The 144,179-nt window shown below is 43.5% G+C and overlaps 1 protein-coding gene across 2 annotated transcripts; it reads left to right on the top strand.

Moving 5' to 3' along the window:
• Window positions 1–40,729: 40,729 nt before the first annotated feature.
• LOC139598994 (mothers against decapentaplegic homolog 2-like) lies at window positions 40,730–122,187 on the top strand. Of its 2 annotated transcripts, XM_071445924.1 has the most exons (11): window positions 40,730–40,798; window positions 53,930–54,224; window positions 101,958–102,047; window positions 103,179–103,372; window positions 103,867–104,001; window positions 106,999–107,073; window positions 108,754–108,807; window positions 111,523–111,735; window positions 113,849–113,986; window positions 114,146–114,290; window positions 120,302–122,187. In XM_071445924.1, exons 2-11 carry the CDS (start codon window positions 53,989–53,991, stop codon window positions 120,423–120,425), a joined length of 1,404 nt encoding a protein of 467 aa, XP_071302025.1. In that variant the 5' UTR covers window positions 40,730–40,798; window positions 53,930–53,988; the 3' UTR covers window positions 120,426–122,187. The 2 variants fall into 2 exon arrangements, with proteins under 2 accessions (XP_071302025.1, XP_071302026.1); XM_071445925.1 differs by lacking the exon at window positions 101,958–102,047.
• Window positions 122,188–144,179: the final 21,992 nt, after the last annotated feature.

The following is a 144,179-nucleotide window of genomic DNA, read 5'->3' as shown; positions in this document are numbered from 1 at the left end:
GGTGGTTATGATGTTATCAGTCCCTCCGGCACTGGGAAAGGCTGCAGAGTAGGCCCCGGCAGGCTGCAAAGAACGATGTTTCTTCGGTGATTCTCGGGGTCCCGGTCTGGAGCAGGTTCAAACAGTTTTAAGAAAAAAGAAAGAAAAAGAGTCTAGGGAAAACTTGGATTGCTTTAGCTAGCTAAACTAATTAATTAACTAAAAAGCAAAAGGAGTGCAGTGTTCTGCTCCCTCTGTGCTTAGACAACAAGAGTGTTTTCACAGACTGTGGAGGAGTGAGTCTAGTTTTTGATAACAAAACTCTGTGCTTTTTCTTCTTTTTGCTTTTGCTCTCAGCCAGTCTTGAAGGCACAGAATATAATATCTAGCATAAACAGAACACACAATTGGGGATACAAGCATCATAACATCACCCTAGGACATGGACCAAGGAGGATGATGATAAATTAGAAGAATTGAAGCTAAAACTGGCCTCAGTACCAGCTTTAAGTTTACCCTCATTAGAAAAACCCTTCCATCTGTATGTGAATGTGGAAAATGGGGTAGCTCATGGAGTTCTGGTTCAGGAGTGGAGAGGAGTAAAGAGACCAGTAGCTTATTTATCAAAAATGTTGGATCCAATGAGCCACGGCTGGCCAGTATGTATTCAAGCTATAGCAGCTACTGCAATCCTGGTAGAAGAAAGTCATAAGCTTACTTTTGGAAGTAAACTAATTGTGTGTACACCTCATGCAGTTCGAAATGTGCTAAACCAGAAGGCTGAAAAAATGGTTGACAGACTCTAGAATGTTAAAATATGAAGCAATCTTGATAGACAGTGATGACTTGACACTAGAAGTAAACAGAAGTTTAAATACAGCTCAATTCTTATATGGAGAACCAGCAGGTAACCTAATACATAATTGTTTAGAAATTATCCAATACCAAACAAAAGTTCAAGAAGATCTTGAAGAACAAGCCCTTTCAGAAGGGGAAACAATCTATGTGAATGGTTCCTACAGATGTCCACAAGGAAAAAGAAAGTAGGGGTATGCAGTAGTTGATGGAAAAAACATGCAAACTATTGAAAAAGGAAAATTACCCTCAAACTGGTCAGTTCAAACTTGTGAATTATATGCTCTGAAAAGAGCACTGGAATGTTTAGCACACAAGAAAGGAACTATATATACTGATTCAAGGTATACCTTTGGAGTAGTACATATTTTTGGAAAAATTTGGGAAGAAAGGGGATTACTTAATTCAAGAGGAAAGGGATTAGTACAAGGGACTCATTTTAGAAGTTTTAGAGGCATTAAAATTACCTGAAGAGATAGCTATAGTTCATATTAAGGGACACCAAAAGAGAATGACCCCAGAAATAAGAGGAAATAATTTGGCAGATCAAGAGGCTAAAGATGCAGCAGAAAATGGAGCTGAAAGAGTTATGTTAACTCCAAATGAGGAAAAATTGGAAATTCCAAAGTTTAGTGAAGCAGAGAAAAAAGAATTAAACAAGATAGGAGGAGAACAAGATGAATCTGGGAAATGGAAACTTCCTGATGGGAGACAATTGCTTAATAAAACGCTTACTAGGAAAATATTAGAAGACATGCATCAGAAAACCCACAGGGGTACCTAGGCTTTGTGTGATCATTTTTTAAGGAACTATGGGTGTATTGGGATTTTTGGAGTAGCAAAGCAAGTAACTGAAAGATGTATAACTTGCCAAAGGATAAATAAAAGGTGATGAGAAAAACAACATTAGGAGGTCATGAATTAGCTCTTCAAACATTTCAAAGTATCCAAGTAGATTTTACTGAACTTCCTCAAGTACAAAGATGGAAGTATTTATTAGTAATGACAGACCATCTAATTCATTATGTGGAAGAAGTTCCCACTGTCAAGGCCACAGCCAACGTGGTAAGTAAAACCCTTTTGGAACAGATCATTCCCAGATATGGAATGGTTAATAGGATAGACTTGGACAGAGGAACACATTTTATGTCAAAAGTGTTACAACAAATAACTCAAGCCTTAGGGATAAAATAGGAGTTACACACCCCATGGCATCCACAGAGTTCGGGCCGGGTAGAGAGGAGGAACCAGACTTTAAAGAGAACTTTGACTAAATTAATAGTTGAAACCCGAATGTCATGGGTACAATGCCTACCTGTAGCCTCATTGAGGATCTGAACACAACTCAGGTTAGACCTGGGAGTGTCACCTTATGAGATGATATTTGGGTTATCTTTTCTAACCACCCAACATGAAAATGCTACCTACGAAGTCGGGGAAATGAGTGTTAAGGGATATGTTAACACCATTGCAAAAACCCTTAAAAACTTGCAGTTAATAGGGATAATCCCTCAAACCACACCTTTAGACTTTAAAATCCATAATATTAATCCAGGGGATTGGGTGCTAGTAAAAATTTGGAAAGAACAATTTTTAACTCCACAATGGGAAGGTCTGTCGTAACGGCGGGAGAGATGCGACACACCATATGCGATGAATAGCAAATCCCGAAGTTTATTGAAAGCTTACACATTTTTATATTAGTGTTAATGAAGCTTATGCATATTGCAAAATCTGAGCTCATTATTGGTTAAAGCACACTATGATCAAACACACCTACTTCTATCTCTTAACAATTATTTTGCTTCTATGTGTACATTCTTCTAATTTCTCTACCTTGGGATAACTACATTTTCTGGCAAGCAATTTTCTCCCCCGTCTTCCCGTTTTAGAGAAGGTCACTGTGACCTTCGTCAGTAATTGGGCACCGGTTGCTCAGTTCCCAGCTTGTTTCTCTTACCCTTATCCATTGGTATCACATCGGAATGTCCTTTCTCAGCTAACCAATTCTCCAAAAAGCTCTCTACATCTCCCCTGTTTTTCTGTTGAACAAGCATAGTTTGATTAAATGCAGTAGTTATCATCTTTCGCACCATATTCTGTAAGCATATACAAAAACAAAGCAAAACTAATACTAACAGCAAAGCTACAATAGTTACTACAATACTCATCTTAATAATAGAACGTAACTAAGATCTTAAGTTTAAAGATTTGAGCCATCCATCAATACCAAGGCCTGATCTGTGTGAAGCCTTTGTTTCAGTGAAGTCTGACGTATCAACAAGTCTTTCAGCATCTTGGTTAAACACAGGAAACAGAGAAAAATAACTCAGAACTAACTCACCTATAAAATATTAAGAAATACAAATCAGATGATGTGTTTTAGATTGGATATTTGAGACAAATAAGCAGTGTAGAATAACTCATGTGCTTGTGAATCTCCTTATGCAAAGCCAGTAAAGAACTTAACACATGTGAGACAAGCTACAGCTCACACTGGTTATTTTCAGAGGGAAAAAATATATAAGAAGTGATGGAGAAGTTACAAGTTGAGTCAGGTGCTTAGAGTATTGCAGGTTTGCTTTAAATTGAACAGGTACAAGAAATATGTTTCTAAGTACAAAGGGACATTAATGCTGTGGTATGATTTTTAAACTTATATTCTCTTTCAGATTAAAATGTAAATTAAATGAGAGAATATTTTAAATGACATATTGTGTTCTCACTTGGACAAAGAAAAAGGATAACAACTAAGTACAAAATACTCTTTGTTCAATGTTACAGGAAAAGCTAAGCAACAGTTTTCCTGTAGACTGAAATCATTATTCAAACAATAGAATGAATGTTTTCTAGGCCTCAAACATCAGTGTTTATGCCTTATGTTTTAAAAGTCAATTGATGCTTAAACAGTAGGGATGAATATATTCTTTTTGGTAATTATTTATCAAAATTGTCTCCAATAATAATAATAATAATATTAATATTATGATTGGAAGTCTATTATATATTTTAGTATCTGTTTTGAGTGGAAGTTTTGTTGTTTTTGTTGTTTGGAGGGAGTTTTTTTTTTTTTTTTTTTTTTTGTGCAAACTAACATTCAGGTTAAATTATAATTCTAAATGTTACATGACATCCAGTCCAGTTTTCTAAACATATAAATGTATACAATGAGTAACAGTTGTTTGGATTTTCTTTTTGCATCTGTGTAAGCAGTTATAGCATCTGATAAGGACTTTAGTGATCTTTTTGGGCATTAAATCTAACTCCACTGTCCTATCACGACCTTTTTTTGAGCAAATCAGTTAAAATGTCAATTTTCTGAAGAAGGGTTTTATGTTGTTGAAGTGGAGGAGATATCCATTCCAAGGCCCGTATCTCCCCCGTTTTTCTGTTATGCTAAGTAAGTGCACCCAGTAAAAAATTTTTGTCTACACCAAACTGTCAGCTGTACAGGGAGATCAAAATCACGTCTCTGAACACTGCCTTGTGTAACACGGTCTAATATCTGCTGCAGTGTTTCAGCCCGTTCAGGGGTTATACGAACAGGCTGTGCTGGATCAGTTCCCTTTAACAAAGGTCAAAATTCATCTAACAGTTCAGTGTTCGATTCGCATAGGTGGAAAAAGAATATACAGCATAATAGAACTCTCCCCTACATAGCCAGCGTCCATTATTCTAGATAAAACAAACAATCTTAACACTGTAGCCGAGAAATGTCCTAAAAGCAAAACTCTCACAGATAATTCATCAATAATGAGTGGTCTCTTTACTCTCGTTGGGACTTTTGTGGGTGAACAGTCACCAAAATCGCTGTCTGCTGCTGTTGCTAGGTCTACCCCGAGGCTCCCGGCGGTTGCGGGCTGAAGGCAGGTTTAGCCGAAGTGGTGATAGCTGCGGGCAGCCGCGGGGCGGGCGGACTCACCGGAGCCCGCTGCTCCACGGGGGGTGGAAGGCCCGTCCTGCCGCCCCCCCTCGGCTCGGGGACGGGGCGGCTGCGGAGCGGTGCTGGCGGCAGCGGAGCGGGAGGCGGCCGCGCTGCAGCTGCTGAGTCGCCCGGGGCCGGGGCCGGCACGAGCCTCTCCGGCGGGGCGGCTGCGGGCTGTGCGCTGCGGCAGGGCTCCGGAGGGTGCGGGTCCGGAGCGGGAGGAGGCGGAGGCGGTGCAGGGTTTAACACCGGGGCAGGCGGCGCGGACGGCACGGCTGGAATACGCGCGGGGGGGCTGCTGCCCGCGGCAGAAGCCGATAGCTGCAGGGAGCTGCTTTTTAGAGCAGGAGCTTGTATCGGCGGGGACCCAAACCAGTCTCTGCAACTCCTGTTGCTTTCACGGGCTGCACTAGTCTGCTGGGCAGCTCTTTCCCCTGCCTGGTATTCCAAGAATTCAGCATGCACGACTCGCCATAAATTTCCCAACTCTCTCGCGGTCTTATCCTCATCTATGATTGCACGCCACAGCTTATTCCCGAATATACGCCACTCTGACAATTCATGCACTGTATGTGGATTACGAAAAAACTCCTGTGCACACCCATAAGCTAACAACCCAGGAAGTTCTTTCTGTAAATCTATCCCTCTAATCTGACGCCCTCGTAAAAAGTCAGTAAATAAATCATATGCTGCTTGCCTGTCTTTATCCATTTCAACGACGATTGCGCGCTTCTTGCGGCTCTATTCAGGTCCGGCAGCACGTAGCAGCCGGGCTCTCCTCTGAGGTCACCCGGGGCCGAACACCTTCCTTTTTCAGCGGTGTTTTTTGCCGTCCCCAGCCGCGAAAGGACCTGCACTTGACTTTTACGCCTCCGACCGTGGCTAGTCCCGAAGGTACACGTCCGGGGTCACCATTTGTCGTAACGGCGGGAGAGATGCGACACACCATATGCGATGAATAGCAAATCCCGAAGTTTATTGAAAGCTTACACATTTTTATATTAGTGTTAATGAAGCTTATGCATATTGCAAAATCTGAGCTCATTATTGGTTAAAGCACACTATGATCAAACACACCTACTTCTATCTCTTAACAATTATTTTGCTTCTATGTGTACATTCTTCTAATTTCTCTACCTTGGGATAACTACATTTTCTGGCAAGCAATTTTCTCCCCCGTCTTCCCGTTTTAGAGAAGGTCACTGTGACCTTCGTCAGTAATTGGGCACCGGTTGCTCAGTTCCCAGCTTGTTTCTCTTACCCTTATCCATTGGTATCACATCGGAATGTCCTTTCTCAGCTAACCAATTCTCCAAAAAGCTCTCTACAAAGGTCCTTTTCAAGTATTGCTGACGACCAGGGCTGCAATCCGGACCAGTGAACAAAGGTGGATCCACACTAGCAGAATCAAAGGATCCGTGTGTGACGGTGTTCACAGGAGTTCTTGGATGAGGGAAGAGACAAGAATGTTGACTCCATGTTTCAAAAGGCTTGATTTATTATTTTATAATATATATTACATTAAAAGTATACTAAAAGAATAGAAGAAAAGGTTTCATCAGAAGCTAGGCTAAGAATAGAATAGCAAAGAATGATAACAAAGTTTTGTGGCTCGGGCTCTGTGTCCGAGCCAGCTGGGCTGTGATTGGCCATTAATTAGAAACATCCAACATGGACCAATCACAGATCCACCTGTTGCATTCCACAGCAGCAGATAATCAATGCTTACATTTTGTTCCTGAGGTCTCTCAGCTTCTCAGGAGGAAAAATCCTAAGGAAAGGATTTTTTATAAAAGTTGTCTGCGACATGTCACCTTTTTTTATTTTAGTTAAATTAAAAAGAAAAGTGTTTGTAATTTCGACTGCTGTACCCATGCAGAGAAAAGAACAAACACTTGACAGGTTATCTGTTGCCAATCAAAACCTCAGTCAAGTGCTGATGTGGAATGATACGGGAAATTCTTCACCTGTAGAACATCAAATTCTATCATATCACTAAAACAATCTTACGATATAAAAAAATGCAAAAACAATGCAAAGAAAGTTCAAGTTGGAAAAGCTGAGTTTCAGGAAAAGTCCATGGACTGAAGATGTTCCTCTTTGACATGTCTAAAAGTCCATTTTGGTCCTGAAACAGGCCTGCAGAATCCTGAAACAACAAATTGCTAAAGAAAAATCCATCAATAGTTATCAAAAATCCATTGACAGTCATCAAACAATTTTGAGAAAATTTCTAGAATGTCTTGGCCACAGCCCTTTATTGAACCACTTGAGCTGAGGCTAATTTTTGGCTCATCAATGTTCAATGCTTTTGAGCTGCTACTAGCTCTTTCAAATATTTTTATTAAATTTTGTTTGTTTTTTGGTTTTTGTTTTTTTTTTTTGTTTTGTTTTGTTTTTTTTTTTTTTTTTTGTTGTTTGTTTTGTTTTTTTTTTCTGGAAAGAGCAGCAGCAGCAGCAGAGGAGCCTAAGAGGAGGCCCTGGCCCTCTTGGAAGGATCAGGAACCCCAGACCTTGCCCACAGAACGGTGGCCCAGGTCCTGACAGGGGAAGCAAAGCCCCCAAACCCAATAGCTGGCTGGGCGGTGGCCCTGGCCCAGGGAACCAAGCCAAATGGCCCAGACCTGGCCCACAAGGCGGGCTCTGTGTCCGAGCCAGCTGGGCTGTGATTGGCCATTAATTAGAAACATCCAACATGGACCAATCACAGATCCACCTGTTGCATTCCACAGCAGCAGATAATCAATGTTTACATTTTTGTTCCTGAGGTCTCTCAGCTTCTCAGGAGGAAAAATCCTAAGGAAAGGATTTTTCATAAAAGTTGTCTGCGACACCCGTGGAAGAACCTAAGGAGTGGACGATAACATCAAGACCGGGTGATACCAAATATACTCTTAAACAGGGAATGGGTGGTAATGAACTGGGAAGACCCAAATGATCCAGGAAGTGTACACAGGATGTCCTAGGTTGACTATATGATGCTTTTATCCCCAATCATCTTGTTCTGTTTATGCTGAATAATAAGTTTTGCACCTTTAAGACTTGTTCCAGAGAGTGAAAGGGGGAGAGAAGAAGCACACAGTTTGTTTTTAGACACTGCACTCACTCCTCCACATTCCTGTTCCTGGACTCTTGTTGTCTGCGGATGAACAGACAGCGGGACAGAGCTCTCCTTTGCTTTTAGTTAGTTTTAGCTAGCTGAGGCAAAGAAGTTCCCTGGACTGTGTTTTGTTTTTTTCTTTTTCCCTTTTTTTTGGACCTGTTTAAACCTGCTCTGGACTGAACACCCAGAAGAGCACCGGCAGCTCGCACCTGTGGCCCACCGGGCCGGGCCTGGGCCACGGCATTTCCAGCACCAGAGGGACTGATAAGAGACTGAGTGAGCTGAACTGCAACACGGGGAGGGGACATACTCAGTTTGTCATCTCTTTTGGAGCAGCAAGGGGTTTTATTGTTTAATATTGTTTCGATTTTATTGTTTAATAAACAGGTTTTTTCCACTTTTCTCCAAGGAGGTATTTTCTCCCGGACTGGTTGGGTTAGGGGCCAATTGAATCTGTTTTCCTAGAGGAGCCCCTTTGGGGGTTCTCTCCCAAATTTGCCCTGAACCAGGACACAGGATCACACCTAACTGGGAAATAAGACCAAGATTATATCAGTGCCTTCAGGTACCAGCTGGACAATCTCTGAGACACCTCCTATACCCTCCTTGGGGTGGAATACTTCCACTCCAAACAGAAGGATCAGGACTATTTCGGACAGAGAGGTCTTGTATTCTGGCCTTAGCCTGTGACTTATACAAAGAGGAGGAGGATTTACAACTTCCATCAGTGCCATATCAAATACCCTGTTTGATCCACCCAAATACTAGACATGCTAGCTGGGTTAAATGTAAATGTTTAAATTGTGGGAAAAATGGGTGTTGTAGTTCACTCAATCAATGCCCTTGTTGCAGGACATGTCGAGTGCCAAATCGATCCTCTCCAGGTAGAACTCAAAGCAACTGAAATAATAACTTTGTTTTGTGGATGGGAATTATTAGTGCCTGTTGAATGGGAAATACCTGAGGAACAGTGGGAAACCACAGTTAAGGAGTGTCAAAAACTATTTGCCTGGACATTAGCTAAGAGAAAGTGACAAGGAAATAGAGGGCAAGACCAGATTGGCCTCTGTATTCGCCACCAAGAAGATAATATACACCTACTGTGGGTTGCAACCCCACAGGCATGGGAGGTGGGAGTATAAGCCATACTGGACCTCTGTTATTCCTTCTTTTGTCTCTCATTTTTTGTCTCTTCCCTTTTGGGATACTGACAATGTCATAGGTGTTATTGAAAGCTGTATATGGAAAGACACCGAGCTTCCTTTTTTATTTCTCACACTCGTGTCAACAGTCACTGTTATAACCCATCCAAATTAGGCAATTGCATGCACAGTGGGAAAAAAGTATTGGATTGTGGAGAACTTAGGATCAAGTGGTAACAGGATGGGAAGTCAATGCCCAAAAGGGGAGAGATGGATTTGTTTCATATGCGCTATTGGGAACAAGGCACAAGATTTGGCAAAAGAGCAATTGATAAACAAAAAGGCTAAGCCAGCACAACCACCTAAACCTGTGCCAATCTCACTTGATGATTTGTATATGAAACTTGAACAGCAATTAGAAAGAGAAACAGCTATCTCAAGGAAGGGTAAAAATCAGTTTGTGGACTTGGGGGAAAGAATAAGTAGGGAACTTAACCAATTTTTGGGTCTGTGGAGAGGCCTTGATGTCAGAAAAATGGCCATAGAAAGGTAGCAGCCTAGGCCAAATTGAGCTCCTTAAGTGGAACCAAATGAGTACAAGTGGAGAAAACCGACCAGAAGGGTGGATTTTGAGTTCAATAGTCATAGGGGAAGAATGTCTCTCTGGCACACTGGGAAAAAGTTTCATCATGAAGTAGGAGAAATTCCCTGTAAAAGATATAAGGTTAGTAATGGGACTTCTGTATGGTGGATCCCAGAAGAACCAACCATGTACTGGTCCCAGGGAAAAACAAAAAAAGGAAATTGTAAGTATAATAATAAAATTAGACTTTTTCAATGTAATGATACAGGCAAGAATCCTGATTTTGGCATCCCAGAAATCTCCAAATTTTGGGAGAATATAGATCAACAGAAAAATGATTATTGGAAAGCTCCAGATGGCCTTTTTTGGATATGTGGAAAAAGAGCATACCCAAACCTCCCCTCTCAGTGGAAAGGGAGCTGTACTCTGGGAATCATACAGCCAGGATTTTTTCTTTTACCAGGACCTGATGGAGATCAATTAGGGATACCAGTTTATGAGGCCCTAAAGAGAAATAAAAGATATTTTATTGCAGGACTCCAAAAATGGGGAGATGAGGAATGGTCCCCTGAACACATCCTGGAAACGTATTGGCCAGACACCAGGGCACAAGATGGGAGTTGGGGAAATCAGACCCCAATTTAAATGCTAAATCGTATTATAAGACTGCAAGCCACTGTAGCGATAATAATGAACATAACTGGTCGGGCCATGGAATTATTGTCAAGGCAACAAACCCAAACAAGAGCGGCCGTGTATCAGAATAGGTTGGCTTTAGACTATCTATTAGATGAAGAAGGGAGTGTTTGTAGAAAGTTTAATACATCAGACTGTTCTTTAAAAATAGATGACAATGGGGATGTTGTCCTGGATATAGTCAATGATATCAGAAAAATTGCCCATGTACCAGTTCAAAGGAAGGAATCAGTGCTAAATACTAGCTGGTGGGATAATGTATTGGGAATAGAATGATGGAAAAAGTTAGGTTTCTTCCTTTTATGCGCTATAGCTGGTTTAATATTTCTTCCTTGTTTGATCCCCTGTTTCATTTGGCTCATCACCAGTGTAGTCCAAAGCATGCAATTAGTGACCATGGACCAAAAATTGACTACATCTAAAATGGTGCAAAGGATTATGGTGTTAAAGAAACAAAATAATATAGAAGACCCCTTCAAAGAAGCAAGATTGATCAGTGAAAAAAAATGAGCAAATTATGAATTCTAGAAAACAATGAATATTGCTCAAGCCAAATTATTTATAAAAAGAAAGAGGGAGGATTATGCAAAGAGCATGTTACATGATTGGTTCTTTCCAGGAATATTATATGTGTTATGTTGTATTAATTAGTATTACTGTATTGATCTTTTTTTAAAGTAGTATGGTAAATATCGTTTTAGGTTATAACATAATGTTAAAATAGAAACTATACAATGTGAGATACTTTTTTACTAGCTATGAGATAATTAAGAAATTCTTCACACAGAGATAACAGCAACAAGACATCTAAATCCCCAAAGAGAAGAAATATTGCCTCCTTATTGGAGAAGACTAACATTCCTCCAACTCCTTCCTGTCTTTAAGGAGCCACCAGGATTAAGGGTGGGAAGTTGACAATAACCAGAGAACACCCTTTGTTTGAAAAGAATTTATGTATCATGTATGAGATATATAAATATGCAACAGGCTATTGCTTTTAAGAGTTAATCCCTTGTTAGCGCGTGTCGTTTTCGGGGCTTAATTGCCCTCGGAAAGGCACCTGGACAGTCCATATTTCTTTGGGGGTTTTTTTGTCCTTTATTGTCCTAACTCTGATTGTCCGAATTCTTATTACTCTATTTTTATAACCATTTAATTACTATTAAACTTTTAAAATTTTAAAGCAAGTCAAGGGTGTATTTCACACTACTTCACTAAAAAAGGACTTCCACCATCTGCTTGGGTGCCTCAGGGAAAACCCTGGCATCCCGAGCCCTTTCCCTCTCGCAGGGAGCCTCTTCCTGCTGTGTTCAGGAGCTGGGCTGCGCCTGCCCAGCCCCTGCTGTTTCTTTGTCACTGCTCCGAGTGTTTTGCTACACTGTAGCTCTGCATCCTGTCTGCTGGGACACCCCACAGTTCCAGCCACAGCTGTGGAGTTTCTGATGCATCTTGTTTACAGTTCTCTGAGAACTCCAGCGTGGGTCCACTCTCACGAGCAGCAGCCCTACCACATCTGCTGCAACGCAAACTCCCCCCACAGGCAAACAGTCCTCCCAAAACTGCTGCGGCATGGGTCTCTCTTTCCACAGGGTGCAGTCCTCCAAGGACAGGCTGCTCCAGCCTGGAAGCAAGGACCCTCTCTCTCCACCAGATCTTCCACTGGAACACAGCCTCCTCCAGGCATCCACCCACTCTGGCATGGGTGCCTCCCCAAGGGGCTGTGGGTGGATCTCTGCATCCCTTGTGGACCTATGGGCTGCAGGGGGACAACCTGCTTCACCATGGCCTTCACCATGGCCTGCAGAGGAATCTCAGCTATGGCACCTGGAGTACCTCCTCCCCCTCCTTCTCCACTGACCTTGGTGTGAGGGTTGTTGTCTTGGTTTGAAAAGACAGGTGTGTGCTAAGGAAGGCAGAAGCCTCCCCTGAAATGGAAAATGTAAACCCCTCCTGTCGCAGACATCTTTTCACTAAAAATCCTTTCTTTAGGATTTTTCCTTCTGAGAAGCTAAGAGGCCTCAGAGACAGAATGTAAACAATGGTTGTCTGCTGCTGTGGAATGCAACAGGTCCACCTGTGATTGGCCCATCTTGGATGTGTATAATTAATGGCCAATCAAGGACTGAGCTATCTCGGACAGAGTCCGGGAGAGCTGCCTTTTTATCATTCTTTTCTTTTCTATTCTTAGCTTAGCTACCTTCTGAGAAAACCCTGTCCTTCTTTTTCTTTTTAGTATAGTTATAATGTAATATATATATATAGATATAATAAAATAATAAATCAAGCCTTCTGATCATGGAGTCAACATTCTCGTCTCTTCCCTCATCCAAGAACCCCTGTGAACATGGTCACACCCTCCCTCCAAACTGTTATAAATGTGAAATTAGGGGGGCTCTCAGGCAAAGATATGGGAGCAGGAATAACAGTTCTTTATTAGGGAAGAAAATAAAAATAAAATAAACAATGCAGTGAAACAAAACAACACTGACAGAGTCAGAATACCACCTGACACCCTGTGGGTCAGGGTGTTGGTAGCAGTCCAATTGGAATGGTGGCTGCAGTCCTCTTGGAGTGACAGATGTCGTTCTGTTGAAGCAGTGATTCTGTATAAGGATGTAGTCTTCCTCTGAAGATCCAGTGTAAGAGGCAGCTGCTCCTCTGGGAATCCAGTGGAAAGGCGGATCTGGTGTCCCAGAAATCTCAGATTATATCCAATTAGGAATGCTTGGCTCCTCCCTCTGGGTGGAGCATCTCACAATGGGATGCTGTAATTTTTATGAGTCATGCAGTGATATTCAATGGCCCATTAACAGCAGATGTCTCCCTGGAGGGAGGATTAGTTTGTGGAAGAGATAAAGAAAACTGCCCAATTAACAGAAGATAACCGCCACACCTCTAACAGATGGCAAATAGAATACATATTGCCTTGCAATCTAGGACAGTTGTTTACCCTCACATGTTCTCAGCTCCTCCTCTTCTCTGACTAGAAGCAAAACTGTGCCACTTTGTTTTGATTTTCTTCCTAAATGTGTCATCACAGAGGTGTTACCAACCTCTCCCATTGGCCCACTTTTGGCTAGCAGCATGGCCATCTTTAGAGCCATTAGCCATTGGCTCTGCCGGACATGGTGGAAGCTTCCAATAGCTTCTCACAGGAGCCATCATTGTGGCCCCCTTGCTACCAAAAACCAGGCCATGCAAAACCAATACATTACCATCGCAGTTTTCTCTTTGTTCTTGGGGAGTCCATGAGATTTTGCAATTTTGTATCTAGCAATTATTTACTGGGTTTTTTTGCCTGTTTCTCTCTTGCTTGTTAGTAAACTGCAATTTTTACACTCATATCTACTCCTACTTTAATTCTCCTTATTGTTGGAAAGGGATTGATTGAAACTAAGGACACAATCCATTTTAGAGTGTCCACCTCTTTAAATTACCCTAAACCAAGACAGATTGTTAAGCCTGGAGAAGGGACGGCTTTGGGGTGACTGAATTGCAGCCTTCCAGTGCCTGAAGAGAGACTACAAGAAAGATGGAGACAGGCTCTTAAAAAGAGCATTTAGTGACAAAGGGGGAATAGTTTCAAACTGAATAATAGTGGGTTTAGATTAGATATTAGGAAAAAAATTCTTTACTGTGAGGCTGGTGAGGCACTGGAACAGGTTGCCCAGAGAAGTTGTGGCTGCCCCATCCCTGGAAATGTTCAAGGCCAGGTTGGACAGAGCTCTGAGCAACCTGATCTAGTGGAAGGTGTCACTGCCCATGGTGGGAGCATTGGAACTAGATGGTCTTTAAGGTCCTTTCCAACCTAAAGAATTCTACGATCCTATGAAGTATGAACCCTGTTCCAAATTCTTAAAGGAGTTATAGAATCTTCTTTTGTTTTACAGGGCATTTCACAGTTCTGTAAAATTCAGAAGATGGACCCAGGCTCTTCTCAGTGGTGCCATCAATAGGACAAGAGCAGTGGGCAGAAACTGATGCACAGGAAGTTCCACCTGAACATTAGGAAGAACTTCTTTACTGTGCAGGTGACCAAGCACAGGAACAGATTTCTCAGAAAGTGTGTGGAATCTCCCTCACTGGAGATATTTAAGAACTGTATGGACACAGTTCTGTGCAATGTGCTCTGTGATATCCCTGTTTGAGCAGGGAGGTTGGACCAGATGACCCACTGTGGTCCCTTCCAACCTTACCCAGTCTGTGATTCTGTAATATACATACCATTTTATTATTAGATTGAGGGGAAACCTGGGCTTCAGGGAAATTAAAACAGAATAATATTCAACGGCAAGGGATGCTGAGCCATTCCCTTATATGCCTCTTACCAGTTCAAGATGTACCAGTCCCATCTGATTTACAAAAGTATACTGAGGCTTGATTTAATGTCTGGTTTACACACAGAGAAGCTAAAAGAGTGAAGGGCAGGGGCTGCCCTTGTGACCTTAAGTCAGAACATCGAAACACAAGAGAGATGGATCAACTGACTTGGCTGAGCTCCAAATGGTAGTGTCAGCTGCTGAATGATGCTGATGCAATATATACTGATTGGAAAATTAAAATAAGGTGTTGGATCATCAGAGGAATAAGAATCTCATTTCTGAGTAATGCATATCCAAAATACCTATACTGAAAAGGAATGAAGCAGGGGTGGGGTGGGTGGGTGGTTTTGTTTTGTTATGTGGGGATTTTTTCTTTCAGGTTGCCATAACTGCAACATCACCAAATGGAAACTCAGATTATTCTTCCTGGGTTGAGATCCTACTGTATTAGTCATACTGGCTGGAAATTTAATACAAAATGAAACAATATTACAAGCAAATTTCCTTAGTTGTCCTTCTTTATCATAATTGTTATTTGAAATCCAGAATGATCGGGTCATATCTTGTAATTACAATAATGCTTTCTCCCTTATCCCAGGGATGGAATAGCAATCACATTGCTCAGTTTATGAACACAATGTCTCAAGCAGGGAACAAACTGGGGCCTTATACTCTTGTGGGTCTGATGTGCCAGGCCATCAGATCCATAGAGTCCAGTAGATCCAATTGTCCCTTTCCTCCACTTGGATGGAGGCAGGGCCCCTCTAGTTCTGCTCATAGTACTCGTTGCTCACTTGTAAATATGAACTAGAGGTCCCTTCAAGAGGATTTGAAGTAATATCACCACTTCTATTTTGTCTGAGGACTTGCCCACTGGAAACTGCAGAGGCATTTATCTTAGAAGAATTTTCTGTAGTGGTTGTTCTTCTCAACTGATGTACTAGTGCTGCCAGGGCAGAGGTGGGTTTCCATCCCACTTCCTCATTATGTCAGGACCTTTCACCCCCAGTACAGCAAAAGCTGATGTCCCCATCACATATGGCTAAGCTAAGACAGAATAGTTTGTCATGTGATGAATTATCTTGGCTGAAAACCTCCTTAGCCAGCAATAAACATCCTGTCTTATGCGTGAGAAAGGATAAGCTAAAATTAGTGACTACAGACACAAGCACCTTTACAAACTATAAAAGACCACTACAATTTTCATGAAATCAGAAGTCTCTTATACACTCTCTGTGTGGAGAGCTCTCCTTCATGACCGAGACATTGGGGTCAAGCTACTTCCCCGGGGATTGAGAGGAATTAGGAGATGGTCTGCACACCACTATCAGTCATTGCTTAGCGACATTGGCTCCTAATCTAGACTATTTGTTAGCTAGCTGTAACATAGGTACCTTTATTATCACGCACTGTATTTTTATGCAGTAAGTAGTTTGTTTAAAGTCTTATGTCTGTTTTCCTTGATCTGTTCAAATAAATAATTCATGTTGTAATAGACCTGATCAGTCATTATTAAGAACTTGTGAGCAAAAGTGGGTTTTGGGGTGCTGGCCACCTCAATAAAGCTTCTATCTACTGCCAGAAACCTGTCAAAGGCAGGGACTTGTCTAAGCTTTCCCCCCCTCATTTATAACACTCATGTCCTCTCCGTGGTCACACAGGAAAACCACAGGTTACCTCATGGTGTGTTCCCTCTCTCAAGCAGGGGGTGCTTGCTCCCAATAGCAGAGACTTGTCATCTTATAGCAAAAGCTCCCATACCTTCTTAGTGATTTCTCATGGGCATCTCCTCACAGCACTGACTCCTTCTTCACAGCACAGCCAACAAACTCCAACACTCTTCTCACCCACCTAACCCACTCTTTTGTAGCACTCGTCTTCTTTTTGGACACAGCTGTGGCCTATGAAGGGCAGGCCTGTTCCTAATCTTTGGTGATTAGTACAGCTGCAACACCTCAGGTGTGAGACTACCTTCTGCACTATCTTTATTTTCTTACATTCTATCCCTCCACAGAGACTCTGGTCCATACTGATGGGTCATGAGACGTTTCCTTTCAAACTTGCTTGAGTCTTTCGAATGCCTCCACAGTCTTGGACAATTTTTCCACACCAAGGTGCAGGTTGGTAGGGAAGGAAAAGGATGATCTTCATATTGCTGGAGTTGGGTAATCAGCTGATACACTATTTGCTCTCCTTTCTGTCGCTGTTGAGACTGTCACAATACACAGAGGAACATCATGCATTTCAGAAGACTTCTTTCTGTTTACATCAACAGCATGCTGTCTTTTATACCTTCTTATAAAATTTATACCTATTCATTGGCCACAATAAATCAACATAATGTTCATTGGTGCAGGGTGGTCTCCACCACTGTTTTTCACCAATGTCCAATGACAGGCCACCTCATTTATCTTTTCTTCCTCTCGATTTCCATGTAGACGACCTTGGTAGAACTCCTTTCAGGGGCAAAGGTGACTCTTATCAGGTTCTCTTCTTCAACTAACTCTTTCTGGCTCACAGACTAGCTGTCAGCACCTTCTACAATTCCCCCTTTTTGTATTTAAGCCACAAACACAGCTGCTAAGGATTTTTGCAGGGCCCTTTGCAAAAATCCCAGCAGACGGGAAACACAAAGCAATGATTACAACCACCAGTGAAATTAAGAGAACACATTCCAGCAATACCCCAAGCCATTCAGCAATATCCCAACTTAGAAGGAAACCACTTAACCATTCCCATCCTTCATTCACCTGCAGATAACCAACTTCCTCCTTCAACTCTAAAATGCTCCTGTGAACTGACCCACTGTGATCTGACAAACCCATACAACACATGCCCTCAAAATCCTAACATCCATAACCAAACACCAACAGTAAAGAATACACCAAGGCACATAGAAAATGGATTTTTAGATATTATTACAGACTCTGCAGTCTCTTAATTACACATTTATGGCAGAATGATACCTTTACTTTTAGTTAAATAAATTTTCCTCTACACATAGTTGCATTTTTGTGGCTAAAAGACTAAGTCATCTGTCCAGTCACCAATTAGAACTGAGTAGCATCCACTTAACTTTACAACTGGCTGCTGCTATCATAATGGGCAACTAAACTAGTTGTTTATGATGTGGAGTTTTAGCTACTAATTCAACACCCTTATGTAAAAGCAACACCTCTCCCCTAGGTACATTAAATTCCTCTATTTTGGGACAGAAAGTGCTATGTAAAGGTACAAGACACATTACTCAGTGCTGACAACCTCTCTATAGAGGAGTGCAAAGAACTAAAGTAAAGGTAAGATGCACCAATTTAAATTTGGATTTTCAGCGTGAGTCAATATCCTCATTGACTTTGCCCTGAATTATGCGTTTTGGCTCATAAGCATGAGGTTACCAGAACATAAGAAGTCCAAGATGACAGAAAAACCTCAAAGAGCATCAATGTCTAAATAGATAACAGTGGTTTGGTTACGTCTTTCTTTGTCTGTAAAGCAATAGAGTCTTAACGCATGTTCACAACACATTCTTTGAGGGTCCATGCTTCAATCCACTTGGTCACCAGTATCACCCACACATTCTGCTTCTCTTGTGGGACCATCCATCCTGTTCCTTCTAGTATACTCCAGGTAAGGTTTAACGCAGCAAGCAGAAACCCAATGAGGGCCATTCTTTGTCAAGACACAAGCATATCCCCTTCCCCAAGTAATTAATTCCACTGGACCAGATCACACTCCAGTAAGTAAATCCTTAACCCATACCTTAATGTTTCTACGAAAGTTTGGTTGTTTAGAATTCAAAGAAGAAAAATTATAAAATATAGGAGACAATTGTGAATCAGGTAAAGGACACAAAACATTTACACATAAACAGCTTTATCTAATCTCACTTGAGGTGGTTCCCGTTGCATTCCCTCTTTTTGTTTTTGAACCTGATGCTTCAAAACACCATGAGTGCGCTCAATAATTGCTTGACCTGTTGGGGTATGGGGAATACCAGTAGAATGGTCAACACCCCAGGCATGGAAAAACATCTGCAGTTTTTGTGAAACATATGCTGGGCCATTATACATCTTTATATGTGATGGAAAACCTAAAATAGAAAAAGCATGGCAAAAATGACAAATAGCATCCTGAGCCATTTCACCTGCAAATGCTAATGTAACCATGGCATGAGAGAAGGTATCAATTGTAACATAAACATACTTTAAACGGCCTAATTCAGGTATTTTTGTAGCATCAGTTTGCCATTCTTGCAAAGGGAGTAAACCTCTAGGGTTAGTACCAGAATATTGCGAAGTATGAGTCGCGAGACAATCAAAACAAGAAGAAATAATTGATTTTGCTTCACTGTGTGATAACTTAAATTGTTGATGAAGCACCTGAGCACCTTGATGAAAAATAGATGAGACAAAACAGCCTGCTGAAGCACATTGGGTACAGTTTTGACTTCAGTAGCAGCCACAAGGGAATCCACAGAGGAATTACCTTCAACCAAAAATCCAGGTAGCAATGTATGACTATGAATATGCATACAAAATAGGAATGCTTTCGATTACAAATAACAGTCCATAATTTCAGCAACATGACAAATAATGGTTTCTCCTTAACATTATATAACACAGCTTGATCTAAATGTTTTACTAAATTAGCAACATAAACAGCTTGACCTGTGGGGGAGTGGGGAATGCCTGTCTTATGCTCCACTCCCCAATGCTGGACAAACTCTAGGAACTCCTTGGAGGCATACGCTGGGCCATTGTCAGTCTTAATCTCCCTAGGGATCCCCAGTACTGAAAAGACTTGCACCAAGTGTTGTTTGGCATGCACAGCCCTTTCTCCTGCATGGGCAGAGGCATAAACCACACCTGAGTATGTATCTATGCTGACATGCACATATTTCATACGACCAAAACTGGGAATGTGTGTGACGTCTGTCTGCCACACTTCACAGCTCCCAAGGCCTCGGGGGTTAACCGCAACACCCAGGGATGGCACTGCCTGAAGTGGGCAATTGGGATAGGTGGCCACAATGGCTCGAGCCTGACTTCGTGTTATCTGGAACTGACGGATTAGACCTGGAATATTTTGATGGTATTGCTGGTGACTTAGCTTTGCCTGTTGGAAGACCTCCGGAAGGTGTGCCATTTCTGCTGGGGCGGCAAGGGAATCTGCTTTGTGATTACCTTCTGCGACCTCACCTGGCAAATCGGTGTGTGACCTCACGTGCATCACATAGAAAGGGTGCTCCTGCTGCCAAACGAAATAAATTAGTTTTGAGAGCAACCTGAAGAGATGCTCCTTCTCGATGTCTTTGAGAACTGCCTGCTCCACCCTGGACACTACTCCCGCCACATAAGCTGAATTGGTAACCAAATTAATTGGCTCCGAGAACTTCTCATAGGATCTCACAACTGCAGCCAGTTCAGCGATCTGGGGAAACCCCTCCACAAACTCAACATCAGTTTCCCAATGCTGGGTCTGGGGATTTCTCCAAGTCATCACTGACTTGTGGGATGCCCCGGACGTGTCAGTGAACACTTGTAAGCGCCTTGAGTGGCCTACGACTCCTTTTCTCAGGAGCAATGAGGTGGAATTCCTTGTTAAACAGCTGGTGTGAGGGGGCCTGGACTGATACCTGTCCACTGTAGCTGTCCAGAGATAGCTGGAGACTGGAATTGCTCTGGAGCAGGTGTTCGAGCATCTCTTTGGTCAACCTCTCAGGAGAGTTCTTTCCTTCCTTAGAAAGGTTGACTGGAAGGTGAATACACTGAAAGTCACAACCAGCCAGCTGATGCAATCTTACCCTGGCCTTCCAGACCAGCTGAGCTATTGGCTCCTGTGGCTGTGTGATGGTTTTGGATTGCTGATGGGAGAGAAAAACCCACTCTATGATTAGAAGTGGATCCTTCTGCCCTTCAAACCACTGGAATATCAACCCGTGTATGTGTGGTAACTTCCCCAAAACAATGAATTCGAAAGGCAGCTCAGGCTGAAAACAATGAGCCTGCCTCTCAGCCAAAGCCTTCTGCACTTTTTGGATGGTGGTTTTTGCCTCTGGGGTCAGTTTCCTGGGAGAGGCTAGCTCTCTCTCTCCCTTCAGTAAATTGAGAAGGGGATCTAGGTCCTCGTTGGTGAGGCCCAGCCAAGGCCTCACCCGGTTCAAAGACCCACACAGGGAATGGAGATCTGCTAGGGTTTTGGGATCACTCTTAATTTCCAATTTCTGCGGAACAATGGTCCGCGTAGTGATTTGCAAGCCCAGGTAATTCCAAGGTGGCATCCTCTGAACCTTGTCTTCCTGCAGTTGGAATCCAGCAGAGGTTAAAACTTTAACCACTAGGTCAAGTGTGTCTTGGAGTATTATGTCATCGATCAGGGGCACACACAAGCACATCATCCATGTAGTGTAGGATGATTGCCTCTTTTTTCTGGGCGCGCACTGGGGACAGCAATGAAGCCACGTACCACTGGCAGATGGAAGGACAGCATTTCATCCCTTGAGGCAGTACTTTCCAGTATTTCCAGCCAATTTTGGGGGAGAATCGTTGGGGAGGGCATCCCTGGTTGGAGAGATCCCATGTCCACAATTACCTTGTTTATTTCTCTTAAATCATGGAGGAGCCGCCACTTATCCTTCCCTGGCTTTTTTATTACAAAGACCGGGGAATTCCAGCAGCTAGTTGTCTCTTCAATGTGTCCTTTAGCCAATTGTTCTTCCACAAGCTCCTCGAGCGCCTCTATATTTTCATTACTGAGTGGCCACTGTTTTACCCAGACTGGATCATTTTTCAGCCATATTAACTTTTGGGCAAGGCGCTCCACAGTGGCCGCTTCTAAAAATCCTGGGGTGTCTTAGGGATGACCAATTTGACCCCCCACTGGGACATGGTGTCTCTACCCCACAAGGGAGCTTTGTAATTAGTAACAAATGGATGGACACTGGCCAATTTTCCGTCTGGTCCCTCAATTTGCACAATGCTCTTTGATATCTTTGCCAATGTGAATCCTCCTACACCTTGAATTTGACCAGCCACAGGCTGCAAATCCCAATGTGACGGCCACAACCTTTCAGGTAGGATTGTCACATCTGCCCCCGTGTCAAGCAACCTTTTCACGTGGAGATGTTCTGTTCCACGCATTAGGTTGCATCCCATAATGGGTTTGTCCTCGCCAACCACTTCTGCCCAGTATACACCTGGTGCCTTGTCCTCTACTGAAATTTCTGCTGAAACAGCAATGGCCTGGGCGATGATTTGCCCCTTGGCCAAAAAGAAGGGTGGCTGTGGACAGCGCGCCAGGAGAATGAGGTTAGGTATGTTCCCCTTGATGGTCATGGGAGCCACCTCAATCTCCATGGGTGTGTGTGCAGTGTCCCCAATAACAAAGTACTCACTGTCCAATCTTGTGCGATCTTTTGTCTAGTTCTGCGAGTCCTCTGGTAGGTCCACTCCAATGAATGTCCACTGGGTAGACCTGAAAACAAAAGCTTTGGTGGTCACAAGCTTGAAACGCTTGTGAGGCCACCAGATTTTATCTTGTATACAGTTATTTTGCTTTCCTGCACCCTGCTTCCCTTCCTCCCCCTTTTCTGTTCTGAAGGAGGTTTTCCCCTTAGGGAAGCCCACTGCATTTATGTCGTGGCGCGGGGAAGGTGCGCGCTCACATCTTAGTTTTTTTGGTGTGAAGGTTTTCTTTTGTTGCTGGCTTTGGGGGCAGTCTTGGGCAAAGTATCCTGTTTTTTTGCATCTGAAGCAAATGACATGTTGAAGTTGCTCTGGTGACATCTGTTGCCTCCTCACTCCTGGAGATACAGCTGTCACCATCTCTAGGTTTGTCGGCCTTGACCACGCCTCTTGTGCAGCAAACAGTTCCGCCTTCCTAGCACAGGCTTCCATCATCTCTGCCAGTGTAGGTGGGGGGTTGAGAGGCAGTCCCAGGAGCACCCTGCTGCAGACTTCATTGGCATTCCTCTGTGCCATCTCTTTCACTATCTCCACTTGTGTCTTGGGGTCCTGTACTTGTCTCTCTACCTGTGCACAGAGTCAGTTGACAAACTGCAAGAAACTTTCTGAAGGAGACGGTTTAATGTCAAGGAAACTACAACTAGCTTTAACAGTTGGTAGCTGGTTAAAAGCCTTATCTGCAGCCTTTGAAATCTTATCAAGAATGAATTTTGATAACACCCGAGCTTGGTCCTCAGGCTTAGCCCACTCCCCCTCGCCGCATAGATGTTCATAAGTAATGTTATTATTTTCTAAATCTTTGGCACCCTGAGGGGTTTGCTTAAGTTCCTCCAAGAGATCCCTGAGAGATCTCTTCCAGGAGCTTTCCCATAGATCAAACTCTGACCGGGTAAGCAGGCACCGGAAAAGATCTAGGAGGTCAGTAGGAACAAATTTAAGGGATGTTAATGTAGCTCTCATCATGCTTCTAAAAATTTCACTATTTCTCCCAAATTCTAATTGACTTTTCCATAACTCACGCTTTGTTTGATATGAGAAGGGCTAGTAGGTTCTAGGGCCAGCCCTACCACCTGTGTATTGAACAGGGGCTACCAAGGGAATTACTTCTTCCTCCTGGTTTTGAACCCCAGGGTTTTCCCTTTCAGCCCCACCCCCGTGGGACCCAGCAGGGGGACCACCCTTTCCTCCCGTCCCACCCTCATGGGAACCGGGAAGGGGACCACCCCCTCCCCCACCCCCACTGCCTTGGGAAGCAGGTGGGGAAACACCCTTCACCTTACCCCCATGGGGAGTGCGAGGGGGTACACCCCTCGCCTCTGCCCCCCCTACCCTGGTGCCCTGGTAACTGGGAGGGGGGACATCCCCTCCTCCTGCCCCACCCCTATGGGAACCAGGCAGGGGCCCATCCCCCAAGCCCTTGGCCCCAGCCTCTTGGGACCCTGGCAATGGGGCATGGGAAACAAGAACAGGCAGGGGGGCAGGGAAACCGTGGGAACTAGGGGTGGCATCACATGATGACGTCACGGAGGGCGGGGGCATGAAGAGAGGGGAGGAAGGAAGGGTTTGTGAGACTGGAAGGGGTTGGGGGAGGGGACAGGTGGACGAAAGGGATTGTGGGGAGAAGAAGGGTAAGTTGAGGGCTGAAACACGTGGATGCCGCCATTTCAGGCTCCGACCATGTAGTCAGCAGTATCCTGAATTCCCACCATGTGGTCATAGCCATTTTGGGAATAGGGGGGGTCAGAACGCGAAATCGGGGTAACAGGAACTAGGTTAGAGGGGTGCAGGGAAGGTGCTCTGTCAGCCTGCGCACAACTGCCAGAGCCAGGGTACTGAGAGGGAGGTGGGAGGCCAGGGAAACAGTAGCAGTGCCAGGTACCCTGTGATTGCTGGGGAGCCTCACTCATCTCTCTCAGTTCAGGAGCAGAGGGTTTGGGAGGAGGGATAGGAGAAGCCGCAGGAGGGGAGATTTGCTCTGGATGTCCATTACAAATACCTCTTTAGGACTTCTTTCTGAATCACCAGGAACACAGGAAAAAATTGAGACACTGTCCCATCTCCCTGTTCCGCTTTTGCTGTTAACAAGGCTCCAGTTTTGTTCCAGGCAGAGACAGAATTAACACTCTGCTGGGTAAACTGAGGGAAATTAAAAGATATCCAGTGAACAAACCGTTTATAAACCGCTTTGGAAACCTTAGTGTTTCCACTACTTAGGGTATCTAAAACTAGGATATAAATGCTTCTCTGTGTTGCAGAAAACTTTGCACCCATTCTGATGTTATTTGCTCTCTGCAGCACTCAATCTACGTTCTTTACAGTCAGCACAAACAAAAAACTGAAATCACTAAGTCCACAGCCAATCCGAGAAACAATCCGGGCAGCCTCCCCCCCTTCCTCTCCTGGGGAGAGACGAAAGTGCTTGCGCGCAAACCACGCGGCTTTTAAAATAGCGGGCGGCAGCTGCCGGCTCCCCCGCACCACGTGGCCGCCACATGGGTGCTCAGAGCTGCCTGCGCCGGTCTGCCACCGCTTGCCGGGGTCCGCCGCTGCCCGGCACGACCGCTCACTGCAAAAACACAAGCCATAGCTACTCTGCCACTGCTCGCGCCGCCGCGCCAAAAGCTGCCGGCACTACCGAGTTTACCGCGAAACCTGCCCGCACCGCAGAATTACGCTATGCGCGACGGTGCCGCCGCTTCTCGGAGCTGCGCGCCATGGGGACCTGACCAATGGAACCACACAGCCTCCGGAACCGCGCACAGGTGCTGCCGCAGTGCCGGAGCCGCTCCACCCACGTTCGACTCCACGGACCCGCAAACCCTCACTCTCGGGACCGGACCATTCCCTGCACCGGGAGCTCACCACCAACCTCTGGGGTCCCCCCCAGGGTCCCACTACCACTCGCGGGGAATATTTACCCCTCTTGGGGACTTTGGTTGGCTGGGACAGATGTAAAGAAGTCCTCGTCCAAAATCGGTCCACCAGGGGCGCGGTGGGTTCCTGATTCCACCCTCTAGCCTTCTTGCCGACAAAAACACAACGAAGAAGTCAGAGGAAGGTGAAAGTCCCAAAAGCTAACGTAATCCACTCATGGGAATTACCAGCTCCTTCATGACCATCGTGGGAGACGATCACGTGGGGTGCCACCTGTAAGAATCCTTGTATCTTGGGCTGTTGTAAGGGTCCAGTCCGGCTAGCTAGGACCCTAGCCCACACGGTCTTACATGGACAAGGCAAAAGACGAGAAATGCTCTTCTCCACATGGGGACGAGCGTCCTGTTTATTGGCTTGGGAGGAGACACTTCAGGTTCTAGCTACCTTCCAGGTGAAAAAGAGGGTGTGACCTTCTTGTAGTGGACTTTTATACCCGAGGAATGGGGGCAGGGGAAGAGGACTGCAGCCAATGGGATACCATTGAGGAGGGGCGAGGGGAGGGATAACCAGGGGCCAGACTACCAGGGGGTATAGCAGAGGGGTGCATGAGGGAAAGACCATGTGATGGGGGAAGAGAAATAACAGTCTACATGACATAACATACTCAGTATAAATTTCCAATCACCCAGTGCAAAACAACAACTAAATAACTATTTAGTGCAATACAACATCACTGGAAAAATCAATGCCCAGAACAAAGACGAGGTGACCGACAAGTGGTTGCACACGTACAAAACAACTGAAGAAAACCGGGGGATTCTACTCCAGCAGATCTAGTGGTTATAACAATGAGGCTGGGGGAAAAAGAGAAAAGGGTAGAAATTTTAGTTGATACAGGGGCCACATATTCAGTTTTAAATAAAGCTTTAGTACGTGTGGAAAATGATTATGTTGTAGTGCGGGAGGCAACTAGCTATTCTGAAAAGGCATATTTTTGCTAATCTTTGAGGTATAAATTGGGAAAACAATAGAGTATTCATAAGTTTTTGTGTATGCCCAGTTCGCCAAAGGCACTTTTAGGGAGAGATTTATTGGAACAGCTACAAGCAACCATTAAATTCAGAAATGAGGAGGCTACTCTGGAGATGAATGATCAAAAGAACATAGAGGTGTTAAGTTTAACCTTAACAGCCACTGAAATTAAGAAAGAAATGATTAAAGAGATATTAAGTCAAGTATTTCCTGGGGTATGGGCCTCTAATGTACCAGGGAGGGTGAAAAATGCCTCCCTCATAGTAATTAAGCTTAAGGAAAGGACACAACCAGTGAGAATTAAGCAGTACCCCCAAAAAAAAGAAGACAGGGAAGGAAGCAGCCCAATAATTGAAAATTTTCTGCGGTTAGGATTATTGAAAGAATGCCCATCTGATTTCAATACTCCCATTTTTTACCCATTCGGAAATCTGATGGGTCATACCAGATAGTACAGGATTTGAGGGCTGTCAATAAAGTAACAGAAGATTTATATCCTGTGGTAGCCAATCCATATACTTTATTAACTTGTCTAACACCTGAGCTAACCTGGTTTACTGTTTTAGACCTGAAAGATGCCTTCTTTTGCCTCCCTATCCATGAAGCCAGCCAGAAAATTTTTGCATTCGAATGAGGAAGCCCTAAAAGCAGGTGGAAAACCCAGCTCACATGGGCCATGTTGCCTCAAGGCTTAAAAAAATCCTCCACTCTGTTTGGGGAACAACTTGCAAAAGATCTGGAGTCCTGAGAAGCTCCACATGAAGAAGGAAGGCTATTGCAGTACGTGGATGATCTTCTAGTAGCCACTCAAATGAGGGAAGCTTGTGTGGCCTGGATGGTAAGCCATTTGAATTTCCTAGGACTCCAAGGATACAAAGTATCAAAGAAAAAGGCACAGGTAGTGAAACAGAAAGTAATCTACCTGGGGTACAAAGTCAATGCTAAGCAACGGACTTTAAGGCAAACTCGCAAAGAAGCCATATGCCAAACCCCAAAATCCCAAACAACAAAGAAACTCTGAACCTTCTTAGGCATGGCAGGGTAGTGCCGGCTGTGGGTTTATAATTATGGACTGCTTGTCAGAGCCCTCTATGCTCTTATTGCCAATGGAAACAGAGATCTCCAGTAGACAAAGAAAGCCACAAGGGCCTTTCACCAGCTAAAGAGTGCCTTTATGTCAGCCCCAGCTTTAGGACTTCCAGATGTAAGTAAACCATTCTATCCTCTCATGAAAGACAGGTAATTGCCCTGGGAATACTGGCTCAGGACTTAGGTCCATTCAGAGAGCAGTTGCTTACTTCCCCAAGCAACTAGATGCAACGGCCAAAGGATGGCCAGGTTGCCTCAGAGCTGTAGCAGCAGTCATGCTGAGTATACAAGAGGCACGCAAGTTTACCCTGGGGCAGAAAATGACTGTGCTGGTGTCCCACACAGTGTCCGCAGTACTAAAAGTAAAGTGCAGCCACTGGCTTTCACCACAGAGGTTCCTGAAATACCAGACCATCATGGTAGAGCAAGATGATGTAGAGATAGTGGTGACTAATATTGTCAACCCAGCTTCTTTTTTTAGTGGAAATCAAGGAGAAGCAGTACACCACGATTGCCTGGAGACCATTAAAGCTACTTACTCTGTGACGGTGTTCACAGGGGTTTTCAGGTGAGGGAAGAGACGAGGATGTTGACTCCATATTTCAGAAGGCTTGATTTATTATTTTATGATATATATATTACATTAAAACTATACTAAAAGAATAGAAGAAAAAGTTCTCATCAGAAGGCTAGGCTAAGAATAGAAAAGAATGAATAACAAAGGTCTGTGGCTCGGACAGAGAGAGAGCCAGCTCTGCCGTGATTGGTCATTAATTCCAAACATCCACACGAGACCAATCACGGATCCACCTGTTGCATTCCACAGCAGCAGATAATCATTGTTTAGATTTTGTTTCTGAGGCCTCTCAGCTTCTCAGAAAGAAAAAATCCTAACGAAAGATTTTTAATGAAAAGATGTCTATGACATTACTCCAGCCGCCCAGACTTAAAAGAAACTCCTTTAGATGATGCAGAGACCTGGTTCATGGACAGGAGTAGCTATGTTGCCAGTAGAAAGCGACATGCTGGGTACACAGTGACTACATGCAGAGAGGTAATAGAGTCTGGACATTTACCAACAGGCACCTCTGCACAGAAGGCTGAGATAATTGCACTGACCCGTGCCTTGGAAATGGCAAAAAGAAAGAAAATAAACATCTATACAGACTCGAGGTATGCATTCGAATTTGTGCATGCACATGGAGCCATCTGGAAAGAGAGGGGACTGCTGACCTCACAAGGAAAGAACATCAAACATGCACAAGAGATAATCCAGAAGCTGGAAGCAGTTCAGCAGCCAGAAAAAGTAGCAATTATGCATATTAAGGTACACCAAAGAGTGAGCTCAGAATTGGAAGAAGGAAATAAGCTGGTGGATAGAGAGGCAAAAGAAGCAGCAAAATATGAGGTAACTATTGAAGGAGCCCTAATTCCAGATGGACAAATTTCCCTTGAAGGTAAGCCAGAATATAATGAGGAAGATAGAAAACTAATTGAAGATCAGAAAGGGACATATAACTAAGAAGGGTGGGCTACCATTGAATGGAAGCTGGTAATCCCTTCCCATTTGTTGTGGTCACTAGTAAGGGAAGAACACCAGAAAGCACACTGGGGAATAGATGCCCTAAACACCTACTTGATTGAAAGAATCATTGCCAGGAATTTATATGCTGCTATTACTCAAGTGACCCAACAGTGTGATCTTTGCCTCCAGACTAACCCCAAAAATATGCCCAAGCCGAAACCTGGTCAGATTAAGAGGAGCCATGGGCCTGGATAGCAGTAGAAAATTGACTATTCAGAACTCTCAAGGAAAGGGAGGTACCAGTATTTATTAGTACTGACAGATACATTTTCAGGCTGGCCAGAAGCGTTCCCCACCAGAACTGTCAAGGCTCGAGAGGTGACCAGGGTATTATTACAAGAAATAATACCACACTTCGGAGTTCCAGCCACAATATCTTCAGACAGAGGATCGCATTTCATTTCCAGAATAGTGCAACAGATTAGTAGCCACCTGAGCATAGATTGGGAACTTCACACTCCATACTGCCCCCAATCGAGTGGCCAGGTAGAGAAAATGAATCATTTGATTAAGCAGCAGATTGTACGACTAAGGCAGGAAGTTAATCTACCCTGGCCCCAAGCTCTTCCACTGGCATTGTTGCGAATTCACACTAAACCTTGGGCTAAAGAAAAGCTGAGTCCCTTTGAAATGCTTTATGGAAAACCATATGAAATACAAAAGGGAACGTCCACCCACATCGGGGAGGTAACATTGGCCACCTACATGGTGGCTCTAAGCAAATAGCTCAGAGAAATTGAAAAACACGTGGCTGGAACTCGGAGCAGGGAGCTAGATGGACCAGTACATAACATACAGGCTGGGGATTATGTATATGTTAAGCCTCTTGCAGAAAAGACTTTGGAACCACAGTGGCAAGGACCACTGTAGGTGCTTCTCACCACCTTCACTGCAATGAAGATTAAGAAGCATAAATGCCTGGATCCATCACTCTTGGGTGAAGAAGGCCCCAGAAGCCCCTTAGAGAGTGACATCAAGAGACAATGAACTGAGACTAGAACTTACTCAGGCAAAATGAGTATATTGCGGCCGGGGGTAGTTTGTAATTTCATTTACAGAATTGTTTTGTATATAATTATAACTGGAATCTTAGAATGAGAGAGTAGCTCTATTCAAAGCGATGCTGAATGGCCTTGGTCCCAGGCTTTTAATCAGTATACTAGATCCATGGGAGAACTTTCTGAGATAAAAGATCTAAACTTATCCACTGTAGTAATTCATGAAGATCAGGTATATGAGGAGCAGGAGTGGCAAGAATGAGAACTGTGGACACTTCAAGAGATCAGGAGAGAAGAAATCAAAATAGGGTGCTGGGTAGTCAATGGGGCGGCTTTGAGAGACCAGATGCCATTAGTGTCTCAACCTCTCCCGTATACAGGCACCAAGAAGTTTGTGATAGCCTAAGTGAATCAGACTGTTAGTGTAATTTCACCTTGATACAGCCTGTAGAAGTGACCTGCCTTTGGGCTCATGATGCTATCGAGCTCTCATTTAAATTTAAAATAGACACTGCACTTTTTACAACAGCAGGACCTTATACAACCCACACTAGTAATCAAATAGTTCAGACCCAACCCAAACTTGAACCTGAAGTGTATGAAATAGGCCCCTACGTAGTGAGGAATGTGGGTGAACAACAACTGTTGTTCAATCCAGAATGGTCTCTCAAACGTGTTGAGTTGCTAATGCAAATTAACATCTCAAAAATCCAACCAGCCTGCTCCTCTTTCCTAAGAACACTCTTTGAGAGCTAGACAACGTGGTTACAAAGATAGGTATACCTCAGGAGCAGAATAAGAAAGGATCTAACTGAGATATTAAGGAAAAGATTGAGAGTTTTAAATGGAATTGATTCAGAAATACTGATGAATAAGCTGGCCACTGCAGCAGGTAGCCTAGCAAAATTGAAGCAGCCTTTACAGTCATCTCTATTGGCATTAGGAACTAGCCAGTGGCCGATTTCAAAAGTACTGCCAAAGTGAGAAAAGGCCAGGGACCAAGACCACAAGTTAATAGAACAAGTGCTGAGTACAGTTCAAGATAATGTGTCTTTAGCTTTCATTTGTATACAAGCACAGTTATAGATGCAAGCAACAGCAGCTCTGATCATATGGGAAAGGGGCGAAGGTAATTTTCCAGCTGAAATTCGGAAAGTTGTCTGAGATAATGCAATTGATTTTGAAAAGAAGTTTCAATCCTGGTGGACTATGGTAAATTTCACCTATGATCCTGCTTCTAAAGTGGCCACTGCCTTTGTGCTTACCATACGTAATGCCACTGTTTATGTCATCCATCCCATAATTGCACTAAGATTAAATAATGAAAAAACAGTACCCTTCAGAACATAGAGTGTAAGCACGAAAGGTGAATGAAAAGTGGCAAACAGTAAACTTAGAATCCTGCATTACTAAAGAACAACTAAGATTAATTTGTGAAAGCAATACTATTAATGCCCAAGATGTGTGTCTAGACACTGAACAGAGTATTTGCCACTTCGAAGTTCATCTAGTTACTGGTCAGAAAACTGTGCTAGTATATACTGGTAAAGGTTGTGTGTGCTTGAGAACTGCTTGTGCTGCTGTAAAAATTGATAACAACAATGTTATTTTGTCTAGCAGAAATCATTCTAATTTTTGTATTTGTAATTTTGTTAAGATTATCAAGTGTGATTTTTCGTACATGGCCCCAGTGACATCCCACCAGTTTATTAAAATCAATTACACAATGTATCACAGACTATCACCTACTCCTATTAGGATGGACCTCACATTGGTAAAACAATTAATTAAGCACCAAGACCTACTGGGGATCTTGAAAAACCCAAGAAAGCAGAGAGACAACCCTAATTACTGTCCAACGTGATAGAAAAGAAATAACCAGAATTCTGCAAAGAATAAAACAAAATGCAGATCATCACTGGTGGGATGTGATCTTTGGGTGGTCACCAACTGCAAATGGGATCTTTAATAAGTTGTGTCATCCCACTGTAGTTTTGTTAATATTAGTGGGAACAAGTTTAAGATTATCCACTATATTGCTAATTTGGAATTAGAGAATACTACAGCGAGTAGCTGTGTTAACCTCCTTATCAAACGTACATAGTAAAGCACTAAAGTACGCTTATTTTCATAGGAATTTGTATGAAGTAAAAGAATTTACTTCTTCCTTGTAGGAAAGGGGGTAATGAGGCAGAGTAGAAATTTTCCAGGGTAGAAATCCATTTTGATTTAGGTGGAATTTACATCTTTAAGTATCTAGCTTGCTGTGTAGTCTGACTGCAAAAGCCTAGGCTCAGAGAAACTGCTTCAGTGAAGGACAGAGATAAGGGGGGGGGAAACAGAGAGTGATAGAGAGAGACAGAGAGACTGCTGTGAGAGCAGGTCAACCTGACCTAAAAATTCTTTCTGATAAAGAAGAACTAGCGGCAAATGTCATGAGAAATTTGTAAAAATGAATATGTATGAACCTATTGTGAAATTGTATGCATATGTATTTGAGAGGGGGATAAAAAGGGACCTGAAGTTCCCAGAAAGTACGCATGTCATTTTAGGGGAATGATTCCCACATGTGTCCAGCGCTGTAATAAACATACCGGCTTTACAACTTTCACAAAAGTTGTGGAGTTTTGTTTATCTCCGCAACACACTGTGACCAGAGAGCTCCCACCACAGCAATAGTGTGTTTCTTCTGCTGGCAGTTGGTTGTAAGGTGGAGCTTCCTCAGCATGGGTTACCTGTTCTTGCTATTCTTCGTCAGTGAGATCAAAGTTTTCACCTTCTGGCCAGTTTGTAATTATTTCCATGATCCCAGGACGATTTGGGTTTCCAATATGGGTGTGGTGTGTGATGAGGGTAATCCATTTCCTCCATGTGGCATCGGTGGTGTGGTGGGTAGAGGGAACCTTTCCTTTGAACATCCACCCCAGCACTGGTAGTCTGGGTGCCAGGAGGAGTTCGCTTCAGTGCCTATTACCTCTGAAGCAGCTTGAACTCCTTCATAGGCTGCCAAGATTTCCTTCTCTGTTGGGCTATAGTTGGCTTCAGACCCTCTGTATCTTCGACTCCAGAATCCCAGTGGTCGGCCCCAAGTCTTGCCAGGTAACTTCTGCCAAAGGCTCCAGGAAAGACCATGGTTCCCGGCTGCAGAGTAGAGCATGTCCTTCACTTTGGTCCTGTCCTGACTGGGCCAAGGACTACTGCATGAGTGATTTCCTGCTTGATCTGGGCAAAAGCTTGTTGCTGCTCAGGGCCCCACTGGAAATCATTCTTCTTGCAGGCGACCAGGTAGAGAGGGCTCACAATCTGGCTGTACTCAGGAATGTGCATCCTCCGAAAACCTATGGCGCCTAGGAAAGCTTGCATTTCCTTTTTGCTGGTTGATGGAGACATTGCTGTGATCTTGTTGATGACCTCGGTGGGAATCTGTCACCATCCATCTTGCCACTTTACCCCCAGGAACCGGATCTCTTGGGCAGGTCCCTTGACTTTGCTCTTCTTGATGGTGAAGTTGTCTTCTAGAAGAATCTGGATGATCTCTCCTTTCTCAAATACCTCCATTGCCATGTTCCCCCACACAGTAATGTCATCAGTGTACTGGAGATGTTCTGGAGCCTAATCACCAGTACCAAGTTTCTGGCTGCAGGGTCTGCAGCAGCTTGGAAAAAAACAGAGACCACTGCTTCTTTTAGCAGGATCCATCTTTATTAGGCACACTTCACTATTTATATGTTTCTGCTATGAGAAAGGTTTGGGAAGGTGCAGAAGCAAAAAAAAAACAGCCACCCCACCAAGCACCCGTTAGAGCAGATGTTTCTGCCCTTATCAGTCATTCACTCAAACATGCTATCTCCCAGTGTTTGGGTGGTAAAGGGAAACATTCACACATGGTGTTTATGGCTAAAGTCAATCCTTTGGTATGCACCTTTCCCAAGAAAACAGAGCCTTTATAAAAGTTGAGATAAATGTGATAGACTGCTGCTTCTACATAGAGCTCTCATCAAGGTCAGGATGGCCTGAGCAGGCCACTGCTTCTTCAGGCTCCTCTGATACAATGAGCTGGCTTAGTTTGTCCTGCAGCCAAGGGATTGGTGCAGCACTACACAAGCCTTGGCCTGCTCAGATTAACTGTTATGTGGAAAGGCTTTACCTTGGAACTGGAAGGTTACTTGCACTTTAGGAGATTTAGTATCTCACAAGAACAAAGGAGTCTGGGCCAGGAAAGACAAGAGGCTTTCTGTCAAACTCCTGAGCCCCTTTCTAAAAGAGAACTGAGCCTGAATGCAGGAAAGCCTTTTGGGAATTGAAACATGCTTTAATTACTGCTCCTGCATTGGGACTACTGGACTTAGAAAAACCTTCAGAATTGGTTGTGCATGAAAGGTCCCATTTGACACTGGGGGCATTGACATGACTGGGATCCTGGAAGAGCAAAGGATGGCCAGCCTGCCTTAAGGCAGTAGCCTCAACAGTCCTCCAAATCCAGGAATCAAGAAAATTAACCCCAGGACAGAAATTTACTGGGTTTTGTGCCCCATATAGTTACAGTGGTGTTGTAACAAAAAGAAGGACACTGGTTATGACCAAGCAGGATGTTAATATACCAGGCAATATTGTTAGAACAAGATGATGTCGAGTTAAAAGTAACTGCCCTTTTGAATCCAGCAGTGTTCTTAACAGCTGACCCAGGAAAAAGGGAAATTGGTCCGTGATTGTTTGCAGACTATTGAACAGGCATACTCCAGTCAAGATGATCTACAGGACATGCCCTTGGAAGAAGTGGATTGGGAACTCTTCATGAACAGGAGCAGCTTTGTGAAAATGGAATCTGAAAAGTTGGGTATGCAGTAGTAACTCAGCATGAGGTAATAGAAGCCAAAACTCTAATCCCCCAAACATCGTCTCAGAAAGCAAACTGATTGCACTGATGAGAACGTTAGAGGTCTCACAGGATAAGACTGTAAATATATGGATGTCCTAGGGGGATGTTATGATGCTTGTATCCCGAATCGTGTATTCTGTTTATGCTGGATATATTCTGTGCCCTCAAGACTGGCTGAGAGTGAAGGTGGGGAGAAGAAGAAACACAGAGTTTTGTTACCAGGGACTGGCCTCCTCCTCCACAGTCTGCTGGAACACTGTTGATGTCTGGGCACGGACGGGGCAGAACACCATGTTCCTTTTGCTTTTTTTTGCTCCTTTTGCTTTTTGCTCCTTTGGCTTTTTAGTTAGTTAGTTTAGCTAGCTGAGGCAGTCTGAGCTTTCCCTGGACTGTTTTTCTTTCCCTCTTCTTGGAACCATTCGAACCTGCTCCAGACCGGGACCCGGGGAAATACTGAGAACACTTTGCAGCCTGCCGGGGCCCACTCTGCAGCCTTTTCCAGTGCCGGAGGGACTGATAACAGAGCAACCACCCACCGGAGAGACTTTCTGAAATTGTCATCTCTTCAGAGCAGCAAATGAGTTTTGTCATCTGGTATTGTTCATTTTGTGTGCTGAGGAGTGTGGCATACACATTCTCTGAAAAAATCCCTTCGCCCAGGATTTTTCTCCTGGGAAGCTGAGAGGCCTCAGAGAAAAGGAAAACAATTCTTATCTCATTTGCTTCTCCTGTATTGTGCTCATCTGGAATGTGTTTGGAGATTGTTTACCCAAAGGTGATTGCCTGATTGGATGCTGGTGTGAGTTGTTTTGACTCTTTGGCCAATTGGGACCAAGCTGTGTCGAGACTCTGGAAAAAGTCACAAGTTTTCATTATTATCTTTTTAGCATTCAGTAAGTATCTTTTCTGTATTCTTTAGTATAGTATAGTATAGTATTCTTTAATATAATATAGTATAATAAAGTATTAAATTAGCCTTCTGAGAACATGGAGACAGATGCATCATTCCTGCCTTCGTCAGGGCATCCCTGCAAATACAATAGGGGAGTGCTTTGCCTGCTAAATAAACAGATTCTTTCCACTTCTCTCTGAGGAATCCTTCCCAAACTGGTTGGGGGGAGGGGCTGTGTGGGTTGGCTTTCTGGAGGGGCCCCCTTTGGAGGTTTTCTCCCAAATTTGCCCTAAACCAGGACAATGGACTGTCTTGAAATTTGCTTTTGGAGTGGTTCATGCCCATGGAGCCATTTGGCTGTAAACCTCTCAGGGATCCCCCGTGAAACATGGACTATAAAGAGATTGTTAGAGGGGGTATAGCTACCTCAAAAGATGACAATAATGCATTCTAAAGCTCATCAATTAAGAGAGACCCCAGTGAATATTGGAACTAGCCTGGCTGACAAAGCAGCTTAGGAGGCTGCCAGTGGAGACATTCTGTTGGTCTTACCTGAGAAATATCGGCATTTGGACAAGGAGGCTGCCGAATATCAGGCTGAAGATGAGAAATTGGCAAAATTGTTAGATGCTGAAAAGAGTCCTGAAGGATAGTGGATTACACCCAGCAAAGAGGTAATAATTCCCCATCACCTTATGAGGAAAATTGCAGGGGAACAACATAAGGTAACTCATGGGGGAATAGAGTCTATAGTAGTAATATTGAGGACTCAGGTTTTGAGCATACAAATGACTGGTGTCATTGAAAGAAATTATCCTGAGGTTTGGAGTGCCAGTGGGAATGTCATCAGTCAGAGGTTCACACTTCGCTGCTGAAATAGGGCAAAGCCCAGCTAAAATGTTAGGGGTGAAATGGGACTTGCACACCCCATGGAGATCTCAGTTGAGCAGGAAAGTAGAAATAGTGAATCAGTCTAACAGACTATGTTATATCCCTAGGGAAGGCAGTACCTTCTCACCACAGATACATTGTACTGGCAGCACCCATGATGCTGGACATCACTGCCCATCTATACCAATCCAGAGACTGGGTGTACCTCAAAACCTTGATTGAAGAACTTCTCTGAGAAAGGTGGAAAGGACCATATCAAGTGATCAAGTGGAAGATGTGTTTAATTGAATAGCATAATGAATCCCAAATTTAAGTGCAATAGCAAGAAAACTGATTGGCATAGTTATCATAGTTTTGATATTAATTGTTGGTTTATGTATTTTATTCCAAATTTGCAAAATAGGATGTAATAGAATGTATAGATCCAACAAAAACTATCTTTTCTAAAACTGAAAAAGATCTCAAAAAGATGGCTGGCTACTGTGTATAATGGAATTTTTTTGAAAAGGTTTTATTAATCTAGTGTTAAGAAGCTTGATTAGTATTGTTAAGGTACTAGATAATTTAAATGTTTTGCCTAATAAGTTTTATTAATAGTGATTATTGCATTTTAGTGTCTTAAGTCTTGCTAAACACTCAATGATTTAAGTGGAAGTAATCTTAAAAAAAGTAGTTAAGATCACTTCCAAAGGGGGAAATTGTTGGAAATGATAGACATTTCCTAACTAATTTTTAATTAGTTGTTTTAATTAATTGTAAGCAGCATCCACTTTTAGCCAGCACTAGTTAAGTTTCTTCACAGACTTATTGTTACTTTGATCATTAAATCACTGAAACCTTAAGTTTTTTAAAACTAACCCCGACAAGCTTCAATAAACAAAGCCAAAAGGATTTGAATACTGGGCATCTGGGATCTTAAATGTATGGCATTTCAAGGACATTTTAACCAAATGAAGTACTAAGGCCTGAACAACAGGCCTTGTGCCAACGTTGACCTCTGGATGAACCTTCCAACCAAATGTTATATGCATCCACTCATTAATGAAGTATTATTAGCAATATGATATATGTATCATTAGTGAAACATGTATTTACCTTTCCGTAATTAGAAGCCAGACAAGGCCATGAAATCAGACATCTGGCTTTGTGTCAGGACCCAGGACATCCCTCTGGCTGTCCTGAGCAGCCAAGACCCCTGCCAGGGGTCTCAGAGACCCTGGCACAGAGCCCAGAATGCCCGTGGTTTTGATTATGACCTGTGGAGCAAGTTACCAACCTTAGATGAAGATCTGCAAGCCACGACAAATTAAGTAGAATGATAGTGAATTTATCACGAGGTGAAAAAGTAGATTTTTGGGGTTTTTTTAGAATGGAGGTTCAGGGGGCAAGATGGAGGAATCTGGGCATGTTCTGCCTTCATCTTTCTTTTTCTTGGCCTCCATCTTCTGCTGTGATGTTGGCACTTTTAGATTGGTTTAGAGTAGAAGCTCACTGTCTAACATAGATGATAGGTATTAGAAAGTAATTGTAAACATTGTATACGTAGTTTTTAGTATAAAGACATAACACCGCCCCGGGGGCAGGCAGAATGCCTCTGACTGTCGTGCTGAGCGGATCTCGGCAGGACAGGAGAAAGAATTTTATAGATAAGATACAATAAACAACCTTGAGACCGAGAAATGAAGAGCTCTGACTCTTTCTTCAAGCACCGGGCTGGGAAAAGAGACTTTCTAACTTTTCTCGGGGTCACTCTGACCAGCTAGAGATCCAGACAGCTTTGTTTGGAGGTGTATGATCAAAGACAACTCCCTTGTTTCATCCTTGAGCCCTGGCCAGGCATTGGGAGAAACCCAAGGGGAGGATGTTCCCATGCTAGAAGTTAAGTCAGCTTGTTTATTCAACAATATAAAAGCTGGGCCTTCTCACAGCAAAGCTGGAAGCCTTGCTTGTGGGTGGACGGACCACGCAGGATTTCCCAGTTGCTGGGAGTGGATCTCCAGTCCTTCGCTGTGACAGGAGCTTCTCCAGCTGTTGCACAGACCTGGATGTAGGAGTTAAGTATTAGGGTAACTGGTGATGTATCTTTCTTAATCACTATAGTCAATGTTTTGTAGTAATTATTATGTGCAATTCTTTGCAGTTTTGCATTATAGTAAATTGTCCGGTTCGGCTGTCTGTCTCTGCCCGGACACGGGTAGGGTGGTTCTTGGGTGGCCCGCGTTTCAAAGGACGAGTCTGGACTCTTCAGTTTTTCGATCTTCAGATTGTTTATTGTTTCTTATCTACAAAATTTTCTGTCTGCCCAACAGAGGTCTGACCTGCAAGGCAGCCAAAGGCACTCTGACCACCCACGGGGCGGTCATGTCTTTTTATACTAAAATCTACGTACGTGATATTTACCTTTATTTTCCAATACTTTTCACCCATGTTAGCAAGTGCACCTTCACCATGAACCAATCCCCAAGTGCCAGCATCACCACAGAAGATGGAAGACAAGAAGAAGAAAGAAGAAGGACGAGACACGCCCTGATCCCTCCATCTTGTCTCCATAACCCCCCTGTACCAAAAACCTTAAAGTCTATATTTCACCCTATAAATGTGTCTTATTTACACCTTTCACTCTAAAGTGATTCTCATGTCCTCAAACTGCTGTTACTTCTGTGGATGGATCAAAATCAAGCCACCAAACACTCCTGGCAACATTCCAGAATTTCCAAGACCCCCAAGGGTTCTCTCGGTAACTCCGGACATCCGGAGTGATGTGCTGAGTTCCCACAGTAAATTACACTTGTTCCTTAAGTTTATGTCTGCGTCTTTGGTGCCGACTCTGCCTACTGGCAAAACACCAGAAGATACAGAGGAGATTAAGGCCTGGAAAACTGGAGACTCCCCACCTCAGAAAAAGAGAGCAAAAGGATTAAAGAATGTGGACTGGATTAACATGAGGAGGGAGAAATCAATAACCAATTGAGGATAGAATACTAATTAATGAAAAGAATTATGTAACTTAGAACCAATGAATATTAATGTCTTTGTTTGCTGAAAATGCATAAATAAGTGAAAAAGCTTTGTACAGGCATCTGTGTGGAGGCCAGAACTTTGTCACCCCCCCACACGTCTTGGCCAAGAATTAAGTAATATCTTACTCACCAGCATCAAAAAGACAGTGGTAGGGAGTCTCATTTACCCCAACTATTTCAGTGACACTGTCACTTGTTACACAGGAGAGAAGACCAACCCCTACCTGGCTACAACCTCCTTTCAGGCAGTTATAGAGAGGTCTCCCCTCAGCCTCCTCTTCTCGAGATTAAACACCCCCATCTCCCTCAGCTGTTCCTCATAGGACTTTTTCAGCCCCTTTCCCAAGCTCCATTGCCCTTCTCTAGACACACTCCAGCACCTTAATGTCTTTCTTGGAGTGAGGGACCCAAAACTGAACACAATACTCCAGGTACAGTCCCACCAGTACAGGGGCACGATCACTGCCCTCATCTTTCTGGCCACACTTATTGCTGATACAAGTCAAGATGCCCCTGGCTTTCTTGGCCACCTGGGCACATGTTGGCTCATATTCGGCTACTGTCGACCAAAAGATTCAGGATGTGATCAGGGAAAAGGGGCCTGGTGAGGGCTGGGGGAAGGCCATTTTGTCCTCACCATATCTGCAGAGACTGTACAGTATTGTGCCCCTGAGGGGACACCGTGGTTCCCCATCCGTACCCGGACACTGAGGGAAGAGGTTTTGCCCTCCCTTACCCAAGGAACATTTAAACCTCGATTTTGTTACGGCTTTATTGGCCGCTTGAGGGCAGGAGGTCCGGATGAACGGAGCGGGGGTTGGTGTCACCGTGCCGGGCCCGCCGCGCTTCCTGAGGTAATTTCTGCCGGGAAACAGCGCATTGCTTTTTTCAGCTCCCACCTGCGCCCGGCACGGAATGTTATGGCAGCCGCGCGCGCGCTCATCCTCAGTGCGGCTGCGCGCCAGCGGGTAACCCAAACTTTCGCTCCGATTGTCCTGTCTTGATCAACCACCCTTAATGGGCGCGTGGAACGAGGAGTGATCAATAAGTGCCGCCCTGCCCTCGCCGCGCGGAACACACCACACCACACCACACCGCACCGCACCGCACCGCACCGCACCGCACCGCACCGCACCGCACCGCACCGCACCGCCCCACCCCACCAGATCCATCTCTCTTCGCCTCGCTTCTTTTTTTTTTTTTTTTTTTCCCTCTTATTTTTTTTTCGGGTCGTGTGCATTCGATCGGCGGCTAAATGCGCCAATCGGCGGCTGGGGTCGGGCCTTGGCAACCGTTGCCCAATCCTCGCCCACTGTTTCTCAAGTGACGAATGGCCGAACCAATGCGGCGCCTCCCCGCCCACTGCCGAGGGCGGGTCTGAACGGGAGCCAATGAGTGTGGGGAGGGCGGGCGCCCAGGGGAGAGCAACGCTGAGGGAGCAGGGCGGCAGGGCTGCTTGCTGAGGAGGAGGTTGGTTTTGGGGTGGTTTCGACGAGCGGCTCGGCCGCGCTGTGGGAAGGAGTGCCCCGTCGGCGGTGTATGGGCTGACTAGGTCTGGCGGGAGACGGGGGCTCCTTCCCGCGCCCTCTTCCCCGCGCACCTCTTCACTCTTTGTTGTGGTGGGGAGCTGCTGGCGCTGAGGGCGGCGAACAGGCGCGGTGGGCCCCAGTGGCGGCGGCGGCGGCTCTGGAGGCTGCCTCTCCCGGCGGAAGGAAACTGCCGCGGGGGGGAGGGGGGGGGGGTGGCGGCAGCTCCTGCTGGATGCTCACAGGGTCTGCTCCCAGGAAGTAGGGCCGGGGGCGTCGCTCTCACCTCCTCCGCCTTTCACACGCCAGAATAGCCCTCGACGCGGGGTGTTGAAAGGTGGGAAGGGTTGGCCTGCACCCTCGGTGTGTGTATGAGAGGTGAGGGGGAAAAGGAATATATGCTTTTCTCTCCTCCCTCTCTTGCCTGGACTTTTTATCTTACAGAGGTTAGGTGTGCAAGACTTCGCGCCGGGGTGGTGGAGAAAGCTAGGAGCAAGTTGGAAAGAAGTGTTTAGGATTGCAAGGTTTCACTTCAGCCAGTGCTCTTTTGTGTATTCCAGAGCTGTGGATGTGAAATATACACAGTCTACATGAGACATATACATGCAAATTTATTAGTGGTTTTCTTGATGGTATTAGTCTAAATGCTGTGGCTATCCATGCATTGGAAGATGTAAACAAACATCATCTGTTAAATACGTCATCTACCTAGAAAAGTACATGGGGAAAGTTGTGTTGTGATAAATGCAAGTAGTTGGGGTTACGGCAGAGTTCCTTTTTGTAAATTTGTGGAGTTCCTATTTGTAATTTTTTTGTAGGGGCTGGAGGGGAAGAGAAACAGTGTGACACTAGTCTATTAGTCTTCATTCTGGGGAAATAAAAGAAGGCTAAAAAGTGGGTGAGTGAAGAGCTCTTGTGATAGTCTTGGAGAGCTGTTGAATTGAACAGCTGGAATTCACACTGCAGCCTAGTCCCATGTATTTTTGTTTGTCTGTCACAGTTTTTGACTAAAAAAACCCCAATGGGGTTGTTGTGCTCTTTTCAAATCCTTTACAAACAAGTGGATAGCATTAAGAAAAAGTTTTGCTTACTGAGTTTACCATCAAACTATTTCTGAAAAGAGCGCTAGTGAATGCTGCAACCTGTATAGGGCTCATGTTATCACAGTTCATGGTTATAAACGAGTCAGATTCCATATATAACAAAAAGTTTATAATAATAGCTTATTAGGAGACTGCATGTAACAGCAGGTTTGTCTTTTCTTAAGTGTTCCTCTTAGCCTGGAGTGCTGTACTTTCAGATTGATTTCTGACATTATTTTTGTGGAGACTGGACTCTCTAGTGAGAGACTGATTAGTCTTTGCTCTGTTCTCCAAACTGGAAAAAAACCCCAAACCAACAAAACCCCCTCTTGTTAAAGTGAAAGGCTTCCCTTAGTCTATACAGCAACGTTGTTCTTCTTTTCTATGCTTCACTGCAGTGTTGGAGCTTGCATTGTGTGAGTAGATTGACTGTGTATTTGTTCTAAGGTATAGCTTTAAAACTTAAATGTTTACAAACTAGTGAATTAGAGGAGAATGAGAATGTAAGTAAACAGGAGGTTTGTGAGGTCCCTTCCCCTGTTTGCTTAGCACTATCATGATGAAAAATAGCATTAGTTACAAATGCCTTTAAAAAGAGAAAGGGGAGGGTCTCATTTAAAGTGGCTTAAATTTAACTCAAAGACAAGTCTAAGCACATATTTAAGACCATATTGTGATTTTAAAAGAGTAACCTGGTAGTTGATTGTTGTTCTTCGGTTGTGTGGATCAGACTCAGACTACACTGACAGTTGCCAAAAGGAATGAGAGTGTTTGAAGATCCAGTTTTCTTTATGGAAGAAGCTGGGTTTGTGTAATATAATCTTGAAGAATTTGTCAACTTTCCTGAGGTTCTGCTTGATGATGAAAAAGAGCACCACAATTGGAAAAATGACGTTAAAATCATTGGTCTCTTAATTGATCTCTTCTTTTATTCCACCCAGAACAAAATCAAATAATTACAGTAAATCTCCAAATGAAAGCCCCTTCTGGGTCCTCTGTTTTCCTGTTCTACTTGATGTTTCAGAAGTGTTGAGCACCAGTTGATATAACTGAGTTTATTTGAGCTCCAAAAAATTCTCTGCTACTAAACAGAACTTAAAAAACCTTCTTTCCACCTCTGTAATCCTTTTCCCACAAAAGTACTGTGAGAACAGGCCTGGATAAAGACTCTGATCTCTGCTTGAGACTGAAATAAATTCCTAAGTTTTGTTTGTATAAAGAATAGCGTATAAAAGTTTTAGTTATTATCAGAAGTGTTTTTGAGCTTTCAAATGTATTCAATGCTGCCTTAATGATTGTGCATATAAATACCCTGTAATTGAAAGCATCCATTTATGGGCCTGACTTGCTTAGTGAGCTGTAAATTCTGCTTTTCAGATTGGATTTAATAACTTTTATCATAAAGCCATTAACTGATTGTGAAGTGTGCTGAGAGGCAAACAATACCTAAGCTTACTTTGCCAAAATATTTGTAATTGTTGATTTGTTAAACTGAATTACTGCAGGTCATGCAATGGGATTATTTTTTTTTTAATAGAATGGAAAGTACAGGCAGCCCTGTGTTCAGTACTCTGGGCTACTGCAGAAAACCTTCCGAAACATTCCTCTCCACTTTCAATAGAGAAACTGTTACAAACAGTAAGGCTTCATTCCATATGGCTTTTTTATTATTATGATGGGTGACAGCCATAAGTGGTCAAGTAACACCAAGAAGAGACTGAGAGAGCAGTTCCTGGGTGTCCTATCAGTTTAGTCTGGAACTCAAGCTAAATTTAATTACACTGGAGCAATATGAGCTTATGCAAAGTGAACTCTGCTTAACAAGGGGGATTGTTTGAGAAATGTTTATGTTTGGCCTGTATCTTGCATAAACTAATTGTTAAATGCAATTTTTTGGGGTTTAGTGAAGTGGAGAAGCTACTAAACTATACAGATAAAAACTGAAACAGGTACCTAGGTACCTGATAATCCATTCTGTGAATATTCCTGTCTAATTTAGCCCAGGAGTATTTATTTTCTAAAATAATGAAGTTGGCACTTTATTACACATGAAACATTTTAGTCAAAATTAATGAGGTAGGGGCTTAAACTGCTGTGGTTTGGAGTGCTTCTTTGGTGCTTTTGTGGGGCTATTATGGCCTTCTAGTATTAAGGAGCAATACTGTTAGGTTGTTCATAACACAAAGTGGAAGAAGTTTGCTGCTTTGCAGAAACAGGTGAATTGGCTGACTGCAGTTGTAATTTTCCTCATTTGCAATTCTACGGGAGTTGCTAAAATACCTCAATCCTATTAGTAATTTGATGAAAAGTTAGTAAAATTAATATCTTTCTTGTGTCTCCAGTTGCATGCAATTTTAGTATACCATGAATGAATGTGTTACATAGAGTGGTATTTTCTAATAGCAATATAGCTTTTCATTACTACATCTGGATGTCATTTTTAGTAGTCCTTAGTAATTAAAAAAAATCCAATTTCTGAAGTTTTCATAATGTCATGATTGTGTTTATTTTAGTTCTGTGTATGAGAAATATGAGTTTTCTCATTTGATTCATAAACAAACTTCATGAAGAGAGTGAGAGGAAAAGTCTACTTTCAAAGTAGGTGGGTAATTCTGTTTTCAGTGAGCTAAAGGTACTACAGTTATGCAGAGTTTCAAGATGCATTGCAATACTAGAACATAGTATACTTAAAAATTGAGTATGTTGAATCTCTGTAGACATGTTTGAAATTCTCATTCTAAAGCTGACCCAGAGCAAGAATTTTCCTTGCTCCTGTCCCCCCAGATCACAAGCAGCCAGCCTCATTGGCTCATGTTAAAGCTCAACCAGGACCATGGCTTTTTACTCCTTGGAACCTAAGGCTGTGAGCTGGCCAGATGGAGCCCCTTTGGAGGGAGCTCTTCAGAGCCACTCCCCACTGCTGGGCTAATTGGCTGAAAAGCTGAACTGGGAGTTAGATTTGAGGGCATTGCTCAGTAGGGCTGCATTCCCCTTTTTCCAAAACAAAAAAACCTAAAACCCTAACACCCAAAACCCAGTAAGGGAATACTCTAATCTGTCCTACTATGACTGAAATATGAGGAGAGAAGATGAGTACCATCTCATTTTCTTGTGTGGTTGTTTTTCAGAAAAGTATGTATGTGGCAGTAGGCTTGAGCTTCTCCAGTATGACAAAACCAGGTGTCTAATATTCATTTGTAGAGAAAGAATTAACCCTTATGGAATTGGAAAAGGCAGTTTTTGGAGGGATTATGGCTGCAATAGAAGTGAAATGTCTTGTCTGTTACACTGTGTAATTTAACTAGAGTGTATTCTATCTGAAAGGGAAATTGATTTTAGTTTGAAGTTTATGCAAAATTCAGGTTTCCTGCAAGTTGAGATCATTAACACAGCGGAGAACTTTCTCAGATTCCACAGAGAATAAACTGTCTCCTTGGATGGAATAACACAGCCTGAAGAATCGAGAAGCAGACAATAAATTAGTTTTGTTTTTTCTTCTGTTTAATGCAAGATGAAATACTTGTTTTATTGTTTTTCTAAGTCTTAATGACTTCTGACTTAATATAGGAGACATGCAAGTACTGCATAAACTATGCCTTTTAAAACTTCAGCTCCTACTATTGTTTAACCTAAGGTCTTGATTCTGCTTAAAATAGACTATGCTTCAATTAATGTCACTTTATTGTGAAACTGGTAATATCACAGGGGCACATGTGAAGGGAAAGGGTGGATATACCCTTGTCTTCTGAAAGATCTGAAACATTGTGCAGTTGGTGAAATTGATAAAGAATCTTGTCCAAATTCCAAGAGTAATGAAAAAAAATTTTCTTAAAAAAATCTCAGAAATGGGACTAAAATTGTGAGGAAATGAGCTTGTATACTCTCTCTCAAATACCACTAATTATTTTCCTTGATCTTCTTTCCTTAGGAGCTTAATTTATGCACTCTTTATTTCAGAACAGCTCTTGCAAATGAAATTCCTCTAAGACAGAATGCTTCTAGTAAAACTAAGAGAGATCAGATTTCTTTATATTCAAGTTTAAGATAAGTAAGCAGACTGATATTTCATATGTTGCATAAGGTTTTAGAATAAATTAGCCAGAAAGCACTTGATACTTTTGGTAGCACCAGTATGTTTATAGTATGTTCAAGTCACTCAGGAAAGGAAATTTTCTCTTGAAGATGTTAGTCTGATAGCATGCTGTCTTTAAGGTTTACTTTGTATTTTATGCTTAGTTATTGCTGGGATAATGGGCTTAATACTTGTTCCAGAGGACCACAGCAGAATGGAATAAATAGCAGACATGACTCAAGCTGTGACTTTAGAAGCTGCCAACTATGACACTGTTTGACACACTATAGAAACATGTGCATCAAGAAGCAGAGATACTATGGGGGCAGAGATTAAATAAATATCACCAGAGCTAGGCAGTTTGTAGCTTTTCCAACATTAATCTGTTTGGAATAACAGCATGTGTTCGCTGTGTTCCATCAGTCTAAAGAAACTCTTGTACCTCTCTGGGAAACAGTGAGTGCACCTTGAGTATTCAATGCTGCAGTTTTAAGGCACAATCCAGAGAATGTGGACAGGGATAAAATAGTGGAAGTTTTCTGCTATGTATTGCACTGCTGCCTTGATACTAATAGTTCACCTATAGTTGAGTTCAGGAAGTGATCTTAAAAATCTCTCTGTAGTTACTCAGAGTCCCTGTATGTTGGTGTGTTGTAGTGGAAATTGAAAATAGTACATGGGAATTAAAATTCAGATTTGGGCTGTGGTGTTGGGCCTCAGTAGAAGAGAGAGCAAAGAAAGAGGCAGTAAAAAGAATAAGTGATTGTGAAGCAAATTTAAAATCCTTAGAAGCAAAGGCTGTAAATGAGTACTCATTTTTTTGAGATGGTTGGCTGTAGGCTACAAGGAAATCACAAAAAACATATGGCAAGGAAGAGGAGATATTACATATTTAGCATGTATTTAATTTGCAGCCAATTTAGCAACATGGAAATATTTCTTGCATCGTTGGCAAAGATTGTTTTCTGGGTGTGTTTGGGGAAAAAGCATTTTATATTTTTTTTGTGAATGAAGAAAATGTACAAGGCAAAAGAACTAGAGGAGTGTGTTTAGCAAGAGGCTTGTATCAACAGTGCCAGTGTATAAGAGGATGATTCTTTAGGAACGAAGATCAAAACCTATATTACTGTATCAGTTTGAAGGGAAAAGTTAATTGATTAATTGAAATGGGATTTACTGGTCAAAAATGAGCTGCAACAGTGACTCCCAAACCTGTTACCATAAACATAGCGTCTGAGACTGGGTAGATATTTGGAACCCAACACAGATGTAGGGCTCCTCATTTTTATTTGAGCTCCTACCAGATATTCAGCATCAGATATGCACTCTGCCTTCTATGTCCAGTTCCTCATGAGGTGTAGATTTCTGTCTTTGTACTTTTAATTTAAATTATAATGTTGAGAGCTTTAGGATAATATGACCAAAAAGATAAGTGAGAAGGTAACCATAGACTGATACAATTTTTCTGTGGTCTTTAGGTCAGTCCTTAGGCAATGTCTGAGTATTTGTAATTTAATTGAAGTAGTAAAGCTTTCAGGCTTGGCATGTCTCCAGAGGAGCATCCCAAACTGTACGAGCTGTGTTCAGATACTTTCTTTGTGACAAAAGGCTGATGATAGCCCTCCATTTGAGGGAGGGATGTGATTCAAATGTACAGAATCATGAAGCTTGCAGGCAAGATGAATAAAAACAGGTCTTCAGCAAAGCTTGCAGCGGTAGCGTTGTCCACAAAAATCAGATTCGTTACCTGGCGTGCAACAAGCCAATAATTACACACTCAAGGGAGACATGGATTATTTATTTCAGAGTTGCATGAGCCTGGGTGCTCAGTGGTATTCCACAAATCAAACACACCAACTATTAAAACTTTTTACTATTTATACATTTTAGCAAACCAAGGAATTAGTGTTAATTGGCTACAAGTTACATAGTTATCTTATTAATTAATATTCTATCTTCTATTGGTTAATGATTCCTTTGCTTCTAATGCTAATTATTTTGCATGCTCAGTCTTTCTCTTGAGTCAGTGGGTTTCTTGAGTCAGTGGCTTGTGAGTCTGTGGTTGTGATCTCCCCCTGCCAGAATTACCTTTTACCCAGTCGGAGCTGATTCAGCACAGTTGCTGAGTTTGCTTTATTAGTTTCTCTATCTTGGGAGGTCTGCCAAATGTCCTTGTGGCCTGTAAATTCTGCATTCTTTGTGTCCACTATTAGTGGTGCATCTTTCTTGCCAAGCTTTGTTAACCTCCCCCTAAGTCTGAGATCTTTGAAACATGTGGAGCCCTAAACCTTAACAAGGCAATTCTACCAAGAAGTAGTTTGTCTTTGTAACAGATGGACATCACTTAGAGCTTGTTAGCTGCTCTCTGTTTCATGGATTAAATCTCCCTTCTTGTTGATTAGGCTTAAAAGTATATAAAGATCAACGAACATCCCTTCTTAAGAGAATTTTACGTATTCCACATTTTGCAACAGTAGAACAAGAGGCACTTTTTGAAACTAAGATGATAAAGAAAATAGCTAAAAGTAGTTCTTTAAACAGCGATCAGTTAAATTCTGGTGCAGTCTGCCACAAGGTGGTGGAGACAGGTTCAAAAAGTGGTTAGATGAATTTTTGGGCAGGAGGTCCATAAATGTCTGCTAAAGGGAATGGGTAGGCATGTAGCCTTTAATTTACTGCTGTAACAGTTTAAGATGCTGAAGAATTATGAGAACAGGCTCAGAAAAGAGCCAGGTTCTTCTGCTTTCCTTGAGTAGCATGTCCTTTTGCCACCTTTAGAAATGGAGTGCTAGGCTGGATGTACCACTCCTGGCAGAGTAGGGTATTTTTTATTAATTTCTTTATTACTACCTTTTCCTTGCATAATTTGCATTTATCTAAATTGCTCATAATTCAACCTAACCATGCCTTGCACTTTGCACTCTCTTCTAGACTTGGAGCAGAGTGCTGCTCTCCTGTGAGTAGTCATCACAATTGGCTGAAGTATTAAGATTATGGAGTCCTGTCCTACTTGTGTCATATTTTCTCTGCTTACCCTTTGAAATATACAGGGCCACTACTGGAATAGCTTAGTGAAATTCTTTTTGATACTCCTGGCAAATCCCTGACATGGCAAAAGAATAGCTAGAAAGAGGAAGCTAGTTTAAACCTCCCAGACTTAGTCTGCAGCTGTGGTGTATGTTGTGGGGTTTTTTTGTGTCTTTTTAATTTTTTTTAAATAGATGCTAAGCTGTAATAGTCATTGTAATAAAGGGCTCTTTAAGTGTATTCCTTTGTGGTTTATATTTTTTAAAAGCTACTTTTCACTGGGGTAGCAGATCAAACACTGAGAGCTTCTAGAGAAGCTGGATGAGTACACATCTATAAGGGAACTGGTTAAAACTAAGTATAGTATCTTGAAATTTCCAATTAGTTAGGTCTGAGCTTAGAGTCTTTTGGAAGTGGGAAAAGAATGATTTATATATTTTTTTCCCCTCTGAGTATGTCAAAATAGCGTGAGAGTTCAAATATACAGAAAAACTGAAATATATGGGACTTCCAAATTCTTTCCTGCTGCAAGACTTAAATTATTCAAATGTGCATTTGAAGCAGAAAGGGAAATCTTGGTTAAAAAAAACCAAACAAAACACCAGGGAATACAGAAAATGATACATAGATCAATCTTAAGGGACAGAATACTGCAAAATTGGACACCTCATCACAAGGAGTATTGTAAAGCTGAAAAATTGGATTCAAAGCCTTGAGAATATTTAGAGGGCCTAGGAGAATAGGCAATTTACCTTGGTGGTAAATGAGACTGTACTGAAGTGTTGTCCTGGGTTGACTGATGCTTGTATCCCTAATTGTCTGTTCTGTTTATGGCGAATAATAAGTTTTGCACCTTTAAGACTTGTTCCAGAGAGTGAAGGGGGAAGAGAAGAAACACGCTGTTTGTTTTTAGACACTGCACTCACTCCTCCACATTCCTGCTCCTGGACTGTGTTGTCTGCGGATGGACAGACAGCGGGACAGAGCTTTGTTTTAGTTAGTTTTAGCTAGCTGAGGCAAAGAAGTTCCCTGGACTGTGTTTGTGGTTTTTTTGTTGGTTTTTTTTTTTTTTTTTGGACCCTTTTCTTTGGACCTGTTTAAATCTGCTCTGGACTGAACACCCAGAAGAGCACCAGCAGCTTGCGCCTGTGGCCCGCCGGGCCTGGGCTGCGACATTTCCAGCACTGGAGGGACTGATAAGAGACTGAGTGAGCCAAGCTGCAACCCAGGGAGGGGACTTTTCTGAGTTTGTCATCTCTTTTGGAGCAGCAAGAGGTTTTTTTGTTTAATATTGTTTAGGTTTCCAGGTGCGAGCTGCCAGTGCTCTTCTGGGTGTTCAGTCCAGAGCAGGTTTAAACAGGTCCAAAGAAAAGGGGAAAAAAAACAACCCACAGTCCAGGGAACGTCTTTGCCTCAGCTAGCTAAAACTAACTAAAACAAAGGAGAGCTCTGTCCCGCTGTCTGTCCATCCACAGACAACAACAGTCCAGGAGGAGGAATGCGGAGGAGTGAGTGCAGTGTCTGAAAACAAACTGCGTGCTTCTTCTCTCCCCCCTTCACTCTCTGGAACAAGTCTTAAAAGTGCAAAACTTACTATTCAGAATAAACAGAACAGATGATTGGGGATAAAAGCATCATATAGTGAACCCAGGACAAGTGTGTGTTTTATAAGACTGACAATCAAAGGAGTATTCTGGGGCAATGAAAGGTAAAAAATTTGAAACTAAACAGGAAATACATATATTATATCTCAGTGAGCTCCATAGATGAGGAGAAGAAATGGTGTGTGGATAAGCAGTGATAGTGGTACTTGGTTGCCCACACCTTTCAACACTGAATTTAATGTTCAAGTATTACACCATCAATTGCTTGTATTTAAAATGGGATCCTTAAAGCAAAAGGGATTATCTTCTTTGATTTGGTCTTTTTCAATTTCTTGCATATGCCTCTGAAGCATCTAATGTTGGCCTTGCTCAAATATTGAAGTCTTTTTATAACACTCAGAGTGACTGCTATTCCCTGTTTCAGAAACCTAGTGTGAGAGTTTGTTAAAACAGAGGCCATGCAAGCCTCCTGTTTAATCTCTGGAGTTACTTCATGTACTGCATTAGGGGACTAACATGTTTCACTTCGAGGCTTGTGAACAGTTCAGAACATGCGAAAAAGGGAGTGTAAGATTGTCTATTTGGCTTTGCCACCAAAATAAATGATCTAAGTACGTGCCCAGATTTGCATTTCCAGCAAAGCAGTCAATGCTACAATGGCTGCTGAAGGCTGGGACTGGAGTCCTCCATACATACTCCTGTAACTCCCCTGACATCAGCTGGAGTACTTAGAGTACTCTGTGTGAGCTGCTGCAACTTCTTAACCTGAAAGAAAACTAGCTCAGCAAAAAAGAGAACAAAAGCCACCCCTAAATGGGTCTGGTTTTACTTTGTTATTGTGAAAAATGCCAATCACTTGTTTTTAAAATTTTCAAAGTTTAATAGTAATAAAATGGTTATAAAAATAGTAATATAATTAGAGTACTAAAAATTTGGACAATTAGGATTAGGACAATACGAGACAATAAAAACAAAGAGTTACCGACAGTCCAGGTACCTCTTTCTGGGCAAAATAAGCCTGAAAAAGGACACACATTAACAGAGGATTAACCCTTAAAAGCAATAGCCTGTTGCATATTCATACATCTCATACATGATGCATAAATTCCATTCAAACAAAGGATTCTGTCTGGTCAGTGTCAACTTCTTCCTCTTAATCCTGACGGCGTCTTCAGGGATGAGCGAGGCAGGAAGAAGTTAGTTTCTTCTGATAAGGGAGCAATAAATTCTTTTTCTCTGAAAGATTTAGGTGTCCTGTGGCTGCTATCTCAGTGCGAGTACCTCGTTCCTCTTAAAAAAAATATCTTACATAGCATAGTTTCTATTTTAACATTATGTTATAACCTAAAACTATGTTTAACATACTACTTAAGAAAATTAATACAGCATAACTTTCTAACATAACACATATAATATTCATTTTAATATTTGTGAAAAGCCAATCATAAAATATGCATTTTTCACAGTTATCTAGCTGAGTCTTTGTGGAAAAGTATTAGCACAGATGCAGAGGTGGTAGTGGTGGTGGTGCCACAGGGTAGAAAAGGAGGGCTGTGCTTCCTGTGTCAGGAAGCTGTTGGGTTGGCTTGCCTCCCTTTGAAACTGTACCCTGAGTGTCCTAGTCAGTGTTTAATTTGAAAATTTCTATTATTCACTTATTTAGGATAGATTATTTTGAATGGCTTGCATAAAGTTCCCAGTGTAAATCTTGAGACCCTGTTAATTGGAACTTATGTCTCCCAGATCCAAGAAAACTACATTTCTTGCTTCGCCTGTGTTTTGAGGTGCTCTCAGAAGCTGGTTTATGGAGGTATAATTTAGTTGAAACTGAAATGTCATGCCTACTAAATGTTCTGTTTTGCAGAAGTTGAAAAGTTATGATTTAAAGTTACTTGTAGAATATAATATAGTGTCTGTTGACTTGGTTCTCAGTGAAACTGCAGATGTGACAAGGTATAAATTAGCCATAAATACTGTAGCCTGAAGTATCCCAAATCAACCATGCTGTTTTGCTGATGGGAAACTTCAGTAAGATTAAGTTGGTGTATTCTGAAAAGAAGTGAGGAATGTACCTGTACAGGACGTAGAGACATGTAAGCTGCCTTGAGAGCTCAAATTGAGTAGACTGAATCTAGTGTTAAGTTTTAGCTAAAACAAGTTTTTTTCAGCTGACTGAACTAATTTATACAGCTTGGAAATAAGGGAACTTTCTGGAGTTTGTTCCCTGGAAATAAGATTTTTTTTTACTTCAATGTCATACTTCTATCCATAAAACCATTATGTACTTGAGCAATTTCTAACAGCTGTCTGCCTGAAATAATTTGGCTGGTTTGGGACTTATTTTAATACATAAAACTAGTCTAATAGAAGCTCCAAAACCAAGATTTTTTTTCTAAATGGCTATAATTTTTCTTTTAAATTATTTGAAGTGCAAGTTCTAGTGAGTGTTAAACATAGCCCAACTTTCAGCATATCTTCTAATATTTCATTTCATATAAACATCCTGACCAGGTAATTGATACTGAAAGGCTATCAAAATTGAAAACGGACAGTTCTACTACCCATGTATCTGCAAACTAAGATTTTAACTATCCTTTACTAAATTTTGAAAGACTTCATGATTTTGAGCACTGCCAGTTGAGAAGATTAATTATCTGTAAGCCACTGAACTCTGGATTGAAAGATGGAAATAAGCTTATTATCAGATTTATAAGTGAATTTCAAATTGGTGTACCAAAAACTGGTAGTTACTTAAAGCGTGACAAACAAGGAGAAAAGGCTTGTGAAATGGCTGGCTCTTGGAAGACTTCTGTCAAGCTGTCATGACTAAATGACATTTCAAACACAATTTTGCTTGCTAAATTAATTTGGAGATGGGCAGAATGTGCATATCACTTGTGGAAAATTTTAATAGATTAATAGATCCAGCTAGCCTAGGTGCAAAGCTAGACTAGAGTTAACTTGTTTTTTTTTTTTTTTTTTTTTTTTTTTTTTTTTTTTTTTTTTTTTTTTTTTTTTTTCTTGGATTTAGCCCGGAAAGACTTGAGGAAAAATTAAATGTCTAATCCAACAGTAACCTTAGTGTGTGCTAACTGCTGAAGAGTCTGCAGCAAACTTGCATTTGAATTTTATTGGTGAAGTACCTAACCTTTATGCAGACTTATCTGACTTATTTGACTTATTTTAGGATGCAGGGTCCTATGGCATTTGGTAATAAAAAATCTGAAGCAAGGTATTTGTTTCATGTGAAACCTCAGTGCTAATGTGTCTGTTTTGGTTTGTGTTTTTAGGGATCAGACGGGAATCTCTTTAATTTATTGCTTGCTGAGTGTTCTGTCTGGTGAAAGTCATGTCATCCATATTGCCATTCACTCCACCAGTTGTGAAGAGACTTCTGGGGTGGAAAAAATCTGCTGGTGGCTCTGGAGGGGCTGCTGGTAGTGAGCAGAATGGTCAGGATGAAAAGTGGTGTGAAAAAGCCGTGAAAAGCTTGGTCAAGAAGCTAAAGAAAACAGGACAGCTGGATGAGCTTGAGAAGGCAATTACCACTCAGAATTGCAGTACAAAATGTGTGACAATTCCAAGGTAAGTGCTGTTATGTTTAAAATTGTTACAACCACTATGGAAATAAGTAAATGGATGTTTAGGCTAGCTGAACAAATTACTAAAAAATCAGTTGCATGCTTTGATTCCTTACAAATTCTTTAAAACCTATTTTGGTTTTATATAGTGCTTGCTCATAACTGAATTGCGTGCTTTGTAAAGTTACAATTTTTAATAATATCTTTGTTTCAATTTTCATTGCTGCTTAGATTCAAATTCTGTGTATTCTGGTGGTACCTAGCACAGTTCTTAGTTTGCAGCACTGCCTTATGGTTTTATTTAATAACCCTGTCTATAATCTGAGGAGCATACTTGAACTTTCATTTTAAAAATAAGACTAGTTTTTCCTTGGTCAACACTTCAGTCATCTATTTATTTTCTGTTGTGTCCGATAGTTTCAGTTAAATTGTACAAGCTGTATCCATTCTCCCTTTTGAAGTTTTGTCTTTGGAGGCACACTGTCTGAAGACTATGTTAATTCTTTGTTATTGGTTATTGTAAATGCTTTTTTATTGAATAACTTGAAATATTTCTAGAACTGTTCTTCCACTCTTGATATGCATATACATTTAGGTAAATAACTTGCATTCTACCGCTTTGTCTTTTTCAACTTAATTCATAGCAACTGCTGTGCGAGGGGCAAGGGTTATGTTTGTAAGTATAATGTGGTCTGTTTTCCATTCATGTTGTACAGAAATACCGCTAAGGTGCCTGTGCAAGCTCATTGTGTGCAACACAAGTATCAAATCACTTCACAGGTGTGGTTTTCTATGAAAAAGAGGATCTGGTGACATGGGAATATTTTGGGCATTTAGTGCCTTGACACTTAAAATAATTTCTAGGGGAGAGAAACTGCATCTGGTTTATGACCCTAATTTCTGTATTAGCATGTTCATCCCAACTACTTTTAAACTTTTATTAATCATAGCACAAACTAGGTTTGACTGGTGTCACTGATGATTTCCATATATCAAATGTATTATAGCTCCTATAATGGTTCTAGTGTTCTTTTAGATTTGACACAGCTGTTTGGGAAAATCATGAGTATGCTCTGAATAAATGACTACTTTAATTGTATTTTCTCTTTTCTATCCACCTTTTGTTTCTAATGCTGCCCTCTGCTTGTATTTTCTTCCCTAGAGCAGTTCCAAAATTCTCTGGGTTTCCCTTCTGCTTTCTTCCTTTTGCTGGCTGGAAAACAATCGGAAATAAAATATTAGCTCTTTCTTGTCTTGGTGTATATCAGTAGACTAAGATTGGAACCTGTAGGGGTATGTATTTCTTGACTTGACATAAGATGACTATGTATTTAGCAAGTCTTTACCATGATAAAGACAAAATGCTTTAATTGCGAGGTGTTTCATATGACAAGTTAAATATCCCATATAGAGATTCACTTGATATAAAATGTGTATCTATCTTCTAGAGATCTCCTGCAAAGGTACTGGGGCAGTAAATATTCATATTTCAAAAGAACAGTTGTCTAATTTTTCTAGAGGATTTAAACAGTATGCTAATATATAATTGTTTTCCTAGTCTACATTTGGTATGTCCTGCTTGCATGACCTTTTGTGTGACATACTAAATAATTCTTTAAAACTAAATACAAAGCTCTATGATACTCTGTATAGCCTCCATGTTATGACCAGTAGTTCTTGCTGGGCTGTGATATACTGTTCTCCTCTATCCTCCAGTAAGCTGTAAAAAGTACTGGACCTAGGTTTTACTTTTCTTAACTACCTTAGGAGTAAGCTAGTAGCTAGAGAGCTCTTGAAGTGATGTTGGCAATTGTACAAGGTTTAATTTTAAACTAAGAAATGGCTTTAGTATTAAGGGATGAGATTATTTCAGGGTTGCCAGAATTCTTGAGTTTCATAGTTAGGTTTTGGATTGTTGATATTATTTCACTTTAAAAGCAGGAGTCTGGGTTCCCAGGAAATAAAAAAATGTCAACTCAGTACTATAATGACTTCTGGAGATTCTTGTTCTTGGATTTAGTAAGTTAATGACACTGCTGATTGAAATCTATTTAATGAATGTCTTAATGATCTGCAGATCGGCCGGGATAAATAATAAAATGCTGAATTTGGACCTTTTTTCCTTCCTAGTCAACAGAAAGTTTGAGGTGCCAAGATGCTGTGATGTAGTTCTGATGTGGCAGCTGGGCTAACTTTTCAAACCTTGTTTTGCTTGGGGAGGGTTTTTGTGTTTGATTTTGTGTGGGTTTTTTAAACTTCCTTTAGATTTACTTACTAATACTCAGTGTAGATATTGACAAATGTGGGATGTTTCTGTTTCCCACTGTTGCATTATTTCCTCGACAGAAGTTTCATTTGTGATTTCACAAATTTCTGGTCCCCTTGGAGATTTCCAGAGAGTTTGATACAGTACTTTAGTATACTTTTTCGTCATTGAAACCTAAAGCAACTAAACACATACAAGCTTTTCTCAAAACTGAAAGCAGCTTGAACAAAGGTTGTATTAAATTGCCTCCTCAGAAATCTGCATATTATATATTACTGTGTCATTGATAATCCTGTTGAATTAGGATTGCTCTGTTCCTATGCTGTTTGTCAAGATGACTACATACTGAGTGAGGCTGTTACTGTGTGCGCTATGCAAAGGCTGCTCATGTTGTAATTAACAGAACTTCTTATGCAGACTAATAGAGGTTTTGAGAAAGCAGAAGCAAACAGATGGAGTGGGTGTTGGCATTGCACAGCAGAGATGCTTAACTCTTCATAAGTGGGTCAGTAATCTAGAGCAGAGGCTGAACAGAGGTCCTTTTGACACTAGCCCTCTAAGTAATTTGTAGTTATTTTGCTGAATCCTCCCAGCAAGCCAGTGGGATTTTAATCACATAATCCCTGAGTATCTTGAAACTAAATGTTGGCATGTGAATCCACCATTTATATGAGTCTTCTAATGGAGCAGTTTCTTCCTTATTATCATGGATTGCTCTGTTGAAATAGAATCACAGAATCATAGAATGGTTTGAGTTGGAAGTGACCTTAAAGATCACCTAGTTTGAACCTCCCTTCCATAGGCAGGGATACCTTCCACTAACTAAGCAAGGTTGCTCAAAGCCCTGTCCATAAATACTTTGTAATTAGTGGTAGCTAAAATCCAAGCCTTTAACAAACCAAACCATGCGACATAGTGAATAGTCAAATGGCATATTCATAGTTTATCTTCATTATTTAAAAAGTTCTTTCAGTGATGACAGTATACAGTATTGGAATCCAAAGCAGAGAAACAACTAGTTTCATAATCTCAGTATTTTGGTGTGATCAGCTGTGTGGCTTTACTGTCATTAAAAGAGTATAGATATGCTTCATGCCTTCTTCTTGCTTCTTTTAAATAGACTTGCCAAATGCACTTGCTTTTGTAAAATGCCTGATAATGTACAACTAATAAGAGTTTAGTTGGGGCAGGTTTGGGATAATGTTGGCCTGGAATGTTGTAACTCCTATGTTTTTAAAACTGAAATAAAGCTAGTCGAAGGGAAGCATTGAGTTTAGACTCCTTCGTGATGTCCTGTGTTCCTCTAGAGCATATGTCTGAAACCTAGTGCAGAACTGACTGTGTCCTTCCTGAGCTGTAACTGAGTACATCCATACCACAGGTTGAATTCTGCTTCAATGCAAACATTTGTAAAATGTGATGACTGTATTAGGGATTTATTTTATATGAAGTATTGCTACTAAAACTGCAGAATCTGGTGAAAGTTCATCAAACATGTGAAAGCAAGACCATTTTATATGGTCAAAATTCTCTAAAGAAATTATGAATTTCTCTAATATACTAATGTTATTCCTTTGCTTGCTTGTCCTGCAGCCCTTTTTTTCATTCCCTGCAGTGAGTTGGCACTAAGGATAAGATAAGCAGCCTAGGCATAGCTTATGGTACATGTTAAAATTGTTTTCTGAAGCCTCACTCTCTTTATTAGTTAATATGAGCCTCCATACATGGAACTTTAGTGCTGATCACAGTGTCTACAAAGGAGTTAACAGCAGAAGTAAACTAGGCAAAGATGGGATAACTGGCTTGGAACTGCTGTTTCAGAAAAAAAAAATATTTTAAAATTATGACATTTTGAGGCCTTTTCTTCTCATAACTGAATAAAAAATAATTTCTAATTTAGGTCTAAAGGGCACATTTTTCTTGACTATAACCTGTGCTACTTGTTAGCATGTTTTCTTTAATTCCTTGGGAATATTTGTCAGGAAAGTGATCACATAGCTGCATGCAATAACCTAGTTTTAGGGATGCTTTTGATCACCAGTAGGGCAGAGGTGTCAAGCTAATGTGGCTTTTAGAATAAATTGTTTTCAAACTTTAACATCTTTCCCCAAAATAGGTTGCTTTAGAGTACAGCAATACAGGTTAAATCCATTGGAAATGGATGGTTTCAACAATTACACTTAGGGGGAAGGGAAAGTTCCTCTGGAAACTGTTTTAGGAGAGTTCCCAATATCTGCTGCTAAGCTATGAGTTCATTAGGTAAGGGGACAACAGCAGGCAGTTGGATTGACACAGTAGATCCTAAAATAACATTGCTATCCAGACAGAGGTGAAGTCTATTTTCCCAGAAGCAGAACTTGGCACTGCCTGCTAGTTTGTAGCAGAGCTGGGATAATTCACTATTCAAGTTGGGGATGGACATTGATTCTTAATCATAGCTCACAAATTGAGAGTTGCTATATATAAAGAACATTCTCATGGCATATACCATATCTCAGTCTGGATGCATTCACTTAGCTGTAAATTGGTTCTATGAATTTTTGAAGACTATAGTTGAACATCCTAAGCTTTCTAAAATAAGTATAGTTATTTAAACAGTGCATCAGAATATACTATTTTTATTGCTGAGGTTACAGGAAGAATGTGCTTGTAAATTGTTTATAAACTGACTCCCTTTTCTTATGACAGGATTATTGAGGGTGAAGCAGAGCTCCCTGTGATTTTTCTCTTGTTGGAATTTCAATTAAAATAATGCTTTAGAAGAAAGCCAGAGAGGTCTTTCCTGGAAATATGGCAAGAGATAGTTGATATTTTGGGGAGTGTTGGCCAAAACAAGCTTAAAAATGCCCTCATCCTCATGATAGCTGGTGCTGTGAAGACTTTGGCTGTGTTAACTGGAAAGGTATAGCAGGAAGATCAAATTGTCCTTCCTTTTCTCAGTTCTGTAATTATGGTGGGAGTTGAACATTATCTCTATGTTCTTTGTAAAAGACTAAAGAAAGTTCTTGGTGCTTTCTAAGTGCGTTGCACCAGGCTCTGGTGTCCACAGGGCAGTAAGGACAGAGTGATGGTGTGCTTTGCAGTAGCTTCCTGTTGCATGTGACATTTCTTCATCTTGGAGTTGGCCCTATGTGTATGTACTTCTCTGGCAGCTTACTGTGTGACTTCCTCTTAGTAAATTGTCCCGGCCTCCTGCTGAGAGCAGGCTGCACGGGCCAGATAGCTCAGTCCTCTTGCAGGGACAGACTGCCCGAAACCCAAGCAGCTCTCAGCCGCTGGCAACCTTTAGCAAACATAAGGGATATCAGCTCTTTAGTGATTATCAGCTCTTTGAGTTCAGCTCTTTTGCTTGCTAAGGCACTGCAGGCCAGCTGGCAGACGCAGAGAGAGGAGAAGGCTGCTCTGGAGTTCCACAGCGATGTCTTTATTGGGGGTCTGTGAAGGGTTCCAGTGACGGCTCTTCTAACCAGAATGGGCTAAAGCAGCCCATTATATAGGGTATAGAGGGATCCAAAATTGTCCAATAGCAGGGGTTAAGGGAAAGTGACCTATGGGGTTAGAGAAAGATAAGCTGGGGTCCAAAAGACAGAAGACAGGGGCTTCTTTGCTATTTCACTGTGACTTGGCATTTTCCTATCTTTAAGCCTCTTCCCTCCACGGAGCCCTAGCAGGCCCAGTGCCTTCTACAGTAAAGGGTGTTGTGCAGCCTGAATTTCCAGCCTGGGAAACAGCCAGGCAGCTGCTTGTCTGGTGAATAGAGTCCACCTGCATTGCCTGAACATAAAATGTAAGGTGATCCTGTGAGACAAGCAGTCTGTTGTTTCCAAAAGTGGTGAGCGTAAAGCCGTTGACTTTAGGAATGTTTTTCTGACATTTTGTAGTGTCTTTTAATCTGTGTTAAGCATTTCTTTCAATAATTTTACAACGACCACTTTCAACTGTTCCATGTTCTGTAGTGCTGTATTGTACAGTCTTGATTAGTGCGTAGAGAGAATGAGAGTGCTCTGAAAGATTCTACTAATTTCCTTGGAGCCTTTTGCAGAGCTGGAGTGGCAGAAGCTGGCACCTGGTTTTCCAAGACGATCTTGCACCCAAAGATAAATGGTTCCAGCTCTTCTTAGTTCCTAAATTTTCAGGATTATGTGGTTATAGACGCAAGGATGCTGGCCCTAATTACATATGTGTAAAATGACATGTTCAAACTCTAGGTTGCAGAACACTTTTAGATGCTGTATGGACATACAATGATAAATAAAAATTCATGTCAGGTTTGACTTCAAGTCTCTATGAAACTTAATTTCTAAGTTTGATGTTAGCAATCAATAAGACAGTGTTGTGAGATTCTGCTTGATTGACTGGGGCTTTGAGTAACCTGGTCAAGTGGAAGGTGTCCCTGCCCATGGTGGGGGGGGGTCGGGCTAGATGGTCTTAAGGTCTTTTTCAACGCAAATCATTTTGATATCTGTATACAGAAGAACGTATGTGCATCAGTAGGGCACTGCCCAGACACTGTGTATTACAGCAGTTAGGACCTTGCAAATCAGTCATTCTTTAGAAGATGAATTTGAAGATTTAAGTTTTCTAGCCTTCTAACAGTGTTGATTGAAGTTAAGAATACCGATTGTGTTCAAGTGTAATTGAGTTTTAATTATAAATACTAAAATATAGCTGATAACTTGGTTTGTTGAACAGCTGGTGATGAGGACTGAATTGCTATAACTAAGGGTAAGCCTTAGTGTAGACATAGTTCAGGTTACAGCATCTTATAATGATGTCATCCTGAAAAAAAGAAGTCTTAGAGTATTAAAGATACTTAGGGCAACCATTCTGAAGCTTGTGCAATTCAGGAAGCCATGTAACTTAGCCACATAATTTGTTAGAGTTGGTGTGTCAAGCAGAAAGTATCGGCATGTCTTTTGAGGTAGGTCAACATGTAAAAATATAAATGTACAAGATAATTAGCCAGTTATTGGAATATGATCCCAATATTACCGGGTGGAATGTGCCTGGGCTCTTCTAGCCCTTGCTGCTTGACCAGAGGCGGCAACTGTGGTGTTTTCACCTCAGAGACACACCCCTGGCTTGCTGTATGTTGAAGCTAGGCACTTGGAACAAGTCCAGGCAAGCAGGAATTCAGTTTTTACCTCTAATGGGAAGGCTTTAGGCGAGGTGAAGAGGAAAAGGAGACGGATTCTGCCGGAGGGTCAATCCAGAGTTTTATTCCATGGTCACAGATCTCCGAATCTTGGTAACAGCTCCAACAGAATCCAGACCACATGGTCCCGTGTCTTTTTAAGCCCAGGGAAAGGGGGAGGGGAAGGGGTAGGTGTGCCACCAACCAGGTGGAAGGGGGGCAGTCTCAGAGGACAATGACACCTAGACTGGCCAATGATCCCAGGGCTGAGAAGCACCTTTTGAACTTGACCAACCAGACAACGCCCTTGCTGGAATGTTAAGATTGATGGACAGCACTTAGCAAGGGGGCAAGGGGGAGGGGAAGGGAGAGGTTGGCACACCCGAGGGACTGGGAAAGGTGAAACAGGATATTGCTTCACACCGCAACATCTCCCCCTAGTTTTGTTTAAAAAGAAGAGGACTGGGTTTGTGGTGCAGAATGCTTGCCAAACCATGGTTGGTAAATCGGTTCCTCCTCTACAGGAGGTTCAGTGCTTTCCACTGAGGCTTCCATGTCATCCATTGGAGCACTAAGGGCTTCCAAATGGTAAACTTGAGGAGGGGGAGGTGAGCTTGAAATCAACTTGAGAACCATGTGTTTGATTAGTCCAAAAACAATGCTAACAACTACAATAACAATAACTAAAATAAACAATACTAAAATTACAGTTTTCAGAATAGATCCCAACCAGCCCAAGAGTCCCCAGCCTTTGAACAGTCCACTCAGCCAGTCGTCAGTTTCTCTCTTGATGTCGCTCACCATGGTTTTCATCTTGTCGATCGTGGCATGGACGTTCTCTGCTTTTGATGACAAGTTGAGGCAGCAGAGACCTTCAAATTCTTCACAGCGATGGTTGTGCAGAAGGAGCAGATAGTCTATGGCTGCCCTATTTTGAATGGTGGCTTGCCTGGTAATCTCCTCATCTGATAAGAGTTCACGCAGGGCAGTAGAAGCAAGGTTTGCCTGTTTTGCAACCCAACATTCCAATCGGCCTAATTCTCCCATGCTTTTTGCTGCCGAGATCCACGGCAGAAGGACTGTAATTGCGATTGCCTTAGGTCTGGACCAGTGAACAATTTCTGAATTACAGTCAGGGTCTAATTGCCTTAGGTCTCTTTTTTGGATAGCTAATGTATGCGTGTTGTTTTTTGTTTGCCAATGAATTAGGTTTGTTCAATTTGGGGTTAACAGGCTCGGCTTGCCAAAGGTGCATGGACCTGCAAGCAGACGAGGAGGGAGACCTGCCCATGCTCTGTCTCCACATATTAAAAACACACCTTTTAGGAGTTCACAAGGCTTATAATCACCACCTGATGAGTGCATGACTAGGACTGTATTTTCACACCAGTTTTTGTCTGTGTAGTGTGGGTTGCTAGGGTCAGGGTAGGTGTTTCGTTTAGCTTCCTGATATGGTACCCTGGAATTGAATTTAAAGTGAACACAAAAGGTTGCATTCATGGAGCATAAGAGATGGAACTCTCGTGGCTCCCTTTTTGGCACTGGTAACTTTCTCGCCCACTCCTGCCAAAACAGTAAAGGATTGTTAGCAGGATAGCGGCCAGGAGAAGGTGCGAGTAAGTTAACTTCATTTAAAGCATTCCACATTTTATTTGGGAACTCTGCGGATTTAAAGGGAACTCCACCAGGCAAGTTGACAGGGGGTCAGAGGCTGTTGCTGTGGAGAGACAAATGTGATCTTGTCCAAGGGCTCTGGCCAAGGTGGTCCATACATTCGCTTTGGGCTGAGGGACTATCCAGGAGATCGCTGGTGGAATGATCGCAAGTAGGATGAGGAGCAGGCTCGGTCTCATGGCGTCTCGAGACTGCACATGAACAGCGGGATCTAAACCGGTAAAAGGAAACTTAAATATATAGTACAAACTATTCCAGATAGGAGGCTTAAATGGAATTTCCTCCAGAGAACGCGTGCGGCGTTTCCTTCTCCAGGCAGCGTTAGCAACCTGGCGCGCTTCTGTCAATTTCTCTGAGACCTTGGGAATATAGGGCCTTACCCATTTGGAAGGAACCCACTTTAAGCCAGAGGGGGTGGACACACAGGCGTATCCACATCCCCAAGTAACCAATTTGTAAGGTCCCACTGTCTTCCAAGTCTCAGGGTCCTTTACTAAGACCGGAGGCTTTTCTTTCATCACCATATGACTGCTCCCCCCAAAGTGGCGTAAGATGGGCGGGTTCAGGCTATCTCAGGAACAGTTCAGAAAATTGATTGTGAACAGCGCCCTGGACAACCGGATGTGGGGAGGTTCCACCTTCAGAACCTGTTGTTACTGGTCCAGGACTCTTTTAATATCAGGGTGAGTCCTTTCTACTATGGATTGACCTGTAGGGGAGTAGGGGATGCCAGTTTTGTGCTCTACTCCCCATTGCTGCAGGAAGCTCCCGAATTCCTTGGATTTATAGGCAGGCCCATTATCAGTTTTCAACTCCTTGGGGATGCCCATGAAAGAAAAAGCCTGTAAGAGGTGCTTAATGGCATCATTAGATGACTCTCCTGTGTGGGCAGAGGCATAGACGGCTCCAGAAAAGGTATCTACACTAACATGAACGTATTTCTGCCGTCCAAATGACTGTATGTGTGTAACATCCGTTTGCCACAGTTCACAACTGTTCAACCCCCTAGGGTTTGCTCCCGTACTCACTGTAGGGAGTGCATGTTGTTGGCAATTTGGGCATGTGGCCACAATTGCTTTGGCCTGTTCTCGAGTGATGTGAAACTGATGAACTAGGCCAGGTGCATTTTGGTGGAAAAGCTGGTGGCTGATTTTTGCCTGTTCAAAAACATTTGGGAGAGTGGCCATCACTGCAGGTGCAGCAAGAGCATCTGCCCTTCTGTTGCCTTCAGCGATAAACCCTGGCAAGTCGGTGTGTGACCTGATGTGCATCACATAAAATGGTTGCTCTCGGTGGGAGAGCAACTTTACAAGTTTTGAGAGCAATTCGAAAAGTGCGATGTTAGACACTTCTTGCAGTATTGCTTGATCTGCCCTGGATACTACTCCTGCCACATATGCAGAATCTGTAATCAGATTGAATGGTTCTGAGAACCTTTCAAAAGCCCTAACAACTGCAGCCAATTCAGCAACCTGAGGTGAACCTTCCACCTCAGCAATGTCCGTCTCCCACTGCTGGGTTTGAGGATCCTTCCAAGTCATAACAGACTTGTGGGACCTCCCGGACGCATCTGTAAAGACAGTCAGAGCCTTTTTTAAAGGTCTCCTACTCTGAGCACTTCTCAGTTTCAGAGTAAATTGAACATCTTGTTGGAACATTTTGTGGGCAGGCCGCACTACAGAAATTTGTCCTGAGTAGGAATCTAGAGCAAACTGCACTACTTGGTTTTCTCAAAACAATTGTTCCAATATTTGCATAGTATTTTGACCTGATTTTAACCCGATTGGAATGTGAATGCACTCAAAGTCACATCCTGCTAACTCCCTGATCCGGGTCCTTGCTTTCCAGATCAGTTCTGCTACCAGCTCTTGAGGCTTTGTCATTCTCTTGGACCTTTTGTGACTGAGGAAAACCCATTCTATGATCAAGAGAGGGTCCCTCTGGTCCTGGCCCTTTTTAGGTGTGCCCTTTGCCTTAGGTGTTTGTTTTTCCTCCCACTGGAAAATGATTCCATGGAGGTGTGGCAACTTACCTAAGGTGATAAATTTGAATGGCAGGTCAGGCCGACATTGGTTGGCCTGTCTTGTGGACATTGCCATCTGAACTTTTTCTACAGCTTTCTGTGCCTCTGGGGTAATAGACCTAGGAGCACCTGGGTCCTCTCCCCCTTTCAAGAAATTGAAAAGAAGGGCAAGGTCTTTGTTAGTCAGACCAAGCCATGGCCTTACCCAATTTAAAGACCCACACAACTTGTGGACATCCACAAGGGTCTTGATCTTTGGATTGATTTCTAGTTTTTGAGGAACAATGGTCCTATTTCCAATTTCTAGGCCTAAATATTTCCAAGGTGGCATCCTTTGAATTTTCTTTTCCTGGTGCTCGAACCCTGGAACAATCAATGCATGGATCGTTAGGTCAAGCACATGTGTGAGTAAATCATCATTGGGGGCACACACAAGGATATCATCCATATAATGATAGATGATGGCCTTTTCTGCAGCTGCACGCACTGGGGAAAGCAGAGAAGAGACATACCACTGGCAGATTGCTGGCAAGACCTTAAGACCCTGAGGAAGAACTTTCCAATGTTACCTTTTCATAGGGGCTTCCATGTTGATGGTGGGGACCGAGAATGCGAAACGCAGTGCAGCATCAGGGTGTAGGGGAATATTGAAAAAACAATTTTTATATCAATAACAGCTAATTTCCAATCCTGGGGAAGCATTGTTGGGGATGGCGTACCAGGTGGGGGAGAGCCCATATCTTCAATGACATTAATTTGTCGGAGGTCATGGAGGAGCCGCCATCTCTTTTTGTCAGCTTTCTGAATGACAAACACTGGAGAGTTCCACGGGGATGTGGTCTCCACAATGTGACCCTTTTTCAGTTGCTCTTCCACTAGCTCCTCAAGCACCTTTATTTTTTGTTTACTGAGTGGCCACTGTTTCACCTCAACTGGTTTGTCTGTTTTCCATTTCAGTTTTTGGGTGGGGCGCTGTTGTTCAATGACCGCTGTACAAAAATGCTGTGGAGAGTCTGGAATATCAATTGAGACACCTCACTGGGCCATTAAATCTCTCCCTAACACTGGTTCCGAGTAATCTAACACAAATGGACGGATATTTGCCAATTGTCCGTTTGGTCCCTTGATTTGGATGACGCTCTTGGATTGTCTTGCCAATTGCAGGCCCCCTACGCCTCGAACGTGACCAGCAGCATTTTGCAAAGGCCAGTGTGCTGGCCAGTCTTGTACTGGGATCACTGTGCAGTCTGCACCCATGTCTACAAGCATCTCAATGCGTTTTGACTCCCTATCCCCACTGACATTACACCATAATTTGGGTTTGTCACTCCCAATAACTTGGACCTGGGCGACTGTGGGCCCTTGTTTTTCAGTGCCTTCAGGTAAACATGGCACAGGGATAGCTTGTGCAACAATTTGTCCTTTGGGAAGAAACAGGGGTGGGTGGAAACAGTGCAGGCTGAGAACGAATTTCTCAGGATCTGATGCTGTCATTCCTGGAGCAATTTCGATCTCTTGTGGTGTGTGTTTGTTGTCCCCAATGACAATGTACTTACAACGAATTCAGTGCCAAGTACTCTTCTGTTCTGGATTGACAGAGACAAAATGCCAGTCTGTATCTTTCAGGTGGAGTGATTCTGTCAGCTGCAACCTGAAAGGCTCATTGACAGAAGATGTGGTTAACATAGGTTCACCTAAATCATAACAAAGGTTACTTTGTTTCACTTTCAACAGCGGACCAACAGACGTGGTCTTTGAAGCATCTGCTTCACTTACAGAAATAGCAATATTACCCCGCGCTTGGTTTGTTTTGCTTCCCTTATTCCCTTGGCCTGCTCTTTTTGTGTCTGCACGCCTGGCAGGCCAGCGCTCCCCATTCAGTTTTTTTGTTGTTGACCCCCGGGAGTGCTTGTTCTCCTCCCCTGCCATTTCTAAATTCATGAAATTGCTTTTTCAGGGGGCACTGGCTACTCCAATGCCCAAGGTTAATGCAAAGCAAGCATGGCTTTGTGGGGTCAACCATTGTTGGTCTTCGCTGCTGTCCAGTGTGCTGCTTTGCTGAGGGAATGGGCGCTGGGCTGGCAACGGCGACACGCTGAGGTGGTCTTGGCAGCAGCCTTGGTCTGGTGTCTTCAGCAACACTCAGCAGAGGCACTTTCCTGTTACAAACTAGAAGCATATGTTTTAGTGTAGGGGGGGGTTCTAGAGGAAGGCTCAAAATTGCTGCTCGACACTGTTCATTTGCATTTATAAATGCCATTTCCTCTAAAACCTCTTCCCTTGCATTCTCTTTTTTAACTTGGATTTCAATAGCTCTAGTTAACCTTTCTACAAATTTCAGAAAAGGCTCTGATAGTAGCTGCTTGATCTTACTATAAGGTTCAAATGGACCCTCAGGTTGAAGGGAAAAGAAAGCCTTTTCAGCTGCTTCGTTGACTTTCTCGAGTGTTTCTACAGGAATTACGGTAGCTTGGATTGAGGATAAAGACCATTGGCCTTCACCAGAGAGATGCTCAATGGTAATTGGCATGCCATTGGCATCTTTCGCTGTGTTTGGATCAGCATGCAAGCCTGGGAGAGCTTCTTTTAGCAGTTATTTCTATGCTAATTCCCATAATTTGAATTGTGTAGAGGTCATGAGACACGGAAAAAGCTGTTTTAAAGCATGTGGGACTACTACAGTCCTACTCAGTTCAGAATTTAAAAGGCCGCGGAAATATGGGCTGTGTGGGCCATACTCCCTGTGGGATTTGCAGACCTCTTTAATCAATTGTCGTCCAAAAGAGCTCCAATTAGCAGTTGGGGCTGCTCCCCCTTGTGCTGCAGGCTGATACGTAACAGGAGCGAATGACAGAGTGGGACCCTGTATTGGGTCTGCCATTCCCTGCTCCGCATCCTTTGAATTGGAAGCATTGAGATAACAGATACAGCAGTGGGGACATGCAGTGGGTGTGTCCCCACCGTGGGAACCCGAGGAGGGGGCGGGGACACAATGGGCACAGGGGGCGGAGACGGGGGGCTGGCAAGGGGCAGGGATACTGTGGGAACAGGGGGCGGAGACACCTGGTGACATCATGTCAGCAGACACCCCCTGGGAGAAGTAGAGGGGCGGAGCTGAGGGTACAGCAGGTAAGGGGAGGGGAGGGAAGGTTTCACGAGGAGCAGGAGGGGAGGAGGATGGGGAAGGAATTTTGGGATGCTTAAGAGGATCTTGGGAAGAAGGAGACCAGGTATGGGATGGTGACACGTGGCATCCTCTATCTTGTTGACCCCCTAGGGACTGGGGGCCATTTTGGACATCACTGCTCTCTGAAAAGCTAACACATGATCTGGGTTTCAGAGCAGGGGATGCAGGATTTTGGGAAAGGTTCCACACAGTCTGGCCAGGGCCTTGTGGACAAAGGAACTGAGGCATTTTAAAGTACTCTGGGAGTCGACTTCCCAGAGCATGAGCAGAGTGTGCTCTCTCTAAAATACCAAGTTTTGGGGTGCAGGGTATAGAGCTGAGAGGGGGAGAAACAGGGAGAGCAGAGGTACATTCCTTGATATTTGGCTTTTTCTCCAATTCCCTTTGTTTGAGCAAGGCTGTTCGAACTTGTAAACTCCAGAACACAAATTTAGCTGAAGATGTGTTCCCAGACTGTCCCAAGGTTATCAATTCATGCCCTACTTTATCCCAAAATTGAATATTGTGGACTTCTTCAGGAGAAATTTGTGGGAAGTGTAGAAAAAGCCACCTTATAAACTGTTTCAATTTTCCTTTAGAGAACTTTACATTTCCACTGACTAAAATTCCAACAATATGATAATACACTCTTTTTTGTGCTGTGCTTAACTTCGAGCCCATTTTAGATGTAAAAGGCACAGTACAAACTCCTGCCCACTGAAAACAATGCCAAATCAGCTACTGATTTCTAAAAAAACCACGGTTAAGAAGCAATAACGATCAGACGATAGCCTTTCACAATGCAGCTGTTTATACTGCTTTTAAAAATGCTGCTGGCAGCAGCAGGGAATGGGGACCTGCCCCCCCGCACCGAGAGAGAGCAGCCCCCACACCGAGAGAGCCAAGCACACCGCGCTGCAGAGCCGGGGGGAGGGGCAGGGAGAGCTCTCCTGCTCCTCCGAGCTGGCGCCACCAATTCCAAAAGCAGCAAAGCCACGCTGCGGTGAGCTAAAGCGTAGAACACAATTGCTCCCGCTCCGCAGGGCTGTGCAGCCTAATATGCAAGAGTGAAAAGAACAGAACTCACAGCAGAGACTGTTTAGTGGAGCTTCTACTCCCCCAAGGAGCAGAAATACTCACTGAAATCGAAGCTGGTGCTAGATGGTCTGGCAGGATAAGTCTTTTCACCAGAATAGGACCCCACGGGCAGTAGGGGCTCCCCTATTCTCCTCTGGAAAATTTGCTCACCAGAAAGGAGCAGCACTTTCCAGAGGTGCAGAGCAGTCCGTGAGACTTCTTGTGGGTTCAGTCCCAAAGTCTCTGCTGAGAGCAATGCAGTCAAAGCTCTTCCAGTGGATGCTCAGCTGGCTAAAGTCTTTCCGAGGTTCTGAGATGACTTCTGGGGGCTGCAGATTCGATCAGCCTCCAGTTGGGCGTCAAATATTGGAATATGATCCCAGTATTACCGGGTGGAACGTGCCTGGGCTCTTCTAGCCCTTGCTGCTTGACCAGAGGCGGCAACTGTGGTGTTTTCACCTCAGAGACACACCCCTGGCTTGCTGTATGTTGAAGCTAGGCACTTGGAACAAGTCCAGGCAAGCAGGAATTCAGTTTTTACCTCTAATGGGAAGGCTTTAGGCGAGGTGAAGAGGAAAAGGAGACGGGTTCTGCCGGAGGGTCAATCCAGAGTTTTATTCCATGGTCACAGATCTCCGAATCTTGGTAACAGCTCCAACAGAATCCAGACCACATGGTCCCGTGTCTTTTTAAGCCCAGGGAAAGGGGGAGGGGAAGGGGTAGGTGTGCCACCAACAAGGTGGAAGGGGGGCAGTCTCAGAGGACAATGACACCTAGACTGGCCAATGATCCCAGGGCTGAGAAGCATCTTTTGAACTTGACCAACCAGACGACACCCTTGCTGGAATGTTAAGATTGATGGACAGCACTTAGCAAGGGGGCAAGGGGGAGGGGAAGGGAGAGGTTGGCACACCCGAGGGACTGGGAAAGGTGAAACAGGATATTGCTTCACATTGCAACAGCCAGTAGTAAAATGCTGTATAGTTCAAAGGAGCTTGTCTCTCAAGTCAGGGGGGAAAAAACATTGAATTTTGGGGACTATATTGTATACTAACTGAAGCACTGGATAAAGGCTCAGGGGATGTGGATTCTGGCCTTGGCTCTGCTGCTTTTTCTCAGGTAACCTTACAAGTTTTTAATTTGCTGTCATTTTTCAGTCTATAAATTTAGATGATTTTTTGTAAGGTGCAGGATAATGCAATTTCTTCACCTCAGTAGTATAAGCTGTATTATTTGTTTAAGGAGTAAGTTTAAGGTATTGTTCCCATTGTAGTATCAGTGATGTGGAAAGCAAGTTTATAGGTGAAAAAATGTTGGAATTTGTGCAAGTTCAAGTTACTGTTGCTCCTCATTAGGATTGTCTTAATAGTAAGCAGGAAGAATAAGAATTGGAATCAAAATTAAGTGTTAAAGCTTGCTTGATTTTTATTGTTTGTTAGGTTAACAACTGATGCTAGGACTGCTGAGTTTTAAGCAAATGAAAAAGAGCTACTTGTAATTACTTTAGTTACTTACCTGCTCATTAAATCCTGGTATAAAGCTCTTACTAGTTAGAATAATATCTGTATCTGGCCCTTTACTGCCATTACGAAGACATATTAGTCACTCAAGAAAAATGTTGACTGTGCTTTGATGTCAATACTGAGCCCCAAATTATCTCATAAATAGTACTTATTTTCCCTCCAGTAATGGAATCAAGGTATTAGTTGGCTTCAGTCAATTCTAAACTATTCCCTGGTTTACTGTGATAATTTGCCTTTATATCAGGCCAACTATTCAATGTAACAAAGATTCCTCTCCTCATTATATTTTTCTTCTGTAGAAGTTAGCTAATTTAGTTTTCTTGGTACTGTAACAAAACACCTGAGTGATGTTTTTACTGGTGGGAATGTTTTATGACAACCAGAGCAATTTTACAGAAAAAAACCCTTCCTGGTTGTGTTGCTCAGGCAGTTAGCTTACAAAGAATGTTTACGATAAACAACATGCTGCAGTTCTTTTACTTCTGCAACTTTTAACACAAATAGCTAGTTAATAGGCTCCCTACTGATTTAATCCTGCTTCAAATCTATACCTGCTGATTTAATAAAAGTAACTTCTTACGTCTTGTTTACTTTTTGTTTAATTACTCTGAGTTGCGGTGCTGATTGGTGGAAAACTAAAATTTACTGTATAAAATGCTGTAGTCTCATAATGAACAACTTTCTTTGGCTTCTGTCATGCTGCATTATTTGAAGCTGATCAGCAGGATACAACAGAACAATTGAGAGCTCGAGTAAGTTCGCATCTTGCTGCATATGCTTAAAAATTGGCAGAAGAACAATAAGGTTGGGAAAATCATCTTGAACAAATGCTGCACAGTAATCTGACTTGAGCATTTGTTCAGAAAAGATTCCTCAAATTGTGGCTTTTTATTCTGAAATGTACAAGCAAATTTTAGTAGGTTAGTGAATTGCAGAATTAGGACGTGACAATGAAGATTGTAAAGCAAGTATGTTTTATTCCAGCTGGGACACGTGGGGGATATTTCCACCATACATGCGTACCTGGTCAAGACAGGTTTCAGGTTTAAGTACACATTGATCCCACAAACCCACACCTCCCTGTCCACCCATTCCCTGCCCACTCTCTGCCTCCTTGCACTTCATATTATACTTAGTCTTCTGTGGTGCCATGCCTTCTGGGGGTCGTGGGCAGGGGTCTTTCAATGAAGTAAGAAGTCTTCCTCAGGTGTTTGCTACTTGACCTTCGTTTCTGGGCATGCGCTGTGGAGGTTTGGCCAACTCCTAGGTCAATGTGTCCTGGCCAAAACCAGGAGCCTGGTTCCTGCTGGTTTGGGTTCTGCTTTATGGGTTTGAACAATACCTAAGTCTCGCTTTACTGAGCTTAGACAATATACGTTTTATTTTTATGGCTTTTCCTTTTTGGCACCCAATTTATATGTTTCTATATATATATTGCATGCTACAGTAATAGAGGTTACCAAGTACAAGCTCCTGTGTGGAACACGGAGTTTGTCAGCTGCACAGCTTATCTTTTGCTGAGTTTGGGATCATGTTAATACAAGCAATGGTTCTGTGCTTTGTCTTTATGTTGATGGCTGGGGGAGCTATCTTGTGTGGACGATGAGGGATTATACCTCCTTCTGCCTGCCCAAGATTGATGTGAATGGTTTTACAATGCAGACTCCTGTGGTCCATGTTCATCCTTATCTGATCTGTGTATTACTATTAATTAATATGGTTAACAAATAATGTGGTTTGTGGAATCTGATGTCGTTCTGGTGTAAGAGAAAACACTTAAGATGAGGAGCTATTGAAATCTGCCCTGAGCCATCCAGTTCCTGGGTAGCAGGATGTGTGGAAGGATTTGGGAAGCTTCTTTGGGTGATTATCACCTGCCATTGCCTGGGACTTGACTCCTGAACAGATAAATAACCCTAAGAAACTGACCTGTCAACTGATAGAAGGGTGCCTTGCCTATCCCAATGAAAACCAGAAGCTTCTCACCCTGTACTGGGGCCTGGTCTGTGCCTACAGAGCTACTCTACAGTACTCTCAGAGGACTGTAGTTGAGGCAGGAACCCAAACTGCATTTGAGGACACTATGCCTGAGAAAGGGACTCAAACCACAGCAACTACAGTAATTGCTCAAGTAGTGAAAAAGAAATATGGATAAGGAGAGCTACAGGTCTATATCATCCATTAGAAAGGGAGGATCACACACAGAATCACTAGGTTGGAAGAGACCTTTAAGATGATCAAGTCCAACCCATGCCCTAACACCTCAAGTAAACCATGGCACTGAGTGCCACATCCGGTCTTTTTTTAAACACATCCAGGGATGGTGACTCCACCACCTCCCTGAGCAGACCATTCCGGTACTTTATCGCTCCTTATGTAAAAAACTTTTTCCTAACATCCAACCTAAATTTCTCTTGGTGCAGCTTAAGACTGTGTCCTCTTGTTCTCTCAGTTGCTGCTTGGAAAAAGAGACCAACCCCCACCTGACTACAAACACCCTTCACAAAGTTGTAGAGAGTGATAAGGTCACCTCTGAGTCTCCTTTTCTCCAGGCTAAACAACCCCAGCTCCCTCAGTCATTCCTCATAGGGCTTATGTTCCAAGCCCCTCACCAGCCTTGTTGCCCTTCTCTGGGCATATTCAAGCATCTCAAGGTCCTTCCTAAACTGAGGGGCCCAGAATTGGACACAGTACTCAAGTTGTGGCCTCACCAATGCCAAGTGCAGGGGAAGAATGACCTCCCTGGTCCTGCTGGCCACCCTATTTCTGATACAGGCCAGGATGCCATTGGCCTTCTTGGCCACCAGGGCACACTGCTGCCTCATGTTCAGTTGGCTGTCGACCAGTACCCCCAGGTCCCTTTCCCCCTAGCCACTGTCCAGCCACACCGTCCCCAGCCTATAGCGTTGCAGGGGGTTGTTGAGGCCAAAATGCAGGACGTGGCACTTGGACTTGTTAAACTTCATCTTACTGGACTCTGCCCATCTATCCAACCAAGGAGGAAGAAGGAGAATCAGCAAAGGAGGAGTTAGATCAAGAAGCTGCTCCTTCAACACAGAAATTGAAAGGAGTGAGGCAAATCAAACAGGAAACTGAAGTTACTCAGTCCCTGATTTCATCAGAACTTCGAGGCTCGCATAAAGATTACAGCTGCCAGCCAGGTGAGCAGATTTCTGCATGGCTGCTTTGATGCTGGGATAATGGGGCCAACAGTCAGCAGTTAGGTCATGAAGCCCAACAGCTGGGATCCCTTGCTAAAGATTGGGAAATTGAAAGAGGAATTGGGAAGGAGCAATTTGCAGCCTTTGGAAATGGCTTCTCTCAAGCATGAGGGCAAGATATCCATTTAAGGAAGATCTTGTAAACTCCCCAGGGAAGTGGACCACTGCAGATGAAGGTATCCAGTTATTGAGAGAATTAGCAGTGCTGCAAGTTGTCTATAGTGATCTAAAGAATAATGTCCCTAAAGATCCAGAGGATGTCTCTTGCTCAATGGCCCTGTGGAGGAAGGTGATTCAAAGTTCCCCCGCATCATATTCCAGAAGCTTGGTAGCAATGTATTACCTGAAAATGGATATGCCAACTGTAGAGATGGAGCCAGGAAGACACTGAAACTTACAAGAAACTCTGGGTACTTCCACATCCCTACAGGCCAGCACCTCAGCTTTTAGGGGCAGCCCAAGAGGTCAGTTCTCTCCTGCCCCAGTCAGAGGGAAACCCCAAGCACAGGCCATGTAACGAACTCTGTTTCTTTGTGACCAGAGGGAGGACATGAGGAAGTCGGATGGTGAACCCACCTCTAAGCTGGAAGCCCATGTCAGTGAACTGAGTGGGAAGAGAGTTGTTAAGAAGGGGCTGCCCGAGAAGGCTGTCAGTGTAGTTGCTGCAGAGAGACAAGAAGACAATCAGCAATCTCCCAGACACAAGTGAAATCACTTCCTTTGACCCTGGTGAGGGGACATCTGGTGTGGCATTGCAAAGGTCAGACAGCGAGTACTTTGACCAGGAACAGGAATAGAGTCCCTGCCTTTGGCCAGGAGGAGGAAATGGATGATCGGGTATACTGGACTGTGTGGGTTTGATAGCCTGGCACATCAGATCCACAGAAGTATAAAGTTTTAGTAGATACCGGTGCACAGTGTACACTGATGCCATCAGGGTACAGGGGCACAGAACCCATCTGGATCTGTGGAGTGATAGGGGGATACCAAGAATTGTCTGTATTGGAGGCTTAGGTGAGCTTAACAGGGAGCAGATGACAAAATCACCCCATTGTGACTGGCCCAGAGGCCCCTGTCTCCTTGGCATGGACTACCTCAGGAGAGGGTACTTACTTCAAGGATCCAAAAGGGTATTGATGGGCTTTTGGTGTAGCTACAATAAATACAGGGAAGGTCAAACAGTTATCCACCCTGCCAGGCCTCTCAGAAGATCCCTTCATCTTAGGATTGCTGCAGGTTGAAGACCAGCAGGAACCAATTGCCAGGACATTGCACTGGCAGCAGTATTGCACAAACTGAGACTCCCTAGCTCGCATCCGTGAGCTGATTCATCAACTGGAGAGCCAAGGAGTGATCATCATGACTCACTTGCATTTTAATAGTCCATATGGCTAGTGCCAAAGTCTGATGCAGGGTGTAGGTTAACAGTAGGCTATCATGGCCTAAATGAAGTAATGCTACCACTGAGTGCTGCTGTAACAGACATTAGAGTTCCAATATGAACTGGAGTCGAAGACAGCCAGGCGGTGTGCTACAATTGACATTGCCAATGCATTTTTCTCAATTCCTTTGGATGTAGAGTGCAGGCCACAGTTTGCTTTCATTTGGAGAGGTGTCTAATACACCTGGAATTGACTGCCCCATAACAAGAGATGTGGGACTTCAGGCGGCTCTTCAAAATGCAGTTTATTGTATCCAAGATGTTACAACAGTCCAGGGTCGTGGGTGACAGAGCCTGTGCCTACAGCTGTCTGCTCCAGCTGCAGAAAAGCTTGAAGACCCTTTAGTTTTGGTTACATTGCATTATATACTTTTCTTTGCTGAGCATCTTAATACATAAGAACCAGTCTATACCTTTACTTTTACCTATAGCCTATCATAACTACTATAATTACCATATTATGGTTAATACTATCCAATCACATGAGTTAGTATGTTACAGTTTAAGCCTAAAGTTGTTTTTCAGTTTTCTTGCAGTGGAAAATTCTTAGACCTTTTTTCTACTTGCCGCATCGACATGTCTTGTTTGCCTGTGGTATCTTTCTGCTTGGTAAAAAACATCCTGTTGTTTGTGGTCAGCTTATCCTTTGCTCTAAGTCATAAAATCTCTTTCCAACTTGACATAACCTTTGCCTTCTTAGTTGTCCAGCAAGACTGGCTCAGCAAACCTCCATCTGCACTTCTATTATTCTTCTGTATCAAAACTTGCTTCCGTCTCTATTTCATCCTCAGATTCTACATTCAAAGATCTTTCTGCCAAGCATACATATCTGTTAAACTTTCTTGTCAAACTTTCATCCTTCCCAACATCTCCCCTGTTCTGATGAACAACAAAGATGCTAGAAACTCTTATTCATCATTCTCTACACACATTGAAGTGCACAGGGTACCACTACTATAATTACAATTATCACCACTAAAACAATCAAGCCTATTTTACAAAGTTCCTTCAGCCAAGGTGCAAAGCTCCAACCATCAAACAATCTAGCCAAGATGTTTAATCTGTTGTAGTTTGGTTAGCTAAATCTCTTAAGTTTTGCAGCTGTTTATGAAGAAAAGCAGAATGATCAGACAAGTTCATACAACACAATCCTTCAAAATCTTCACAGCCATGCCAATGTGCTAGTAAAAGAAAGTCAATAGCAGCTCTATTTTGTAAAGTGGTGTCCTAGGGTGACGCTATGATGCTTGTATCCCCATTCGTGTGTTCTGTTCATGCTGGATATTATGCTCTGTGCCTTCAAGACTGGCTCTGAAGAGCAAATGTTTTGTTTTGTTATCAGCCTGCTCCCCCACGGCTGGTGGGACACAGAGACGGGGCAGTACATAGTGTGGCTTTTGCTTTGCTCTTGCTTCTGCTTTGCTCCTGCTTTGCTCTTGCTTTTTGCTTCTGCTCATTAGTTAGTTTTGCTAAGCAGTCCAAATTTTTCCCTGGACTGTTTTTCCTTTCCCTTTTTTTTGGAACCACTTGAACCTGCTCTGGACTGGGACCTGGGAAACACTGAGTTTGCACCCTGTGGCCTGCAGCAGCCATCCCCAGCACTGGAGGGACCGATAACAGAGTGACCACTCCCAAGAGAGACTCTGAATTTGTCATCTTTTTCAGAGCGGTGAAAGAGTGTTGTCATCTGGTATTGTTCATTTTGTGTGCTGCGGGGTGTTTTCCACTTCTCTCCAAGGAATCATTTCTGAGCCGGTTGGGGGGAGGGGCCGTGTGGGTTTGCTTTCTGGAGGGGCCCCCTTTGGAGGTTTTCTCCCAAATTTGTTCTAAACCAGGACAAGTAGCATGTCTAACTGCCTCTTCATGTGTTAGCAAATCACTAATCATAGCAGAGGTGGTGTTCTGGTTTGAAAGCAAAACCAGTGTGAGACTCCAAGTCAGAAATACAATTTATTAGGAAAAGGAAAAAAAACCACAAAATGCATGCAATAATACAAAAGAAAAACCACTGACAGAGTCAGAATACAACCTGACACTCTGTTGGTCAGGGTGTTGGTAGCAGTCCAATTGGAATGATGGTTGCAGTCCTCCTGGAGTGGCAGATGTGGTTCTGTTGAAGCAGTGATCCTGTAGAAGGGTGTAGTCTTCCTCTGAAGATCCAGTGGAAGAGGCAGGTGTTCCTCTGGGAATCCAGTGGAAAGGCTGATCTGGTGTCCCAAAAATCTCAGATTATATCCAGTTAGGAATGCTTGGCAGAGCATCTCACAATGGGATGATGTAATTTTTATCAGTCATGCAGTGACATTCAATAGCCCATTAACAGCAGATGTCTCCCTGGAGGGAGGATTGGTTTGTGGAAAAGATAAAGAAAACTGCCCAGTTAACAGAAGATAACTGCCACACCTCTAACAGATGGCAAATAGAATACATATTGCCTTGCAATCTAGGACAGGTGGCATTTACTTCTTTACTGAGCCAACACCCTAATTTGTTTACCTGTTTCAATGCAATTGAAGAACTTAGCTGAGGCCAAAAAATGCTTGTAACAATTGATTTTCCAGAGTTCCAAGGGTGTAAATCACTATCGCAGTTGCCCTCATAATGATGCCCTAAGGAAGATCTTAATTTTCTATTTTTCTTTTTGATTGCTTTTTTGACACTGGGAGCAATTATTGTAAGTTGTCCCAGGGCACAAGGGCCACCATCTAGTTTTGAGGGAATACCTTGCCAAGCCCTGTTTCCACAGATGAGCCAAATTCCTTTAGGAAATCGAATTGGAAGTTTGTTAAAACGATCTGTGTGAGGTTCATCATATGTAAGAAGCTTAATTTGATGACACCAAGAAGTCATAATAATGGACTGGGTGATAAGGAGTAACATTTAGATGAGGCCCATTTTTTCCTACGAAATGAAACAAATAACAAGTGTCCATAGTTAGTGAGCCTAAAATTTCTAATTCTTGAAGGTCAGATTTATCAGCTTTAAAATTATCAATATAAGTTTGGTGTCTCGGGCTGGGAGTTGGGGAAATGTGGTGATCATCATATGGCCAATATTTATCAAAAGTGACATTATCAAAACCTGGGAAAGGCACTCCAACTAAACAAGTTGAAAAAAGTTTATCAGGGCTTGTGTTGAATAAGCAGATGGTGTCAGAACCTGCGGACTTGGCTAAAGAAACCCAAACATTTGTCTTTGGTTGAGTTACAACTGAATCTTCACTGCAAAAATAAAACCAAATGGGTAAAAGCAGCATGCATCCACACATATAATAATACAACTCCATTCTTTTCTTGAACTGTTTCTGGCAGACAGTTTTCTCTGGGTGATTCTGTGTAGTTCACATTTGGGTGCCTGTTTCTCGGCTTCCACTCGCGGGATCACTGGCTGATGTGGAAGCGTCAATGGGCTTTGATGGGTGGTATGGTTTCACGTTTTTTGCTGGCAGCCACTTGAGTCCCTTATCTGTAGAAATACATGCAAACCCCTTCCCCCCTGTTCTAAGACCATATGGTCCTTCTATTTGTCCTGATTCTAGATTTTTAATTAAAACTGGGGGGTGCTCTTTCAGTTTTGGTTTTTTGTTGTTCATGAAATGTCTGTAAATAGGAGGATCAGGCTCTTCTGCAGAACTGTTGAAAAATTTATAAACATACAAAGCCTTATTCAACCTCCTCTGAGGTGTGTCCTGGGTGCCTCCCCCTTTCTGCTGATCTAAAAATGCATTTTAGAGTTTGATGTGTTCTTTCCAGCATTCCCTGACCTGGGGGAAAGTAGGGAATACCAAATGTATGGTGAACACCCCAGTCATTTAAAAATGTGGCCAATTCTTGTGAAGCATATGAGGGACCATTATCAGTTTTGATTTCTTGAGGGACACCTAATGAGGAAAGTGCTTGTGAAAAATGCTGGCAAATATGCTTAGCTGTTTCTCCTGTATGTACAGATGCAAAAACTGCTTTTGAAAATGTATCAATAGAGACATGGATATTTTTAAATTTCCCAAAAGAAGGGTACTCTGTGACATCTGTCTGCCATTTCTGTAAACTTTCCAACCCCTGTGGGTTGGTTGCTCCTGTAGAAGGGATAGATTGGACAAGCTGGCAGTCGGGGCAAGCGCGTACAATGGCTTGTGCTTGCTCTAGGGAGATGTGAAAATCTCTTTGAGTGCCTGTGCATTTTGGTAAAAAAAGGCATGACTCAATTTAGCTTGTTCAGTAATGTTAGGCAAGGTAGCTGCAGGAAGCACTGAAGTGGAATATTCAATGTCTGCTGCAACCCTTTCCCCAGACCCTGCTAATGCCAATGCATCAGCATGTGCATTTCCTTCTGCCATAAATCCTGGGAGACCAGAACGAGCTCTGATCTGAGAAACAAAATAAGGATTATTTCTGTATAACAAAATTTGATAAAGACAGGTAAGCCTAAGACACAACTTGTCATTGTTAACATCCTTTAAAACAGACCCTTCAATTCTCGTAAAACATTAGCAACATATGCTGAATCAGTGACTAGGTTTAAAGGTTCTGGAAAGAGCTGAAATGCTCTTACAACTGCAGCCAATTCAACAATCTGAGGAGAACCTTCAACTTCTTGAATATCTTGTTCCCAGGCTTTAGTATCTCTTTTTTGCCATGTAACTACTGCCTTGTGTGTTTGTCCTGACCCATCAGTGAAAAGAGTAACTGCATCTAAAGGCTCTTCACTGATAAGGGGTTTCTCTTTGTAGCATAATTTAGCTTTGATCAATTTGCGTGCTGGATAATGAATGGAACAAACACCTGGAAAATCTAACAAGGCATACAGCAAATCTTCTGACTTTTGCATGGCCCATTCAAAGTAGGTTTTAATCATAGGTAAATAGATGATTACAAATTCACAACCTGCTGTAGAAAGAAGCCTAGCTCTGCCATTGATAATAATCCGAGATATCATCTCTAAAGATGTGAAGATTGTCTTTGGTGCCCTGCAAGAAAGAAAAATCCATTTGATTATTAACAGAGGATCTTTTTGAGAGGAGTCCCCTTGGAAAATGAGGCCATACAGTCTCAGCGTTTCTCCTAAAACTGCAAGGAAAAAAGGTTTATCTGGAACATAGCGATGTGTTTGTCTATTTTGCAGAGCATCATAATTGTCTCTAAAGCCTTGCAGGCTTCAGGAGTAAGAGATATGGAGGATGATTTTTTGGCTCCCTCTGTGGTTCTTGCTGCTGGTGGCAACTTGCCTGGCAATGAGATGCAGGTCCCGCTGTATTGAATTTGCAGGGACCCCCGTGGCAGGGAGGAATGATGCATCTGACTCCATCTTATCAGAAGGCTAATTAATTACTTTATTATACTATATTATTCTATACTATATTACACTATATTACATTACATCTAAACTGAATCTGCCAAGCACTCAACTCTGCACTCAACTGCACAGAATCTTGTGACTGTTGGCCAGCAGTCCCGACTCACACACACACTTGGCCCTGATAGGCCAAGGAAACAAAACACCATCACTTTGGGTAAACAATCTCCATATTGCATTCTACTTTTGCACAAACACAGGCACAGCAAATAAGAATTGTGTTTCCTTTCTCAGAGGTTCAGAGAATGTGAAACCCAGAAATATTCTTGGGAAGAATTGTGCCTTGCTTTTCTCTGTGAAGAGAAATGTGGCTACATCTCACCCCTCTTCCTATAATAAAAAGAAAAGGAGACTGCGTTTGCAATTCTTCTGCTGGGCCCCTGCAGAAGAGAGAACAAACACATCTCGAGAAGTTTATCTGTTACCAATCTAAACCTCAATCAAGTGCTGATGTAGAATGATCAAGGAGATTCCTTACCTGTAGAATATCAACTTCTATTATATTGTTGAAACAAGGTTTACAATATCAGAAACCCAAACAACCATGCGGAGAAAGCTCATTGCTTCAAGTCCAAATAGCTGAGTTTCAGGAGAAGGTCCATTGGCTGGAGGTCTTGCTCTTTGACATCCCTGAAGGTCCTTCCTGGTTCTGAAACAGACCTGCAGAATCCTGAAACAGAGAACTGCTAAAGAAAGTCACCATCAACTATTTAAAAATCCATTGATTATCAAACAATATTTAGAAAATTCCTGGAATGCCCTGGCCACAGCCCTTAATTGAACCACTTGGGCCGAGGGTGACTCGTGGCTTTCCAGTACTTTGAGCTGGTAGCTCATTCCACCTTTTTTTTTTTTTTTTTTTTTTTTTACCAGGAAGACCAGCAGCAGCAGAGGCTTTTTGGACCCTGCGCCACTGGGCGGGGCAGAATCCCTGCCCTGGCCCCGGTCGGGGGGGGGGGGGCGGGGGCCCAAAGCACCCAAACCTGGCGGTGGGTGGGCCGGGGGCCCAGGCCCCGGTGGGAGGGCCGAGAGCTCCAGACCTGGCCTAAGGGGCGGGGTCTTTCTTCTCACAGCCCGCCCCGACCATGCTGCAAGTGTCTCGGCAACAGGAGTGGCCAAACGCCTTCTCCCTCTCCCCCCAGAACCACCGGTACATGCCGCTGGCTGGGAAGGAGAATTTTTTTCAGGAATGTGAATCCCCATGACGGATTTGGGGTCCCCACTTGCCCAGGACAAACAAGTGCCGTCCTCTCCCTGCCACGCCGTTCTCCCCCGTAATACAAATGAATGTTGCCCAGCCCTCTGATCAGTGGCACCACCCCGATTCCCTCCAGGCTTGGGACCGGAAACCACCTCCCCCACGCTGCTGGCGCGCGCGGAGGGAGTCAGGTGCTCCAAACCCCAGCGAGAACCCCCCCAACCAAACGAAAGTCGGCCCCCGAAAAATGCCATGTCCCAGAAAAACACCTAGTTTCAAAGTGTTCAGCCAGTAGGCGCCTGCAAACAGCTGTCGAGCTGCGCGTCCCCTGGGGGACAGGCTGGCGTCTCCTTCCGCCGTCCCAGCCGCTGCCTCAGGGGAAGACAGCTTGGGACAGTCCGAACTCGGGGGAGGGGGGCTCCGGGCCAGTCACAGGCTCCGACGTAAACGCTGATGCAGAGGACGAAGCCTCTGAAGGCGGCGGGACCACCGCCAGGCGCGGCGGGGGCACGTCCCCCACCGGCGCGGCCTCTGTTGCTGTGGGAGGGGGTGGTGGGCTGGTCGCAGGCGCCGCAGCAGCCGCCGCCGGAGGTGGGACCGCGAGCGGCACAGAGGGCAGTTCTGTGGGCTGGTCACCGTCCTCAGCGTCACAGCAGGCATGCTGAACGGGAACCAGGCCGGCGGGAGGCGGTGGGGGTGATTGGGGATCGTCCCCAGCTTCAACATTCCCCTCCGGCACGGCGGGCGAGGGCAGGGCCGCCGTGGTCTGAGCCCATGACGGGCTGTGCTGGAGGCGGGGCGGCGGGCAGCGCCGGCGCAGTCTGTGCTGCTGCTGGAGCGTTGCCTAGCAACTCGGGGACAGGCTCTCGTTGCTCCAGCTGCTGTCGATTGCGTTGCCTAGCAACCCGGGCAAAGCAGCGAGGGGCGGCGTTGTGGGCGGCAACGCCGCCGCTGAGCTGCGGGCGGCTCTCTCAGCCCTGGGAGGGGGATGGAGGAGGCGGCTCCTCTTGCACATGCTCCAGAGGGCCAGAAAAAAACTGCTCTGCCGGCACCTTGGGCAAAGCCCCCCCCCGCTCTGTGCGGGGGGGCAAGCCAGCAGTAGGGACTGTCCTTGAACAGACTTCTCTCCCACCGGCTGTGGTGGGGGGAGTTGGTGGCCCCCGCGCGGGGGGAGACGTCCCCCCACGTCCCTGACGGAAGCTCCCTTGGAGTCAGAAACGCTCTTCAAAGGAACGTCCTCCCCTCTCACAAATTTGGAAAGCAGCTTCCAGATCAGCAGCTGCCAATGGACTTCCCCAGTCCGTTGGAAGTGCCTCATAAGATAAACACCCAGGGCATTCCACACTCAGGGGTCCCAGGAGGAATTCATGCCCATGGGGAACTCACAGACTCTTGCCCAGTCAAAAAACTTGTTCTTGCTGGGACACGAGAATTCCATGGTCACGAATCTTGAGCTCCCAGAATTCCAAAGTGAGTCTCTGTCCCCATGAAAATTGAATGCTGAAGTCTACAGACATCTCTTGCCAAAGTCAAAGCCCATCGCAGTCTGGCAGTGCCTGACAGAAGAGTTTTCCCCACCCCTGCCTCTAAGGCCAGCGGGCCAAACACGGCCAGAAAAGACCAGGTCTCCGCCTTGGGAGATGCAGGAAAGGGTTAATACCTCTTCAGGGAAAGCAGGCGGCAATGTCCAGGCTCGGGGTCCATGGGGTCCTACAGGCTGCTCCCGTCCGTCCCACAAAGATCTCTGGACAAGCTTTCTGGGAAGATTTGGCAAATTCTTCTGTGCTCAGCCTCGGCTGCGAACTCTGCCTGATTTCAGGGTCTTGGTTCTTCAGTCCAGGCTACAGCCAACGTCGGGGTTCACCACTTATAGTTTGCAGGGAATGCCCTGTGGCAGGGAGGAATGATGCATCTGACTCCATCTTATCAGAAGGCTAATTAATTACTTTATTATACTATATTATTCTATACTATATTACACTATATTACATTACATCTAAACTGAATCTGCCAAGCACTCAACTCTGCACTCAACTGCACAGAATCTTGTGACTGTTGGCCAGCAGTCCCGACTCACACACACACTTGGCCCTGATAGGCCAAGGAAACAAAACACCATCACTTTGGGTAAACAATCTCCATATTGCATTCTACTTTTGCACAAACACAGGCACAGCAAATAAGATAAGAATTGTTTTTCCTTTCTCAGAGGTTCAGAGAATGTGAAACCCAGAAATATTCTTGGGAAGAATTGTGCCTTGCTTTTCTCTGTGAAGAGAAATGTGGCTACACCGCTGCCCCTGCAGAGTCAACTTCCAACCCCCGTGCACCTTGGCCATGGAGCCCATGCCAGCCCTGCCATACACCCAAGGCTGGAAGCACAGCTCTACTATTTGTCATGGACTGATCCAAACTGAACTGGAAAAATGTGATGCCCCTGAACATCTACAATATACTGATAATGACATTGTGTGGGGCAATAAGGCAGAAGAAGTGTTTTAGAAAGGGAAGAAAATAATTCAGATTCTTTGGAAAACTGTCCTAGGGTGACGTTATGATGCTTGTATCCCCATTCATGTGTTCTGTTTATGCTGGATATTATGTTCTGTGCCTTTAAGCCTGGCTCTGAAGAGTGAAAGTTTTGGTTTGGTTTCTTATCAGCTGCTCCCCCATGGCTGGCGGGACACAGAGACGGGGCAGTACATAGTGCAGCTTTTGCTTTTTTGCTTTTGCTTTTCGCTTTGCTCTCTCTCTCTTGCTTCTGCTTTGCTTCTGCTTGCTCTTGCTTCTGCTCATTAGCTAGTGTCCTAGGGTGACGTTATGATGCTTGTATCCCCATTCATGTGTTCTGTTTATGCTGGATATTATGTTCTGTGCCTTTAAGCCTGGCTCTGAAGAGTGAAAGTTTTGGTTTGGTTTCTTATCAGCTGCTCCCCCATGGCTGGCGGGACACAGAGACGGGGCAGTACATAGTGCAGCTTTTGCTTTTTTGCTTTTGCTTTTCGCTTTGCTCTCTCTCTCTTGCTTCTGCTTTGCTTCTGCTTGCTCTTGCTTCTGCTCATTAGCTAGTGTCCTAGGGTGACGTTATGATGCTTGTATCCCCATTCATGTGTTCTGTTAATGTTGGATATTATGTTCTGTACCTTTAAGACCGGCTCTGAAGAGGGGAAGTTTTGTTTTGGTTTTCTTATCAGCCTGGCGGGACACAGAGACTGCAGCTTTTGCTTTTTCTTTTTGCTTTTGCTCTCTCGCTCTTGCTTGCTTCGCTTCTGCTTGCTTTTGCTCTTTAGCTAGTTCAGCTAAACTGTCCAATTTCTTCCTGGACGGTTTCTCCTTTCCTTTTTCTGATCATTTTGAACCTGCTCCGGACTGGGACCTGAGAAACACCAAGATCCTGCACCTTCTGGCCTGCAGCAGCAGCCTCAGCGCCGGAGGGACTGAGAACAGAGTGACCACCCCCAGAGAGACTTTCTGAATTTGTCATCTTTTTTCAGAGTGGTGTCATCCGGTATTGTTCATTTTGTGTGCTGGGGGGTGCTGTGCTTGTTAAATAAACAGGTTCTTTCCACTCCTCTCTGAGAAATCCTTCCTGAACCGGTTGGGGGGAGGGGCTGTGTGGGTTTGCTTACTGGAGGAGCCCTAATTTGGAAATTCTCCTCCAAATTTGCCCTAAACCACAACAAAATATTGGTGCCCAACGCTGGGCTCGAGAGAGTGAGTGGAAAAACCCTGTTTTGAGGGTATTTTGGTTGCCATTACTCTCTGTTTGTTTGAAGCAGTTAATAGCCATGCTTTTTGAATTCATGATAAGTGTTGGGGTGAAGGCTTGCATGTGCTTCTGGTCCCTAGGGTTTTTCGAGATTTTAATACCTCTGTGGTCCCTAGGTTTATTTTCCTATCCGGAAATAGTTCTAGTATTGTCCCTCATACGTAGTTTTTACAGCAGAGGGGCAGTGACCAGAATAGCTATCCTGCTGGGCTTGATGGCAATGATGTGCAAGAAGTTTATAAACATGTTGGGGTTTGCTCCAGGTATGAATGGTTCCTGGCTATGGTTATTCATCCAGTTTGTTAGAGGAGGAGCAGCAGGGAATGAGGCTTTTCAGCCTTTGCTTTCCTTCTTCTCCTATGAATCGGTTGCATCAGTAGTAAAGGATGTTCAGTTTCCCCTGAATGTTAGAGAAACCATCTTTCTTGTATTCAATCTGGTAACCTTCTTCTATACAGTCTGCTGTCTCTCCAGAATGAGGGCTGAGATTTCTAGACGGGCTGATGAGACCCCTGACTCAGGAGTAGACCCAGGTGTGAAACATCCTGAGTGGTGTGGGAAATGGGAGGAAATGGGCCAAATCCTGAAGGAATTCTCCGACCCTATAGTCTGGGATTTTCCCCATAAACAAATTCAGAACCCAGCTGAGGTGGGGAAATATCTGAAAGAGAAATACCAGGATGAGCCTAAGAAGAGAAAGGTCATTGAAGTGAGCTGGGCCCTGGCATATGCTTATCGCACTCTGTTGGAGACTGTAGGACAGCAGACAGAGGCAGGGGGGCAGGGAGATAAATCAGCTATCCCAGTCACTCAGGCTGCAGCGAACACCATAGGCTCAAAGCCAGCAGCCAAACCAGATAGTGAGCCTAAGCCAGCAGCTAAACCAATGGCTGTTGCTACCAGTACCAGAAGTGGGAAATGCACAGACAAGACCAATCGACCAGTGGATGATGATGATGATGATGATGATGATGCAGCAGAAGGAACCTCAATGCCTCCTGACATAAAATCAGGAGTCAAAGCAGCAGGTGCAAGACCAGATGCAAATATTGAGTCCTTTTCCCTGAAGGACCTTCGTGGCTTACAGAAGGATTACACCCGACGACCTGATGAATCTATAATTAGTTGGTTAGTCCGTCTCTGGGATGCTGCAGGCGAGGCTACAATTCTGGATGGCACAGAAGCGAGGCATTTGGGATCCCTATCCCATGATCCTGTCATTGACCAAGGAATGATGAGGGGGGCAAACCCTCAGAGCCTCTGGGCACGGGTCTTGGAAAGTGTTGCACAAAGATACCTGTGTGCAGATGATCTTTATATGCAACAGACACAGTGGAAGACCATAGAGCAAGGGATCCAACGCCTGAGAGAGATGGCAGTGGCAGAGATTATCTTCTCAGATGATGTGACAACTAGGAACCCAGACTTGGTGCCATGCACGTCTGTGATGTGGCGAAAACTTGTGCGACTTGGGCCACACGAATATGCTTCTGCCCTAGCCATAATGAAGCGGGATGAGAGGGACGAGACTGTGCTGGATATGGCAAGGAAGCTCCGAGCATATGCAGATGCTGTGCATGGCCCAACACATGCCAGAATTGCAGCGGTAGAAACACATCTGCAGAACTTAGAGGATAAGATAGAGGAGAATCATAAGAAGCTCAGAGAGGAGATTAAAGAAGACCTTCTCCAAATCTCGGCAATACAGATCAGAGGTTCTGGTATCCAAGGCAGACGTTCCCCAGATGGCCAGAGAAAGTACACCCCACGAACAGAGCTGTGGTTCTACCTGCGTGACTGTGGAGAAAATATGAGGAGGTGGGATGGAAAACCTACTGCTGTTCTGGCACGACGGGTGCATGAATTGAAGGAAGCCACCAGGAAGAAAGCAGCTCCAGTTGCCCGTAGCCGAACCACCAGGTATGATGCTGATGATGCCACGTCTGATCCCCTTGAAGGAACATCCAAGACATATGCCCAGGGAAAGAAGGATAACCAGGCTTAGAGGGGCCCTGCCTCTAGCCAGGTAGAGGCCAGGGAAAATCGTGTTTTCTGGTCTGTGTGGATTCGTTGGCCTGGCACATCGGAACCACAAGAGTATAAAGCTTTGGTTGATACTGGCGGGCAATGAACATTAATTCCGTCGAGACATGTGGGGACAGAGTCTGTTTCTATTGCTGGTGTGACAGGGGGATCCCAGGATTTCACTTTGGTGGAAGCTGATGTGAGCCTCACTGGGAATGAGTGGAAGAAACATCCTATTGTGACTGGCCCAGAGGCCCCATGTATTTTGGGCATAGACTACCTTTGAAGTGGGTATTTCAAAGACCCAAAAGGACTCAAGTGGGCATTTGGGATAGCTGCTGTAGAGACAGAGGGCATCCAGCAATTGAACACCTTGCCTGGGCTGTCTGAGAATCCATCTGCAGTAGGATGTCTGATGGGAGAAGAGCAACGAGTGCCAATTGCCACCTCCATAGTGCATCGACGACAGTATAGAACCACTCGAGATGCTGTGATCCCCATCCATAAGATGATCCGTGAGCTGGAGAGCCAAGGGGTGGTCAGCAAGACCCACTCACCCTTCAACAGCCCCATTTGGCCTGTGTGAAAATCTGAAGGAGAATGGAGATTGACTGTGGACTACCGTGCATTGAATGAGGTGACTCCACCACTGAGTGCTGCCGTGCCAGACATATTAGAGCTCCAGTACGAGCTGGAGTCCAAGGCAGCGAGGTGGTATGCCACTATAGACATTGCCAATGCATTTTTCTCCATTCCTCTGGCAGCAGAATGCAGGCCTCAGTTTGCTTTCACGTGGAGGGGAGTGCAGTATACCTGGAACCGACTGCCCCAGGGGTGGAAGCACAGTCCTACCATCTGCCATGGACTGATCCAGACTGCACTAGAAAGGGGTGAGGCTCCAGAACATCTGCAATATATTGATGACATCATTGTGTGGGGGAACACAGCTGCGGAAGTGTTTGAGAAAGGAAAGGAAATCATCCAAATCCTCCTGGGAGCTGGTTTCGCCATTAAAAAGAGCAAAGTAAAGGGACCAGCTCGTGAGATTCAGTTCCTGGGAGTGAAGTGGCAAGATGGACGGCGTCAGATTCCTACAGACGTCATCAACAAGATCACAGCAATGTCTCCACCCACCAATAAGAAAGAGACACAAGCTTTCCTAGGTGCCATAGGCTTTTGGAGGATGCACATTCCTGAGTATAGTCAGATCGTGAGCCCTCTTTACCTGGTCACCCGCAAGAAGAACACTTTCCACTGGGGCCCTGAGCAGCAACACGCCTTTGTCCAAATCAAGCAGGAGATCGCTCATGCAGTAGCTCTTGGCCCAGTTAGGACGGGACCAGATGTGAAGAACGTGCTCTATTCTGCAGCCGGGAACCATGGCTTGTCCTGGAGCCTTTGGCAGAAGGTGCCTGGGGAGACTCGGGGTCGACCACTGGGATTTTGGAGTCGAGGCTACAGAGGCTCTGAGGCCAACTACACTCCCACAGAGAAGGAAATCTTGGCTGCCTATGAAGGAGTCCAAGCCACCTCAGAGGTGATTGGTACAGAAGCGCAACTCCTCCTGGCACCCCGACTACCGGTGCTGGGGTGGATGTTCAAAGGCAAGGTTCCTTCCACTCACCATGCCACGAGTGCCACATGGAGCAAGTGGATTGCTCTTATCACTCAGCGCGCCCATATAGGTAAACTGAATCGCCCTGGGATTTTGGAGGTAATTACAAATTGGCCTGAAGGTGAGAATTTTGGTGTCACAGATGAAGAACAAGAACCAGTGACACGGGCTGAAGAGGCTCCTCCATATAACCAACTGCCCCCAGAGGAAACACGCTATGCTCTTTTCACTGACGGTTCCTGTCGCATCTTAGGGATGAACCGGAAGTGGAAAGCAGCCGTATGGAGCCCCACACGACAGGTTGCACAAGCTACTGAAGGAGAAGGTGGATCAAGTCAACTTGCAGAACTCAAAGCCGTTCAACTGGCCCTGGACATTGCAGAAAGAGAGAAATGGCCAAAGCTCTACCTCTACACTGATTCATGGATGGTAGCCAATGCTCTGTGGGGATGGCTGGAGAGGTGGAAAAAGGCTAACTGGCAGCGTAGAGGAAAACCAATTTGGGCTGCTGATGAGTGGAAAGATATTGCTACCAGGGTAGGGAGGCTACCTGTGAAAGTCCGCCATGTAGATGCCCATGTCCCCAAGAGTAGAGCCAATGAGGAGCACCAAAGCAATGAGCAGGTAGACCAGGCAGCAAAGATAGGGGTGTCAAAGATAGACCTAGATTGGGAACACAAGGGAGAGTTATTCCTAGCTCGATGGGCCCATGATGCCTCAGGCCATCAGGGCAGAGATGCCACCTATAAGTGGGCAAGAGACCGAGGGGTGGATTTAACCATGGACAGTATTTCACAGGTTATCCATGACTGTAAGACGTGTGCTGCCATCAAGCAGGCCAAGCGGGTGAAGCCCCTATGGTACGGTGGGCGATGGTCCAAGTACAAGTATGGGGAGGCCTGGCAGATAGACTGCCCCAGACACGCCAGGGCAAGCGCTACGTGCTGACCATGGTGGAAGCCACCACTGGATGGTTGGAAACCTACCCTGTGTCTCATGCTACTGCCCGGAACACCATCCTGGGCCTGGAAAAGCAAATCCTGTGGAGACATGGTACCCCTGAGAGGATTGAGTCAGACAATGGGACTCATTTCAAGAACAGCCTTATCAGCACCTGGGCTAGCGAACATGGCATTGAGTGGGTGTACCATATCCCCTACCATGCACCAGCTGCAGGCATAGTGGAGAGGTACAATGGACTACTAAAAACCCAGCTAAAAGCTTTGGGTGGGGGATCTTTCAAAAATTGGGAGCAGCATTTAGCAAAGGCCACCTGGTTAGTTAACACCCGAGGTTCCACCAACCGAGCAGGTCCTGCCCAGTTTGAGTCCCTGAATGTAATAGATGGAGATAAAGTCCCAGTGGTACGTGTTAGAGGTTTGTTAGGGAAGAATGTGTGGGTCAATTCTGCCTTGAGTGCAGACAAACCCATTTGTGGGGTTGTCTTTGCTCAGGGACCAGGTTGCACATGGTGGATAATGCAAAGAGATGGAACAACACGATGTGTACCACAGGAAGATCTGATTGTGGGGTGAGAATGATATGCAATATCACTGTTTGTTGGATGTTACTGCCATTGCCTGTACATTAAACCATACAGACATGAGATAGAAGGAAATGTGTAAGTGTTGAAGGTCTGGGCAAGTGGGAGATGGAGAAGGAGATGTGCAAGTGTCGAAGGTCTGAGCAAGTGATAGATGGAGCTTTGAGTGAGTAAAGTGAAAGGGGTGAAATCCTGCCGCTCTGTAGTATAGGGCCTGGATTCAGTGGTCCAGTGTGGGGATGTGATGAGGGCATGATGGGTATTGCTTGTAAATTTTGGGGGAGCAGATGGAAATTTTGTGTGAATAAATGCATGATGTGTGGTAGTATGTTGATGATATGGGGATAAGGGGTGGAATGTCCTAGGGTGACGTTATGATGCTTGTATCCCCATTCATGTGTTCTGTTAATGTTGGATATTATGTTCTGTACCTTTAAGACCGGCTCTGAAGAGGGGAAGTTTTGTTTTGGTTTTCTTATCAGCCTGGCGGGACACAGAGACTGCAGCTTTTGCTTTTTCTTTTTGCTTTTGCTCTCTCGCTCTTGCTTGCTTCGCTTCTGCTTGCTTTTGCTCTTTAGCTAGTTCAGCTAAACTGTCCAATTTCTTCCTGGACGGTTTCTCCTTTCCTTTTTCTGATCATTTTGAACCTGCTCCGGACTGGGACCTGAGAAACACCAAGATCCTGCACCTTCTGGCCTGCAGCAGCAGCCCCAGCGCCGGAGGGACTGAGAACAGAGTGACCACCCCCAGAGAGACTTTCTGAATTTGTCATCTTTTTTCAGAGTGGTGTCATCCGGTATTGTTCATTTTGTGTGCTGGGGGGTGCTGTGCTTGTTAAATAAACAGGTTCTTTCCACTCCTCTCTGAGAAATCCTTCCTGAACCGGTTGGGGGGAGGGGCTGTGTGGGTTTGCTTACTGGAGGAGCCCTAATTTGGAAATTCTCCTCCAAATTTGCCCTAAACCTCGACAACTAGTTTAGCTAAACAGTCCAAATATCTTCCTGGACTGTTTCTCCTTTCCTTTTTTTGGACCAACTTGAACCTGCTCCAGACTGGGACCTGGGAACACCAAGAGTTTGCACCCTGTGGCTACAGCAGCTGCCCCAGCGCCGGACGGACTGATAACAGAGCGACCACCCCCAAGAGAGATTTTCTGAATTTTTCATCTTTTCAGAGCGGTGAAAGAGTGGTGTCATCCGGTATTGTTCATTTTGTGTGCTGGGGGGTGCTGTGCCTGTTAAATAAACAGATTCCACTTCTCTCTGAGGAATTCTTCCTGAACTGGTTGGGGGGAGGGGCTGTGTGGGTTTGCTTACTGGAGGGGCCCCCCTTTGGAGATTCTCTACCAAATTTGCCCTAAACCAGGACAAAAACTGAGTTTGTCAAAAAGAAAAGAAAGGTCAAGGGACCTTCGGAATAAAATGGCAGGTTGGACGCTGTCATGTGCTTACAGAGGTGGTTAACAAAATTGCAACTTTTCTCACCAGCTAACAAGAAGGAAACACAAGCTTTTCTAGGCCTTGTGGGGTTCTGGAGAATGCATGTTCTAGGTTTATAGCCAGCTTCTGAGCCCCCTCTGTCAAATGATCTGAAAGAAGAACCTCTTCAAGTGGGGCCTTGAGCAACAAAAGTTCTTTCATGAGAGAGAGAAAGGGGGAGAGAGAAAGAACAGGCAGAGAGAAAGGGGGAGAGAGAAGGGAGTGAGAAAGAAAGGAGGAGAGAGAGAATGGGAGAGAAGGGAGGAGAGAGAGAAGAGAGACAAAGAGGGATGAGTGAGGAGAGGGAGAGCAAAGTGGAAGTAGAAAGAGGGAGAGAAAAGAGGAGAGAGCAGAAGACAGTCACCACATGTGGATCCTACAGCATCCTCTGAGTTCTCCTTCACCCTGGACTTTGTTGTGGGGATCCCAGAGTCATTCTTCTGGGGGTACCAACTTTACACAGTCCAAGTTTTGGGTATCTATGGGATGATCACAATGGCATGCCTAAAACTTGGGATGATATGTGTATGAGCAGTTGCTTCTGTCCAGATGCATTAACCAGTATGTGCTAGCCAGATCTCACCTCTGCCCAGCCTGGAATTAGCACCTTCCTGTCACAAATTCCTCCTCTCTGTGCTTATCTCAAGTTCCTGTTCCTGTGGCTTTTGGCAGGTTCTCTCCGTGGCCTTGACCGTGTTTGAGATGGGCAACTGTGCTTTTCAAGTCCTTACACCACCCAGCACCATCAATGTAACCCCTAAGCTATATCTCCCAGTGCCAGATCTAGATGTCTCTTGAACACTTCCAGGGATGGTGACTCTTCCACTTCCCTGGGCAACCTATTCCAATGCCTGACCACCCTAACAGTGAATTTTTTTTTCTAATATCTAATCTGAATCTCCCCTGTCTCAGCTTAAGGCCATTTCCTCTGGTCCTCTCACTGCAGGTATGGCAGAAGAGACTGGCTCCCACCTCACTACAACCTCCTTTCACATAATTGTAGAGAGAGGTTAGGTGCCCCTGAGCCTCCTCTTCTCTAGACTAAACAACCCCAGCTCCCTCAGTCATTCCTCATAAGACATGTTTTCTAGACCCTTCATGAGCCTTGTTGCCCTTCTCTGGACATGCTCCAGCACCTCAATGTCCTTTTTGAAGTGAGGGGCCCAAAACTGAACGCAGTAATCAAGGTGCGGCCTCACCAGTGCCGAGTACAGGGGGATGATCACTGCCCTAGTCCTGATGCTTACACTATTTCTGATACAGGCCAGGATGCCATTGGCCTTCTTGGCCACACTGCTGGTTCATATTGAGCCACGTGTCAACCAGCACCCTCTGGTCCCTTTCTGCCAAACAGCCCTCAAGCCACTCTTCCCTCAGCCTGTAGCGCTGCATGGGGTTCCTGTGACTCAGGTGCAGGACCCAGCACTTTGTCTTATTGAACCTCATGCAGTTGTTCTCAGCTCATTGATTGAGTCTATCCAGATGTCACTGCAGTCTTCCTACCCTTGAGCAGATCAGCACTCCCACCCAACTTGGTATTGTCTGCAAATTTACTGAGGATTCACTTGACCCCTTTGTCCAGATCATCAATAAACATGTTAAACAGGACCACCCCCAAAACTGAGCCCTGGGGAACACAGCTAGTGACCGGCCACCAACTGGATTTAGCTCCATATACCATAACTTTCTGGGCCTGTCCATCCAGCTGGTTTTTTACCCATCCAAGAGTGCACCCATGCAAGCCACAAGCAGCCAGTTTTTCTAAGAGGGTGCTGTGGGAGATGGTGTCAGATGCTTTATTGAACTCTAAATAGGCTACATCCACAGCCTTTCCCTCATCTACTTAGTGGGTCACTTTGTCATAGAAGGTGTCTTAGTTTAAGACAATTTAAGGTGGATGTAAATGAGTTACCTCTTTAGTTTTAATGAATCCCTTCCCACCAATAAGAAGAAACTAATACAAGTAGATATAAGTGAAAAAATAAGTTTACTAAAAAATGAAACATCAGCAAGCAAAAAATAAGTTGTAGACACTAGTTACAAAGTTGCTGAAATCCCACAGACGCCCTGTGAACAGAGAAACCCAAAATGGCAAAGTGTCTCCTTCCCCAAGAGGGTGCTCGCCACGTGTGTAGAGAGACAAAAGGAAAAGACAGTGGCAGCCCTCCCTCCAAGATGGCATGCTCTTCAGGTGCCTGTGTTGTCTGTGAGACAAAAGGGAGATGGCAGACTAACCCCGCTCAGTGCACCCTTGCCCCTGGAAAAAAAAAAACAAACAGGAAAGTAGGAGCTTATGAAGCAGTTTAGTGGAAGATGGGGATTGCTGATGTTTGTGAGGGTCAGTGTTACTGCTTGTTGCTGCCTGCTGCCTGCCACCCACTGGACTTTGCCGGAGGTGGCACTGCTGTCTTGGGTCTCTGCTTTCATGGGGGGGGGGGGGGGGGGGGGGGGGGGAAGAAAATGGACTCTCAGGCACTCATGCATGGCAGCCCAACCCCAGACCAGCTTAGACTTCGCACTGCTGACAGGTGTTGCAAGTTTTACTCTGAAACAGTTTTTGATCATGAAATGCAGCTTCTTGAGTTGCTACTTTTGTGAGTCCAGAAACCTGCCTGAAACAACCCCCTCCAGAGGCCAGAGAGAAACAGAAAATAAACCACAAAAGGGAGCCTTGAGCAAGAGCTACAAGGTGAAAGAGAGAGAGAGAGAGAGAGAGTCAAAATGGCAAGAGAGAGAGGGCTCCCTGCATGCTCCAACTTTTAAAAGCCCCGGGCAACCCCTGCCCCACCATTGCATTGCAGGGTCTTAAAGAGACAGTAACAATTTTGGGCACAGATAGCTATGGAATACAATAACATTTTGGGTTACCCGGGACAAAGGAGATCAGGTTAGTCAAGCAGAACCTTCCTTTTGTAAATCCATGTTGGCCAGGGCCTGATCCACTGATTGTCCTGCATGTACCATGTAGTGGCACTCAGGATCATCCATAACTTTGCCTGGCACCAAAGTAAGGCTGACAGGCCTGTAGTTCCCTGGATCATCCCTCCAACCCTTCTTGTAGATGGACATTACATTTACTAATTTCCAATTAGCTGGAACTTCTCTGGTTAACCAGGATTGCTGGTATATGATTGAGAGTGGTTTGGCAAGTTCTTTTGCCAGTTTCCTCATTACTCTGGGGCTGATCCCCTCTGGGCCCATAGACCTGTGGGTATCTAATTGGCATAGCAGGTCACTAACCATCTCCTCCTGGATTATGGGGCCTTCATCCAGCTCCCAGTCCCTACCTTCCAGCTCAGGGAGCTGGTTATCCTGAGGACAACTTGTCTTGATATTAAAGACTGAGGCAAAGAAGCCATCAAATACCTTTTCTTCATACTGATGCACAGACAGATGACTCTTCAACTAATTAAAGTTGAAAAGAAGAGTATTTATTGTAGCACACTGGACACATGGAATCATTTCCAAATACATGTGCAAGGAGTCGCAGACTCCTGCTCTCTATTTATGCAGAAAAGGTTTTACATATCCAAGTGGTTTCTAAGGACACATAATACATAATCATTACCTGCCCACTTTGTATTATAATCAGCTGAAATATACATTACTGCTGTGCAATTGTACTCCCTTAATTGGGTCTGTGGGATTTTGAAATAAGGGAGTGGGGGTATGGGAGGAAGAAAGCCATCTTCCTCATGGTGAACTCTTCACCCATGGCCAGTTGGCAGGACTTTTTGATCTGCTGGTCACGGTCCAAGCCTCTCCTAACTGTTTGATTATTCTTAAGGCAAGGTATTTCTATGGTCTCTGCTCCTTCACAATTGCTACATCTATCCCTGTCACTCCTAGCTTCTCTTTCCTAATGTATTTGTTACTCTTTAACTAAGGTACTTGATTCTTGCCACCTATATTACTAACTTAGCTTCTTAACTAATTTTAAAATCTCAACTAAAATATGCAATCTTCTACTATCCCAATTGTATTCCTAGCTGGCCCCTCGACTCATCTACAGTTTTCAATTATCCTAAATATATTTCCAGCTGACTCTTTGACTCAATACCCTGACACTAAACTACACTACCCTCTACATTCAATAAATGGAGACTCTCCTTGACCCTCCTTTTGCTGCAAATGTATTTATAGAAACTTTTTTTTGTCTTTAACTGCAGCGGTCAAATCAAGTTCTTGTTGGGCTTTCATCCTTCTCATCTTTTCCCTAGATATGTCCCTTGTGACATCCTTATAGTCCTTCCAATTTATCTGTCTCTCCTTCCAGAGATGATAGATTTTTTTTCCCCTAAGTTCCAGACTAAATTTTCTGTTTAACCAGGCTGGTCTTTCCCTGACAACTTGTCTTTCTACACATGGGGACAACCTGCTCCTGAATATTTAACAATTCCTTTTTAAAGCATATCTAGCCTTCCTGGACACCTTTGCCTTTCAGGACTGACTCCCCAGGTACTCTGTCAATAAATGTCCTAAACAGGCCAAAGACTGCCCACCAGAAGTCCAAGGTGGAATTTGGCAGACTTGTTAGGAACTGTCTGTGCTGAATACAATATTGTATGTAAGCCAATTAACTTTTTTAATAGCTTTGTTTCATCTATATTACACCTAAGCTTGTCAAATCAGGCTTTCCTATTACTGTTGTCTTTGAGACCCTCTCTGAACTAGTTCCAAAGGTTTGGCATGTTTCCCTCCCAGCTGTTCTTGAACCTTAGGTGTATCAGAAAGAAAACTGGTATGAGAGGAAGGATTCTGTTCTTTCATCCATCAATTCATTGATCCTTTCCTCAGAGTTAGTATCAGTGGAGTGTAATGGGACAGTGTCTTCAGAGGAGCTTCACCAGTGATGAACCAAAAAAAGCCCCACAAAAAACCCCAACCACACAAACAAAAACTAATTAGTATACAAGGTACAGATCTTTAATCTGCAGACTTCAACCTGTTTTCTCAGGCAAATTTTACACAAGCAGCCATGAGCAATGTTAATGCATTGGCATTTGCCCATTTGTTGTGAGAAAATAGGATTCTCTAAATCTAGTGGTCATTTCTTACTGCTCTAACTCTTGTTTTGATAGCTTGGTGTAGCTCTCAAAGCAAATTCTGCACCTCTTTTCTACCCCCCTGGCAAAATTAGTAAGTCAAGGTAGTAAGTCCTGTAAATGTTAGGCTGGTATAAAGGTGTTTGTGTCCCTGTGCTAAGTAACTTCTCCAGTTCAAGTGAAAACCTGATCATATTTTTTGTTGCATTTTTCTTGTTTAGTCTTTCAGTGAAAATGTGAGTAAAAACAAATGTCAGGCTCATATCTATAGGGAAGATTTTGCATAACAATTCTATAATTTGAAAACTTTAATCTCCTACTTTAAAACAGATAAATGGGGTACTGTCATGGTTTACTAAAATTATTTTTTTGTTTCAGTCACAGCTCCAGCACTACAAATGCCTCAGAAAATGCAGGGGTAGACAGATTAAATGGAAGAAATGCTTGTGATTATAGGATGCAGGAAAAAAACCAAATGGAGGTGATTGCCTTGAATGTGGAGTTGGCAAACTTCTTAGTGGCTGTAGTTTCTAAAATATACGAAAGATTCAGTAGAAATGTTAGTGGCTCAACGTAATATTTCACAAATAAGCAAGTTGAATGTCCAAGACCATTCTGTAATGATTTCTGTATAATGTGGGCTTTGACAAGCATGATGCTATTTGCATTTCAGGTTTTATTTGCCATTTCTCTAGTGCTACCACTTCAGGTAAAGAGAAGGCTGTCAACTGAACTTGGTGCCTTTTAAGCTCCTTTACAGTTCTGCTTTCTGAGACTGAAGAAGATTATATTTAGCAACTTCTGTATAGAGTTTCTGGTACTTCATATGTAAATATCTTTGAAGTGGTTCTGATGATGTGCCATTCACAAACCTGGGAATTGTGTAGAAGAACAGTAATTGGCATGGCCCAGTGCTGGGGAATGTCCTAGCTGCTTTCTAGCATAAATGATCACGTTCCAGGGCATGGGAATATTTCCAGACAAGACTTAACTTATGAGTACAGATGTTAATCCTTGATTCTCTTAAATTCTTTATGGAATAAGGAATAGAAAGGACTCTTCACAAGGGGTTTTGGATGCTTTGGATGTAGGTTTAGGAGAGAATGCATCTTATTTATTTTGGGACAGTAATTCTGTACTCCTGTTTCCCTTTCAGAGGGTTTTAGTGGTTGCATTACAGTGGTTGTTTAAACATCTTTCAGAATGCAGTCACCTTTCCAGCATCACCTTTCTGGGATGAATAGATGTGTTTGCCCTCTGTCAGGCTATTGCTTGCATATGAATGAACATATTGTGGTCTTTCATGGAAGTGCTGTGCATGAAGTATGCTTTTTAGGGTTGTGAGGAATTTCATTCTGATTTAGTGTGTATGTGTGTGAATATTAAGAGGCCTTGTTTACCATCTGGGTGATATAGTGGGGGGACAGTCTTGAATCTCAGGTAATGGATCTTTTATGTAAGCAGGAGAGTGGAGAGACCACTCTATTTCCACAGATGTTTCTTCCAGTGAACAGTAAAAGCTATTTTGAGCTGACTTTATTGATTGTATGGGTTGATTTCCTGCAGGCTTTTCTGTGTTTGATTGTGCATTATTGGAGTTGAGTATAGTCATAGTGTAGATGAACTAGTAAATGATTTCTATTAATCCTAACTCTAAGCAGACACATTCTGGAAGATAGCATGTCATGTAAGCTGCTGTATGTTAGAGCAGTTTTGCTCTAATTTCTAACTGTTCGCTTTTTCTGTACCTCCTGGCCTGCCTTCCCTCCATGGTGTCCTGAGCTTCATTGTAACCTATGACTGTTGCAGTCACTTCAGGATACCATTTTTCGTTCTGTAGGTTATGAAATATGCTGTCAGCTTTGATAGTTTGAATATTTATAGATAGAAGAGGTTAGCAATATAAAATACTGTTCCTATTCATCATGCTTTGTCAGGAACTGTGAAATTTTACTTTTGCATGTGCTATCTTAAGTCTTGTGCAGCAAATGTGTGGCATGCCATGCTTTCACCAGTGATGCACCCCACAATTTTGGGAATGTGTAATCTGTAATAGTGTCAGCTTTGGAGCACTGCTTTGTATAAAGGATCCATTGCTCAAAGGTAATGAGCTGACTGTGTCAATTAATATGCAGCAGGCTTTGTGTCTGCTGATTGTTCTTCTGATTTAATGTATATGATGGTCTGTCTTACAAGCAGCAGTGGTGAATATTTAAGGACACAGTACAGTGTTGGAATGCTCCCTGGCATCCCACAGGCGCCTTATGCGTCTTCAGGGCAACTATTTTAATCATTACGCAGCTTCTGGCAGTCTACCATCCTAGAGACATTTTAGGAATGTGAAAAAGAGAGGCTGTATGCTCTGCTGATATAGTGATGCTCAGGATCCCTTTTTGCCCACTTTCTAGAGATCTGTGATGCTGCCTGTGTCTGAGATAGATGTAACTTGTTCAGGAGAGTTGGCTCTTTGGAAGAGCTGGATCTAAATCAGAGAATAGGCCTTCTCATCTGACACTGCTGCTCTCTACTAGACAAATGTTCGCTATTACAATATTTTACTTGTGTCCGTAATCAGTAAAATGTCAAAGGCCATATTTTATGTAACAATTTTATTTGTGATAAATGCAGACTGCTGTCCACAATTATAGTCTTATTCCTGATTCGTAGTGCTCATGAAGATCTACAGTGAATAGAAGTGATATAGATGAAAAGTAACTCTCAAAAGTTAAATTTTCTGCCATGTATGTTCTGTGGTCAGATAGCCAGTTGATTGATTTGGGTTGCTGCTCAATTGCATGAACATTTCAGCCTCCCTGGAATGGCACTAAAAGTGAGGTGTTTGGGACAGGCAAGAAGGGGACAAGAACCATTAATTCCCTTCATCAGTAGCCCACACTTATGTTTATGTCTTCTTGTTTCATAACACTACTGAATTTTCCCTCTGTAGAGAAGGGAAATAAAAATACCTACTTCTCTTCCCTTAAGTACTCAATCCAAACTTGTGACGGTATCAGCTAAGTTTAGTAGTTTAAATTGCAACACCTATATTTAAAACCAGGAGTTTGGTGAACTTGGATTCTTTTCTTTCTGTTGCAACTTTTCAGAGGCTATTTATTTTAGAGACTGTAGCAGACAGTCAAACTTCAGGCTCTGTAATTAGGAAATAGAGATGTAAGTTGCTTTTGAACCAAATTCTCATAATTTCTGAGGTGCGAAGTCTAGTTGTATGTCACTTGTATAAAAATAAACTGTCCATTTTTAGTGATCACAGAGCAAGTCTGTGATAGAGCTGAGCTGGATTTATGCTTCTGAGTCTGCTTTCTGTTTACAAACCCATGCTGTTTTCTTGCTTTGTTTAAATCTGATGTTGCCTTTACTTTTTGCCTCTGACTGAAGGCTCCTTTTTCTTTACTGTTGTGATCTTGTCCTTGAACCAGTTTGGTAAAAAATTAGTTGTCTCTCTTTTCCTTCTTCTTGATTTAGCAATTAAAGGTTTGTTACCCTGTAGCTGAATCATAAAATGCTATACTGTAAAACTGTGTTAAACATTCTGTGTTTTGTATACTGTGGAAAAGAATATTTAGTTCTTTAATCAAGGAGAGTACAGAAAACAGTGAAAAGTATTAGCTACGATGTGCTTTTCCTTAAAGTCTGAATTTTCCTCTTTTGGGGAAAGCAGCAAGTTAGTATGTGCATAGAGAATGAGATTAGTGCTTAAGTGATGGTACCTGAAAGTTAGATTGTGACGTTCAGTTTCAGATATACATGGCATTTGTTTGAAGTCTTCAGGAAGCTTATGTTTAAAAACAAACAAACCCCCCCCCCCCCAAGAAACAAACCCAGAAACTACCCTTTAAAACAGAATTTTTTAAGAGCTAGGCTGAAGAAATTTAGCCTTTTTTAAGTGATGTTACAACTGTTCTGACTTCTTAAAAGCAGAGAACTTGTTCAACTTTTAAAAACATTTATCATTTACCTTGAATCACTTGTTCCATTTTGATAGCCTCCTTCATATAGAAAATACAGCATGCGATGTCAGTCTAAATGCAAGTCAAACAATGCTCTATCTTCTATGTGAAAGGAAGTATGCTGTATGTTTTTCCATGTTTGACACCATAGTGTTTTGAATAACCATGTTCCATATTCATATCAATTTTTTGTTTTTGTTTTTAATTTATTATGCACAGCACTTGTTCAGAAATTTGGGGACTGAGTACACCAAACACGATAGATCAGTGGGATACAGCAGGCCTTTACAGCTTCTCTGAACAAACCAGGTGAATATTCTGCCCTCTTGCATCATAGAAATCTTGTGGGAGGGATTTGCTTTGGAGGGTCTGTAATGGGATGCTTTAGCTGTAAAATAGACTAAAATGCTTCCTAGGCCTCTCATGGTACAGCATTTTAAGATATTTGCTTGCCAGTGTAGAAATCCAAGTGTTATCAGCTGATGTTTTGACCAATGAAATTCTAATTCTGCAATATTGATTTTTCATGACAGTGCCATTGAAAGAATGGGAAGACTTGTTAAATGCAAGCTCTAATATGATTTGGTATTTATATTAACAAAGTTGGGAAGCTTGATTCTTTAGGCCTAATCTTACAAAGTATTTTAACTGCTTTGTATGTCACAAGCTTTCAGTTAAATCTTGCTAATTGGCTCAGATATGAGCTACTAAAGAATTGTTTGTAAATTCTTCAGTAGTTAATGGCAGGCAAATTCTAAACAGGGTCTTTATTTTTTCATGTCACATTACTTGATTTCTGTATTGAGGTTTGTCTCCCATCCCATAACAATCATAAACATCTGCATTTGTGTAAGCATATGCAGTCTGTCTTAAAACTAGCAAAATTATTTCAGCTGGTAGTAAGGCAGACAAAGTCAAGAAGATAAACTGTACAGTCCTTAAAAGATGTGCATTCATGCTTTTTGCATTGCAGTTATACTGCCATGTGGATCACTTGGGCAGCTGACTGCTTATAGGCTTATTTGCAGTCCTTTGGGAATTCTTAAAGCCATAAAGCATCTATGCCACAGCAAAGCTTTGAGGTTTAGTAGTGGAAGGGACTATTAAGTGTGTGATTTTTTTTTTAACAACTCTCTTCTGCATTTAAAAAAATATATGAAGCAATCATCCCAAATACTTGGTTGGAGGTAAAGTGGCTTTTAATGAATTCTAAATTTAACTGCCAATGATTCGAGCAACCCAAATACAAGTTAAAAGACTACTGATATGATCATTTTTATCACATTTGAAGCTTTTCAACAAGAGTATAAATGTCACTAGCAGTATCAATCCACTGAATTCTGAGAATGAATAAACTACCCATCCCATGTGTGTACACTCTTTCTTAAGTGGCTAAGAGCATGCAGTCTGTAAAAACTTTTTAACATCTTTTCCCTCCAGATCTCTTGATGGCCGTCTACAGGTATCTCATCGTAAAGGATTACCACATGTTATTTACTGTCGTTTGTGGCGTTGGCCAGATCTTCACAGTCACCATGAACTTAAAGCAATTGAAAACTGTGAATATGCTTTTAATCTTAAAAAGGATGAAGTATGTGTAAACCCTTACCACTACCAGAGGGTGGAGACACCAGGTAGGAAAACTACTTCTAACTTTGTATAGCATCTGTATGCGCTTGATCAGCATGTTATAAGTGAAAAAGAGAAAAATGCTTTCTCTTGCCAAAAGTACAAGATTCTTAGAGATACAGCTTTTGAGAAAACCACCCCTGATAGTTTTTAATAGTAAAGTTACTGAAAAATCTTTATGAATGTGGAGATACCTTTAGTCCGATAAACATTTCCAGGACCACTAGTAGTTTCCAGATGGCTAAATATGGCCCAGACTTAAAAGGAGAACAGAGATGATTCACCTTTGCTACTGTGGAATAGTCTTATTCAAGAGGCACTTCAGGAATCTGTTTCTACCACTATCAGTACAATCATAATACTAGCAGTACTGAGATTCAGAAAATTTCAAAACATCTGAAGATATTGCTAGATGGTTTAGATAGATATTTTTTCCTTTTAGCTCACAGAAGCATGCATTTTTAGGGTCTTACCAATGCTTTGAATTTTGCTTTTCCAGTCTTGCCTCCTGTACTAGTGCCACGGCACACTGAGATTCTAACAGAACTGCCGCCTCTTGATGACTATACCCATTCCATTCCTGAAAACACTAACTTTCCAGCTGGAATTGAACCACAGAGCAATTACATACCAGGTATTTTCTTAACTTTCACTGTAAACAGTATGTTTGACATTGTGCCGCTGAAACAAAGATAATTTTATGCTCCTAAGTGATCAAATTAATTGCAAGATGTGCCAATAAGTTAGATCTAGTTGATTTTGTGTATTAGTTCCAATGGAAATACCTGAACATTGCTGTTTGCAGAACACGATCCTGTGTGAAACTATATTGCTTACTTGGTTTCAGTAGCTTATTTAAGATTCAGAATGCTAATGAGTGAAAAATAGACCTTTGTCTTCTGCCTTCAATCTGTTTTACAAGCATATAGGGGTTGCCAAATGCTGTGTGTTGGAGACTGAGCAGCAGTTTACTACTCAATCTCACCACGTAGTTTGTGGAGAATACTTTAAGTTGCAAATGAGTGACTTAGTGTTTTGATCTGTAGTCCACAATTGATCAAGGTCTGCTTTGTGTGTTTGTTACTATTGTGTGCACAGTTTTGTCTTTTTAGTATGAAAGAGCAACCTAACAATATTGAAATCAAAGAATTCCTTCTTCCCCTTCTTTGCCCCTTCCCCACCCCAAGACTACCCTGCTACAGTGCACCCAAAACCTGGTACTGTTACTGAAACATAAAATCAGTGAACTTTGTTTCCTGCCCCAACTTTGTGTTTCCTATCCCTTTAGGAAGTTGCCTGGAGTGTAAAACCAAGTAAAGCTGAAGCTTTCTCGTAAATGTTTAATGCAGCTATGTTATGAACAAGCTGAAAATTCAGATCTAGACTCTCTTGAAGAATAAAATTACTTGAAACTCAAATATGTGCAATATAGAAATTGTATCTATGTGTCTTAAACAGGTTATTGTTTGTGTTTTCTTTAAATGCATCCAAAAATTGAAATGGCATTAAAAATGCAATAAATTTGTTCTCATCTGTTTAATCTGGGCCATGTTTGTTGTCACCTAGGGACAGCAGATCTTTAAAGAGCAATTTAAGGGGACAGAAATTGGTGCTGCTTTCCTAACTGATGTATGCCTTTTTTGACTCCATCTGAGGGCTTTTGATACCATTTCCTAACAACTTACTGGAAAGCTACCATTTGCAAATCCAGTGCTATGGAAATGAGCTAAAGCAGCTAGGTAGTTATTTGCAGGAAGTATGTTCAAGGTGATTGTGGGTATTCACATGATTTTCAAATGATTATGCAGCTAACCGCACCTTGCCTCCTTATCTTTGTCACTGACACCCTCCTGTTATATTAATGGCATCTTACTTTATTTGACCTGGCTGACTTAATCTTGAACACTTAGCTAGGTTCTGATAAATCTTGTGTGTCTTGACAGCCTGATTCAGAGAACCATTTTCTTTAGCAGTAGGCCAAACTGAGACCGTGGTAGCTTTGCACCACAATACTGTCTCAGTACATGGTCTACAGAGAGGTTGGTTTCACTTACAGCTGGGAAGATGACAGTCGTGAAGGTGCAGGATGGCTCTTGGGGCTGTATGTTCCATTAATACTACTACATGGAGGAAATCTCTATTCAGACAGAGATTAGTTATGGAAAATAATCTATGCCAAAGACTCTAGATTAGCAACTGGAAACAGGAAGTGTGGGTTGGATTGGAAATGGTAATTGACCTTTTACCATGGCTGTGGCCTTAACTATAATGAACGATTTGGAGAAGGGTGGAGTCCACTTTATCACAATGAATTCAATAAAAATGTTCAAAATTAGTATGATTTTTGTTATCATAATTCTTGATAGTGAAGATTTCCTTTAATCATCCTTTTAAATTCTCGTTTGAATTTTGTCACATCTATATTTAGCTCACTAGTTTTACAGAGTGAACCAAGGATAATTCTTTTGGTTAATTTTTTTTAATCAACTGACTTTATCTAATTTCCTGTCTCTGACTTCCTTCTGACCTTAATATATTGCTGTAAATCTCAGACATGATATTTGATATAATTTGATTTTAATTCTTGGGCAAAAAGCTCTTAATTTCTGCTGTTTGATAGTAATGTAATTAAATGTACTTAATCCCTCAGATGTCTCAGAGACAATTCTAAGGTGATCGTAGACATAGTTATCTTCAAACACTTTCACTAAAGCAATCCAGGTTTTGCCTTTAATATATAGAATCATAGAATATCCTGAGTTGGAAGGGACCCACAAGGATCATTGAAGTCCAACTCCATATAGGAAAAGATATTTGCCCAGTTCAAAGAAAATTATTTCCTGAAAGGTAGTTGGTTAACTTATCTGGATTACAAAGTACCTTTTGAATGGAGAAAAGGAACATGCATACTCTTCTGGGTTTTGAAGATATTTCTGTTGAATTAGGCAAAGTTTCTAGTATCAGAATGCTTCAAACTTGTTTCTGAGTTTGCTTTGGTTACTGAAACTCCATCTTTAAAGAAAGCTAGTTAAAAGAATAGATGATTGTTTTAATAGAGCTTGGAAGTAATAATGATAATAGAGCTTGTGCAGTATAACTAGTTAAATAATATAGTTATTATTGAGTGAAATTTTTAGATAATGAAGGAAAATGGATTTGGGAATTGAACTGAAAAGTAACCTTCAAATCTATAAGGCATGGGAGGGTATCTGACCTGATGGTTATAGTACATTAAGACAGCTCACGTGATTTTTTTTGTGCAAGTCACCAGATGTGGGGGTTTTTTATTTGTAATTCTACTAAATGTGAAAGCTGTTGATCACAATTACAAAACTGTTACTTATTCTAGTGAAAGTATCTTGTCTTAAATGGAAAAGACAAGTAGTAACACATTTGAACAGTTGACTGGCATAAAAGAGATTATACATTTTGCATAGACAATTAAGGCAAGTAATGTGTTTGAAGACCGACTGGAAGGAGAAAGGGATGGCAAAATGACATTCTAATAAAGTATTTAGGTATTGAATAAAGCTCATGAGGACTTGAGAACAAAAACTCAAAATGCTAAATTGTACAAATTTCCTCAGTCATTGAACCATTAGGTGTTTTGTTGGGGTTTTTTTTTTGACAGAAACACCACCTCCAGGATATATCAGTGAAGATGGAGAAACAAATGACCAGCAGTTAAACCAAAGCATGGATACAGGTAACTACTTTCAAAACTTGGGATCACTAGCTGTGATCCCTCTGCACAGCAACATGAATTCAGGCTAAAAGATGATGGCAGTTTTCCTCTGTACAACCTGGTGTTTTCTGTTTAAAATATCACTTTCAGTCTTTAGTGAACAAATTAATATTTTGTTAGGGGAATGCTTTTAAAACATTCTGTGCCATATTAAGTACATTACATTTGTTTTGTAATAAAAACATACAGATCTAATTAAGTCATCATCAGATTTTAATAGCTGATTTGTTTTAACCATCTCCAATTTTACCTTCTGGAAACAGGTTCGTTGAAGCAATGTGTCTGTTGGCCTAAACAAGTTACAAATTCTGAATTTTGAGAACCTGTCTCTTACCTCTGGCACCTTATCACTTCTGCCATGTTTCAAATCAATTCTTGTATGGAAGGGTCTATGGAAAGAGTAGTAGAAAAATTAAGCATATGTGCCTTTGTATGAAAGAGTTTCTAGATAATGTGGTTGGCTTTAGACTTTGTCAAAGAACAGTTAATGTGCTGGATAAGAACATCCTGCTATCTGCTGGCAGACTTGAATGTATTTGGTTAGCTAATGTTAGCAATCTTTTTCAGTTAGTTGGAATCAACTGCACCAGTTTCCAAAAGAACTGCAATATTTTCCCACTATGTGATAATGGCTACCTTAATTTAAAAAGCCTGATATCAGCAATCATTGTAGGAATGATTCTGTGCAAAGCCTCTTTGTATTTTGTCTACAAGTGCACAAATTGTGTTGGAGAGTTCATGTTTTTCTAAACTTTTTCCTTCCTCCTTCCAGGAAAGAATAATCTCAAATGAGGAAATCCAAGTTGTTCTTCTAGAGATAAACCCTCTCCTTTCAGAATAGAGGCAATATCTTGCTTGTCTCGTCCACTTTTTCTTAGCTTTTTTTCCACTGAATTTGAGAAGTCACTACCTTCTTACTGGGCTGAAGCACCTCTCTTATGAAGACAGACTGAGAGAGTTGGGGTTGTCCAGCCTGGAGAAGAGAAGTCTCCAGGGAGACCTTAGGGCACCTTCCAGTACCCAAAGGGGCTACAGGAGAGCTGGAGAGGGACTTTGGACAAGGGCATGGAGTGATAGGACAAGGGGGAATGGCTTCAGACTGATAGAGAGTAGAATTAGATGGGATATTGGGAAGAAATTCTTTCCTGTGAAGATGGTGAGGTACTGGCACAGGTTGTCCAGAGAAGCTGTGTCTGCCCCATCCCTGGAAGTGTTCAAGGCCAGGTTGGATGGGGCTTTAGGTAACCTGGTCTAGTGGAAGGTGTCTCTGCCCATGGCAGGGGGATTGGAACTAGATGATCTTGAAGGACCCTTCCAATCCAAACCATTCTATGATTCTGTGACAAGCACATAAATAAAGTTATGTTCACAGATTGTGCATGAAGTGAAAGTTCTGCCAAATACAACACTAAGATGTTAATTAGGTTTATGAGGTGGGGTAGGGTCCCATGAGTCTGGAAAATTAAATTCAGTCTTAATTCACAATAAGTGTGTGATATGCTGGAAAAGTGGTGTTAGTATTTCTGAGGTTTCTTATTCTGAAGAATTTCAATGTAAAACTATATCTAGATAATGGTTATTCCTACTTATCTGAAATAATGAGAGTCATTTGCTCTCAAACAATCTGTATTGCTTCAACAGGATCTCCAGCAGAGCTGTCTCCTAGTAGTCTTTCTCCAGTTAATCATAGCCTGGGTAAGCTGGAAATTCTTGTAATTGTTTCTCTGTGTGATGACTCTTCTTTATGTATATATTACATTAAAACTGAAAACGTACTTAAAAAAATTAAGAACTGTATTAGGAGGAGACTATTGGGTTGGCTTCCTGATGATAAACATAATAGGGCTGGGTAAATAACTTCTTAACTACTACTCTATTTCTGTAACTGTTGAGTTCCTAGCAAAGAGAAAGAATAATATGGTTGTGTGTACAGGACTAGTGTTTAGAAAATAGTTTAAAGGACGTTAGCCAATCCATAGTGCTGCCCAGACTTGCTGACTCCCTTGTATATATGTTCTGCTACTCTTCTCGTGTACTGTTTCACCTGTAACCGCAACACAATCATTGCTCCCACATTAGTTGTCCACCTGCTTTGATGAGGTGCCATTGCTGTGTATTTGTATAAATGCCTCAGGAAGATCAGATTCCCCTGGGTTTGTTTAAGGAATGATGACAGAAAAATGCTGTTCAGAATGCTTAGTAAGTAATGAGGGTAGGTGTCATGGTTTAACACTGGCACAAGGCCAGTGCCCCCATGAAGATACCTTCTCCCTGGTTTCTGCTGTGAGATGTGACCAGGAATAAGCAAAGCAGGCTCCTACTTAGGGAAAAAAAGAACCAGAACTTTATTAACTACTCTACAACTACAGATAAAATGAAACACACACACAGGGAAAATGAAAACCTCACAAATGCATTTCCTCCTCCCCCCACCAAATTTCAACACAATACATTTGATCCTCAAATCACCAACTCTCGGTCCAGCACCACCCTTTAGACAATCAATCCTCAGTTCATCAAGAGGAGAGGAGTCCTTCTTGTACCATGGGCTTCCCCTGGAAACACAGTCGAAGCCTCGTGTGTTTCTGTGTCACTCGTGGCACCGCCCGGAGTACATCTGCCGTCGTGACTTCTTCCTTTTCATGTCCAGTGCTCTCACCACTGAACACGGACCAGAACTGCTTCTAGGGTTGTCTTTTAAGGATGCTCTGTCCCGATCCAAAAAAGGCACAGTCTCTCCTTTGGGACACCTGTCCCCACAATCTCTCCTTTGGGACACCTGTCCCCCCCATATTTTTTCACCCCCTGGGGCCGAGGGGCATCAACACTGAACCCTCTTGGCTCTGAGGCCATTGCCTCCCCCTAGAATGCAGTCTCTGTGTCATAAGAAACTTGGGTCTGTCCATCTCTCTTTTGGGACACCTGTCCCCACAATCTCTCCTTTGGGACACCTGTCCCCCCCATATTTTTCACCCCCTGGGGCCGAGGGGCATCAACACTGAACCCTCTTGGTTCTGAGGCCGTTGCCTCCCCCTAGAATGCAGTCTCTGTATCACAAGGAACATGGGTCTGTCCATCTCTCTTTTGGGACACCTGTCCCCACAATCTCTCCTTTGGGACACCTGTCCCCCCCATATTTTTTCACCCCCTGGGGCCGAGGGGCATTAACACTGAACCCTCTTGGTTCTGTCCATGGCTATACAAAAAGAGTCCAGCAAAAGCTACTCCATCATCTCTTCCCACTAGGATTCTTCTCTACTCTTCTACTATCTCTTGCTTGCCCAGACCTCTCTCACACTGGCCCATTTTCTTCCTCATCTTCCACTCTATCTTCTAGGAAAGGTCAATGTTCTGTAAAGTTCTCATTCTCCAAAAAGGGGTTAAAAGCTCCTACAAGCGGCCGGCTGAACCCCCCCCCTCTTCTCCGTCCCAGCCGTGCTGCCAGCACAGGCCCATGTTTATCAAGCTTCAAGGTCACAGTCTCAGGCAGCGGCTCTTTCTCTCTCTCTCTGTGTCTCTCAGGGGGGGCTGCCCGATGGCTCCCGGTGTCTCTCTCTCTCTCTCTCTCTTCCACCCTTCCACCCCGGGGCTCAGGCCTACCTCTCTCGGCCACATGGCTTTTCCCCTCCCCCTGCCCAGCCAGCAGCTGGGCCGGGGGAGAGACCCGAACTCTTTCCCGCCGGAAACCCAAGAGGCCCTCCCAGGGGAGAGCTCTGCTTTTAACCCCGTGTTCTCAGAGGAGTGTCCATGTCCCAATGGCCAGGTTAAATGCCAATATTAAAGTCTGAATATCCATTGGCCAAAAACACAGCATCCCAAAAAACACATTTCCTGTCAAACCACCACATTAGGTAAAAAGGGGAAGCAGCTCAGGAAATGTTGAAGATGCACAGGGAAGATATTGAGCTCTCATAGGGGAGAGTAAAAGGACCTTGGAACTGCTTTTAGATAGAGATGGTATAAGATCTAGTGTAATATAAGAAAATATAATTTTCATATTAATATTTTTCCCTTTGTGTGATTCAGTGTTTGATAGTTTAATCTTTTCTTTAACATTGCCAAAATGTTTGTAAGTTATAGAAAAGCAACAGAAATGTCTCAACATCTGGCACTCACAGCAGCATTAGTTTTTTGCCAAGCAAAATGCAAGTACTGAACTAAATGGGCTGTGGTCAGATTAGATCACCCCTGTAAGAATCCGCACACCCTCTCTTCCCCTCCTTCTTCCTTTGTGTGAAAATCTAAATTCCATTATGTTTACTGGAGTAGGTAAAAATGACAGCAAGTAAAATATAATTTGTAGAGACTAACAGCTGTTGTTTCTGGGAGAGACAAATAGCAGGGCAGATAGATTTCTTTTCAACCTCGAATTCTGTATTAAGCTTGTTTTAATTTTTTTTTTTTATATAGACTTGCAACCAGTTACTTACTCGGAGCCTGCGTTTTGGTGTTCAATAGCATATTATGAATTGAATCAGAGAGTGGGAGAAACCTTCCATGCATCCCAGCCTTCTCTGACTGTAGATGGCTTTACAGATCCATCAAATTCAGAACGATTTTGTCTAGGTTTGCTTTCCAACGTAAACAGAAATGCTACAGTGGAAATGACAAGGCGACACATAGGTAAAGATCTCTGATCTTTAATTTCATTTTAGACGTTAAATTATCTGGAATGATCCAGGTAGGATGGGCAGATCTGTGTTTTGGGTTCCTTTCCCCCTTGTGCAGCCAGCCATAGAACTTCTCCCTTGGGGCTTGCAAAGAGGAGCTTGATCTCTCTTGCTAAGGACAGAAGTGGAAAAATAGAGAGGTCTCTGCTTCTGAAATTGAGGAGAAATATAGCTGCTTCTGTTACTGCAGCCTGTTGCAATTGGGAAGAGATGTAGTGATGGCTACAGCTGAAAGGATCTCCCTTTCCTCAATCAGTAGTCACTAAGCTGATGGCAGCAGCAGTCACACAACTGTCAGAATGCAAGCAGCACAGAAGGAAGCCACTCAACTGTAGGGGATTTCTGTTGCTCATGTTGCTGTTCTCTGCCTTCTGGAAAGAGATGACGCACCAAAGTATCCCAAGGGGCAGATATTTGGCTTTCAGGCTCTTCATTGGACTGCTCTGCCCTAGGTAGCATTTATATTCAGAGTTGCTTATAATTGAAATTAAGCTTTAATTGCAAAATATTAGCATGTTGCTTAGTTTATTCTAATTTATAAAATGCAGCATGAACATTGGTAGTACTTGAATGCTTTTCTGAAATGGGAAAAGCTGCAGTTAAGATAACATGCTGTTTTGACATTATTAAGATTTTCTTTGTAATGGTTAGTAAAGAATATTGTTTTCTACAATGTTTCGTTGATGAAGAGAGACGGGGAAGACTGGTTCAGTGATCAGAATCTGATTTATTGTGGGATACAAACACTTATATACTATTTTAGGGAGACTAGTAATGTGAAGTACAATGATTAGGTTAAAATCACATTCACAAACTTATGCATATTACAACATCTCTTGCTTGCAGAGTTTAATGAGATTTTCTTTTTCTGGTAAACCTGCCTGATTTAATCTTCTTGCAATCTAGATCTAATTTTCAAAGTTCCATTTGCTTTTGCCAAGGTATTTTGTTTATCAAATCTCATGCTAATAAGGTCCAAAGTCCATCATCTGTCTTGTGTCCCCCAACATCCCAACAATGCAGTGTCTTTGCTTTAGGTTCTTCAATAAACTAGCCTTTTTTTTTCTGGATTCTTTTATTTAGCAGTATTCATTAGGTTTTTTGGTTTGATTTTTAGTAAAAATTTCAACTTCTTTAATAGAACCTTCTGATTGCCTCTATGCCAATTCTAAATGCTTGTCTAATAAAAATTTAGATGTGCAGAAGCCCAGGCTATACCTGTGCTAACTAATCAAAATGATCAGTGATGAGGAAAAGCAAAAATGTAAGGAACTCTTACTGTTTTTAATAGACCAATTCACATTTTGTTTGAAAAATTGTTTTAAAGAAAAGGGGAAATAGGAACTATGGCCTTTAAAGAACCTGGTAATTATAAATAGCTTTCTTTGAGAGCTCAATTGTACATTACTTATCTTCTGCTAGAAATAAGCCATGCAAGTTTTTTCCACTCTGAGAGAGAGAACAAAACCACAATTTAAAAGTGAACTATAATATTTCTTAGGGGTTTTTTTGTAATAGGGCTGAATGAATTCATGTTGATTTTGCTCAAGTACTACAGAGAAAGGGGTATGCAGTGGGTTGTGAAATTGTATGGGTGCATGTAAGCAAAGAGTGTTGAAGTGGTACACTGTGTTTTCCTTTTTTGCCATAGTGGCCTGTGCTCCTTCATATACAAAACTTTAATACTAGCACAAGTTTTAACTCTGTTGAACCTAATATTTTTGATTCTGGTATTTCTTTAACTAAAAAATTATTTGTAATCAACACTGCTTTCTAATTTTGATTGGGTTATAAGCCATTACATGGCTAGAAAATTCTATCTCACTCTTGACCAAAAATTATTCTGCTTCTCCTTCAACTATTTTGAGTTTGTGGGAGGAAAAATGCAAGTTAATTGTGTTCTGCTCCCGCTACAGCTGTCAGCCCAGCAGTGTTGTCCTGTAGATTATTGATTTCTGTTTCTGTTATGAAGAAAAACTGTGGCCTTCTCTGAAACAAAATCCTCTCTTGTTTGTTAATCTTCTTGGGCCATATCATAACTAGAGTTCTTTTGAATTTTGCTACAGGAAGGGGAGTACGTCTCTATTACATTGGTGGAGAAGTTTTTGCTGAGTGCTTAAGTGATAGTGCAATTTTTGTTCAGAGCCCCAACTGTAATCAAAGATATGGCTGGCATCCTGCAACTGTGTGCAAAATTCCACCAGGTTAGTAGCTTGCCAAAGGTATTGTGTAAAAATATTCAGTGAATGTATTCATTGGACATTTGATTTCCTTTTCATAGTTTCTTCATAGTTTTGGGTTTCTGTGTAGCAAACACAAATATTCACTGATTGATTGTACTCTTTGGACTTTTTTCTTTATAGGATGCAACCTAAAAATCTTTAATAACCAAGAATTTGCTGCTCTTCTGGCTCAATCTGTGAATCAAGGTTTTGAAGCAGTTTATCAGCTTACTAGAATGTGTACCATAAGAATGAGTTTTGTTAAAGGATGGGGAGCTGAATACAGGTAAAAAACTTTCGGTTTTCATTTTAAAGTTAATTTTTCTTCTTTCGTTAATCCACTATTTCTGTCTGGTTTGAAAGCTGTACCTACAGGCTTCTTAGTGCTACTGTAGACATGCTGTCTGCAAGTTGAACACCATATTTTCCTTTTTCTCCCTCCTCAGCTATTGAGTTTTTAAGTTATAAAGACCAGAAATTGATTTTAGTATTATAGTCAGCTGTTGAGCAAGGAATGTTGTCAAAGTTGTTTCCTCACTTGGTTCTGCTTGCTTGCTTATTATGGTAAAATCACTGACAATATCTAGAAGTTTCACAGTTTGTGCGGAGAGATTATTTGCTGTTTGTTAGATGTACAGTAATTTTGGTCTCTGTCCTGTTCTGTGTGGAGTATAATGAGTTCATTAGGTTGTGGTGAGGGATGCAATTGATAGTATCTTACAGAAAGAACTGAAGTCATTTGGAGTGCATTCTGCAGAAAGAAACAGCTGGAGAACATGCATTTAAGGGTTGACAAATATTTTGGAACTTGTAATGGAAAAAACTTTGTGGGAGTAAGATGACTGTGTTTATGTAGTAAAACAGCTAAAAAATTTTTTGAGTGGAAAAAATAGCCGTGTATCTGCTTTTTGAATAGATTCCAATTATATTCTTTATTTAAACAAATTCCTTAAACCTCTCTAGAAATTGTCCCCTGAAAGAATGAAGTCTGACGTATCAATACCCTATTGTAATACATAATGACTTTTTTAAAATCCATATAATTTCTGAAGTTCAATAATGGTGTGTTGGTTCCACTGTGAATCTTGAGAGTTTGTTTCTTTTATCTGCTCTTGAAATATACACATGTAAATAGCAGCATCATTATGTGGGGGGAGGCTTCTCAGATAAATTAAGCCAATTTTGTAGAAGTCTAATTAGATGAAATGAGAAAATTGAGTAATGGAATAAATTGGTACCTCTTTGTTAATAAGAGATACGCAAAAAATAATGTAGCTCAAGTTTAAAGAACTATTGCATTTGTCAGGAAAATTAATCCACAAACATCAGAGGTTTATGTCCAAAAAGGAGACAGAGGAGTCCTTTTACTTTATTCGAATAAAGGGAGAGGCCATGGGGTGTTCCCCTGGGATCTCTCAAATTTTTAGAGGACGCAGCCTCCTTTTTATCCTAATATCCCGGCTGCATTACCCTTCTGTCTTTCCCCATTGGCTGAGGTACTTGAGAGGTACAGACTTCCCGAAATGCCTGATACTCAAGATTTCCCTCTAATGTATAACCCTCCTTTTAAAATTTTTAATTCTTATGGAATTTAGGGTTTTTCCCCATTGTTTCTTTCATCTTTCAATATCTAATTTCATTTATCAGCAAACCTACAGTTTGTTTGTAAAGGTAAATATCTTTCTCCATTCATCAGTCAGTGGAATCCTTCCCATTGTTTCTTTTATCTCTCAGTGCTAGTTTTATCTACCAGCAGACCCACAGTTCGTTTGTAAAGACAAATCCATCATTCCTCTCAGATTTGTCTCAAAAGAAGTATGTGTACATTTACACATACTTAAATACAATATTCAAATCAGAACAGAAGGGGCTTTATCAGTCAGATTATATGGAAACAACTTGAAGTGAATGGAGTGTAAGTGCTGAGTTAAAACAGTGAGGAGCCCTTCGGTAAATTTGTTTCTAAGGAGGGAGAATGTTGGTTGTTATCAGTCTGTTGAGAGATCATAGGATTAAAAAAACTGCAGTGCAAACACTGCTAGAACACCACAGAAACTGATTACTGGCATAATGCTGAACTAATTTCTTTGCATCTCTATTTAAAATTATGCTAATAAAGTATTGATGCACAAAACCTGTAAGTTATGCTGCAGTTGTGATTAAAGCAAGACGAGGCTGCTCCTGTGTTGCAGTGTGATGTAATAGCCTGTCCATCCGGGTTCTTTCCCCAGGTGTGCCAATAACCCCTCCCTTCCCCTTGCTGAGTGCTGTCTGTCAATCTTGGCATTCCAGAAAGGGAGTGGTGTGATTGGCGAAGTTCAAAAGATGCCTCTCAGCCCTGGGGACATTGGGCCATCCAGGTGTCATTTGTCCCCTGAGACGTTCCCCCCCCCCCCCTTACCTGGTTGGTGGGATCCCTACCCCTTCCCTCCCCCTCTCCCTGGCGTTAAAAGACACAGCAACCACGCGTTTTTTTTGTTCTGTTGGAGCTGTTGCTGGATTCAGAGGCCTGTGTGCCTGGAATAAAGCTCTGGATCGAAACCCTCCAGCAGAACACGACTCCTTTTCCTTCACCTCGCCTAAAACTTTTCCACCAGAGGTAAACCTGAGCTCCTGCATGCCTGGACTTGTCCCAAGCAGCCAGCTGCAGCATCCAGCTAGCCAAAGGTGTCTCTGAGGTGAAACCACCACAGCTGCCACCTCTGGTCAAGCAGCAAGGGCCAGACGAGCCCAGGCACGTTCCATCCAGCTATATTGGTATTTAATTCCAATACTCCTGCAAACACAACCTTGAATTTAAATGAATGTAGTCTGAATTGTCAAAATATTGGGGGTTGGGTTTTCCTTTTCTTTCCTTTTCTTTCCTTTCCTTTTCTTTCCTTTTCTTTCCTTTTCTTTCCTTGTTACTTGTGGATTTTTTTCCCATTGAGTTGCTAAGAAATACTGATGACTGGGTGCTTGAGATGTCGGGAATGGAACGCCTCTGGTTTTTGGAAGTTTTCTCAGGGGTGGGGGGAGGAGGCGGGACTGGACCACAGAGATACCAAGAGAATAGAGGCAGGTAAATAATGAGGGCTGGGGAGTTGGGGATTCTCTCTCTTGCTCTTTGGCATCAGAGGAGGACAGCCAGGCTGTTGCTTACTGCGGGGAGAATTCACCGGCACTGCTGGAGCTCAGTCCTGAGTGAGGGACCTATCACCATATGCTCTTATGCCCTGGGAAATCCTGAACTTCATCTCTCCCTGCTCTTCTCAGCACCAGGCTGTCGCTGCCCCACCCCTGCTGTTTCTTTGGTACTGCTCTGGGTTTCTCCACACTGTAGCCAGCACCATCCTGGAGTTCCAGCTATCACCGCTGACCTTCTGATACATCTCGTCCACCACCCCGGAATTTTTGCTCATTCCTGCCAGCTGTGACAGTAACTGCACCAAAGGGGAAAGTGCCAGCAGCTGAGAAGGCTGTTTCTGGATCCCTGGTTCTGTTTGTTGTTAATGCCATAGTTATTGTTCTTTTGTTTGCCTTTGTTATAAATGAATTAGCCAATTTGATTAATGAGGAGAATTTGTTCCATAATTAAAATACAATTGCAAAAAGGCCACAAGCAAAGATCAGATCAGTGCTGAAGTAGGCTAACAGCATTGGGTGAGACGGGGGGGGGGGGGGGGGGGGGCTACTATGACTCCTCTCCACTGTGCATCACGAAGAGACAGCTCTCACAAAGTCTTTTTTATATATTTCCAAGCTCTGAGGGTGGCCGGGGAGGGTTTCTTGCTTTTTTATCGTTGATCTTATCCTTTTAGCATATTTATGTAGTGTTTCCTTTCTTGCTGCCGCTCTTGCTGAGAGTTTCCTGAAACTGGTAAATAATTCACCTTGTTAGAGGAAAATCTCCTGCAATATACATTCTAGGAGACACATATTTATCTTATCGATGATGCATATCGAATGCATATTGCTGGGATTTGGTCAGACGAATAATCCTCTGGAATCAACATTTCTGGAGACGAATATTCAGGCTAGGATTTTGATGCATATTGCTGTAATCCCATCAGAGGGAATTTCCTGGAACCCTCCTTTGGTGTATGCTAGGATTTTCATCAGGCGAGATTACTGTAGCCTCAGCACGAATTTATACATATAATCTATTACACCTTGTTTTACATACCAGTAAAGAACTGTTATCCCTATCCTCATATCTTTTCCTGAGAGCCCCTTAATTTCAAAATTATAATAATTCGGAGGGAGGGGGTTTACACTCTCCATTCCAAGGGAAGCTCCTGCCTTCCTTAGCAGACACCTGTCTTTCAAACCAAAACACAAAATAGACCAGGAGGCACTTTAAAATCCATCATTCTTGTTCAAATTTCTGTGCTTCATCATTATGTCAAAAAGGTTTTTTATACAACAGGCCTGGGCAAAGCCAGAGCATTACTTATATTTTATGCTATGTGTGTAAATGCACAGGTATGGCAAAGTGGTACATTTTGTTTATTTACCAAGCTTATAAGCTTGGTAGACAAAATAGTTTATAGCTTTTTGCTCAACACATGTTGGCTAAAATTGAGGATGGTGGTAGAAGTTCAGATCAGCAGTCAAGTGTTCACGTTATCACAAGAACTATTCAGGTCTAGGATCATCTTCTGAAGAGAGTTCAGTAGAGATATAATTACAGCAAACAGTGATATGTGAGCTGGAAATCTGTGGGTAGAAGAGGCTGAATTTTAGCTTTGAGACAGCTGCAAAGCAACTGTTGCTATTTTGTCAACTTCTGCCAGTGTAGTGCAAAGCTAGGGTTGTTGAACAGAACCAGTTATAAAATTCTGAAGAAGTGTGTTGTGGAACACATTGTAGGGGAGTTAACAGCATTGGAATAATGAACTTCCCTCTTTGGGAAAGGATTCGAGACTAAATGGAATTCTGTTTCCTGTGATTTAAGTTGTTCTATTGGATCACTTTATTTTAGCTTAGACATTTGGGGCTAAGATAAACAATGTTTTTTAGAGTGCTGAGAGTGCACAGACCCCAGCTGCTTTCTTTTCCTAGAAAATGTGAAATCACCGACAACTTTGGAAATTCATCTTCTCTCTAGCTTAATTTTTCTGCCTTTTCAGTTCCTCTGTTTATATAAATAGATTTCCTTAAAGCGAAGGGTTGCAGTGCCAACAGTAAAAATGAAGGGGCTGGGTTTGTGTCTGACTACTCTGCTGCCTTTGAATCTTAATCTTGCTTTGACTTTGGGATAGCTAAAATTACTAGGAAAAACTGTTTTAGCAACAGTAGTCTTGGCAGTCAAGTTTGGGAAAATTCCCATGCCTGGAGCAGGTATAGTGAAATAACAAAATTTTTCAGGCACAGTATGTCTGATACTGATTTTTTTTTACTTTGGAGATGAAAAGGAAAATTTTTGAACAACAGGTCTCTGAAACAACAATATATGGGTGAGTGAATGAAACTTTTTTGATTGTCAGCCCTTCAATTTTACTGAGACTTGTGAGAGGGTTTTTAATTAAGGCCTTCTATTGTGAAAAATTATAGGTAAGTTTATATTGAAGACAATGGAAACACAATTTTTACTTTGGTTGTTTTTGTGAGGATGTTGCAGTGCAAAACACATGTAGAAATGTAAGATTACAGAAAATTGGAGATAAAAGTTTACTGTTCCTTTGAGATAGCATCAGTTAGCACAGTATAACCACACACTGTGTTTTGACAGTGTTTCTGACATCTAGCAGTTTCCTTATACATTTATCTTGTCATTTGCTCCAAAAAAGCCAGACCTTATGATCATCATAGCATTCGGCTGTTTGACCATGCTAATAGTGCAGAGTCAAGGGTTTCTAGTTTGTATTCCTCAGTAATTGTCTACAAAATTCAAACCCAGTTATGCATGCAGACTCTTTGAAGGTTGTGATGCAGCTGCACACAGCTATCTGTGATGTGAACACCACATTGGTTGGACAATCTTCAGTTTAGAATTTATTTTTAGATGTAAAGCTCTTGGTGTGGTACTTGAAGCAAATGCTGAAGCTCTTATTCTCCAGAGCAGAATATTCTCAATGTATTATGGACAAGCATCTAATTATTGATGTGTCTTACAGACGTGGAGTGTTTTGGAGTTTTTGTTGGTATTTTTCCTTCAAAGACTGTCTGAAACAAGTTTAGTAACAGTTATGGTAATGGTTGTGGATTTTTATCTTTCTGTGTATGAGATATAGATGGAAACAGATTTGATCATATTATGGAGAACCTTATGGTAGCTAAAGCTGCTTTCTGACTTCCCTATTATTTATTTTCTAGGCGGCAAACAGTAACAAGCACTCCTTGCTGGATTGAACTTCATCTGAATGGACCTCTACAATGGTTGGACAAAGTATTGACTCAGATGGGCTCCCCTTCAGTACGCTGCTCCAGCATGTCGTAAAACTCCTTCCTCTGTTACCAGTGGGCTAAATATCAAGGCTAATCAACAGACAATATAACACCTCGTCTGTCATAGTATTTGTGTGTGGTCCCCATGAACTGTTTACTATCTAAAAAGGTTTTTTAAAAAGAAAAAGAAAGAAAAACAGCACTTGAGGTCTCAGCAATTAAAGCACCTTGTGGATTCTGTTTCCTATGCTCTGCTACTAGATGAAAATTTAGTGTATAGAAATGCCTTCTTCAGAAAGAAAATGGGACTGTTCTCAAGACTCTTAATGGTGTTTTTATTGGGTATATAATTGAGTGTCCTAATGGTTTATCAATAACATGAATAACTAAGTATATGTACAGGTAATGCATCATGATCTCAAATATCGCAGTATTCTGCTGTTCTACATTTTAGTTCCCATAAATAGTTGCTTGGGTTTTTTTGATTTGGGTAAATCTCTTATAAAATTCCAAGACTCTACTCCCTTATTCTTTTTACTTTTTTAAATAAGCAGATTTTTGAATTGTCCTAAATATAAAAAGCTCAACTTTTTGCTGCCTTCTTAAAGAAAAAGAAAATCCCTCAATTGGAAAGTAAAGAAATGTCTTGAGATTCATCTGTGAAATTTTAAGACACTATATACTTAATGGGGCTTAAATCAATTCATATTATAAATTCCAAGTATCTATCACACTGAGAATCTACTTTTCCCTACCCATCTGAGTTGATGAATCTGGTGCCAGCATTATTGCTGGCAATGGTGTAATTTCAGACGTTTTTGTTTATCTTGAATCATTGAAGTCAGTGGTTTTTTTCTCATGGAATGAGAATTTATCGTAGCATTGGATACTGGATTAAGTACACAAGGTTATTGGCTTACCCCTTACATCTGTATTTTTCATTGAACAGATGTCACTAAAAATTGTGGGTTTTAGTTTTTAGAGCTAAATACCTTGAAAAACTCTTTCCCAAGGTAAACTACTCTTTCATATATGTTTTAAATAGATGCATCTTCTTAATATATTTCAGTAACAGATTTTAAATTTCTGATCTGTGTGGCTTTGTATAGCTTACTTGTATACCAGATCATACACATTCATTATGTCCTAATGGGTCTTGTTATTAAAAGTAGTTGCTTTTGCAAAACCTCTAGGATAGTGGTTGCTGAGGTATGACCAGCAAAGGAGGACTTCTAGGTTCTTTGTGAGTGCATGTTATTGTGAACCCTTGGACACTACAGCTGCACCATAATAAAAATATTCTGAAATATATTCTACAAATAAGTCTGGGTTGGGGATGGGTTGGGAAGCTATATAGAAGGGTTATTCTGACTTGAAAAATATATATCTTACTAACGAGCTTTGTGATCTAGCTGTCTGTCATTCTTTTGTTATTGTGGCAGTAGCGGGATTGTCTTTGTCTCTTTCCCATTGTTTCATCCATTACACTAGTACTGTACTTTGTAAGTACAGCTAGTGATAGCTTTTAGAACAAAAATGGGGCCAATGTTACAGCTTTTAATCTTTTAACTGAATTGACAATAGTGATGGATATTTTTATGCCAAAATGACTAGGGCATAGAAGCAATACCAAAAATCAAGCCTTGAAAAAGTGGGACGGACACCTTTCAAAAATTGGCAAAGAAGTTACCAATTTATGCTAGTTTTACCACTAGACTAATGTATTGGTAGAACTTGTGAACCTAAGAAATAAGCTTCATGTGTGTTGCATTTGCCTAACGTGAATACACTAATAAAACTTTTAATTCCCATGATGGTTGGGTTTTTATTAATTGCTGTCTATATTTTCTGTTGAAGGTTAGGAGTCATTCTAACCCACCCAAATAAATGGCACAACTGTCCTGCATGTTGTGGCTGGAAAGGTATAGTTTAGATGTTAAAATCACTTCTCATACAGCTGTTGTGCAGGTTCTGGATCTATGTGTGTTTAGCGGTACAGATTTCTACTCTCGATCAAATTTATTAAAGCAGTTGCTTTTTCCTACCACAATCAAATTGCATCCTACTAGCTCAGATGATTACTTTCACCTGTGAAACAGATAAGCACGACTTGTCTGGGTGAAAGACTCCCATTGCATTTATGAGCAGTTTGCAACTTGAATCAGTTGGATGGCCTAATTCTGTAGTCCCCTTACTGTGGATTTCTGTATGTGTTCTTTCAGTTACAGCAAAATTACTTGCTTTGCCTTGAATATTGTAATTAATAACCTCGACCGTACCCACCCTTTTTTTGGTGGGCACTTCCAAGTAGACAAGGACACCGCAGACATTATCTGTGGACCTGTGGTGCTGCCTGCATGCAAGGCCATCTCAGTCTATGTAGGTAGTTTTTTTTAACTTCTGTTAGTACCACTAAGATATTGTCTCCTGCGATTGCTGTTTCAGCCACAGCTTAGTGGCACAAGGGAATTTATCTGCATTTGAAACATTTGATTGCCTGTATTTCATTTAAATTCTTTTGTCAGTTCTTGAGTAACTTTACCTACTCCTGTTTCTTAATCCAGTGCCTTTCTGACTTATCCCACTGCTGTTCTGCTCTTCAAATTCTGACCAGTACCTGCTCAAGCATCTTAATGCAGAATGCCTGTGGTACGTAAGGAATGCGATTTCATCCCTCTTCTGCCAAAGTACTGATATCCAAAGTACATATGAAAAGTGAAATTTTTTTTCAGTGAGGCTGTTTTGTAAAATAAAATAGTTACCAAGCCAGAAGTACTCAAATGGAGATGCTTAAAGAATGGGTAGCCATCTGCTTATCTGTATTGTCAAGCTGGAAAAACTATGCATGTAATTCATACCTTAAGTTTGGACTTTGATTCTGTAACCCTGGGTTCTGATCTCTCTCTTGTCACTAGCCCTGTCTGAGCTTGATTTTCATAGTATTGCCAAAGCCAAGTAATCAAAAATCAGATAGTTGATGTAAAAACCAGGCCTAAAAATTAATTTTGAGTTGCCTTTTGGCAAGTTGGGTACGCTGAGCTAACATTTAAGTACCCTTTTCCCTCCAAAGAAAAACCTGATTTCATTTTGATGTTGTTTCAGGGCTGAGGCTTTGAGAACAATGTCAAATGCCTGGATTCTTGTGGTTTTAAATTGTGAGAACTGATAGTAGAACATTTTCTCTGTGTATTTCCCCCTTACTTTAGTGCATGTTTTCTATCTAGGTGGTAAGCTCTCTGCAACATGAATTCTCCGCTGTTACTTTAGCATCTTGCAGAGTACTTTGGCTTTCAGGTGCTGTTATATAATTCTAGAGCAGTGAGAGCTGTGGTGTTTTCCTGCTCTTATTCAGGACATTGTGCTTAATCAGAACTTAACCTCCTTGAGACTGATTGCAGATAAGCAGCATAAATAGTTTAATTTTAGACTACCCGTATAATCAGAACAGAGAGGTAAAGTCTGAATTTGGGGCTCTGAATTGCTCTCTGGTAGAGAACCTAGGCTGTTGGCTGAGGTGCCTGATTTAAATGCATAAAGTAAGTAGGAATATCTGCCTGTCCTGGTTCTGGCCAGGACAGGGTTAATTTTTGCAGTAGCCAGGAGGGGGCATGGCTAGCACACAGAGGTTATTCTTTACAACCTCATGTCATTTTCTGGGAACAGGGGAAGGGGTCCTTTTGGGGTCATCGAGTGTGGTGGGTGGGTGAGTATTGCCAGGCTCTGTGTGGTGAACAAATCCTGTGTGAATTGTTCACCTACCTCATACACTTTCGTTATTAATATTGTTGCTATTACTGTTTGTTTCCTTATTTCACTGTTGTTTCCAGTAAATTGTTCTTATCTCAACCCGTGATCTTTACCTTTTGTGCTTCCAGTTCTCCTCTCCAACCTGCCCCAGGGGAAAGGCAGGAGTGAGCGAGCAGTGCATGGTTTCAGTGGGAACACTAAATTGGGGAATATCATTCCTAAACCATGACAGCCTTATTTGGTGCCCAACTTGGGGCTCAAAGGATTGAGATAACAACAGATCTTACCAGAGTGGGTTGGAACCAAATTTGATCTAAGCATTTGTTGTATTAGGTTCAGAACCACTGGTCACAATGTTGCTTGGTCTGTTCACGTGGTTGTGGCACCTAACCCTGTATATATTCCTGTATATGCAACATGTGCTCTTCATTATGATTTTCAGAACAAGGAGAGGGATCAGGAGTGTTTTGTTGATGTACTGTGTGATACTGGTTTATGACAGAACATCAAAGGCAATGAGGGTCATTTGAGATGTGTCTTCAGTGCTTCCCTTCTGCCTTTACCTTGCATGCGACTACTAGGAGTCCTTTAATAATCATACCCAGCCTGTGGGGGGGACAGGGGAGGACAGCTTTTCATCCCCTTTTCCTCCTTCAGGCCTGTTACAACAGGTTTTGAGAATTTTGAATTCCTTTTGGGTGTTAAGGAAAGCATGTTCTTGTTGCTATGTTTGCCAGGTCACCTCAGTGAGGTCCTGTCATGGTTTGACACTGGCACAATGCCAGTGCCCCCATGAGGATACCCTCTCCCTGGTTTCTGCTGTGAGATGTGACCAGGAATAAGCAAAGCAGGCTTCCACTTAGAAATAAAGAAAACAAAACTTTATTAACTACACTACAACTATATATAAAAAGGAACACACACAGGAAAAATGAAAACCTTACAAATACATTTCCGCCTCCCCCCCCACCAAATTCCAATACAATACATCTATTCCCCAAATCACCAACTCTTGGTCCAGCACCACCTTTTAGACAATCAATCCTCAGTTCATCAAGAGGAGAGGAGTCCTTCTTGTACCATGGGCTTCCCCTGGAAACACAGCTGAAGCCTCGTGTGTTTCTGTGTCACTCGTGGCACCACCCGGAGTACATCTGCCGTCGTGACCTCTTCCTTTCATGTCCAGTGCTCTCACCACTGAACACGGACCAGAGCTGCTTCTAGGGTTGTCTTTTTAAGGATGCTTTGTCCCGTTCCAAAAAAGAGCGCAGTCTCACCTTTGGGACACCTGTCCCCCCCATATTTTTTCACCCCCTGGGGCCGAGGGGTACCAACACTGAACCCTCTTGGTTCTGAGGCATTGCCTCCCCCTAGATGCAGTCTCTGTATCACAAGGAACATGGTTCTGTCCATGGCTGTACAAAAAGAGTCCAGCAAAAGCCACTCCATCATCTCTTCCCACTAGGATTCTTCTCTATTCTTCCACTATTTCTCACTCGCCCAGACCTCTCTCACACTTGCACATTTCCTTCCTCATCTTCCACTCTATCTCTCTTCTAGGAAAGGTCAATGTTCTGTAAAGTTTTCATTGTCCAAAAAGGGTTAAAAACTTGGACTCTGCCTTCTCAGGAACTCCCACAGCGGCTGGACACCTTCTCGCTGCATCCTCCCCCCGCCTCTGCTTCTCCTTCTCAGCCGTGCTGCCAGCACATGTTATCAAGTTTCAAGGTAGCATAGTCTCAAGCACAGGCTGTACTCTCTCTCTCTCGGGGGGGGCTGCCCGATGCCTCCTGGTACTTCTCCCACCCTTCCATCCTCGGGGGCCTCTTCACCTCCCCTCTCGGTCCAAGCCTCGGCCTACCTCACCCGGCCGCATGGCTCCCCTCCCCCGCCCAGCAGCAGCAGCTGGACGGGGGAGAGATCTGAACTCTTTCCTCACCGGAACCCAAGAGAGCCTCCCAGGGGAGAGCTCTGCTTTTAACCCCATGTTCTCAGAGGCGGATCCATGTCCTAATGGCCATATTAGATGCCAATATTAAAATCTGAACATCCATTGGCCCAACCACAGCATCCCAAAAAACACATTTCCTGTCAAACCACCACATTCCACCCTTAAAGAGGGTGACCATATCATGTTTAGTTACAAGAGATTTTTAGGAGGGTCTTTCAGAGATCTGCCCTGAAGGTGGATAATCATGAATGGCATGGAAGGTGGAAGAAAATCAGCCAGCTTTTGAAGGACTATTCTGCTCTAATGGTTTGGAAGTTCACCCCTGAACAACTACAGGACCCTGATAGTGGCAGTATATTGGAAAGAAAAATACTGTGGCAGTTCTAGAGAGGTGCAAAGTTATGCAAGGTGCTAGACCCTGGCTACTATTTATTGGACACTGCCCATTACTAGACAGCACCCTCAGGGGGAGGAGGAGGAGGAGGAAAGCAGACCAACAGGCACTATGGCCACTCAAACTGCAGCTGAACCAGAGGTACAACCTATGCTGGTAGCAGTTGCCCCTGTACAGAAGAAGAAAGCCAAGACAAAATCAGTTCTTTTAGGGATGAAGAAGTAGGGCCCTCACAGCAGGAGGAAGAGGCAGGGCCAGAGATAATAATACAATCCCTATTCCTGGGTAAGCTGCAAGGTATGCAAAAAGATTTCAACTGCCAGTTAGCTGAGCCCACAGTAACCTGGTTGCTCTGATGCTGGGATGTCATGGCCCACAGTATGAAACTAGATGGCAGTGAAGCCAAGCAACTGGGATCCCTGTCCCAGGATGTGGGCATTGACCAGGAGATTGTGAAAAGAATAGAAACTCAGCCTCTGAAGGCAGCTCCTATATAGCTTGAGGGAAAGACAGCTTTTCAAGGATGATCTAGTAGTGCACCAAGACAGGTGGAACACCATGGAACAAGGTATCCAGCATCTGAGAGAATTAGCTGTGCTGGAGGTACTCTTTAAAGATTCAAATAATGAGCAATCCCCTATAAATCCAGATATGGTCAAGTGTACTCAAATTGTGCAGCAGAAATTCCTATGGAGAGTACCATTGTCATGCATCTACTCATTAGCATTGATGTCAATGAAAGAAAGAGAACAAAGAGTGGGTAATTTGGTTAACAAACTCCGGCAATATGAAAAAAGTATCTCTTACCCTATATGGGCTTGTGTCTTGTCTGTGTAAAGACTGTCCAAGGACCTCCATCAATTTAAAGAGGACTACCAGCAATTTAAAGAAGTGTTCCATGCCCTACTAGTACAAAGAGTTTCTGCTATTGGGAGAAAGTGCCCCCTGCTCAAGAGAAAGGGTACACACCACAAGGTCACTTGTGGTCTTACCTACATGGCCACGGAGAGGACATGAAGAAGTGGAATGGAAAACCCACCTCTGCCCTAACAGCATGGGGATGTGAGCTGAGAGTAAGAACAAGCACTGCAAGAAATCCTTCAAGGATAAATGCTGCTCCAGTTTCCAGTGGGCAAGTACTCAGACAGAAGAGGAGGATGTAGTGGTTTGACCTTGGCCAAGTGCCCACTAAGCTGCTCTATCACTCCCTTTCCCAGTGGGACAGGGGAGGGAGAATAAGATGGAAAACAGCTAAGAGGTTTAGATAAGGCAGTTTACGAAAGCAAAGAAATAAACAAGCAAAAGTTTGCATGCACATCAGCAAAGGGAAAAGTTAATTTCTACTTCCCGTCAGCGAGCCACTGTTTAGCCTCTTCCCAGGGAGCAGGGCTTCAACACATGCAACAGTTGCTCTGGAAGGCAAACATTGTAGAATCACAAACAAATAAATAAATAAACAAATAAATGCCCCCCTCATTCCTCCTCCCTACCTTAGCTTTTATATCTGAGCTGACATCATATGGTATAGAATATCCCTTTGGTTAATTTGGGTCAGCTGACCTGGTTATGTCCCCTCCCAGAATCTTGCCCACTTGTCACCGCAGGGCGTCCCTGACCAGGTAATAATTAGCATTGACTCCATGATTCACAGAAGGCTGATCAATCTCTTTATTATATATTATCATTATTAAGAAACCCATTGCTTTTATAGACAGTTACACTACACCTGGACCTAATTGGTCCACCAATCCAAACACCATCACCATTGGCTAAATAAGAAACCACCCTTTGGTAAACAAATCTCCTTAACACATTCCACATGTGCACAACAACAGGTGCAGCAAATGAAGATAAGAATTGTTACTTATTCTTTTCTCTGATCTTCTCAGACTTTTCCCCAGGACAATGCCTGGGAAAGTTGTCTCTTTCTCTGTGGCCAGAGAGCTGCTGCCACACCTACTCCCAGCCCCTTGATGGGGGGGAAGGAATGTTAGAGGGACAGCACTGCTCAGCAGTAGCCAAAACACTACCAATGCAAAGCACAGAACTGTGAGGGGTGCTAAGGAAAAATTAACTCTGTCTCAGTCAGACCCAATACAGAGGGCTAATGTCACTTGTGATCCTCTTGAAAAGACATCCAGGTCATATGTACAAAAAATGAGCAACAAGTACTATGACCAGGACTAAAGGCCTCCAGCCAGGTGGAGGAAACAGACATTTGGATCAATTGGACTGCGTGGATCCAATGGCCTGGCACATCAGATCCACAAGAGTAAAAGGCTTTAGTTGACACTGGTGCACAAAGTACCCTGATGCCATCGAGATATGTAGGGACTGAATCCATCTCTATTTCTGGGGTGACAGGGGGATCCCAACAGCTGACTGTACTGGAAGCTGAAGTGAGCCTGACAGGGAACGAATGGCAAAAACACCCCACTGGGACTTGCCCATAGACCCTGTGCATCCTTGGCACAGATAACCTAAGGAGAGGGTATTTCAAGGGCCCGAAAAAGCATTATTGGCCTTTTTGGATAGCTGCTTTGGAGACAGAGGAAATTAGACAGCTAAATACCTTTCTTGGTGTCTCAGAGGACCCTTCTGCTGTGGGACTTCTGAGGGTCAAAGAACAACAGGTACCAATTGCTACCACAATGGTGCACTGTCAACAATATCACACCAACCAGGACTTTGTGACCCCCATCCATGAGATGATTAATGAACTGGAGAGCCAGGGAGTGGTTAACAAGAGTCACTCACCCTTCAATAGCCCTGTATGGACAATGCATAAGTCCAGTGAAGAGTGGAGACTGACAGTGGACTATCGTGGCCTGAACAAAGTCACGCCACCACTGAGTGCTGCTGTGTCAGACATACTGGAAATTCAGTATGAACTGGAATCCAAGGCAGCAAAGTGATGCACCACTGACATTGCTAATGTGTTTTTCTCCATTCTTTTAGCAGCAGAGTGCAGGCCACAGTTTGCGTTTACCTGGAGGGGCATTGTCCTGAATTAGGGCAAATTTGGGAGAAAACCTCCAAAAGGGGGCCCCCCCAGAAAGCAAACCCACACTGCCCCTCCCCCCAACTGGTTCGAGAAGGATTCCTCAGAGAGAAGTGGAAAGGACCTGTTTATTTAACAGGCACAGCACCCCTCAGCACACAAAACGAACAATACCGGATGACACCACTCTTTCACTGCTCTGAAAAAGATGACAAATTCAGAAAGTCTCTCTTGGGGGGTGGTCACTCTGTTTTCAGTCCCTCCGGTGCTGGGGTAGCTGCTGCAGCCACAAGGTGCAAACTCTCGGTGTTTCCCAGGTCCCAGTCAGGAACAGGTTTGAGTAGGTCCAAAAAAGGGAAAGGAGAAACAGTCCAGGAAAAATTTGGACTGCTTAGCTAAACTAACTAATGAGCAGAAGCAAAAAGCAAGAGGAAAGCAGAAACAAGAGCGAGAGCAAAGTGAAAAGCCAAGCAAAAAGCAAAAGCAGCACTATGTACTGCCCCGTCTGTGTGTCCCGCCAGCCATGGGGGAGTGGCTGATAGCAAAACCAAAACAAAACATTCACTCTTCAGAGCCAGTCTTGAAGGCACAGAACATAATATCCAGCATAAACAGAACACACGAATGGGGATACAAGCATCATAACGTCACCCTAGGACAGGCATCCAGTACACCTGGAACTGTAGCAGTCTGAATTGCTGCTAGTAAAGTCCAAGGTAAAGAAGCAAAAATGGGCCTTTGCATAATATCCACAGATGTTTAATTTATCCACGTGGTGAGATGTTCAGGTCCCAGACACGCACACATGGAGGGTCCAGCTTTCTCTCTCCAGGGGCCCGGGGGCTGACCCTGGTCTTGGGGCAGTACAAAGATAAGGGCCAATTAAGGAAGAGGGAAGGAGTGGCTCAGGAACATAGGAACAGACATAGGAACAGGGGGAGGAGCCAATGGGATGTAACTTAGGGGATGCCCCCCAAGGCCTCCACAACTCCCCGTTTTTTTATATTATTAAGAAAGTTTCTCTGAAGAATCAATTGGATCAACAGAAAATGACAAAAGCAATCAAAAGCACCCAGAAGACAATTTTCAAAATGCAAACAATTCTGAGTTCTCAATGTCCTAACAGATTTCCTGGAGTGTCTTAGAGCTGGCAGGAGGGATGCAGGATCTTTCGGGAGAAACAGGGAAAAATCTGGAATTATTCTAACTGCCACGGCAAGACATGGAACAAACAACCCCAAACATAAACCAAACATCTCAAAACTGCCACAGGTAGGGAGACATCCCCAAATCCCCACTACCACAATTCCCCCTTTTTTATTTAATTTTTATGATAGCATTGTGGGGGTGATGGCAGTGGCAGTTAACTAAACTCCAGATTCTTCCCACCATCGCTGAGAGGGAAAAGATTCTTGGCTGGAGCTGGTAACAGTTTTAACAAACAGTTTTTTACAACCGCCAATAACAACAGAAATTAAAAACAGAATTAAAACAACTAAACAAATGTCTTTGATGACAGATGACATCCATCCGGACAAACCCCATTCTTTAAAGATGTTAGAAAGCCAGTTCCCAGTGTCCTCTTTTATCACTTGCACAAGGTCTCTCATCTTATTGATCAAGGCGTGGATGCTTTGGCTTTTGTCGGTGATGTTGAAGCAGCACAGTCCCTCAAACTCTTGGCACCCATGCCCGTGTGCCAGCAACAAAAAATCAATGGCTGCCTGATTCTGTAAAGTCGCCTTCCTAGTCGCCTCTTCTTCTTCTAGGTCGCTGATCGCTGTCGATGTTAAGTTGGCCTGTTTTACCACCCAGCACTCAAGATGTCCCAATTCCCCGAGTGCTTTTGCAGCTGCTACCCACAGTAGAAATATAGACACAGCTGTTTTTGTTGGTTTGGACCAAATTTCTACTTTAGGATGGCAGTTTTCATCTAATTGTATTGTGTTGCGTTTAACTTTTTGAGGGACCAAATTATTTAATTTAGATTTCCAATTAACAATTTGGGTTTGGTGGGGACAAAACAGGGACAGCTGACCAAGGGTACAAGGACCTCCTATAAGATGAGAGGGGATCCCCGCCCAGGGTCCTTGCCCACAAATAAAGAAAATTCATTTTGGGAGTTTCAGGGGTGTGAGGCGCCCACAGGAATAGGTGAGAGGTAACTGGATAATAGATTCACACCACAGGGCTGCTTGGAATTCTTTATGATAAACCTTACCGGAAATATAAGTTTTGTGCTGAAAACAGGCTTATAAGGGAAATTAATACAAAAAGGGGCTATTGTTGAAACTAACAACTCAAATGCTATGGGCTCCTTTTCCAGTTGGGGCAAACTAGAGGACCATTTGCTCCACAAAACTAACGGATTGTTAATAGGGAGATATTTTTTGAGATTCGGGGGAGGGTTTTGATTTGTACTGTTTACAAGGAACTGGAGATGTGAAGGGTATTGATCTAATGAAAATGGGACCCCTACTAGGCAGGTTGACATCGGGTCATCGGCTGAGGCCATTGATAGACGTAGATGGTCTCACTGTAGCACATGAGCAAGGGTTACCCATACATTTTGCTTCGGCTGAGGGACAATCCACACCTTGAAATTCTGGGACTGGAGGAGCACCAGGAGCAACGTGATCAGCTATTTCCACATGTTGTCTGGTACAGATGTCACTTGAACATAAAAGAAGGAAAACACATTAGGGAAATTTAACAACAACTTTCATCAGGGAATAAAGAAAAGAGATATGGGAGTTCTGAGTGTTCTTGTTCCTTTTTCTTCTTTAGGTTGGAGGCTACAGCCACATTGGCTGGGTCCTCCAACAGTGACGGGGTGATAGTTTGGTGGTCTTTTTCTGTTAATAGGTACAGCCTAACCCATTTGCACGGGATCCACTTCGGACCAGAGGGTGTGGACATGCAAGCGTACCCATGCCCCCAAGTGATTAGGTCGAAGGGCCCTTGGATTTTCTGTGACTCGGGATCTTTTATTAGCACTGGCGGGGTTTTTTTTGAACTTTAACATGGGATTTTGATTAAAGTGTCTCTCTACCAGTGGGTTTAGACTTTCAAAAGAACAGTTCAAGAAGTTAAGGGTGAACAGTTCCTTTGAAAGCCTGAGCTGGGGAGATAATAGCTTGGTGTCAGCCCTCTGGCGTTCTAGGGTTTGTTTCAGGTTTTTATGAGTTCTTTCTATTATTGCTTGGCCGGTGGGGGCGTATGGAATTCCAGTTTGATGTTCAATTTCCCATTCAAGCAGGAAATTATCGAATGCCCTGGAGACATAGGCTGGCCCATTGTTGGTTTTAATGACTTTTGGAATCCCCAACACGGAGAAGGCCTGTATCAAGTGTTTATGTGCATCCATTGCCTTCTCCCCTGTGTGGGCTGAGGCATAGACTGCACCAAAAAAGGTATCTACACTAACATGGGCATATTTAAATCTGCCAAATTGGGGTACATGGGTTACATCAGTCTGCCAGATTTCACAACTTTGGAGACCTCTGGGGTTTACCCCTGCCCCCAGTGATGGTAATGCGGATCCCTGGCATTGTGGGCATGTGGCCACGATTGCTCTGGCCTGGTCACCCAGTAGATGGAATTGGCGGACCAAACCAGGAACATTCTGATGGAACTGCTGATGGCTAAGTTTGGCTCGATGGAAGTCATTGCCTCGGCCAGCCAGTTGTAATGGTGCAGCCAAGGCATCAGCTCTGTGGTTGCCCTCTGCAATGAAACCTGGGGGATCAGAGTGTGATCTAAAATGCATGATGTAAAAAGGTTGCTCTCAGTGGGAAACCAGCTGTATTAATCTTGAGAGTAGCTTGTAAATCACCAGATTCAAGACTTCTTTGAGCACCACGTGCTCAGCCCTAGACACCACCCCTGCCACATAAGCCGAATCAGTTACGATGTTAATAGGGTCAGGAAATTTCTCAAAGACTCTAACAATAGCGTCCAATTCAGCTACTTAACGGGAGCCTTCAATGATTTTAACATCAGTTTCCCACTGCTGAGTCTGGGGGTCTTTCCAAGTCATTACAGACTTGTGGGAACCCCCGGACGCATCGGTGAAAATGGTTAGAGCCTTGAGGGGCTTACGACTTTGAATTTCTTTTGGCATTAGATGGAATTCACTATTAAACAGTTTATGACGTGGTTGGTGAATGGTCAATTTCCCAGGGTAACTGTCTAGGGCAAACTGGAGGTTCTCATTTTCTCTCAGTAGGTGTTCCAAAGTCTCATTATTTAATCTTCTGGTGGACAGCCGAATTGGTACGTGAATGCATGCAAAATCACACCCTGCAAGCAACCACACGGGTGCCCTGGCCTTTCAAATGAGCTGGGTCATGAGTTCTTGCGGCCAAGTGATGCTTTTGGGCAGACTGTGGCCAAGGAACACCCACTCTATAATCAAGAGGGGGTCCCTCTGACCTCTGTCCCACTGAAAAATCAACCCATGCAAGTGTGGCAGTTTTCCTGAAATGATGAATTTGTAAGGGAGTTCAGGCTGGCAGCGGTGGGCCTGCCAACTTTCCAACGCTAATTGGATCCTTTCTAACGCAGCCTGTGCCTCTTGGGTTAATGTCCTCGGGGCATCCATCTCCTCCCCCAGTGTCCTGGTTTGAAAAGCATCAAACCATGACACCCCCTTTTAACAAATCGAAAAGAGAAGACAGTTCACCCGTGATTGGGCCCAAGCAGGGCCTCACCCAATTTAAGGTTTCACACAGTTGTTGGAGATCTCACAGGGTTTTGGGCTCATCTTTGATCGCCAACTGCTGTGGTGTTATTGTGTGGTTGGTGATTTCGAGGCCTAAATATCTCCAGGGTGGAAGCCTCTGCACTTTTTCATTATTTAACTCAAATCCTGCCGCTTACAAAGCAATAACAGTATCATCAAGAACCTGTGTGAGTATGTTGTTGTCGAGGGCGCATACGAGTACATCATCCATGTAATGACAGATGATGTACTCTCCTGCTTTGGCACACACTGGGGACAAGACTGGCGACGTACCATTGGCAGACAGTGGGCGAGTTCTTCATCCCTTGAGGAAGAACACACAAATGGTAACCTCACATTGAGGCTTCTCGGTTGATGGAAGGAACCAAGAAGGCAAAACGTGGCGCATTGGCTGGGTGTAGGGGAATTTGGAAAAATTTATGTCAATGACTGCCAATTGCCAGTTTTGAGGGAGCATTGATAGGGATGGCATACCCAGCTGGAGAGACCCCATGTCCTCGATTACATCATTAATTTTTCTCAAGTCATGAAGGAGTTGCCACTTGTCTTTCCCCGGCTTTTTGATTACGAATACCGGGGAATTCCAAGGGTGATTGGTCTCTACGATGTGTCCTTTGACCAACTGTTCTTCCACAAGTTTATTGAGTGCTTTTAATTTCTGTTTACTGAGAGGCCACTGATCTACCCAGACTGGTGTTTCAGTTAGCCAATCTAACTTGTGAGTAGGGTGCTCTTTCTCAGTGGCTGCTGTTAATAACCCTGAGGGGTCAATAGCTCTAATTTGGCCCCCCATTGGGACATGCAGTTTCTCTGCCATAAGGTAAACTTGGTGTTCAGCACGAATGGGCTTATATTTGCCAATTGCCCATCGGGCCCTGTATATTTTATGATGGTCTTTGATTGTTTTGCAAATTGTGTGCCCCCTACACCTAAAACCTCGCAGTCCATGTCCTGCAATTCCCATTGTGATGGCCATTTGTGCGGTGGAATGACCATCACATCTGCCCCTGTGTCTATCATCCTTTGAAGTTGGACATCGTGCCCCTCACTTTTAAGGCTGCACCATATGAGGGGCTTCTCCTCTCCTACTACTTCAGTATAATAAACTGAAAGGTCCAGGTCGTCCCATAAACATTGTGGCACTGGAATGGCCTGGGCGATGACCTGGCTCTTTGGTAGGAAGAAAGGGGGATGGACACAGCGTGCCATGAGAACGAGACACTCAATGATAGGTGGTAGAAGTCCCGGTGCAATCTCGATCTCACAGGGTGTATGCTTTGTGTCCCCTACGGCAAGGTACTCACATCCCTGCCTGTAGCAAGACTGGACCCATTTGCAGAATGTGATTTTCAGCTCTGGGTCCATGTAAAGTTCTTTCCAGCTAGAGTTGGTAAACATCACAGATTAGGTAAGGTGTAGCCTAAAAGGCTTGGTCACGTCCTGTGTGGAAAACAAGCCAAAGGGGCTATTAATATGATATGGTGCACAATCATCATCATCATCCTCACACCCTGCCCCATTTATTTCATTGCGTGGAGGAGAATCGTGTGGGAAGTCAGCACATCACTCCGGATGTCCAGAGTTACCGAGAGAACCCTTGGGGGGGGCTCGGAAATCCTGGAATGTTGCCAGAAGTGTTTGGTGGCTTGATTTTGATCCTTCTACGGAAGTGACACCTGTTGGAGGACGTGAGAATCACTTAGGAGTGAAGGGTGCAAGAAAGACACATTTATAGGGTGAAATATAGATTTTGGGGTTTTTGGTACAGGGGGGTTATAGAGACAAGATGGAGGGATCAGGGCGTGTCTCGTCCTTCTTCTTTCTTCTTCTTGTCATCCATTTTCTGTGGTGATGTTGGCACTTGGGGATTGGTTCATGGCGAAGGTGCACTTGCTAATATGGGTGAAAGGTATTGGGAAATAAAGGTAAATATCATGTACATAGATTTTAGTATAAAAAGACACGACCGCCCCTTGGGTGGTCAGAGTGCCTTTGGCTGCCTTGCAGGTCAGACCTCTGTTGGGCAGACAGAAAATTCTGTAGATAAGAAATAATAAACAATCTGAAGATCGAAAAACCGAAGAGTCCAGACTCGTCCTTTGAAGCGCGGGCCGCCCAAGAACCACTCTACCCATGTCCGGGCAGAGACAGACAGCCGAACCGGACAGAATCGTGCTCACCTGCTAGGTTTTTTGTTGTCTATTTTCATCATGCTCCCTTCCCTACTCCCTTCTTGGTGGAATTGGGGGGGTTCTCCCCAGATAAGGACAGTCCCTTATAAAATCTCCTTTCTGCCTGCAATGAAAGCAGGGATATAGTTTTGACACTCATGGTGAGATGGTAGATGAGTGTTCGCCACTGCTGTCGCTCGTTCTCGGGATGGTGACTTTTTCGGTGCTTCTACTTGAGGGAGTCTCGCCTTCCTGGTGCATTCTTCTATGATTAAGGCAAGTGATGGTGGTGGTGATGAGGGAAGACTGAGGATGACTCTTTAGCAGTCTTCATGGGCACCTTCGGTTAGGAGGTCTATGATAACGTCATCTTGGGCATCTGATCTAGGGATTCCCATTCCTATCACTTCTCAGACTCTGTCTAAAAAATCTAGAAACGCCTCATCAGGTCTCTGTTTTAAGGAGACAAGACTGGGCAAAGGATCTTTAGTGGGTAGGAGATTAAAAGCTTTTTCTGCCCCTATTTTAATTATTTCTATGACTGCTTGAGGGATTTTTTTCAGCCTGAGCTGTGGGTTGCCCCCACTCACCCTCCCTCACACGATGTTCTATACAAAAGGGTTTGTCACCTTCGTCATTTGCCATTTCTTCATTGTCCCATAAAGTCGGAAGGAGGTTGGTAAGCCAATCTTGCCAGGCTTTCATCCACAGCGTATATTCTGATGGACCACATAGGCTGGAAAATATTTCTTTCAGGTCCCCGAGAACTAGGACAGTTGCCGAAAGGATGGTCCTTAGAAAGCCTTTAAAATATTCACTTGACCTACCAACCTCCTTCGGGGTTTTAAATAATTCTTTAATGTTGTTGTAGGGAAAAGGTGCCTACTTGGGACGCTTTCCCCCAGCACTGTAAGAAACGGGCACTGCAAAGATGACTGGGTTGCCGTCATCTGACATCTGGTCTTCTACTTCGTCCTTCCTTTTACCCACAGTACTGTAGGAACTGGAAGGAGGAGTGTGGGAAACTGGAGGTGGGAGGGACGGCACCGAAGGGTGAGGGGCAGAGCTAAGGCAGGGAACGGAAGCACCGAGAAGGGCAGTGGTTTGATCAGGGGGTGGAGCAGAGGGAGATACAGGGGGCAAAGCTAGGGTATAATGAGGATGGGTACCAGAGGAGAAGCTAGAGCACAATTGAGGGTTTTAAAACAGGGTAAGAGGACAAGGGAGGAAGGGATTATGGGAAGTAGAAGGAGGGTCACAAGATGGGGACAAAGCCATGTGGTGTCCACCATTTTGTGACTCTTGGTAAGGGGGAAGGGAGCAAGGGAGAAAGGGATTATGGGGAGAAGAACCACAAAATGGAGGCAAAGTTATGTGTCATCCTCTGTTCTGTGACTCTGGGTGAGGTGAGGAATCTGGGGGACGACCTACAGGTTTTTCTACAGGTAAAAGGGGTGAGGTATTAGGGTCTCGGAAAGGAGCTCTGGCAGGGTAGCTAGTCCTGCTAGAGCCAGAGGGGTACCGGGGAAGATGTGGGGAGCTAGGGAGACCCACAATGTGGGGGCAGCAGTGCACTTGCTGCAGGTGGTTTGGTCCCCCAAGCTCACTCGGTTCGGGATGCTGGGGTTTAGGAACAAGGGTGACTGGAGCAGGGGTTTCAGGAGGAACTGGGGAAGATTTATTTTTATTTTCTTTCACTTTCTTTTCGATTTCTAATGTGAGAGTTTTCAATTTTATAAAGAGAGGATAAAAATCACTTTTTGTTCCTTCATCTATCATTGCATCTTCTCCAAGTTTAATCCGATCCTATCCCAAAATCTTAGTGTTTTTACTTCATCAAGAGTAGTAGTCGGAAAATGAAAGAAAATCTACTTAACAAATCTCTTAACTTTTCCCTTAGATAAATGAAACCCTCCTCCCACCAAGGAATCCACAACTTGGTTATAAAATCCCTTCTCCCTAGCAGATGGTCTCGCACCCTTTGTGACTGAGACTATTTGCTAGGTTTTTTCCACCCACTTCCGAGGTAAAACGACAACTAAAGGAAAAACACTCAAGAAACCCCGGGGCGGGGGGGGTTTGAACGTTGCGCAATATGCCTCCCCTAATCTCTGGGAGTTATCCCCACCCAACACTCAAGGTACCCCAGTCGGGTCTGTCCCGGACACTGGAGTACTCACAAAACCAAAGACTCTTGGAAACGAAAATCTTAGAGGTGGTCCTGGATCCAGAGGAAGGCTCCTCTCATGTCTGCAATGGAGGGGTTTCACTTTCCCGCCCGCTGGGAGCCACGCAACCAGAAAATGCGTGAATTCACCCAGCGGCGCTTGATGGTCCACGAACTTCACTTTGCAGGGGCGTCCACATACCCTGGAGACAGTTCTTTCCGTGGGGTCTGTGCCCCCTTGTTGGTGCGCCAAGCTGACATCGCGCCACGATCGTGGGAGGTGCAGTGGCGCCGGTCACCCGTGCGCTCCGAACACTTTTTGCTCTCAGCGCACGCGCCAGGGATTGGCTGTGTTCCTGCTTTGCCGCGAGCAAGCAGGAATCGTGGGTCAGCCACTGGCACAGATCAAAAACCACCGGGAGCTGCCGATAAACGTGGACCCTACATCCAAGGAGGGAGGTGAAGGGAGAAGAAAGGGCTCCGTGCTTGTTATTTCCGAGTTGCCTTTATTTCTTTCCCGCGCCCCAGCGGTGCCGGGACAGCGCCGTGTGGGATCAGTTATTGTTTCCCACGGTGGGGGCAGCTCCGAGGTGAGACAGGTGACGCAATTTCGCAGCCAGCAGCAAAGCCAGTGGTGGCAGTCTTTCTCGTGGGCAGGAGCCACACGGGCAGCAGCAGCCTGCAGCAGACAGGGCAGCGCGTGGCAGCAGCAGGATTTCCCGTCACCGGGACAGCAGCGGCTCACTGGCAGCGGAACCTTTCCGTGGCCAGAACAAGAGCAGCAGCAGTCCGGGTGGCGTCGGAGCCTTTCCGTCACCGGAACAAGACAGCAGTCATCGCACAACGCAGGCGTTTCTCTCCCCCGCAGTGGAGAGCTGAGTTGGAGCCGCCGGTCCTGGCGCCACACGGGGCAGGACGCGGGGACGCAGAACTTGAAGGGGAGAACAGCGGCAAAAAGAGCGAGGGGACCGAGAAAACAGCGGCTTTTATATGGGAGGGGAGCGGGAAAGCAAGAAGAGACGGTCTGGCTAGCCAGAACAGCAACTTATAAACATAACCTGGACATAAACCAATGGCAAAAAGGGAAAATTCATAACTGACAGGGAATTTTTCAGACAGAGGGGCAGTATCTAGGGAGAGATCCCCAAATCCCTACTACCACACAGGTCCTGTCATATCGGCTGCTTGGGGGCCTTTTCTTCCTTGTATTATATTAAATTCCACAATTTTTCCATCTCCTAGACTGTGGAGGTATTACTTGGGGTTATTCTTTTTTATAGCAGTCTGATGAACAAACATATCTTCTTTGTTATCATTCCGGGTTATGAAACTGTATCTGTTTTTTACACTGAACCAATTTCACTGTCCCCAAAAGGTTCATGGCAAGGAATTTTTTACCTTTGCCAGTGGATTTGTGTTTGTGTTGCTGGACATGTTGCTGGTGCTGGTGCGCTGGCGTGCAAAGTTCGCCCTGCTTCCAGCACAGGCAGCCGCGCTGAGGCTCGGCTCCCTTCCGGGGGTCTGTCTCGGCTGGTGCCCGCGGGCACTGCCAGCACGGGGCTTCCAGAGCAGCAACGGTGGGCGTGGGGTGGTGGTTTCGCTGCCAGGAAATCCCAGCGGGGCTGTCGTCCTGCCCGGCCTCAGTGGTGCCCCAGGCCTGCTGGTCTCGTCCACCCGCCCTCAGCCTCCTTGCAGTAGGCTGCCACGGGGACAGCTGGACAGCTAGTATCAGCCGGCTTGCTTTGGCCATGCGGAGCAGCCGCGGGGTGGCAGCGGTTTTTCCACAGGGGGGGAGCCGCAGTGGAGCACGGAGCGGCAGCAGCCCGGTGTGAGGGGGGATGGCTCTCGCCACCCGCGCCGCATCTCGTGGTGCTATAGCAACTGAGGTAAACACATCTGTGGGAGGATACGTGAGGACCAGAGGACAGAATGGGGGACCCCTTGGCCCCTGCTATACGGTCTCCGCCATCTTGAGCACACGAATGTGACCATGCGGCCGTGGCCATGCGGTGAGAGACAACTTGGTCAGCAGGAGTAAAGACAGGAGAACCTGGGGGAGTCTTTCCTTGCTGGAGCAGTGGCCGGTGAAAAGTGAAACGCCCAGGCTAGATAAGTGTCCAGCCAACCTCCAGCCAGTAAGGCACTTCCCCAACCCGGAGTCAGGGGCTTGTGCCTAAGGCGATGTCAAGCCTTGCGGACGTGTGGCCGCAGTAGAGAGCTCCGAAGTCGCAGGATGAAATGAAGAGGCGACCCTCAGTTTCTTTGGGGGGGTGGTTTTATTGGTAGGGAAACGTGGAGTTTTTCGGTGGAAGAAGCTGAGAGCCCCGAGGCAGGGAAAAGCCTCGGTTTTACAGAGGGTGGGAGGGGTGAAAGATAGCAAATCAGAGAGGGATACATTACGGATTGGCATGATCGGAGAACCCATCAAACACAGTTGCGGGAGGGACCCTGGCCCCTAACCCAATCACTCGACACCCTGGCCCGAACTCTCTAGAAAAAGAGGCAGGGGTGTCGAGTGACAGGCAGGCTGCCAGGGGTGGGGAACAAGAAAGATACATTTGGTAACCAAGACAACTGGGGAGGGGTTTGGGGATTGACACAAACTGGTAACAGGGCAGGACTTTCTGAGAGAACAATGGAGGGAAAACTGAACAAGCATAAAACACACCACAACATCTCCCCCTTTTTCGTTTAAAAATAAAAGAACTGTAAGGGCAAACACCGTCCATTGGGGGAAAACTAAAAACAAACAAGAGACAGACATAAGGAATGACTCTGAATCAGGTCCTGCCCGGGGCAGGGAGAGGGTTAAACTGGGAGTGGCTCCATCCCTGGGAGCTTCCGCCGCCGCCGCCAACATGCCTCCGTGACCTGTTCTACGTTTTCTGCTCTCAGAGTCTTCCCAGGGCGGAAGGGCTTGACCCACTTAGCGGGGATCCATCTCGGACCTGAGGGGGTGGACACGCAAGCGTATCCCCTTCCCCAAGTCACGAGATCGAAAGGTCCCTCCGTTTTCCAGGTCTCCGGATCTTTAATCAGGACAGGAGGCCTGGCCATGGCCTGCAGCTGCTCATGTCTCCCGAAATGTCGCACGATAGGCGGATTGAGATTTTCGAAAGAACAGTTTAGGAAGTTAATGGTAAAAAGCGCCTTCACGAGACGGATATGGGGGGACTCCACCTTCACGGCCACTCGTTGTTGTTCCAGAACTCTTTTTAGGCTCTGGTGGGTCCTTTCTACCACGGCTTGGCCTGTCGGGGAATAGGGGATGCCGGTCTTATGCTCTATTCCCCATTGCTGCAGGAAGCTTCGCAGCTCCCTGGATTTATACGCCGGGCCATTGTCTGTTTTCAGGACCTTGGGGATGCCCAGGACAGCGAACGCTTGAACTAGGTGTTTTTCACAATCTGCTGCCTTTTCCCCTGTGTGGGCAGAGGCATAGACTGCGCCGGAGAAGGTATCCACTGAGACATGTACGAATTGCAGACGGCCAAAGGCAGGGATGTGGGTAACATCCATCTGCCACACCTCGCAACTAGATAGACCTCTGGGGTTAGCTCCCAAGGGTATTGTTGGGAGCTGGTGGGACTGGCATTGAGGACATGTAGCCACGATCACCTTGGCCTGTTCGCGTGTAAGATGGAATTGTCGAACAAGGCCAGGGGCGTTCTGATGAAATTGCTGGTGGCTGATCTTGGCCTGACTGAACAGATCAGGGAGTGGGGCAGCTTGAACAGGAGCGGCAAGGGCGTCAGCACGCCTATTGCCTTCCGCAATAAACCCAGGCAAATCGGTATGTGACCTGACATGCATCACATAAAAGGGTTGCTCTCGGTGGGAGACTAAGTTCACAAGCTTAGAGAGCAAGTTAAACAAAGGGATGTTTGATACCTCCTGTAAAATTGCATTTTCGGCTCTGGAAACTACACCCGCGACATAGGCTGAATCAGTGACTAAATTGAATGGTTCAGAGAACCTCTCAAATGCTCTGACGACTGCGTCCAACTCAGCAACTTGAGGTGAACCTTCCACTTCGGTGACATCTGCCTCCCACCGCTGAGTCTGAGGATCCTTCCAAGTCATCACTGACTTGTGGGATGCTCCAGACGCGTCTGTAAAAACTGTCAAAGCTTTCAGAGGGGTTCTACTCTGAACTGATTTTATAGACAGTGTGAATTCCTGATTGAATAATTTGTGGGCCGGCCGATCTACTGCAATTTGGCCGGTGTAGCTGTCCAAAGCCAGTTGAAGCGTCTCATTTGTTTCCAGAAGGTTATCAATCATCTTTCTTTTTAGATGGCCTGAATCGAATTTTAAAGGAATGTGGATGCAGTCAAAGTCACAACCTGCCAACTCTCTGATCCGTGATCTAGCCTTTCTGATCAATTCTGCCACCAGCTCGGCTGGCTGCGTCATCCTTTTGGACCTGTGATGGCTGAGGAACACCCACTCTATGATTAAGAGGGGATCTCCCGAGCCCCGGTCCTTGCCCTTGATGGAATCGTCCCACTGGAAAATCACCCCATGGAGGTATGGCAGCTTACCTAAAACAATGAATTTAAATGGCAGGCCCGGGTGATATCTGTGGGCCTGCCTGGCCGAGATGGAATTTTGGATCTTCTCCAGCGCTGTCTGGGCCTCTGGGGTAAGGCACCTTGGAGAACTAAGCTCTTCTCCCCCTTTCAATAAATTGAAAAGGGGGGCTAGGTCTTCTGTTGGAATGCCTAGCCAAGGCCTTACCCAATTCAAGGACCCACACAGCTGGTGGACATCTGCCAGGTTTTTGATGTTAGTTTTAATAGCCAATTTTTGCGGAACAATGGTCCGCTTCGTTATTTCCAGGCCCAGGTACTTCCAGGGTGGCATCTGTTGAATCTTATCTTGCTGGAGCTCGAACCCTGCAACAACCAATGCATCGATTGTCAGGTCAAGCGCGTGGGTAAGTAGGTCGTTGGTCGGAGCGCACACTAAGATGTCATCCATATAATGGTAAATAATGGTGTCTTTGGTGGCTGCACGTACTGGGGACAGCAAGGAGGCGACGTACCATTGGCAGATCATTGGGCTGGCCTTTAGGCCTTGTGGAAGGACCCGCCAATGATAGCGCTTGCTTGGGGCTTCACGGTTGATGGCAGGAACTGTGAAGGCGAAACGCGGAGCATCGTCCGGGTGTAAGGGAATTTGGAAAAAGCAATCTTTTATGTCAATTACGACCAAATTCCAATTTTGGGGGAGCATCGTTGGGGACGGCATCCCTGGTTGGAGAGGCCCCATATCTTCAATGATATTGTTAATTTGGCGGAGGTCGTGAAGGAGCCGCCACTTATCTTTGTTGGGCTTTTTGATAATGAACACTGGGGAGTTCCACTCTGACATGGTCTCCACCAGGTTGCCCTTGAGTAGCTGCTCCTTAACAAGCTCATTGAGCGCCACTAATTTTTGCTTGTTGAGCGGCCACTGCACTACCTGCACTGGTTTATCTGATTTCCAATTCAGTTTCCAGGTAGGGCGCTCATCAGTGACCGCTGCCCGAAAAACCTGGGGAGCTGCTGGGAGGTCAATTCGGGCTCCCCACTGGGCAAGGAGGTCTCTCCCCCACAGGGGTTCTGTGTAATCTAATACGAATGGGCG

The sequence above is a fragment of the Agelaius tricolor genome, unplaced genomic scaffold (assembly GCF_023055355.1).
Source record: "Agelaius tricolor isolate 1412-34295 unplaced genomic scaffold, bAgeTri1.0.p SCAF_21, whole genome shotgun sequence".
Taxonomy (NCBI): Eukaryota; Metazoa; Chordata; class Aves; order Passeriformes; family Icteridae; genus Agelaius; species Agelaius tricolor.
This window is presented reverse-complemented; position numbering and strand designations above follow the sequence as displayed.

Excerpts from the sequence above, each read along its gene's own strand:
- LOC139598994 (XM_071445924.1), top strand. The coding sequence starts at position 53,989 with ATGTCATCCATATTGCCATTCACTCCACCAGTTGTGAAGAGACTTCTG. Across the intron at positions 54,225-101,957 it reads AAATGTGTGACAATTCCAAG|CACTTGTTCAGAAATTTGGG; the intron begins GTAAGTGCTGTT and ends TATTATGCACAG. Across the intron at positions 113,987-114,145 it reads TGTGTGCAAAATTCCACCAG|GATGCAACCTAAAAATCTTT; the intron begins GTTAGTAGCTTG and ends TTTTCTTTATAG.